The 144,179-nt window shown below is 38.0% G+C and overlaps 4 protein-coding genes across 10 annotated transcripts; 2 read left to right on the plus strand and 2 right to left on the minus strand.

Annotated features, from left to right (window-relative positions):
• Nucleotides 1-771: 771 nt before the first annotated feature.
• On the plus strand, nt 772-2,774 carry LOC116420747 (putative tripartite motif-containing protein 64B). The gene is made up of 2 exons (XM_031947518.1): nt 772-2,497; nt 2,590-2,774. The coding sequence occupies exons 1-2, from the start codon at nt 1,198-1,200 to the stop codon at nt 2,772-2,774; spliced, it is 1,485 nt and encodes a 494-aa protein (XP_031803378.1). The 5' UTR covers nt 772-1,197.
• A 16,481-nt stretch (nt 2,775-19,255) lies between these two features.
• Nucleotides 19,256-76,435, plus strand: LOC100913746 (zinc finger protein 883). 7 transcript variants are annotated; one of them, XM_031947309.1, is made up of 6 exons: nt 19,263-20,024; nt 21,694-21,853; nt 34,554-34,651; nt 37,322-37,448; nt 37,667-37,780; nt 38,130-39,666. In XM_031947309.1, exons 4-6 carry the CDS (start codon nt 37,415-37,417, stop codon nt 39,557-39,559), a joined length of 1,578 nt encoding a protein of 525 aa, XP_031803169.1. In that variant the 5' UTR covers nt 19,263-20,024; nt 21,694-21,853; nt 34,554-34,651; nt 37,322-37,414; the 3' UTR covers nt 39,560-39,666. The 7 variants fall into 7 exon arrangements, with proteins under 7 accessions (XP_031803168.1, XP_031803169.1, XP_023352452.1 ...); XM_031947307.1 differs by lacking the exons at nt 19,263-20,024; nt 21,694-21,853; nt 34,554-34,651; ... (1 more) ...; nt 37,667-37,780; nt 38,130-39,666 and adding exons at nt 58,162-58,506; nt 60,517-60,677; nt 61,628-61,841; ... (1 more) ...; nt 69,880-69,993; nt 73,405-76,435; XM_031947308.1 differs by lacking the exon at nt 34,554-34,651 and having other exon boundaries at nt 19,256-20,024; nt 37,706-37,780.
• A 19,227-nt stretch (nt 76,436-95,662) lies between these two features.
• Nucleotides 95,663-98,229, minus strand: LOC100913481 (mitochondrial inner membrane protease subunit 2). Its single transcript, XM_012542009.2, has 2 exons — nt 97,708-98,229; nt 95,663-96,886 (listed from the first exon to the last, which is right to left on the minus strand). The coding sequence occupies exon 2, from the start codon at nt 96,866-96,868 to the stop codon at nt 96,341-96,343; it is 528 nt and encodes a 175-aa protein (XP_012397463.1). The 5' UTR covers nt 96,869-96,886; nt 97,708-98,229; the 3' UTR covers nt 95,663-96,340.
• Nucleotides 98,230-139,646: 41,417 nt separating this feature from the next.
• Nucleotides 139,647-141,335, minus strand: LOC100929472 (tripartite motif-containing protein 64-like). The gene is made up of 2 exons (XM_031947526.1): nt 140,055-141,335; nt 139,647-139,886 (listed from the first exon to the last, which is right to left on the minus strand). Exons 1-2 carry the CDS (start codon nt 141,333-141,335, stop codon nt 139,647-139,649), a joined length of 1,521 nt encoding a protein of 506 aa, XP_031803386.1.
• Between the last annotated feature and the right edge of the window lie 2,844 nt (nt 141,336-144,179).

Raw genomic sequence — 144,179 nt, forward strand, 5'->3', positions numbered from 1 at the left:
CAAAGTTAACTTTGTAACTTTGTCAATTCACACCTCCCTTACCACAGAGCCTCTGTGGCTGCCAGTGGAGTAGTAGAAAAATGCCTGGATTCAGACACTGAAGAGAGATGTGACTTCAAATATCCCTTTCCCTTTATTAGTTGTGTCTGTGGGCATGTAACTTCACTTCAAATGATCAGAGATTTTGATATAGACGAGACTCAGGGGCCCCAAAGTAACCAAATAAGATGGGATCAACTTTTGTCTTGGAATTTCTACTCTGAAGAAGAACAAAAATAGTCAAAAGCAAAATATATATATTGTGAAGCTAGTCTGGGCTAAATTCACAAGGTTCAAACTCCACTTCTGACTGCAAGTTGAGCCTAAGTAAATGTGCCTTCTGAGAAATTCAAAATGTGTCTTATATAAAATGCTTCTTTCTCCCTCCCCATGCTAGTCCCTATACATGGAACACCACTGTCAGAGCAGAGCAGGGTTCACCAGCTCCTCACTAACCCTTGCCCCCTCACACTGACTCAACTTATCCATGTCTCCATATAAATAAACTGAAACACTCCTCAGACACAATTCACAAGTCTCCTCACAATCCTTCCAGTTCATTACTGCTCCATTGGAACAGATTTGGTTGATCTCATTGCAACCAAGCATTGTTTCTATCAGTTGTACTTAGTACCTTGTTTCAGGTTCTGGCCCAAAATATCTCCTTGTAAGATCAAATCAATCATACTGAACCATATTAAATTAGATAATTATTGTCTCTATCAACTCTAATGACTTAACACTTTGTAAAGATTCCAACAGAAGGGAAAAGGAAAGAATCTGGCTACAGACAGTTCTGCCTACAGAAGGTCTATGCACAAATCAGATTTGAAAATCATTGTGCTAAACCTCCATGTTTTTCTAGCATTGCTCCTTGCAGACACAGAAGCCCTCTCAGCTTGGTGAAAACCTAAAGGTGCCAACTAGAGGTGTGAACTCAAGGGGGTGGGGGGGGGGAAAGGTGCTGCAACCAGGAAGAGTTGACAGGTTGAGTTGCAGGATGCCAGGCCAGGGGATTCACACCTCTAGGAGGCTCCAGGGGGCGGGGCTACCTCCTATAAAAGGAGAGCATCCTTCTGCTCAGAAGCATTGCCTTGACTGGAAGTGAAATCTCTTCATCTCAGCTGCTGCAGAAGAGAAGCAACTGGAGAGAGAGAAATGGATGCTGCTGTAGAAATGCTGCAGAAAGTGCAGACTGATGTCACCTGCAGCATCTGTAGGAGCTACTTCTCTGAGCCAGTCACCCTCCATTGTGGACACAGTTTTTGCAGAGAATGTCTCTCCTCCTGCTGGAGGGTAGCAACCCGGGCTTTCTCTTGTCCTGAATGCAGGCAAGTGCCCCAGAGCAGAGCATTACCCCCAGTCAATGAGCGCCTAGTACAGCTGACTGACCTGGTCAAAAGGTTCAGCTCCCATGTTTTGCAAAGTACCAAGGGACAGAGCCAGTGTGCCCTTCACGGGAAAGTCTTCAAGCTCTTTTGCGAACAGGACCAGACGCCACTGTGTGTGAGATGCTGTGAAACCCCAGAACATGGGGCTCATGGGATCTCTCCTGTAGGAGAGGCTGCTCATGAGTGCAGGAAACAGCTCCAGAGCATGCAGAGTCATTTGGGGAAACATTATGAAGAAGCTGAGAGCCTTCTAGCTCGGCAGAGCCCTGTGTATTGGAGAAGGATGATCATAGAAGAACACTGCAAACTTCACAACTTATTGATAGAGGAAGAACTCAGCTGTATTGAAAGGATAAGACAAGAGCAAAGGGCAAGGCAGGACAGACTAACCCAGCATAGACAAACCCTTCAGAAGCTCAAGCTAGAACTGCAGAAAGCAGGCAACCAACCGGATCTGGATCTGCTACAGGACGCCAAGCAGTTGCTGGAAAGGAGTGAGTCAGAGCTGTCCCAAAGGGCCATGACTATCATCCCAGAGCTGAAGGAGTATCCTATCCCTGGCCTGATAGAGATGCTCAATCGATTCAGAGTGAACCTCATCATGGATCCCAGATCAACTACTTCCTTTCTAAGTGTTTCTGAGGATATGAGGAGTGTGAAGGCTACAGAACGTTGGGAGGCACTCCAGAATCTTGAAGACTCTGATTGCCATGCTGTTCTTGCTAAGCAGGCCTTCAACTCGGGCAGACACTACTGGGAGGTGGACGTGAGTCAGGTACCTCAGTGGATACTGGGGATCTACACCACCTGCTTGAAGAGAAAGAGGAGCAGAGACATGGGCTCCAGGGACAATGCTTTCATGTTGATATGTACCAAGAAGGAAGGTGGTTACTATTTCACATCCCATCCTGGATCATTAAACCATCGGTTGAAAGGCCCTATACCCAGGGTTGGGATCTACCTAGAATATAGCCCTGGAAGTCTTGCTTTTTACAACGTTCTCCAGCGCTCCCTTATTTATAAGTTCGACCCCATTTCTTTCACAGCACCGGTCATACCCGTCTTTTGTCCTGGCCCCCCACTTCCAGGAACTAAGTCTAGTCCCATGACTCTCTGTCCAATGGACTCCCATCTTTGTGCTTGTTGCTTTTCTTCTCAGTGAACGTTTCTCCAGGGAAGAATTCTCAAACCACCCGGACTGGGGTGCTTCCGTTTCCAGCCTTCCTCCGAGAGAAGGAGGACCGCCTATTTATTCTCTCACCAAGAGGAGATTTGCCCTGCACCTTCCTCTGGGACAATCAGCAGCACCTGTCTCGTGATGGAGTCGCCGTGTTCATCAATTGAAGATTTGCCTTCCACCCAGCAAACTGAAGCGAACCGCTCCCAAATGTCTGTCCTCTCTGATCTTCAGTGCATCCTGTCTGCTTATGAATCGTCCCGTTTCCGTTTCAATAGTTAAAAAACAAATAAAAATTTAAAAACCCTCATCTGAGTGCTGTGGTTTCCACACCCCTACGGCCTCCTCACACATGCGCAGAAGCGCGCGCGCCTCATTACGGAGCGTGTACCTTCTGTTTTAATGAATGGGGAGAGGGGCGGGATCTGGGGAGTAATGAATGGGGAGAGGGGCGGGATCTGGGGAGTGGGGGAGGAGGTAGGGAGGAGCAAATTTCCAAAGCTTTCCCTCACAGGTCTTCTTCGTTCCTGCTTTCCTTATCCTTTATTCTCTTCTTTTCCTTCCTGGAGTCCTTGTGGCTTTATCCTTATCTACTGGCTAGGTAAAGAATTAAAATCTCACTCTGATCTACCGGGGCACCGAGACGACAAATTCTCCCGCTTCCTAGAGTGTCGCCGGAAGTGAGGCGGGGCCTCGAGATGGGCTAGGCGTGCGGAGACACACTTCCTCTCCAGGCTGGCCGGGAGAGCGAGCTTCGAGGTTCCCCGGAAGTTGGGAGGGAGTCTGGGCGGAATGCTTCCCGCGCTTTCCCCGCCGACCGCGGCTTCTGAACAGGCACGAAGGCCGGGTTGGGATGGATTAGAGGGACGTGGGCTAGAGCGCCCTCCTCCTGGTCGGTGTCGGTTATAGGACTGGGCGCCTTTTCTAGCTTTGGCTCGGGTTCGTAAGGAGGCCCTGGGGAGCCCCTGAAAGAGTCGCTGAGGCCGGAATGTAATTTCTGGCCCGGTAAAGATCGCTGCGCCCCCTAAAGAGGAACTCCCCGACGCGTTCTCCGTTTGTACAGTGCCAGGGGATGGTCACGGTTTCAGAACCTTTGGTAGAACAAGACAGAAAAGTACAAGGTGAAATGATGAGTGTGGGGAACAGCAAACAAGCCAAGCCCTTCTAGTTGAAATATGGAGGACCTGAAGGAATATAGTGAAAAGTGAAAAAATATGGAATGGAAGCTGAAAGGAAGATAAGTTTAAATTATAAACTGAAAATTTTGTATTTTATCTTAGAAGCCCAAAAATATTTTTAAAAAACCAAAATCTAGCTTTTATTAATTACTTAAAGCCCTTAACCATCAATTTCCTACTTTACAACATTTATTTCATATTACTACCTTCACAAAACCTGTTCCAGTAAGTCTGACCTGTTTCCTGTACCCTGATCTTATGATGAATATTCCAACATCCACTTTTGTACCTACTACAAATCCTCCATGTTGAAGCTCTGTCTCCATCTCTGTCTCTCTCTGTCTCTGTCTCTGTCTCTGATGAAATATAACCTCTCCTCTCAGATGTCAGGAGAGTAAACAGATATTTATTCTCTAGGGGATGGGAGGGGAGACAGGAAGGGAGAAAAATTTGAAACATGGTTTTTCAAAGATGAATATTATAAATTGACTTACATGTATTTACTTTGGAGTAAGCATGGGAACAATTTTTTTTTGTTACATAAGAAACAAGCCTGTTTTTCAGTTATTCCCAGTAGTAGCATTTTAGACATTTTCAATGCTCAAGTTGCTTGTGGAAAAGATGGATTAGGAGGGAAGGAGACACTTTGCAGAGAGACAGAAGTCACTGCAAATCAAAGAGGTCACAAGGACCCCATTGTGGTGGTGACTTTCCTCTTAAAGCAGAGAATGACCATTGGATGTGCTCTTGGATATGTTCTCATGGGGAGGGTCTTCATGTGTGGGTGGGACTAAATGACTAAAGAGATAGATAGCCTCACAATCACAAATTCTGTCACCTTCCATAAGTAGAATGAAAGGGAAAGGGGCAGAGGATTGTTGATAGTTCTTGGGAACTGATTGGGTGTGCAAGAGAAAAGGAAAGAATCTGGCTACAGAATGTTCAGTCTCCTGAAAGTCTGCACAAATCAGATTTGAAAATCATTGAGCTAAACCTCCATGTTTTTCTAGCATTGCTCCTTGCAGACACAGGAGCTCTCTCATCTTGGTGAAAACCTAAATGTGCTAACCAGAAGTGTAAACTCGAGGGGGGGGGGGGGGGGGGGGGGGTGGGGGGGGGGGGGAGAGGTAAGGGTGCTGCAACCAGGAAGAGTTGACAGGTTGAGCTGCAGGATGCCAGGCCAGGGGATTCATACCTCTGGGAAGCTCCAGGGGGCAGGGCTATCTCATATAAAAGAGCATCCTTCTACTCAGAAGCATTGCCTTGACTGGCAGTGAAATCTCTTTATCTCAGCTACTGCAGAAGAGAAGCAACTGGAGAGAGAAGAATGGATGCTGCTGTAGAAATGCTGCAGAAAGTGCAGACTGATGTCACCTGTAATATCTGTAGGAGCTATGATCCAGTGTGGACACATATTTTACAGAGATTGTCTCTCCTACAGCTAGAGACCAGCAACCCTGGATTTCTCTTGTCCTGAATGCAGGCAAGTGCCTCAGATCAGAACATTACTCCCAGTCAATGAGTAGCTAGTACAACTGATGACCTGGTCAAAAGGTTCAGCTCCCAGGTTTTGCAGAGTATTAATGGATAGACCCAGTGTGCCCTTTATGGGAAAGTCTTTTGTGAAGATTACCAGACCCATCTTTTCTCCTGCCCCTCCCCCCCCCCCACTTCCAGGAAGTAAGCCTGGTCCCATGACTCTGTTCAGTGGACTCCCATCCTTGTGCTTGTTGCTTTTCATCTCAATGAGCCTTTCTCCAAGGAGGAATTCTTAAACTATCACCAGGCTCCCAGCCTGTGGTCATTCCATTTCCAGCCTTCCTCCAAGAGAAGAAGGATCACCTATTTCATGATGAAGAGTCCTGTTCACTCAGCACATTTGCCTTCTATACTGAAAGCTGAAAGAAATCATTCTCAAGTATTCTATACCCTCTTATCCTCAGTGTATCCTGTCTGTTTGGGAATTTTCACAATCAATTCTCTTTCAGTAGTTAAAAACAGATCAAAACCTCTCATTTGAGGACTATGGTTTCCTTATTCTTATGTGAAAAATAACTCTTGGATTCAGAAAGGGGTGATGTTAAAAGTCTGCTTTATTAGACATTTGCAGAAGTAGGTGTGTTTCATTATAGAGTAGATACTCACCAGGAGACGGGAAGATCCAGAATTATATCCCTATTCCCTGTTTCCCTCTATGTTAGGAGGCATTCTAGGAGATACAGCTTTCTGCTCTACTTGCTACCTACTTACCTCTAGATATGTTCCCCCTCCCATCACATGCATGGCATGGTCATTAAAATGAGCCCAAGCTCCTCCTGAGGAGAAGTTATTATTCATAAAGCAATTAAGCATATGTAGTGAAGCTAAACTACCAACTTTGCCCTACTTTCCTGTCTTCATGACCCTTAGCTAGTTTAGTCTGGTTTTAATTGTAAATTCAAGATATATCTACAACAGTAGGCTGTCTTCACAGGATGTTTCTCTTACTTGTATATTTTTGGGGAAACACAAGGTATCATATCTCACACTTGTTCCAAGAATTTTTCACACTCCAGTTAGATGTATAGATTTCAACATTTTCTAGTCCTATATTCCTTGAATTATATTAAATCTTCCTTTGTTCCTTACCTAAAATAAAATAAAATAAATTCTTGCATTTGTTGTGCTTCTGTGTATTTTTGTTATTGTTCATTTCATTTGTGTCCAACTCTTATTTCATCATTTGGGATTTTCTCACCAAAATACTGTAATGGTTTACATTTTCCTTTTCCTGCTCTTTTTTGAGATGAGGAAACTGAAGCAGAGAAAAGTGACTGCTCAGAGTGCCATAGCTACTAAATATCTGAAGCCAGACATGAACTCAGGAGAGAGTCTTCCTCATTCTAAGCTAGGTATTATATCCAATGTGCTCCCTCACTGCCCCCTTATTACATTAGAAATTATTTAATGTCCATGGGATCATAAAATCAGTTTCCAATTATTCCCCATGCCCTTTGACATGCTTCTCTCACATTCCCTGAGTATCTGCATATCTAGATTCAGAATCCCTGATGTCTATGTGGGCTGCATTTACTTAAAGTGTCTATATGGGCTTGGACTGGCCATTTAAGAGCACTTATCCCTTTAGTGTTTCTCTCTTCCAGACATGGAAAATCTGGGTAGATTCTTTTGGTCACAAAGAAATACTGCCTTTGACTAACACTAATTTGTTACTGTCTTTGATTCACACTAATTTGTTACTTATAGCATTACTAACACTAATCTCACTTTTCACTTATCTCTCTGATGAATCTCTAGCCTTGGAAGGGAGACATGGTATGAATATAACATTATTCTGGCTTCAGTGTTTCCTCCTCTCCCAAAATAGATTGGGAGAGCTGTTCATAGTGCACATGTGATGAAATCACAACAATGTTCCCATAGCCAGAAGGTACCTTTTATTCATGTGAAAAGGTCATGGAAAAAACATGATTTTTGCAATGTGTTTTTAGAAGGGTTAACTAGTCAATACTTTAGGGGGAGGAACAGAATAAGGGCAGGAACTGGAATGTGGGAGGGAACACTTTTGCATGGGCTCTCTATCTGTGTGACTAAGTTGCATGGTGAGGCACAGTTGAGACTGACTTAAATATAAGATATGGGTGCTTATGGTTTATAACAGGAACAGGATGGGCCTGTTTTAGCATTTCCTGACAAGGACAACAGAATGAGCTGGTTTAGAGTTCACAACACTTTCATTTGGGTCCCAGAACAAATACAATGAGGAGCACTCCTAAATGGAGGAAAACAGACAAAACAATCCTTTTTTTTGATGAGCAGAATCTCTGGGATTCTGACATTGCCTGATGACGATGATGCTTCTGCTGCTGTAATTTTGCTGCTACTTCTTTCTGCCAATATAGATAAGGATAGGGATGAAGGAAAAAGCTGGAGATCATTAGCTACTTCATTGCAAATAGCTGATAGAATAGGAAGACTATTGTTTCCCAGTTTTACATTCTTTTTGCATCTCTAAATCCTAACATCTATTAGAGAAATAACTTTCCCCCAATTTTAAAAAACTTTATTTAAAATTTTGAGTTATAACTTCTATCCCTCTTTCCCTCCCCTTCTCCATCCCTGAGATGCTAAGCATCAGACATAGGTTATACATATGCAAGTATGTAAAACATTTGCATATTAGTCATTTTATACAAGAGGATTTGAAGAAACTTTTAAAAAGATGAAAATAGCATATAGCAGTTCTTTCTCTGGAAATGAAGATTATGCTTTATTATTCATTCTTTGGAATTATCTTGGATTATTATATTGCTAAGATTTGCTAAACCATTCACAATTCTTCATCCAACAATATTGCTTTGTTACTGTTTATAAATTTATCTGGTTCTGTTCATTTTATCAGTTCACAAAATTCTGGGTATCTCTGAAATCATTCTGCTTTTCAAAAGAACCAATTTATTCAAGCATAGAATATTACAGAATGCTTGGATAAAATCTAAGACATTTGATTTAAATGAAGAATATTGACTTTAGTTTCTGGGAGATTAGAGAGGATAGGTCACTTGTCACCATCATGGAGCCAGTTATTTGATCTCTTCAGGACTCCAGGCCCAGCCCTCTAACCATTATGCAATATAGCCTCTCCTGACAGATGTAGTAGACAGTAACTTGTTCTCAGTGTCACTGAGAAAAGTTCAAATCTTTTCCTGGACCATATTTGAATGTGTCACTTTTAGAATACATTTAGGTGTATTATCTTTAACATCTCAGGGCCTATGAAAACTCTTGGAAGATACTATGTTCCAGAGGAAGTGCCCATTACTACAAGTAGAGAAACTTGGAATTTTTTTTTTATTTTGAGTTGTCTCCATTATAATCTTAACTAGTATTTGCATAGTGCTTTAAAGGATTGAAATGTGTTTTTCCTGTGACCTCATTGTATCCTGACCACAGCCTAGTGAGACAGGTATTGTTCCAATTCCCGTTTCACAGAGGAAGAATCTGAGGCTGAGATCAAGTGATTTTGATCAGAATCCCTCAGATAGTAAGTGATTGAATCAGGATTGAGTTCAGGTCTCCCTGACTTCAAGACCAACACTCTATATATTGCAACTGATTTTTTTTAAATCCTACTCCATTATAATATATGACTTGATGAGATTAGATTTGATGCATTCTGAGATCACTTCCTGATAGTAATTTTGATTTTCTGACCACTGGGGAATATAAACAGCTCCTTGGTTTTTGAGATTCATTCAAAGAAAACTGTTAGTGTGATAAAGTGGTAGTATTTCTTTTTGTTCACTTCTATGATATATTTCTTTTTTTAATTTTCCTTTTTTTAAGGTTATACATATGCATTAATTTTTAACACATTTCCATATGTGTCATGTTGGAGAAGAAAAACAAAAGGGAAAAATCATGAGAAAGAAAAAAACAAAGATAAAAATAGTATGCTTTAATTTGCATTTGTTCTGTATAGTTCTCTGGATATGGGTGATATTTTCCTTCCAAAGATTTTTGGAATTGCCTTGCATCACTGAATTGCTGAAATTAGCTAAGTCTATCACAGTTGATCATCATTCAAACTTGCTGTTGTTGGGTACAATGTTTTCCTTGTTCTGCTCAAATCACCTAGTATCAGCTCATGTAAGTATTCCAAACTTTTTAAAATCAATCTGTTCATCATTTCTTATAGAACAAGAATGTCCTATTATATTCATATACTATAACTTATTCAGCCACTCATTGGTGGGCATCCACTCATTTTCCAATTCTTGGTCATCACAAAGAGCTGATACCTTTTTGTACATGTGGGGCCTTTTCCTTCTTTTATAATCTCTTTGGGACACACACTCTATAGTGGAAAATTGCTTTCCAGAATGGCTGGATTAGTTTACAAGTCACCAGTAACATCACATCCCCTCCAATATTTATCATTCTCTTTCCTGTCATTTTAGCCCATCTAAGAAGTGTGAAGTAATACCTCAGAGTTGTCTTAATTTCTATTTTTCTAATCAATTGGGATTTAGAGCCTTTTTTTCCCCTTATGACTATAGATGGCTTTAAATTCTTCATAAGATGTATTTATTTCACAGAAGACATTAAGTGAATGGTGAGGCAAATAGCATTATTGGACTTGGCTTCATGAGATATCTGAGTTCAATACAAATCCCCACATTTCTTGATGACGGCACCATTACCCTTTCAAGCCTCAGTATCTTCATCTGTACAAAAAAGACCTAAGCTCTGTACATACTACTGACCTCATAGGACTATGGTGAAGGTCTATCCCACAAATTAATATGTGTAATATAAATAGTGCTTGGTAAATGTTGCTATATAGGACTAAACTGTTACAGGACAATCTCCCATCAATCACTTGCTTAGTAAATATAACACAAAAGAAAATAACAAAATTTCAGAATGTAAATTATTATACTATTCTATGAATAATAACTAGTTATTAATTTTGTCATCCATCCATTCTTTTTCTTTCATTTCTGGTAAACCCAAATTTTTGAAAAGGTCATTCAAGTGGCTGAATGATGAGATTACTTCCTTGCACTCAAGGCATAGACTCCTTAGGCAGACAGGATTCCACCCAACTGGGAGATACAATTTCTGTTCAAAGTACAGAAAGAATCTTGTCTGGGCAAGGCTTTTTCTGGAGGAAGAAATCTCCCTCCTTGATTCCTTCCATCAGCAAGTAGGGCAGCCCAGCTCATGAAGGAGAAATTTTGTTGTAGAAACCTAAATGGTCGTAGAAAGATGGTTGGATTCAGACACTGCAAAGCTGTAACTTCAAATCCTGCCTTTAACCTTATTACAGGTGATTATTGACAGGGAAATAAATTACATACAAAGAGAATTTTAGATTGAAGGGACCCAAGGGGCCAAATGCAGTCACCACATTGACAGCACTGAATTTACAAACAGCAAGATCTGGAGCAGCTCTGAAAGGAAGGGACTAGGTGAGAGGATTCTGGGAAGATGACCAAATAGGTTTTAAAAAAGCAAACCTATGACTTTTGGCTCTCCAAATTTCCTCTACAAAAGAAGTCAGAATATTGCCTCAGAAGGAATATTGAGCAGCAGAAGTAATGGGAGTTGGGGTAAAACACAGTGAACTCCTAAGACAACTTGAAAAGAACCAAGGGAAGACCAGACCTCCAGGGTCAGAATTTCAGCCTCAGTGAAGTGCAAACACCTACAGGCAGACTCTGAGGAATCAACAAACAACATAACCTGGGGGTAGTTGGATCAAGAGGCAGCCTCAGCCTCAGGAACTTTCATCTCATGGATAGTGTGAGAGTCTGAAGGCTGAGTAGAATAATGAAGGAACTTCTCCTGTCTAGAAATGCCATGTGCAATGATGCAGATTAGACTTGTGTGGGACAGTAGTGAACGCTAAGACAATCTGGAGTCTGAGTCTGAGTGCAGGAAAAAAGGTTTATTTCTTTCTCATGAGTAAGAGTGAACAATCTCTGACATACAAGAGATCCCCACACAAACAAGGCAGAGGCAGTCCCTGGTTATCCCCTAAGAGCTCCCCTGCCCAACCCCATGGCTGCTTTCCAAACTATTGGCTGGCATTGGGAGTCCACATTCTAAAGCAGAGTTTCTAAGAATACAGTGGAGGTTTTCTGCTTGGAGCTAAGGAACAAGGAAGAAGTTTTGAAAAATATGAAGTAAGAATGTCTGAGGCTATCAAATGCTTACCAGGGCAGGATGTTTTTATAAGTGAAGCAGATCAGCAGTGTAATGCTGGAGAAACTGAGGCAAGATAGGAATTGGGTTTTTAATATTTTAATAATGGAGAATTTGGACTAGCAATTGAACAGGACTCATGTTCGATCTCTAACCAGCTAAATGGGACTCTTGTCTCAAAGCATCCAGCATCTAGCATCCAGCAATTAATTCCAGAGACTTTTACAGGGTTCTAGATATCAGGGAAACAAAGGCAAGGTTGGGGGCAGAGCACTGGATGAGTGTGAGAAATGAGGGTTGAGAGATCCCCTGACAGCAATGGGATCCCCTGGCCCCTCTGCAGCCTTTGCAAAAGAATTTGCAAAACTGAATGAATACAGGCTCCAGGTTTGTGGCAAGAATGGGTTTATTACACTGAGAAGAGAACTAGCTTCATCAGCTGGCAAACTCCTATTATGACTTTGGCTAAGATGGGTTTACTCTGAGAAGCAACTCAGTGGGCATTCCTGATTAGGAATTAGTAGTGATGGATTGATGGATTTCTAGTTATATGGGATTTGTTTTTACTCCTAGCTGGGGAGCAGTTTGAGGGCCTAATCTTCAACTCAATAGAGGATGTTGACTATGCCCCAGGCCAAGATTTCCAATTGAATGAGATTACTTATCTGGGAGTTTCCCTTATGAATGGATGGGGCCCCTCCTGGAGACCAAGAGGGTTTGAGACTCAGGACCACCCTTCCCCCCAAAATTAAAGGGGACAAAGTTTATATCAGGGACTTTCTGACGCTTCCCCACAAAGATCAGGGGGACAGTTTGCATCAAGTGGAAATTTCAGGAAGGACCATAATTTAGTCCTGACAGATTGGGGGTCAAGATAAGAAAATCTAGCAGGAGACAGAAGTTGGAGATACTCAAGTACTTGAGATAAGCCATCTGGAGTTTTATGACTCTTTGGAATGTGAAAGTGGCCAGAGTTTCGAGGCCCCAATTTTCTCAGTCCCAATGGGGCAAGAAAGGGGGGAGCCACCAGGGAAACTAAGAACAATTCAGGGAAACAGGTATTACAGCAGGGAAGTGGCCCCTTCTGTGGTTATCTCAGCAAAGCACCCCTGAGGAAACTTCATCCCATTCAATCCAGTCCCTGCCCCCAAGAGCTTCCATTCTAGAAGTGGAAAACTAGAGGTAAAGAACAAAAAATTATTTTCAAATTTCAAGTCACTACACTTGATTGCAAAACCCAGCCCCTACCACCAAGGAGCTTACATTCTTCCACCCTTGATTATTTTTTGATGTCCTTGTGGGTTTCAATTTTCAAATTTAAGTTTCATTTCTTCAATTTAATTTTCATAACTGTAGAAACAAAATAAATGAACATCCATTTTTCACACTTATCCTGTGTTGTGGCTATGGGGGAGGAGGAGCTAGCACTTGCCTGGTGAATCTGGTAGCAGAGGGGCAGGGACCTTGTTGACTGTGGGTATGTGGTGTTGTCCCCCAGTTCCCTTTTGATGTCCTGACCTAGTAATCCCATTGTCCTATCTGCCTCAGGTTATAACCTTTTCCTCTTAATGTTTGATTTAGTTACTCTGCCTCAGGTTATAACCATTCCCTCTTAATATTTGATAGGATAAGTCTTATATCTTAGACTTTAGGCTATACTTATTCCCTCTTAATGTTTAATGGGATAAAGGTCTTTATCCATTTTAGACATCATTAGACTATCAGGAGCCTCTCCAGTATCTTCCATTATGTCATCCTAGGTGCTTCCCCACATTAGGTCATCCCCACCCAGGTACCTCCCCCATTATATCATTGTTCTTGTTACCCTATAAAAGAACCTTGTTATCTGTTATTCACTGCTGGATTCTTTGAGATGATAGTCTCATTCAGCCCTGGGACCAACCATGGATCCATTTGGTCACAGTATATCTCTCCATTTAATAAACTATTAAATTGGTCTCTAATCTCTGTCTTGCTTAGTTTCTCCAGCATTACATTTTGGAGCTCCCCAGTGAGATAATTGTTAATTTAAGAGCTCTGTTAAATTTAAGAACAATGATCAAATTTGGGAATTGATTATTTCAATACTGAACTTCAGCTGGAGAAAACATTTGATTAGGAATTTTAAGATGACTCTAAATTTGGGAAATAAATTTAACTGTTGCTTATGCAGGCTAGAATTAGTTATCTTTAAGTATTAAAAGAACAATATAGCTTGTTAAAGAAGTTCTGTTAACTTGCCAGAAAGGGGTCATGTGCCTCTAATTAGGTAAAATATGTAGCAAAAAGGATCTGAGTTTTCTGAAAGCTCCAACTCTAGCCAAGTTGGAGCTTAGGAGGAGTCCATTGGGAATAATGGCCACATGGGGTCAGAGGGAGAGAAAGAAACTATGCTGTTTCATTATTTAGAATGAGATAGGAAAAGCAGTTTTATATTATTGGGAATGTAAAGCTGTATTTGGTTCAGAGTTTGTTACCTATATTATAACATTGTAAATTATGCTTTAAATCCAGCTTTTCTGGACACTTGGATTTTATGGAATTCACCACCACCACCCACTGATTTCTGCTACTTTAAATGTTGGGTGGGGTAGGGATCTTTTGTTTTCAAAGATTTAAACTCAGGGCCCCCCCCCCCCCCCCCTGCTGTTACTTCAACTATTGGAGCATCTAGTTAGCCTGGAGTGAAGTTTAGTTCCACTTACCTCCCCTGCCCCTATCTCTTTGGAGGTGGAGTGGGGGGAAGGGCAGCCACATGGAATCTTCTCCTCCCCCCACCCTCTAAACCAATGGTCCTCAAAGTGTAGTCCAAAGAATTGTTGGGGTCTCTGAAACCCTTTCAGAGGGTCTACAAATTCAAAATTATTTTTTATTTCTAATATAGTAAATAGTTATAAATATAACCCATCTGCACAAAAACTCTTTGAACAGATCCTCGATAGTTTTTTAACACGAAGATACTGAGAACAAAAGTTTGAGAACCAGTGCTCTAAACTGTTACAGACTTTTTAAAAATCAAGTCGTAGCTACCTGGTTCTTGGCTAAAAGCAGCAAATTGATTTGTGTAAATATAAGGTTATGGTAAATTTGTTTAGGATTTGTTAATAGAGGTAAAATTTCTTGGGTTTGTACTTAATATGTCATTGCATATTTCCTCCTGTAACTGATTTCTATAATCAGAGCAATGGTCAATAAGAAATTGTTAATGCAATTCTATTATGTCATACCTTGCTGTTTCCAATCTGATTATCTGTAATCATTATATCCTAAATACTTGAGCAAATAAGTATTTAGTCTGGTCATCTATTGGTTACTAGATATTGTGTCTGGATATTCAAGTTTTTTTTTTAAGGTTTATAACTAATGAGTGGCCACATCTTGTAGCAGTGCTTGTGGACCAGTCTTTCCATCTCAGACTCTTCTAACCTTGCTTAGATTTGTTTTTGTTGCTAGATTTGGTCAAATTACAGATACATTGACTTACTTCTGGGACTTAGCTTTGATTGTCAACACGCCATACCACACCCATCCCCCCTCTGGACTGAGCATCTTCGCCCATTTTCAACAGAAAGCAACTTTTGAGGAAACCATTGTCCCTTCTCCTGATGTCATTTGGACTGATATGGGGGAGTGGGAAAGTGGTTGAATTGTTAGAAATTTTAACTGTATTACTGTGTGTTTAAGACTTGGGATGGAAATTGTTAAACTTGTGTAATTATTGCTGTTATATTTGAGGGACTTTTAGTATGTTATGTATATGCATATGTATATGATTTATATGTGGGATGGTTATTTGATAATTCCTTTCCGTGAGAAAAAAAAAGGGAGGAAGAAATAGGAAATTGGGGATTTTTCTTATTTTCTTAGGTACTTCTGCCCTACCCCCTATCTTACTAGTTCAGATTTAATTAGAAGTCCTTTAAACAGTCCTTTTCATGTTTTACTCCTTGCTTAAATTTACTGGGCTATGATTTGCTGGTTATGCTTTAACTTTGAAATCCCTTATTCTGTTGGAATTGCCCTGGCAGACTCGGTTTTGGGGGTTATTTTTTAGAAACAACCAGAAATCGGATACCTGTCTTGGGACTGGCAGTCTCTCTGATCTGTTTCTCCACTCCTATTACCCCAGGTTCTTAATTAGTATTTCAGTGTACTTAAAAGGACCTTGTAGTTTGATATTGGGCCTCTAAAAGTTTGTCTGTCTTGGTCTAACTGTAAATGTGCTCAGAAATCTGATCCTTTCTACAGCCCTGTCTGGGCAGGGACAGGTAGAGCTACTCCAAGCCTCACCCTTCTCCCCTGGAGCGGTTTGCCTCTCTGAATGGACAGCACAACTGTCTTGAGCCCTGCAGCTCTGTAAGCAGAGGCTGAGTCATAAATGACCACAGACCTAACTCACAGTTTTGCGCCCCAACTGCAGAGGACCTGACATGATTGAAATAAGGGACTTTGTGTATTTGATGATTTGTGACATTTTGATGCTTATTGAGGGATGACATTTAATTGAAAGCTTTCTCATCCTATTTATAAGGTTTCTTTCCACTAGAATTCTCATGTGTTGGTGAAAGCTTCCCCTGGAGTTGAAAGCTTTTCAATACTCATTACACAGATAAGGTTTCCTCTCTACTATGAATTCTTTCAGGCTGGATAAGAATGGAGGTCTGATCTTAAAGAAGGGAAAGGGACCTGTATGTGCAAGAATGTTTGTGGCAGCCCTCTTTGTAGTGGCCAGAAACTGGAAACTGAGTGGATGCCCATCAACTGGAGAATGGCTGAATAAATTGTGGTATATGAATATTATGGAATATTATTGTTCTGTAAGAAATGACCAGCAGGATGATTTCAGAAAAGCCTGGAGAGACTTACACAAACTGATAATGAGTGAAATGAGCAGGACCAGGAGATCATTATATACTTCAACAACAATACTATATGATGATCAATTCTGATGGACCTGGCCATCTTCAACAATGAGATGAACTAAATTAGTTCCAATAGAGCAGTAATGAATTGAACCAGCTACACCCAGGGAAAGAACTCTGGGAGATGACTATGAACCACTACATAGAATTCCCAATCCCTATATTTTTGCCCGCCTGCATTTTTGATTTCCTTCACAGGTTAATTGTACACTCTTTCAAAGTCCGATTGTTTTTTGTACAGCAAAATAACTGTATGGACATGTATACATATATTGTATTTAAATTATAGTTTAACATATTTAACATGTATTGGTCAACCTGCCATCTGGGGGAGGGGGTGGGGAGGAGTGGAAAAATTGGAACAAAAGATTTTGCAATTGTCAATGCTGAAAAATTATCCATGTTTATATCTTGTAAATAAAAAGCTATAATAAAAAAATTAAAAAAAAAAAAAAGAATGGAGCTCTGATTGAAGGAGGTCCCACAATTATTCCATTCATAAATGACTTTTCTCCAGTATGAATCTTTTGGTGTTCACTAAAGACCGATTTTCTACCCAAAGCATTTATTTCCACATTCATTTAATTTAAATGGCTTTTCTACAGTATAAACTCTCTTGATGTCAAAAAGTCATGAATAGTGACTGAATTTTTTTTTTTTTAACATTCATTAGATTTGTCTCCAGCATGACTTTTCTGATGCTGAGTTAATCAAGTGGGAAATCACTCTTTTATAAATGTGGCTCAATTCCCTATATACTTAAGAAGTGGGATCATTGTCAGAGAAACTTGTTAAGGAATTTCTCCCCAGTTTTCTCCTTTCCTTCTAATTCTGGCTGCATTGTTTGTTTGTTTTTGGAAAAGCTTTTTCAATTTCACGTGATCAAAGTTTTCCATTTTACCTGCTGCCATCCTTTCAATCTCTTGTTTAGTCATAAACGCTTTCCTTATCCATTTAAGTAAACTTAAATTAATATTTGTTTACAGATAAAACAAGGGAAGACCCTTGAGGACCAAAAAACCTCAGAATCGGAGCAGTTGTGATTTAACTGCCATGTTCTTTCTAAGCTTGAGCTCCCTCTCTCCTGGACTCTGCATGTACTAGAAAGAGAGTGTAACAAAGACTTTTTGGAAACAATGTATTGCACCAACTGTATTAAGTATACTGATATAGTAAAATATTCCATCCTAAAAGGTAATTAATTTTGACTAATTAACCGGAATCAACTGATAATGACAGGAAGCTATCTTTAAGGGACTCCTTGAACTTATCTTTTTGAGTTGCCATATTTTCCAGAAATACTGGACCCAGAGTGTGCAAAAACAAACAAACAAACTAACAACTCTGGACATGTCAAGGACAAAGCCTTTTCACCACCAGTTGATGTGGTATATTGTTTGTACCCCAAGCTGAATTCCCTGTATGTCCTTGAGAGTCAAGATAGGTTCCAGTCAGTTTGCACTAGGCTGAGAAACTATTTGTTCCTCTGGGATCCTTGTAGATAGTCAGACCCTCATATCCTCATCCTTTTTTCACCCCTACTGTTCCTTTCCTTCTCTCATGCAACTCCCATATAGGAAATTTCTGCTTTCTCCTCCTTCCTATGTTAGATTGTCATAAATTTGCAAGCTTCTATTTGGATTGTGAATTCTTTGCCTTTGAATAGGATTCCACAGGCATGTTCATTTTTCTTATAATAAACCCAGTTTTTTGCATATGTTTTGTGAAGTTGTGATTTCCTGTTGACAAAACACACAGATGGAAGTTCATGAGCTTCCACATTAGAAAAACTTTCTTGGGCTCTTAGAGTCCTTTAATAAGAAAGGCTTCCAATATTATCCAGATAATAGGATAAATATTAATTTAATATTCAGGCAAGAATGGAGAGATTGATTATCACTAGACTGACTCTTCTGGGATAAATTCTCTAGCCATTTACAGCCCAATGACCAAAGAAAAATACAAAATAGTCTAGTTCTATGTGGTCCATTTCCACATCTATATTACAGATTGGCAGGAAACGAAGTGAAGAATGCTAACAATTGCATGATTTTTCAGCTATCAACATTAATTTGTGTTTAGTAGTTTAAATGTGAAATTCTTGTCCAGTAATCCCAAAGTGGTCATATAACTGAAGGAATGGAATCATATAAATATTGACTTTTTTTTTTACCCTAAATGTAGGAATAATAAAGGAAGAAATAAAAAAAAAAGTCTCAGTCCTCCAATGGCATCCAATAACGTCAAACAAATAAGGAGGTCCCCGCACGCTGAGCAGTGCCTTTGTGGGAGGATACTCTAGCACTCTCTCTACTATACCTCCTTGCTGCCTCTCTGCTTTGTGGTCTCTAGAACCCATCTTTTACCCATTTTTAGAAATCTTGTCCATTTTTTATATCTAGCCTCAAGTACTCCCGCTTTGTGGGAGGATATGGACCAAATCGAACAGGCTGTATCTCTTGGGTGATGTCCGCACTGATGCGATTACAGATCCATAGTGGCGGATGCCCAGTATAGCGAGGTACGCCCCAACATATAGTGAAATGACTTGCATAGGGCAGATGGTTAAAATGAATTAAATCTAAGCTTAATAATACAAAAGAACAATGAAATTAAGAAAATAAAACAAAAAAAGTTTTAAGACCAACCAAATTGATAAACTATTATTTATATAAGAAAAAAAAAAGAATGCCCATAATAAGCATTTAAGCAATTCCTGTTGAACTGAATCGAATCGAATCAAATTGTGTTAAGAACTTAAGAAAGCCTCCTTCTCCTTCCCGGTACCAGCCAAAAAAAAAAAAAAAGAGACGCGGAGTCCTCCCGCCTTCCTAGAGCTTCCCCGGAAGTGTGGCGGCGGTGGGCGGAGCGGTGCGGGCGCACTTCCTGTCCGCGGCCGCGGCTCGGGTTCCGGCAGGTGAGCGAGTCCGGGCCTGAGAAGGCGGGGTCTCCCGGCCTGAGCCGGCCTGACAGAGAGCCTCTCCGCGGCTCTCCTCTCCCGCAGCTGCTGTGGCCGGAAAGTTAGGGATTCCGAGGGGTCCCGCCAGGGGCCCTTCCGCTGCCTGAATTGCAGTTTCCGCATCTGGGAATGATCGCGGCTTGCTCGAAGTGGATCCCGGAGGGACCTTAGAGGTCTAGGCTACCCACCCTGTCTTACCGATGCCACTGAGGCCCGGCCAGGGGGAGTGACTTGCCCAAGTTCTCACTCACTCACACACACACACACACACACACGTTAAGGGACGGTGGCGAGATCTGGAGCCAGATCCGGGGCTCCCTGCACTGCCCCAGGCTGAGAGCCCTTCCCTAAGGTCCTCGCTGGCTGTCGGCCGAAGGGTAGCGGCTCCGTGCGGTCCCGTGGCCCCCTAGGGAGCAGAGACGCGGCCGCCCGAGGCGCGTGCGCTCCGAGGCCGAGGCCTGTGCTGCGGGGAGGGGGGCGGGGCGGGACCAGCGTCTGACCGGCTGGGAGAGAACAGAATCCCCGGTTTTAGCGCCGTCACCTAAAAGTGGGAGCCCGAGGCCCTCGCCGGGAGTGCGCTGCGTGTTTTCCCTCCGTGTCCCTGGACCGGCCCCCGGTTGTAAGCCTGCGGTTGTCGGCGTGACAGAGGTAAGGTTTACTTAAAGGAAGAAAAGTAACGGATCTAAAATGAAACACTATCCATCGTCACTTTCAGTTTTAGGCGGGAGGTCTTCTGGGGCAGTTGTACAGCCTTTTTTTTTTTTTTTTTTTTTTTTTTAAATTATAGCTTTTTATTTACAGATTATATGCATGGGTAACTTTACAGCATTAACAATTGCCAAACCTCTTGTTCCAATTTTTCACCTCTTACCCCCCCACCCCCTCCCCCAGATGGCAGGATGACCAGTAGATGTTAAATATATTAAAATATAAATTAGATACACAATAAGTATACATGACCAAACCGTTATTTTGCTGAGTTGTACAGCCTTTTGAGGAGCGGAGGAGTGGAAGACTATCTCCTCTCCCTCCTCCTTTTATCCCTCCTCCTTCTCCTCTCGTCCTCCCCCTCCCCCTTCCCTCTCTTACCTTTTGTCATCTACTGGTTGTTCCACAACTGTTCGTAAAGGATTATTTTCTGCTGGTTATCAACCTCATCTATCACCATGCACATCCCTTGCAGTAAACACACTTTATTTTTTCTAGTAATTCATTCAGTTGGAAAATAGAGGGGGGAGGGACAATTAACATCATTCACTACATTTTCTCTGAAAGCATCTGGTATATATCTTGCACTCATGTTCATTCACTGTTACTACATTGGAGGTAGCAGGATCTCTCCATACCATATCATCTGTTTTTTCTTGTTCTAGTTATCTAGAATCACCTTAGGCAGCTTTCATAACTTTGCTTAGCATTGCTTAGTTTTTAATAATCCATTAATAATTTCCATCTTTTGCTAGATAAAACATTAATACTTACTACCTGTGAGACCTTGGGCAAGTGACTTAACATCTCTGGACCTCTGTTTCTTCTATTAAAAAAAAAAAGGTTTGAACTGCATGTCTTCTGAGGTTCCTTCAAATCCTACATCATGATTCTAGAATCCCTACCCTTATGGAATTTTTAGTCTCTTAAGAGGATAACTACAATTCCACTTAAAATGGCAAGTTTCATGATTTCTGGTGTGTGTTTGCTTGATCTACAGCATGCAGGGGTTGGATTAGATGCTTTCTAAGGACCATTCTGGTTCTTAACATTTTTTGATTGTGTGACTGATTTGAAGTTATATAGATGAGTAGAATGTAGATTAGATTTTTTGATCTATAGTCTGTATACTTTTGGGGGTTAATTTCATAAATATTTCAGTATTAGTGTTTTTATTTGTAACCTATGTTTTTCATTTTATACATTTAAAAATATTATTCTGAGAAGATATCTAGGCTTCACTAGATTGCCAAAGGTGTTTGTGACAAAAATATTGAACCCTTGATAAAATATATATAGTTTCCTTCAGAAGATACTAAAAATTGAGAGAAATAAGGAAGTCAGAAATAGTTTTTACACTTATTAAAAGGCAAAGTCTTGCTCTTTGTTATTTCATATTTTTTATTTATATTTATTTTCCTGGGGACGAATAGCTAGACATTGTGATTAGTTTTGCTCACTGTCTTTCCACACTGTTCTTCTGAGGAGTTAACAGAATCAACTACTTGCTCCCTTTGTATGCACTTATAGGAAACATTTGTTCTTTGAAATTTTGATTGAATGACAATTTGCTATTCAATTTTCATTTTGTTGTGATGCTTATCTTCAGATCCTCATCTGTGTACAAAGACAGGAAAGAACCTTCTCAGAGGAATAAGAATCCTGGCAGCAGCTTGGGGGTTTGTCTTTTCTACTTGCCATCAACCTTTCTTCATCTGAGATACTTCAGCAGCAGAAGGCTCCGTACCACCTTAATGGTCTTCAACATGGTATTTGCCCTTTATCTTTGAATTCTCCCTTTAGATGCCAGCCTTCTTTGCCTTCTTATCACTCAACCCATTTATTATCATCAAAGCATCTTAACCTCAGTGATTAACAACACATTCCTTACAACATCTCTGAGAAGTTGGCATTGCAAATATTATTTCCATTTTACTCATGAGAAAGATGAAGCTCAGAAAAATAAAGTGATATGGCCATTAACACAAAGCTTATGAATAGAAGAACTCAAAACTCTCCAAGTCTGGAACCTTACTTCTGATCATACTCTGAAAAATAACAGGAATATACCATGAGGTTTTTTGGATTTTTTTTTTTAAGATTTTTGGTTTTATTGATTAAGGACCTTTTAATATAAAAACCTTCTCCGCTGATGGAGTTTAGTCATTTATCTGTGATTTATAATCTTAGTATGTTATCTGGTCACTAAGGTATTAAATAATTTGCCCACAGTCACAGAGCTAGTGGCATGTATCAGAGTTAAGACTTGAACCTAGGTCTTATTGACTTAAGGCTGGCCCTGTGTCTGCCATACCACACTGCCTTGAATTATAAAAGACTAGGTTAATTTCAATAGTTAGGCATATTCAGCACTCTGTTTAGGGACTGACATCTGCATCACAAATGCAGATTGTATGGGAATATTGGAATAGAAGTAGAAGTCTGATTTCATGCACACTAAATAAGAGTCAGCCCTACAGTCCTCTTTTAAAATAAATAATATGGTATTGGCATGTATAATGTGTAATAGCTGGGGAGAAAGACTTTTACTTTGTATTATTAAGCTGCTCCTGCTCCTTTGTGTAAACTATACAGGTTTTTTTTTTGTTTGTTTTGTTTTTTTTTAAACATTGAACTTTACAAAGACAATTGTCAAATGAAGAGTTTAAAGAATCACTTTCTTTGGATATGGTTTGTCTAGCTCTAAATGCACTGTAATTTGCTATCATCTAATTGGTGATTTCAAATTCAAATAGAAATAATTCTCCTTGGGCTACATATTGACCTAGAAAACCACAAATTTACATTATTTTGTACTGTATTTTTATTGATTTATTAAACATTTCCCAATTATGTTTTAATATGTTTCAGACTTCACTTTGTGATTTTGCAAACTCACCTCTGGCCCGTGGGACCTCTAAACTAGTCCACATTTCCCTAATTTGTCCACTATGATTTAATGACAGAATTTGTTTAGTAGCTTCCTAAAAGTCAAAAACCACACAACACAAAAGCTTACTCTATTCTACCATTGTAGTCAACCTATCAAAAAAAAAAAAAAAAAAGAAATGAGCTTAATTTGGCATAACTTGTTTTTAAATTACTAATGCAGGACAGCTAGGTGGTGCAATGGATTGAGCATCAGCCCTGAAGTCAGGAGGGGTCCAAATCTGTCTTAGACACTTAACACTTCCTAGCTGTATGACCCTAGACAAGTCACTTAACCCCAATTGCCTTAGCAAAAAAAAAAAAATAACCTACTGTAGAATTTTATGAGAATTATAATAATAATAGCATTTATATAGCACTTTAAGGTTTGCAAAGCCCATTATCTTATTTAATTCTCCACAACTTTGTGAAATAGATGTTATTATAATCATTCTCATTTTTCACATAAGGAAATTGAGGCAAAGGATAAGTTACTTGTCTAGGGTCACATTTTTAAGGAAGAGCTAAAGCAGAATTTGAACTCAGTTTTTCTAGCACTCTCTCTACTATACCTCCTTGCTGCCTCTCTGCTTTGTGGTCTCTAAAATCCATCTTTTACCCATTTTTAGAAATCTTGTCCATTTTTTATATCTAGCCTCAAGTACTATTTTTATTTCCATGATTTCCAAATATTATTGATCGTTATTCCAGAATTATAATTAGGTATTCTTTATGTCTTCTCAAACATAAATAAGAAGAAAAAGTCTTAAATTAAACTACTGGGATGAAATCTAAGGAAAAAACTCCTACCTTGTGAGAGATACGTATGCTGAAAAACCATAACAAAGTTTTTTATGCTCGCCATGCCTTATTTATTTTATAGTTTATCAAACTGAATAAGGTTCAATTATTACTGAACTTTAATCAAAAGAAAAACTGGTTAAATGTATGAGAAAACTACATTAAATTTTTTTTTCAGTATGCTATTATTTTTTAATTGTTCAATTTTGTGTCTCTAATCTCTGCTAATCCCTATTTTGTATAAAAATTTTTTTCTTTTATATGGTCACAATTAGTATAGATATTCTATTTCTGATTTATTAGCTTCATATAAATTCATATAAGATGTTCTATATTATTTGATATTCCCATATTTATCATTCTTTGCTTTTCATTTTATTTGATATAAATTACAGTTTATCCAGCCATTCTCTTATCCTTGGACACCCATTTAATTTTCAGTTTTTCATATTGCAAGTTATATAGGGTTTTTTTGTTTTGTTTTGTTTTGCCTTGGCAATTGGGGTTAAGTGACTTGCCCAGGATCATACGCTAGTAAGTGTTAAGTGTTTGAAGCCAGATTTGAACTCAGGTCTTCCTGACTTCAGGGCTGGTGCTTTATCTACTGCACCACCTAGCTGCCCATTATGTAGTTTTAAATAGATTTTACAGTTTTTAAAAAATTACTTTTAGGGTGATTATAATTATGGAATTATTGGATCAATGAGTATAATTATTTCTATGTTTACTATACTGAAACAATTTATTAGAATTGAAAATCATGACTGAAGATTTGGTTCTTAAACTTTGTTGGCAGTAGGCAGAATGTGAATACTTAAATTATTTTATATACTTGTACTTAATTATTTATCATTAATTGTCTTAATCTTTTATTGATTATTATTGTTGTTTTTATTAGAATGATTTGTCGTGGGTTCATTTTATCCTTTTCCTTATTGAAGTCATTGTCCCAAAGTTTTTTCCATTGAGCCCTATGGCAGGCCACAATATTTGGCACAGTGATCATTTGGACACCAAGATGAGGCTAATATAGAGCCTACTTAGCACAATGGAGCAGTTGCTATTCTAAGGATGCTTATTGAATAACAGCTTCCTGTGGTCCTCCATGAAGATGCACTCAAGAACCTTTATGAAGCAGGCCTTACAGAGCTGCAGGGCTGTCAGATCATCTCAGTAATAAAGGCTGAAATCTGTTACTATTCCCCATCTCCTCCTCTTCTCCCACAGTTTTATACTGTTTAGTACTGATGATCCCATAGGGACTTGGACATAGCCATAGATTCCTTCTTTTCTCTCCCCCTGGAATAGTCTGAACATCCCAATCTCTGTAAGAGATCCCAAATACTCACTGTCAGCATATCTATATTGATGCTCTGGCTTTCCTGGTCTTGTACTAAAGATTTCCTATGTTCAGTTAAAGAAGGACCATTGCTTTTCATCTAATTTGGAGGTGTGGCTCAGGGACTGAGTCACCCTGAGCTCCCAGTAGTGTCATGGTGGCTCCTTAATCCTGGAAGAGGGAATTTGGGGCTATTGTTCCTAGTTACTTAGATTCCTCCTTGGTCAGCAACATCCAGGAGCTACCCTGCTTATTCTTTCTATGTATATTCTCAGCATCAAGTGAGATAGAATTTTCTAGATTACTATTTATTCTTAAATTAACTCTTTCACAATGTATCTTAAGAATTCCTGCACGTGGATAAGGTTCTGACCCACTTTTGAGATTGGTGTGTTCACTACCATGGGTTGCGCCTCTGACTATGTTAGGAAAAAGGATTGTGAGGGAATGTGGCCAGCTGACCCGAAGCTGGGGGTCCATTCTCCTCCTCTCCACCCTAAACAGGTGAGTCTGCCCTCTGCCAAGCTCTTCTCTTGTCTCCATTATACTCCAAGGAGATTTGAATTTCCTCCTTAATTATATCTCCTGAAGGGTCAAGCTCAGAAGAGGCAGTTTCTCACTGCTGCTCAGCCAGATGAGACTTCTCCCTAACTCTCACTGACATTTCAGACCTATTTCCTTCTCTTATTTTTTTGGTAATTATTAGGAAGATCCATGGGACTGTGTTTTTAGCAAAGCTCCTTCCATTCTGCCTTCTTCCTTAATGTCTTCTGGGTTTAGAAAGCACTCTTCTGTCCCACCATTAGGACTTCTTCCATACTGCCTTTCAGTTTTTGAGCAATCAGATACCCAGTGCTTGTGTCTGGTCATCCTGGAATCCAGGAAGTCCTAACTCTTTCTCTTTCTGTTTAATAAACCAAAAAGTCCTGCTTACTACATCAGATGTTGCAGACTCTGAAGGAATGATCCTGAAGGCTCAGGAGTAGAGTAATGCACTCTTTACATAGAAGATATAACTGGCTATCTATATGATACATGTTAAATACAGCTTCTGAGACTTTTCCTTGTCTCTCCTATGAAGAATCTTTGAAGACTTTCAAGTGGAAATGGCCCAATAGAACTGAGATTCTCTCACATTCTCTCACAAAGCTTCTACTTTCCCTGGGTTCTAGGGGCTTTATAGGACTCTAGGACTTGTGACTCATCCCTTTTGGTCATCATTTATCCTGTTTATATTTTGGGATTTCTGATTATGTCAATCAGGACATACTACATGTCCCTTGGATTTTCTAGGCTTATTTTTGTGTCTGTCCTCTGTGTTTGAAAGTACCTGATTGAAGATTTTAATCCTGTTTAACAACTTTCTATCTCTGCCTTATCCTAATGAAGAATAATCTTCTTGTGTATGCATGTAATTAAAATCTTATTCTTTATCACCCATTGTTATATTTCCCTAGTTTTATTTGATATTTACAATGCTATGCTTCCTTACCACTCAGTAGTTATTTTCTCTTTTTGAATCTTTTGCTGCTTTGAAATCATTCACTTTCTTTTACATAAATCTGTATTTGATTTCCCTAGCCACTAGTTTCTTTCCCAAACTATCTTGAATTTAATTACTTAATATATGTGTATATATGTATTTATGGCACATACACACACATATTTAGGTATACTTGCTTGCTTTCTCAGTTAGGATATAAACTCATTGTAACTTGGAATTATTTCATTCTTTTCACTTTTATTCCTTGCACCTTTTTATGTTTTATGAAGTCATGCTTGTTAACTACATTAATCATGCTTCTGAATTATTTCAGTGGTATTATCATTTATACTAAATGGTGAAATGGACAGAGAGTGTTGGGAGTCAGGAAGATCTGCTTACTTGCTATGTGACCCTGAGCAAGTTACTTAAGCTTTCTTTGCCTCAGTTTTCTCATCTACAAAATGGGAATAATAATAGCACCTCCCTCCCAAAGTGAGGATCAAATGGAATAACAACTGTAAAGTACTTTATACAGTGCCTAGGTAAATAACTATTAAGTAAATATTAACTATTTTATTATTGCAATCTTGGTATAAATTGTTCTTGTTATGCCTTAGTTTTTTATAAGTTGATACAGATATTCTCAGGTTTTTCTGAATTCTTCATATTCATAATTTTTTATAGCACTATTTTGTGTATCACAATTTGCTTATCAATTCTTACAGTCATTGTGTCCCTATTTTTCCTCCAGTTATTAGTGCTAACTCTAATTTTTTTGTTTCTTCAAGACTTTGCTGACTTCACTTCTGCCATTCTAATGGACTTGATGTTAGAAGTCATCAGTGCCTTCTTCAGTCATGATATCCAATGTCTTTTTTTTTTTCCAGTTTTCATTCCCTTCCCCCTAAATGTAGTGCTTGACACATCTGATTTCCTTGTGGGTATAACTGCCAGATTTTTACAATTCAGAATGTATTTTGAAGGATTGCTTGAAGTATAGTGAGGAGGGGAGCACTCCAGACATAAGAATCTAGTTGTGCAAAGCAGAGGCAAGAACTAATCTATCATTTAGAGGAAGCATTGAGCAGGCCAGTTTGATGAGAATAGAGAATTTTCGGAGAGCCATGTGATGACTGAAGAAAGGCAGGTGGGAATCAGATTGAGGAGGGCTTTAATTGTCAGATCAAAGTGTATGTGTTATCTTAGAGGCAATAAAAAAACTGTCATTGTACAAATGTGAGAATAACATAGCCAATATCTAGATTCAGCATCTCCAGCAGGTAGGCCAGTAGCAAGCATTTATTAGGCACTTTTGGTGTTGCTGGCACCGTGCTAGTACTAAGGATACAGATATAAACCAAAACAAGGATCACCTTTTCTTCAAGGAGCATATGTTCTAATGAGGGAAGAAAAGACAAAAAAGGAAGAGGGAAGGAAGGTTCCTAGGTGGCAGCAAACTCTGGAAAATAAAAAACATATTCAGGATGAGAGAGAATCTTGGCTGGGCTTCACTATCTCTGGAATGGAGATCCCGGAAGGAACTTCACAGAGGGAAAAGGGGACCATCCTGGTAGAGAGATATTGTGCAGGTGGGAAAGACCCCAAGAACTTAGGGAATTTCCAGAACAAGAAAGCAGCTGAATGATGGTGGCAAATTCCTGAACAGGAAGGCAGTTTGGCAGGTGTATGGAAAATGGTTGTTTTGGCACAACAAGACAACAATCAATCAACAAGCATTTATTAAGCACTGACTTTATGCTAGGCAGTATGCTTGATGATAGAGTGAAACAATTCCTTTTCTTCATTTTCTTTTTCTCCTCCTCCTCTTCCTCTTCCTCCTCCTCCTCCTCCTCCTCCTCCTCCTCCTCCTTTTTCATCTTCTTCTTCTGCAATTGGGGTTAAGTGACTTGCCCAGCGTGACACAGCTAGGAAGTATTAAGTGTCTAAGATCGGATTTGAACTCAGGTCCTCCTGACTAAAGGGCTAATGCTGTATCCACTGCCCATCTACTTGCCTCAACGATCCTTTTTCTTAAAGAACATCTTCTAAAGATTAAAAAAAAAGTTAAGAAAAATCACTTAATACAGTAACTGGAACTGACAGTACATATCACATTCTATTTTTATAGCTAATAATAGAAAAGAAGGATGGATGCTTTAATCTTATTCATTTTTCTTAACATTATCCATGCTTTTTTTTTTTTTTTTAACCTGAGTGCTCTTGCCTTTCAGTGTTACCTTATAAGAGGCAATGATATAGGGATTGAGTTTGGTTTCTGTCTCTGACACCAATTCTAAAACTATCTGCAAGTCACATAAATCTAGCAGAGCCTCAGTTTTCTTATCCACAAAATGGGGGTGATACATACAGTGTTCAGCTTACAAAATTGTTGAAGGAGATGAAATGAAATTATTAGGTTAGGTACTTTGCAAATCCAAATATCAGCTGTTATCATCTTTTATGTAGTAGTTGTGTGTTTTGGGGGCTTTATTTCATATCATTTCATACAAATCTTCCCCAATTTATTCCATTACATTCATGTAAAGAAATTTGTTCTGCCATTTTTCGTGTTGATAATTTTTTACTCCTCCCTCAGTAGCTTTTGGGACAGAGAGAGATTTGTCTGGTTGGAAAGGTAGCTTAGTGGGTTAAACAGATTGTTTAAGAATGACCCTAGCCACAGATTTAGATGAAAATCCCCCCAAACTAGACAGAGTGGATTTAATTTCACAGTAAAGGGAAAGTGAGCTAAGGGAAATGAATGCAGAGGAGTAGAGAGAAATAAGGAAGAGTTGTGGGTCATTAATCTGTGATAGGAGTTCTAACAATGATTCATCAGTTTAACATTTATTAAAAGGCTACTCTCATGGCATCTTGAAAGTTTGAAGGATCCTCAGAAGCTGTATGGTCTAACCCAAATCTTCCACAAATGATCACCTAAACAAGTGGTCCCAAACTTATAGAAATGGGAGCTGCTAATCCATCTATAAGGATCTCTACAGGATGTATATAAAAAATGTAATGTTATCTATTTCTTATTGGATTTTTATTTACTTTGTTAAATATTTTCCATTTGCAGTTGGGCAGTGAGTGTTGTTTTTGAGCCATCAGCCCTAAACTATTTGAAGTTCTTTGATAAGGGGAACTTCTACTTCTTGAATCATCCTATACCAATTTTGGATTACCTTAGTTGTTGGGAAATCTTTACATATAATTAAAATTTCTCTCTGCAACTTCTGCCCATTGCGTCTACTTTTTTTCTGGAAGCACAAGCCTAATTCTCTGCAGCTTGACGGCCCTTCAGGATGCAAATCACTATTTTATGCTGAAGATTGGGAAGTGAAATATAAATTTGATGATATTCCTGAGACATGATTTTGACTTTGTCTTATGTCCAGTGTCCAATTTGATGAATGGATTCCAGAAAGGCAGTACTTTGTGATAGATTTATGTCCATATTACGGGTTGGAGTCCAACCCTTCCATTTGTTGGCCAATTGTCTTTAAAATGGAGATAGTATTCTCCTAGTACTTTGTCTTTCATAGTAATTACATTGTAGCACATATGCATTATATTTTACAAAGTACTTTCCTTAACAAAATTCTTGGTGAGGTAGTGTCATTTTTACTATTCTCACTTTATAGGTGAAGTAACTTGGGCTCGTGGAGGTTTTATGTCCTGCCTTAAGCCATGCATAGGTAAGAAAGAGCAACCTTTTGATTCTAAATGTTGCTTCTTCCACAACCATGATGCTTCTTGAGTGTTGTAAAGATAAAAAGATAATATATTTTCATAAAGAGGCATTGTGGGGAAGTAGATAATGTGAATTCAAATTTTGCTTTGAATTCAAATTAGAGTGATTATGCCCATTCTTTTTTTTTTTTTTTTTTTTTTAATAGTAACTTTTTATTGACAGAATCCATGCCAGGGTAATTTTTTTTTACAACATTATCCCTTGCACTCACTTCTGTTCCGATTTTTTCCCTCCCACCCTCCCCTAGATGGCAAGCAGTCCTATATATGTTGAATATGTCCTAGTATATCCTAGATACAATGTATGTGTGCAGGTCCCAACAGTTTTCTTGTTGCACAGGGAGAATTGGATTCAGAAGGTAGAAATAACCCGGGAAGAAAAACAAAAATGCAAACAGTTTACATTCATTTCCCAGTGTTTTTTTCTTTGGGTGTAGCTGCTTCTGTCCATCATTGATCAATTGAAACTGAATTAGGTCTCTTTGTCAAAGAAATCCACTTCCATCAGATTACATCTTCATACAGTATCGTTGTTAACGTATATAATGATCTCTTGGTTCTGCTGATTTCACTTAGCATCAGTTCATGTAATTCTCTCCAAGCTTCTCTGTATTCATCTTGCTGGTCATTTCTTACAGAACAACAATATTCCATAACATTCATATACCACAATTTACCAACCATTCTCCAATTGATGGGCATCCACTCAGTTTCCAGCTTCTAGCCACTACAAAGAGGGCTGCCACAAACATTTTAGCACATACAGGTCCCTTTCCCTTCTTTAGTATCTCCTTGGGGTATAAGCCCAGTAGAAACACTGCTGGATCAAAGGGTATGCACAGTTTGATAACTTTTTGGGCATAATTCCAGATTGCTCTCCAGAATGGTTGGATTCGTTCACAGCTCCACCAACAATGTATCAGTGTCCCAGTTTTCCCACATCCCCTCCAACACTCATCATTATTTTTTCCTGTCATCTTAGCCAATCTGACAGGTGTGTAGTGGTATCTCAGAGTTGTCTTAATTTGCATTTCTCTGATTAATAGATTATGCCCATTCTTAAGTGTGCCAAGAAACTCAAAGCATACCTCCTCACCTTTCAGTGCCCGAGATAATTCCTTAAAACCTAGAGGTTTTTCAACTTGGAATTTTTTACATCAGTGAAACCCTAGATTCAGATCAATATATGTTATGTTGAAGCACTGTAAATAAATATCCTTCACCAAAGTCCTTTCTTGTGTCTTCTCAAGGTTTGGATGCGATCCTAGGTTCTTAAAAGCTATGGTAGGGGCAGCTAAGTGGCGCAGAGGATAGAGCAGCAGCCCTGAATTCAGGAGGACCTGAGTTCAAATCTGCATCACACATTTAACACTTCCTAGCTGTGTGACCCTGGGCAAGTCACTTAATCCCAATTGCCTCAGCAAAAAAAAAAAAAAAAAAAAGCTATGGTAGACTCATGATCTGGCAGGGCTTTTCAAACTGGAAGGGTTTCAACTATAGGCCTAGTGACAGATCTACTAAATGGGGAGAATTTTTTTAACCTGGTTGGCCAGAGAAATGACTTTTTGGCTTGATTTTTTTTTTGATTTTTTTTTTTTTTTTTTTTGGTATCTCAAAGAGTTTTTATTTTATTTATTTTTTAAAGAATTATAACTTTTTATTGACCCATGCCTGGGTAATTTTTTACAACATTATACCTTGCGCTCACTTCTGTTCTGACTTCCCCTCCCTCCCTCCACCCCCTCCCCCAGATGTTTTGACTTGATTTTTAAAATATATTTTTAAAAATTTTAATAGCTTATTTTACCAAATATATGCAAAGATATTTTTCAATATTCACCTTTATAAAACCTTGTTTCCACATTTTTCTCCTTCCCTCCCTCCCTCTTCCTAGGTAGCAAGCAATCCATTGTAGGTTAAACATGTACAGTTCTTCTAAACACACTTCCATATTAATCATGTTTTTTTGCTTGATTTTTCTTCTGTTTTTACATTATAAATGTTTATAAATTAGTCCTTCTTTGTGAGAGTTATCTTGTAACAGAGTAAAAACACAACAAAATAAAACAATTAAAACTACTAATGCAGTGACTCAATCTGAAAGTGGCTATAACAATTCATATCTGCAGGATCCTTCATCTCCCTTTTAAAAAAATTAATGGAAATATATCTTTCTCTGTCTCGCCATCGGGGGAAAAACAGGAAGAGAAAAACAATTTTCCTGTAACAAATTTATATTGTCAAACCAAACAAATCCCCTGTTGGTCATCAGTTTTCTGGAATCATAAATGATCGTTATCTTGGTCATGGTTCTATCTTTCAGAGTTGTTTGTTTTATAGTTTGTTGTTACCATTTAAATTGTTCTGATTCTACTCTCTTCATTCATGATTTGTTTATAAAAGTCCTCAAAATTATTCTCTTTTATAATTTTGATGTTATAGTGTAAATTGTAATTCTTGTTTTACTTAACTTCTACCTGTATCAGTTCCCATAAGTCTTTCTATGTTTTTTAAATCACCATTTTCTTTATTTCTTAGAGTATGATAGTACTGTAGTCACACTCATATACCTTAACTTATTTAGATGTTCCTTAGTTGATAGACCTCTTATTAGGTCCAGTTTTTTGCTACCAAAAAAAAAAAAGCTGCTATAAAAATTTATGTACATAAGGGAACACTTCCTTCTTTTTTTGATGTCTTTTCAGTAGAGATTTAAAAGAATTGTCACTAGATCAAAAGATATTCACTGTTTATTACTTTTTGTATATAATTGCAAAATGCTTTCTAGAGTGATTATGCCCATTCTTAAGTGTGCCAACAAATATCAACATGGTTGTTTTTTCACAGCCCCTCCCAACATTTTATCATTTTCCTTCTTATGTAATTAGAATGATCTATTTTGTCTTCTGTGATCTGGTTTGATTATTAACTTTTCTCTTATTCATAGATATGTTATATAATTTTTCCATGTTTCTATAATTTGTGATGTGACTTTTTACGTGTAATAGTCATATACCAATTTAGAGCTTATGATTGTATAAGATATGAGGTGCTGATCTAAATCTAACTTCTATACTGCTATTTATTTTTTTATTAATAAAAATGATAATGATACCTTAATTAATTTACTTATTCAGTGCCATTCTATTCAAACTAAAACATAGAACTAGGAAAATAAATAATGAAATTCAAATGAAAGGAGAAAAAAAATCTCAAGAATCAAATCAAAATCAAATCAAAAGTATCTCAAGAAAATAATGGAAAGAAATAGGAACTAAAGGGGCCCAGCAATGCCAGATCTCAAACTATATCACAAAGCAGTAATTATTAAAAAAAAAAAAAAACAATTAGGTAATGGCTAAAAAGTAGAAAGATTGATCAGTGGAACAGATTAGGAATATAATCTACTGAAGCAAATGTATCTAATATTTTAGTATTTAGTAGAGTCAAAAATACTTGCTTTAATCATGCAAGGTTCATCTCATTCCTCCCTCTGCCCCAAGTTGTGAACATTGATCATTAGACATTTATTAAGCACTGTTTCAGTGCTTTTATGTTTCAGGCACTGTATAAAAAGCTGGGGATTCTAAAACCCACAAAAGATAGTATAGTCCCTTCCCTCAAGGATTTTATAATCTAGTGGGGGAGACAGAAAATTAACAAATATATACAAACAACAATGAGACAAATAGGAAAAGAGTGAAAATACTAGAATTAAGACTGTTTGGGAAAGGCTTTCTATAGAAGATGGGACTTAACAAATCAGGGAAGGCACTAGGTGGAGGTGAAGATGTATATAGTCAATAACTGATAATGTATCAAGTAAGTAAAGATTGTGAGTTATCCTGATATACTGAATACAATATTGGTCACAGACCCAGAAAGTTTGGATTCAAGATCTTGTTTTGGCACTTAAGTGAAAGAGTGAATGAAAAAGCAGTAAGCACTGTGCTGCATATGGCATCTGTGCTGGGGATACAGATAGAAAAATTAAATAATCTCTACTTTGGAGGAGCTTTTATCTAAAAGAAATGACACATATAAGGGAATAGTGGTCAGGGAAGGGTAAAGTCACAAGGATGCTGAGTGGAGCTCTAGAGCAATTGAATATCATATCCTTTTCAGTAGAACTGAATAGTATTGATTTGATTACTATTTCCAGATCAAAAGGGAAAGGGGAATATGAACGCACAGAGATTGAGTAATGGGAGCAACAACAAGAAAGGAAGATGACATGGTCAGATGGCTGTAGCTTACTAGGTATAATGAGTTTTCTTCAATAATTAGCATAACAGCTGAATTCTAATTTGGAGGGTACAGTGACGGTGCTGGTGTGCATGTTTTGTAGTATAAACCCTCATACCAATCAGCATGGCAGATCAGGGAAGTCATTTTCCCACTTTGGGTCCATTTCTTCTATATGGAGATTGAACTAGATAGTCTTTAAAGTCAGCTCTAAAATTCTGTGATTTTTTTTTTTAATCTATATTATAACATTCTGTGAGGTAGTTGAAGATCAGTATTACTTGCTGACAACATTATATTCAAGGCAGTCTGTTAGAATACAAAAAGAAAAAAGCCCTCTGCTCTTAGGGAACTTATAGTATAATAGAGGACATTGAATATATAGAGTGATAAAAAGGTCAGATCGGTTGGGATTATAGAAATTCTGGAAAGATGCTTTAAAGAAATTTGAAAAGGTTCAGCTTAAGGTATCAGAGAAGGATTCATGGAATACTTGACATCTAGAGAAGACTAAAGAAAGGTTTTCAGCAAGTAGAACTGTTTAACGAGTTTTTTTTTTTCTCATTTGAGGAGAAGGCTTTCAGGAATTTTCAGAAGTGTTAAGGATGCAAATGAAATCAGGATTAAATGAAATAATAAATAATGAAGACAGGAAGCAATCAGTTGCTCAGTTTGGTTGCAACATGTAGAATGCTTGAAAGGAAGTATATATATATTTTTTTAATTTAATAGCCTTTTATTTACAGGCTATATGCATGGGTAACTTTACAGCATTAACAATTGCTAAACCTCTTGTTCCATTTTTTCACCTCTTACCCCCCACCCCCTCCCCCAGATGGCAGGATGACCAGTAGATGTTAAGTACATTAAAATATAAATTAGATACACAATAAGTATACATGACCAAAACGTTATTTTGATGTACAAAAAGAATCAGACTCTGAAATATTGTACCATTAGCTTGTGAAGGAAATCAAAAATGCATGTGGGCATAAATATAGGGATTGGGAATTCAATGTAATGGTTTTTAGTCATCTCCCAGAGTTCTTTTTCTGGGCGTAGCTGGTTCAGTTCATTACTGCTCCATTGGAAATGATTTGGTTGATCTCATTGCTGAGGATGGCCTGGTCCATCAGAACTGGTCATCATAGAGTATTGTTGAAGTATATAATGATCTCCTGGTCCTGCTCATTTCACTCAGCATCAGTTCGTGTAAGTCCCTCCAGGCCTTTCTGAAATCATCCTATTGGTCATTTCTTACAGAACAGTAATATTCCATAATGTTCATATACCACAATTTATTCAGCCATTCTCCAACTGATGGACATCCATTCAGTTTCCAGTTTTTAGCCACTACAAAAAGGGATGCCACAAACATTTGTGCACATACAGGTCCCTTTCCCTTCTTTATAATCTCTTTGGGATATAAGCCCAGTAGTAACACTGCTGGATCAAACGGTATGCACAGTTTGAAGGGAAGTATTTTGAAAGTAAACTGAAAAAGTAGGTTGGTATCAGATTCTTAGAGTTTTAAATGCATGGCTAAGGAGTTTCTGATTTCAATTCTACATATATATCAGATAGCCACTGAGAGTTTCTAACCAAGAGAGTGAAATGTTCAAACCTGTGAATTGGGAAGATTTGCTTTAACAGATGTTCAGAAGATCAGTTTTAGAGATATGTTAGAGGCAAGGAAATTAGTTAGAAGGCTTTTATAATGGTACAATTCAAGGATTTTTTTTTTTTTTTGCGGGGGGGAGGGTTCTGGATCCCTTCTTGAGAGAATGTTTTTAAATACATAAAATGTATAGGATTACAAAGAACATCAATTACATTGAAATATAATTATCAAAATATTTTAAGACATGTTAACAGAATCTAGGTTATGAACCCCTAGTATAGCTGAAAGATGACGAAAGTCTGAGTAATGAATGAATTAATGAGAAGCATTAATTAAATACTTAATATATGTCAGGTACTGTGCAAACTGCTATGGCTACAAATACAAAATTGTGACATCCTTAGCAGTCTTGAAGCTTAAACTCTAAGGGAAAGTGGCATTGAGGGGAAGGAGTTTTGTCTGGGAAGTCACAAAGGTAGTAAATAGTATAACAGGATATTGGACTTCTGTGCCCTTTCCAGAAGCAGTGATAATATTATTCTTATTAAAGTTCTTAGAGCAAGAGGTGGAAAGGATAGTGTGGAGTGGAGCATCCAGGGCAAGGTGGAAAATGGCCAGGGTGAAGCAATAGTGAGGTGAGTTTGACTTGATAAGTTAGAGGGACTTTGTATTCAGGTTTCTTATCAATGTACTAAATATATATAGGATCATAAATTATGTCTAGTACTAAATGGGAACCAAACAATATTCTCTCTTAGAGATAGGTTTTTATTTTATTTTTTTCCATTTGGGTCTATGATTTCCTTGGTTTATGGAACTCCTGTAAGTAAACTCCTCTATCAATCTGATCAGCAACTGTTAGGCCATTTATGGTTTTAGAGATTTATTTGGGGTACTAAGACTTGTTTATCATGTATCAGAAGTATGACTTGAACCCAGGACAGGCACAGTAGCTGGGTGCCTTCCTACTATGCCATTCTGCCTTTATGTAGATAGGTTACATATTTAACAATTTTTAAAATAGCTCCAAACTTCCATGAGGCAGCCAGAATGTGTTTTTTCAGGAGCTGGTGACCTTTGAAGATGTGGCTGTGTATTTCACACGGAAGGAGTGGGGATGGCTCGATACTGCTCAGAGGGATCTTTACAGAGATGTGATGCTAGAGAACTATGGGAACTTTGTGTCAATGGGTAAGAAATCATTTTTATGGTAATCATTTCCAAACTAATAATCTTCTAGAAAGAGATTTTGGAACTCAATTCAGAGGCCATTCAAGTATCCCTAAATGGACCTTTCTATATATTAGCTATAACTATCCCCTGCAGACCTTCAGTTTAGGAATGAACTTAGAAAGTTCTGGTATTTTAGCATAAATAATCATGCTCAATATGTCCTTTCCTAAAATTAGGACTTCCATTCTCCAAACCTGATGTTATTTCCCACCTAGAGCAAGGAGAAGAGTCATGGATTGAGGATATGCAAGAGACTGAAGAAGGAAAACTTCCTCCAGGTGTTTGCAGTGGTGAGTGGAAGAGATCAGATCCTCATTGAAAAGAGCAAAAACAAATGAGAGTTAATATGTTAACAAGCAATTTTAAATGCTAGGAAAGGATTTAAGGGGTTGAAAATGGAAGTGGAGTTGGGAGTAGAACTCTTTATCCCTCTTAGTGGGCATACTTTGTAGCTTGGACTCACCTATTCTTCTAACCTGGATGTCTGAATACCTTTTCTTTCCCCATGTTCTCTTTGGAGCTTTTGGTCATTTCTAGCACTTTTAAAACTTTTTATTTCAGTTTGATAATTGTCTTTTTTCTCCGATAGTTTAATTTTTCTAAAAAAGAAGTGGTCACCTTTACCTATTTCCCCCCCAGGTTTTAAGAACAAATCTGAGAATGAAAATTTTACTCTGAGGGAAGAAATCCCTAAAACATTTGAATTATATGGAAATATAATAGAAAGATCCACAAAGGACATATTCCAAAACACAGAATTTGGATTATCATTTGGAGAGGAAAATAGTTTAGAAGGGCAGACAAAACAATTCTTAGAGGAGAGATGGAGTAAATCAGCTTTGCAATCAAGAGATTCTCAGCAACTGACAATTTTCCACAACCAAATCTCTAAAGATGAAAGCCAAGAGTATAACGAATTTGGTAAAGCCTTCAGTTGGGGCTCAAAGCTCATAACTCATCAAAGAATTCCTAAAAGAGGAAGAGGCCGAAATCTTTCTCAGCATTTAGCCCTTATTCAACACCAGGGAATTCACAACGGAGAGAAACGTTATGGGTGTCGCGATTGTGGCAAGACCTTCAGTCAGAAGTCAGGATTCACAAGACATCTGAGAATTCACACTGGAGAGAAGCCCTATGAATGCAATGAATGTGGAAAAAGTTTTAGTCGTAGCTCAAATCTCACAGAACATAAAAGAATTCATACTGGAGAAAAGCCCTACAAATGTAACAAATGTGATAAAGTCTTCAGGCTAAAATCAAATCTTAATTGTCATGAGAGAGTTCATACTGGGGAGCGACCTTATGAATGCAATATCTGTGGAAAAAACTTTCCTCAGTTGTCCAGTGTTATGAAGCATCAGAAAATTCATACTGGAGATGGCACTTGTAAATGCATTGAATGTGGGAGAATCTTAAGCAGCCAGCTCCGCCTTATTGAACATTGCAGAATTCATACTGGAGAGAAACCTTTTCAGTGCAGTCAATGTGGGAAAGGCTTAAGCAGTAGATCAAGCCTTCTTCAGCATTACAGAATTCATTCAGGTAAAAAACCTTTTAAATGCAATGAGTGTGGAAAATCCTACCGTAAATTCTTAGGATTAATTGATCATCAAAGATACCATACTGGAGAGAAACCTTATATTTGCAAGGAATGTAAAAAAGCCTTCAGCCGCCATTCAGTCCTTATTCGACATCAACGGTCTCACACTGGAGTGAAACCATTTAAATGTGATGAATGTGGAAATACTTTCACTAGAAGATCTGTCCTTAATGAACATCTAAGAATACATTCTGGAGTAAAGCCATATGAATGTAATGAGTGTGGGAAAACCTTTACTCGAAATTCTACTCTTAATGAACATCAGAGAATTCACACTGGAGAGAAACCTTATGAATGTAATGCATGTGGGAAAACCTTCAGATGTGGTTCATATCTTACTATACATCAGAGAATCCATACTGAGGAGAATCCATATGCATGTAATGTATGTGGGAAAAACTTTAGTCTGAGCTCCACACTTATTCGACATCAGAGAATTCATACTAGGGAGCAGCCTACTAGGCTGTAAGCTCCTTGTAGCCAGTGAACCCAATCTTAAACTTTGCATTTTCCCCTACCTCTGCACACAATAGTTGCTTAGTTAATGGTTGAATTGAATTAAATGTTATGAACATGGAAATGCCTTCAGAGTTCTGATCTTATTGGATAATAGAGAATTCATACTGGAGAGAAGCCATGTGAATATAACATATAAAGAAAAAGCCATTATTTACCAGTCATTTCTCATTCAAAACCTGAGAATGTATACTTCAGTTAGCTTATAAATGAAATAATCATTGGGAATCAATAGATTTATAGATGGGATAATCTTGAGGGTAATGGCTAAATTTTTAAAAATTCAGAATGTATAGCATTCAGCCTGGTGTCATTCTTAGAGACATATTTAATATATACCTGTTCATTAAATAACCAAACTGATGATTGTACATTCCTTTAGTGGAATTCCCTTTTTAATTATTATGTAAGAGTCCCATCTTGGAGAATATTGGGAGTTAGGACTGGAAATTGTCATGGGAATATAAACAACTCAGTAACTTGTTTTGCAATACTTGTAGCAGAAACATGACCCAGCCCTGATACTTAAGAAATACCAACATTTGAAGAGTGGTAAGAAATACAATAGGTACTGAGCTAATTGGAAGAAAGTCATTACATCACAGAAATGTAAAACTAAATGGGTTTTAGATATCCTTTCTCCAGTTTCAGTTATGCATGTCCAAAATTACTATCTCTTCCTAGCTGTCCTGCCAACATCAAAACTGAGCTCACACTTTTCCTCCTAAATCTGTTCCTCCTCTAAACTGCCCCTTTACATTTTGAGGTATCACTGTCCTCAGATCATCATTCATTTTTTACTTTTTAGTCCTCCCTCAACCCTCCTGTGTTCAATCAGTTTTTATGTCCTGCTGTTTCTTTTTTCCAAGTCTTTCTAATCCAATCCCTTCTTTTCACTCACATGGACACTCGCTTAACTACTCAATACTCTTCTAATTGGTCTTCCTATTGGTATTCCTATTTTTAGTCTCTTGTCTCTCCATCTTTTAAACAGCTTCCAGAACACTCTTCCTAAAGTATAACTGTGACCATTCACTTCTGCTCAAAACAGCTTAAGCAGCATCACAGGAGATTGTAATGTCCTTGAGGGCAAGGATTTTTTGTTTTTGTCTTTTTATCTTCAGATCCTAACATAGTACAGTACCTTGAAAATAATAGGTATTTAAGAAGTATTTTAAATTAAATCTGTTGACTTTCTTAGTTGAAAGAAACTGAAACACAAATGGGGAAGCAATGGAGCTAAGGAAGCCTAGAACCTAATTTTCCTGACTTTCAGGTCAGTATTCTTAACTGTTTGCTACCTCTAATAAAATATTACTGTAATTCAGCAGTCAGATGAATAGAAATTTTCCCCTGGTAAATTCAGTGGCCAAAAAAAAAAAAAAAAAAAGGCTCTCAATTGTTTGAAGAGGAAGGATATAGATTGGCACCCAGAAGTGCTGGGTGATTCTGCTGCCCTGGGCCTTAAAAAATCTAGAATCAACCAGATTGGGAGTAGCCTAGAAGAGCTGAAGAGAAAATAAGAATAGCCACAATAAAGGCACTAGATTTGAGATTTGAGTAGCTTTTGAGGATCTTAAGTAACTTAATTGTTTCCCAGAAAGTGGGATGTTTAATCATGTGCCATAGCAGTAAGAGCATGAGTTGTAAGGATTCAAAAGATATAATTTTGTTGAGCTCAGAAAGCATAGATAACTTTAGGGGATTAATACTAACTTCACTGCATTTTTGCTCTCTGTGTATATAGAACCATATTAGAGTGCCTAAAAGACAAGATAGCATCTTTGAGCCTTTTGAATTTGGGCAACATGAAGAGGGAGGTATTATCCAGAATTTTTGCTGTTACAAAGGATCTTGGGCAAGAGTTTCTGGGGGAAACTAGTAATTTAACATTTGGGGGTGGTGTAGTGGAAAGTGATCTGGAGTCAATACCTCCTCAGTAAAATTAGGGAATTGGACTGTTCCAGTAGTTCTCAGCCAAAGGTCCTGGTCCCTGGGTGCTACAAAATTATTGTATCAAAGGTTCCTGAATCTGTATAAACAGATTATTGTTGTTTTGATCTTTAACTCCAAAGAAATATGTTAGTATGAATAATGATGTTTTTGTTGACCAGTTTTATATTATTGGTGTTTCAATTGTGCCTAATAAGAAAAATTTTTTCTGACCTTTCAGAATGAAATATGACCTTTACTTTTGCTGAAATCTGTCCCCTCCTAGAGTGGGTCTTTGGAGTTGTCTATGTCTGATTTCACGAGGTATCAAATTTGCTTTTTCACTGATAGTGCTGTTTTGGTTTTGAATGATTATATTCTCTTTCAGCCTAATCCAATTTATATGTATTTTTTAAACAAAGATTCTAAGACTACATTGCTATATTTTAGAGTAGTTTATGAATTTTAGTGATTTCAATAGTTATTTGGGCTTGGGAACTGTCCTATCAGAGATCAATTTTGGATGCTTAATTTACCGAGGATAAGCTTTTTCCCTATCAGTTTATAATATGTATTTTAGTGAGAATGCTGAAAAGAAAAATCAAAACATTCAGAACCAGATGGATTTCAGTGCCCTTCAAGGAGCCTTCGTATAGAAGCATGGTGAGCACTAGCAAGAGGGCTTTCAGTTGGCTTGCTGATTGAATTATTTGTGAGTCGTGTTTATGGCCGTGAACAGTTGCTGTATTTTCATTTTCAATGGAGGCTACTGTTTTTACAGCAGATTTTTGAAGTGATGTCAGTGTAAGTGAATTAGAATTATAATAAATAAGCAAACGTACATTCTGTAGGCTGAATAAATATTATCTCACAATATGTATTACCTTTTTAAAAATGTGTGTAGATTCTATTGTGATTAATAAAAATACAAGATTATTTAAAAACATTACTGCGTTACTAGTAGCCTTTTCATCAGACATTTTCTCAATCTTTGGATGTTGATAATACAATGATTACCATAATGAGGCTCTGATAATTTTTTTGATATTAAAAAGAGGTCTTCCTACTCTAAAAACTGGGAATCAAACTTTGTGTACATCTCAGGTCTCTTCCCACTTCAGATCCTATGATTTGGATTCAAAAATTGTATCTGTGATTTGGGAAAGCCCCATGCCTTTTTTCAGGTGAATTTTCTAGCTCATACCACCTTCATCTTGTATTTGTGAGGTTGATTCACCACTGTCTGTGCTATCACACAAAATGATATTTAAAAAATTGTAGCCTTCTTCACATCCAGTCAACTTGGTCTAATAATAGTAACACTGGGCCTAAATCAACCACACCTAGCATTCCTACACATCTGTACACACGCTTTCTTTAAAGCAATACTCTTCTTATGCTCCAGCTCTATCATTCACAGCCTTAATTATGAATAAGACATTTGCAAAATAGGAGGCCTACTCATACTAATTGTATTTGTGGGGTTGATTTTTTTAAACCCATGGGTTTAAAAAATCAACCTCACAAATACAAGATGAATACAAGCCAATAGAAGGCTTTAAATTTATCTCCGTTAAATTTTATCTGGTTAGATGCAACCCAATGTTCTAGCTTGGTAAGATCTTTTTTAGAATCTTCTTTCGTCCATCATATTAAGTACAACCTCCTAGTCTTTCTTTGAATTTGATCAGCATGCCATCAAATCCTTTATAGAGGCCACTGATGTCTACTATCCTTGTGACTATGGACAAATTACTACATCTCAGACTGTCTAATTGCCTATAAGATAGGGATCTATTATCACAGGACAGGCAGCCTGGCATAATGGATCAGGAGGTATCTGGGAAGGCAAGACAACTTCTGAACATCTGTGTTATCCTGAGCAAGTCTCTTTTCATAGCCCTAGACAGATCCCCAAGATTCTAAGTTGTAGAGAAGGTGCCAACCTGCATTAGTAGAAGAAATTTCCTCATCTGGGAGTTCCCCAAAATGATGACACCCAGTCCCTGTCCCTGGCCTACCTACCTCACAGAAGTATGAAAGGCTTAAATGACACAATGCATATGAGACAACAGAGCCAATATTGGACCAGCAGAGCTGGAATGCTCACCCTTTTCTAAAGAGACCCCAGTTCTGACCCATGCACACAAATTGGGTTTAGGCTTGAGGAACTTGCACTCTTTATATGGATCCTTTATCTTGCCACCTCAGAGCCCTGGAAAGAATCACTTAAAGCTTGGACATGGTTTCCCTTAAGGGAAAAACTGTTTAAGGTCTCTCTTAAAGGTAAAATAGAAAGATATACTCAGTCTACAGTATAGATTAGGTATAAGATATGTTTATTTCTGACATCAAAGAAATTGTTAAAAGAATCACAAGCATGCATTGACAAAAGACTTAAAAAAGCAATCATTTATAAACAGTGTTTTGCTCTTCCAAGAGAGGTTAGTACGTAAAGCATTAAAACATGAAGTATTTAGTGAGATTGTTGAGACATTTCAACTTGACATCTTAGCTCTGTACTTTCTGAACTTTTCTATCAAAATTGACATTGTCTGGTGAATTTAGATTAGTGACTGTGCTGGTCCTGCTGCCTGTGGTCATCTTCTCTTCCTAGAAGCACTGTAGTAGCTTTATGAGGCACCTCCTTTGGTTCAACCAGACTGACAGAGAGACTTAGGAGCTTCTGACATTTCAAATTCACAACCAAGGATAGAAATATCCATCTCAGGATTACTATTTAGGTAGTTATGCTCAGGGAAAGAAACAGAAGAGCTATCCTAATTTAGGGTCACTTGGATGAATATCTGTTCCAGCAGCCACATGTATACATTTTGCCAAGGAGAAGGTTGTCCCACCCATTCCTTCTGGGAAATCCAAAAGAGGGATTTCCTACCACAAATTTCAGGCTAATTGTCTCTCCTTTTAGACTGGTGCAGTTTCCCATAGCTGGAGTCATTATGGAGGATGCCAGAGGACCAAATCTGCATCATCCTAAAGTACCAAATCCTTCAGTACTGAGTTTGAACATAGCAGAAGTGACCCAGGGGTCCTGCAATTGGGGAATCAGGAAAAGTTACCTATTTTCTTCCACTATATACAAAGAACATGTAGACTTTAAAGCACTGTTTAAATATCTGTTAGTATTCAACTCTTTTGGGGGGCGTGAGGGTGGGGAGAATAGATATAAGAGAGAAATCCATAATATAAACTCCTTTAATGCAAGGATTGTCTTTTGCCTCTTTTTGTATCCCTAGTACATAGCACAGTGCCTGAAATATAATAGCTCTTAATAAATGTTTATTGATTGATTGTTAAATGGTTCTGGGTCAAGTTGTCTTCCTAATATTCTTTTTATGTCTAATCCTATAATCTTTTGTATAGGTGGATAAAATAATTGCTTTTTAAGAATTGAGATGAAGTTCATCTTCTTTAGAATCACTGAGGGCATCATTGGAACAGCTCTAGTAGCAGGTGGAATGATGGAGATGTACTACTTCCAGTTTTCACATGGTTTTTTATTTCTTCCACTTGATCTTACATTTTTAAAACTTTTTATTCAATGAAGTTTAAAAATTTTACATATTTGGGCAGATAGGTGGCTCAGTAGGTAGAGCTCCAGCCCTGAAATCATGAAGACCTGAGTTCAAATCTGGACTCAGACTCTTAACACGTTCTAGCTGTGTGACTCTGGGCAAGTCATTCAACTCCAATTCCTTCAGAAAAAAAAATTACATATTATGGTATTATTTGTCCAAAACATTGTTAAATTTTTAGAGATTATGGACAAGAGTTTTGGCCTTGATAGCACTTGGGTTACAGGACAATTTATTTGATGAAGCCTCAAAGATATTTTGAAATCTTTCTTTGACTTGTAGAGATTCATTGTCCGTTGGTTAAATGAGAGAGTGAATTTCTAGTATATAGGGTTAGAGTTTTTATCCTTTGTTCTTGAAGAGAACCAAAATGACATCATTGTGTTAGAGTTGAGTTACTATGTGTCCGACTGTGACTGATCAGACCAATAGAGCTCAGAATGCTCTGCCACATGTCAGACACAAATAGTCTATATGAATGTTTGGTGTAGCTTCTCTAATTTTGCGCATTTCGTGTTTCTTCTGGAAGAGCATAGCACTTTCTCTGATGAGAGCATGCAATGCTGGGCAGTCCTGTGTCAGTTCTGTGCCAGCCCTCAACTCTAAAGTTAAGAGATACTTTGAAAGTGTCCTTGTATTGCTTTCTGACCATCTTGTGAGTGTTTGCCCTGAGTTCTTCAGAAAATAATTTTTTTTTTTTTGACAAATGTACATTTAATTTGCTGTAACCAATGGTTCCATAAATGGATGGTAGGCTGATGGCTGATGGAGGACCAGTGTTTTCTTGGTGTTAATTATTTGGCCAAAATTAGTACAGGCAGCAGAGAACAGATCCAAACTTTTTGCATCTCAGCTTCAAGGGCTTCATTAAGCACACAATCATCTGCAAACAAAAAAATCATGCCCAGTACTCCTCCTGCTTTAGTTTTGGTTTGTAGTCTTTTCCAGTTGAAGAATTTACCATCAGTGCAGTAGCTGACTGATTCCGTGTTTGTCCTCAATGAAAGTGTCTGATAACGTGGTTGAAAACATCATGTTGAAAAGCATAGGAGCAAGCACACAGCCTTATTTCACTCCATTGGTGACTGGAAAAGCTCGAGAGGTTGCCTGTGGTCCAGAACCCGGACATGATGTACTGCACTGATGAACTTCCCTGGGCAACTACACTGTGACAAAATGTTCCATAAGCCCTCATGCCGCTCAGTATCAAAGGCCTTGGTCAGATCTATGAATGTTGTGTACAGACCTGTGGTCTGCACCTGGAATTTCTCCTGGAGTTATCAGGCAGTAAATACCACATTGGTTGTGCCTCAGCCCCTCCTGAACCCACACCGGCTCTCAGGTATATGGCCTTTTTCTAGGTGTAGGGTTAGCCTATTTAAGGAGAATTCTGGCAAGAATCTTTCTAGGAATAACTAATAGAGAGACACCCCTGTGTGATTGTCACAGGACAGTTTATTCCTTTTACCTTTATAAAGATAGACAATGAAAGCATCCTTGAATTCCTGAGGTATAACTTTCTCTTGCCACATAATCTGAAAAGTTTCAGTCACTTTTTGTATGATTAATGGACCCCCCACCTTGTAATTCTCAGCTGGAATAGAATCAGCATCTGGTGCTTTACCACACGAAAATAGCCTAATTGTCTTAGGAAGGTTATGAAGATCAGGCAGGATGACTGGACACTGAGGTCCTTCCTCAAACTAAACTGCCAAGTATTCAAACTCTTCTTACGGAGAGTGCAACTCTATGAGTCAGTCAAGTTATTCAGATGCCTTATGTACATTGACCTAAAAGATTATTTTATAAACAACTTATACAAGGCAAGCCCTCACGTGGTGGTTAGCAGAAGTGAAGAACACTCCTAAAGTCTTTCTGAAGAACTTTGGAATCACCTGGCATGACATGCCCTCATCAAAGAAAGTTGTGTGCTCTATAAGTGAAGCAGAATTGCAATAGCTCAAAAGAAATGTGAGATGCACAATTTAAGACATCTCTCCAAGTGTTCATCTGAACTATTTGTGCCCAATCTGTGGTAGAGCTTTCTAAGCTCATATTGGTCTGATTGGCCACAGTTGGATACATTGTACCTTGACTCCAAAATAATGGCATCATTTTGGTCCTCTTTGAGAATCAAGGACAACAGCCAATCTTATACCTCCTCAAAAATCTATTTTACTTCTGACTACTGCCTCTCTTAATCCACCCTCCTCTTGTATCATTGATGCTTTCTTCCTATTCTCCCCTTCTCATATTTCCCTTTTGTGGAAAGTAGATTTCTAACCCAACTGATTGTATATGTGTGTGTGTGTGTGTGTGTGTGTGTGTGTGTGTGTATTCTTTCCACCTTGAAGCAGTTCTGATGAGAATGAAGTTTGAATACTGCCTACTCCTCCAATTTCCCCATCCGTAGTAAACTTTCTTCCTTGTACATCTCCTTTACATGAGATGATTTTCCCCATTCTTACTCAATCTTCTCCCTTCTCCCAATGCATCCCTCTTTCTCACTTCTATGGATTTTTTTTGAGATTATCCTAACATAATTGCTGTCAGTTTAAACTGCTTTACTGCCTTAATAAAGAAAAAGTTGTTGGAAGTTACATGTATTATCTTCCCATATAGGATTGTAAATAGTTTAACTTTTCCCAGTTTTATCTCTGCCACTCAACTTGTTTCTTTAATTCGTCCAGGAAATCTTGTTGAGCTTGGGTCCAATTAGCATTTTTCTTTTAGGTTTTGCTTATAGCTATTTTTGGAAAGGTTTCCGTCATCTTCAGAGTTTGTGTCTTAGTCTTTCCTGCCATCATAGTAGCTTTTTATGATCAAGTTCTTTTGTTTTGTTTTGTTTGCTCATTTTTCCCCCAGCCTATTTCCTGACTTTGGAATTTATGTTAAAGTTGGGCTCTACTCACCTGGATGTAGGAAGACACTGTCCCAAGCCTCAGGCAGAGCTAGTTCTGAGAATTGACACATTTTCATTGGTTTCAAGATGGTATGATCCAGGGAAAGCTGCGGCCTCTTGTTCTGTGTCTCATCTTTACCCACAGCTGCCAGCACTACCACATCTCTTGGCCCTGAAATTGTGACCAAGACCTCCCTTCCCTGCAAGTGCTTGTGCCCCTCTTCTCCTTGAAACTGTGGCCAGAACCCCTGTTCCCTTGTGATTGACCACGAGCGCTTCTCCATACCCTAGAACTATATGTGGGCAATCTCTCCCTAACTAGTTTTCTGACTTTCTTGCCATCTTTGGGCTGCTGCTGCTGGGGCTGTTGCAGTCCCCAAGGCCCACAGTGCACTTCTGATGCTCCATATGCTCCAGTTTGTCTGCCACCCCAGTGTCACAGACTTCTTCTGGCCTCCTAAATTGCTTTAGGCTAGAGTTGTCTAACCCAGACCTTACGTTGGCTCTATCACTCCAAAGTTAAATCTGACACATTATTTTAAACTAGGTTGGAGGAGAATACTGCTGAGGTGCTGTTTCTACTCTGCTGCCTTGGCTCTGCTCCACAGTGATCTTTTCTCATTCTCAACCACTTTGTAGCCTTTGACAGTGACTCTGAATGACTCCATAGTGCACTCCACTGTTAATACCTGTTTTCTTTACCATTTCTTTTGTGCTTTCTGGCATCACTCTTAGTCCTGTCAGATTGCTCTTTCTCAGTTTTCTGTGCTGGTTTATCATGCAGGTCATGACCAATAACCTTGGGCATCCCACATCTTTCCTGAGCCTCTTCTTTTCTCTCTGTTTAATTGATCTCATCAGCTTGAATGGATTTAACTATCCTCCTGTGAGGGACAGTATGGACCATAAAAACAAGGACTATCAGAATAAGAAAAAAACAAACAAACGGGGTTTATTATGATCTTGCAAGAAAGGACATCTCCCATCTGACAAGGTGTTTATCATCATTAAAAGGGAATGCAAAGTAAAAACTGCAAAACACAAGATTAAATATCCTGAAAGCACGAGCCCTCACACCCGCTTGGCCTTCTCTCCCATTGTTTAAGGGAGTCTGGGCTTACATTCTAATGGTGGAAATCTAACCCAGAAACAAAAGAATAAATTGCCTTTTAAAGAGTTTCTTAAGTGCTAATTAATAAGAGGTGGTGGGAATCAAGAGGGGATGAACACCTGCAACTTTTTAGCTATAGCTCTACTTGTTATAAAGTCTCAAGTCACAATTAAGGTATAATTTAAGGCTATATTCCCATGATAGTGTCTTCACTCAGTTAATTCCACACAATCCTTCCATTTTTATTTATTTTTTTAAGACCTCATACCATTGTTGATACATTTCCTCAACTAGCTTGTTCTCAGTCTTCAATCCCTCTGGACCTACCTTGTCCTTTTTCTCTACTGGAGTCCATTCTTGTCTAACTAAACTTCTCTCTCCAGATTGCTCAGTCTTTCTTCTGTGAAAATCCCAGTTGTGTCCCTGAGGTTAAATGTTTCCTATAAAACCTACTTATGCACCATCCCATGGCTGCCACTCTCCTCTTCATCAGCCTGCCTGATCATCACAGCATCCTACCTTGTGATATATCCTTCCCTCATACTGTGTATCTCTCCTAACTCCACTACCCCTTCCCACCTTACTTCTCCCTATAGCTAATTAACACTTTTTGGGTGCTAAGTCCCTTTCAGGATTTGGTCTGCCAGCTAAGGGCATATCCCAATCTCAGGGGTGTTCCCTTTCTATTGGGAAATTGTGAGTTCTGCCAAGGAACTTATAAAAGCCTTTCCTTACTAACTATATGTTCTCTCAAATCTATAACAAGTTCAGTGCCTTTGTCCTCTGGTTAGCAATTATTTTGACCGTGGCCTGGAATCTAATGAGCCTATTTAGCATACAAATTGGAGTTATATACCCCCCAACTCCCATCTGGGGCCATCTATCACCTCAACTATTTGTGTCCCCAGTACTTAGAGTAGGTAAGCTTTCACAAATATAAATGCCTATCAGCAACAACAAAAATTCTCAAAGAAACAGACATATATGCATCTAGAACAGATAAATGACTAGGTCAGATATTCATTTACCTACTTATTTAGGATATAATTACCACATTTTTCAGATTGAAAATGGTAAGATCTTACATACTTGAGTGGTACTTATGACTTGTATTGATCACTTTCTCTGATCATAGAAGCTTGCTAAAAGAGGAAAAAGCAGGAACATAATTATAATCAAAAACTGATCCTTCAGGCCTCAGCCTTACAACATATACATGACAGGATAAAGCATCCTTAGTTCAGTTTAACAATTCCACCTTACAGTCAGACTTGGGAATAATCAGGCAGGTTCTTACACAACTAGGAACTGAGTCAGAAGTGTCTCATCTTTCGTCAATGGCCAGAGTTGTCCTCCCAACTCTTGCCCAGATACTAACCTCTACCTGTAACAATTCAGGATTCCTTTGAGTAGCTTGTGGCCTGTTCCTTTCAGATAGTGGATTACTGGCTTAATGATCCATCAGACAATCATATCTAAATTCAAAACTCCAAATAATATCAGCTACAGTCCCAAGAGAGGTTATCTCAAATCGTAAGTCTCATTAATCAAAGCTTCAGGTGAATATAGCTCTCAAGGATCACATATCCTAAATAAGTATTGACTATATCTATTTACATTGATAACAGTAAGAGATTCATCCTAGAAAGTTCAGTTTACATTCATATCTAAGTAAATGGGTTTTAAATTCAACATTACACAAATCATTTTACTTTAAAATAATCAATAACCAATCTATATGAAAATATGTTATTAACCATGTTCAAGGGGACAAAGATCACTGTTCTGAGAATCTCCCTAAACAATAGAAACACTTTAAAAATGACTCAATACAATCAATTAAAACTCACATAGAATATAGAATATGTTGTCCTAATTTCACATTAAAGAACACTATCAGAATTAACAATAATTTTTTCATCCTAAATAAATGTTAATTCAACTTCCTCAAATTGAGGAGTCCCTATAAAATGTAAATGACAGGTACAATATCAATATTGTTAAATTCCTCTATGCACAAACATTCTCGCTTCCTACCAAAACATTCCTAATTGCAAAGTCAATTTTAGAGGTTTTTAATTGTCCTTAACAGTACATTCTTTTTTTTTTTTTTTAATAGCCTTTAATTTACAGGATATATACATGGGTAACTTTATAGCATTAACAATTGCCAAACCTCTTGTTCCAATTTTTCACCTCTTACCCCCCCCACCCCCTCCCCTAAATGGCAGGATGACCAGTAGATGTTAAATATATTAAAATATAACTTAGATACACAATAAGTATACATGACCAAAACATTATTTTGCTGTACAAAAAGAATCAGACTCTGAATTATTGTACAATTAGCTTGTGAAGGAAATCAAAGATGCAGGTGTGCATAAATATAGGGACTGGGAATTCAATGTAATGGTTTTTAGTCATCTCCCAGAGTTCTTTTTCTGGGTATAGCTAGTTCAGTTCATTACTGCTCCATTAGAAATGATTTGGTTGATCTCGTTGCTGAGGATGGCCTGATCCATCAGGACTGGTCATCATCTAGTATTGTTGTTGAAGTATATAATGATCTCCTGGTCCTGCTCATTTCACTTAGCATCAGTTCGTGTAAGTCTCTCCAGGCCTTTCTTTAACAGTACATTCTTGAAGTTTCTCCATAGGTCCTTTAAACCTGGTGTTCTCAGCCTCCAGACTACAGTATTCTTGTATTTCAGATGACTGAGAGAACTGAAGAAGACAAACACAGTTAGAGCACCAGCCCTGAAGTCAGGAGGACCTGAGTTCAAATGTGGCCTCAGACATTCAACACTTCCTGGCTGTGGGATCCTGGGCAAGTCACTTAACCCCACTTGCCTCAGCAAAAAATAAAAACAAAACACAAGCAAAAAGGAGACCCCAAAAAGTTGGAGGTCGCAGACCAGTGTTGCAAGATGTCTTTAAAGAATTTTCAGGCTTGAACCCATATCCAAGTCAAGGGACAGAGTTTATTGTAATCGTAACTCCAATTGAAGGGGGATAAGTTCCAAAAAAATTTAGTCAAGAACCAGTAACAAGGAGACAAATTTATCCAGTTCATCCAACAGTCAGCAATGTTTGTAGGACTATCCTAAAGCCAGAAGACTTTAGAATCAGATTGTTAAAACAAAAGCATCCTAAGTTCAGGGGACCTCCTCATTGATATGTTTCTCCTAGAATTTGTACCCCATCATTTTTCCCCTCTCAAGCAGTTTGAACCCCAAATTCATTTGGGAAAAAGGGACGGGAATCTCATATTCTGGAGCTACTTCATGCTGATTAAGGGGTGTAGAGCTGTTCCTGCCTAGTGGGGTCTCAACTAAGATGAGGGGGGATATGCTACTTGAAGATGGTGGCAGCAATCAGTGGGGTGCCAAGTGTCAGAATCAGTTAGCCAATGATATTCAGGTTGAACGAATAGTTGGAAATTCATAGTTTAGAGTCTGAAAGAAACAAATCTCACAAGTAGGTTAAAAATGCAGGGGTCAAATATGAGCAAAAAATAAATGGGGAGATTATACTAGAGACAGTAACCAGGAACCCCCACCAAAAGACTCAGGGTGGGGAGAGGAGATAGGAGATGAAGCTGTCATGAATGTCTCTCATCCAGACAGCTTTTCCCTGGGTAAATACTAAAGAACATTTCCCCCCAAATCCCTGCTTTTGTTTCTTAAAAGCAGTAGGGGTAATGGGTAGAACAATGACATTATATACTGTGAAAGGAGTACTAAGGTGACCCAGGGTGCAAATACAATAATGTTTAAAAGGCATTAAGCATTGGCTAGAGAGGATGACAAGCAGAGTGGAGATAATTTTAAATGGGTTTGATTTTCCTTAGCAAAAACCTCAGCCTTTTCAGTCTTACAAAAGAAAGCTTTTGCCCATTTAGTAAAGGTGTCAACAAAAACCAAAACCAGTTTGGAGCCCCTGAGAGGGAGCATGTGTGTAAAGTGTATTTGCTAGTCCTAGCCTAAGTATGTACCCCTCCTTTGCATAGACTTCAGGATTGGGGGGGGGGCAGTGTTTAACAGCCCTTTTAAGGATTTACTTGGGCACAAACAGGACAGGTCTGACAGATCTGTTTGTTTCTCCTAGCTTGTGACCAGTGAAAATAGGTTTCACAAGGATTGGAGAGCATTGTTTTCCAAGTGAGTAGCTTGGTGTGGGTCAAAGAGAAGTTCCCTTTGGCTGGCCTTTGGGATTAGAAGCTGAGCTGAAGGTGTTTGAAATCACCCAGAAGGAGAAAAAGTGTACCCTTTTTCTTTAGCAAGGGCTTGTTCCTGGGAGTTATGAGGGAGTGTAGGAATCAAGGAATTGGGAGATTAAAGATGCCATAGTCAGGGGCAAATAGGCAGCAGCACAGGCAGTTACATCTGCAAGCCTGTTTCCCCTGGCCTGAAGTGAATTGCCCTTGTGTTGTCCTTTACAAAACATAACAGAATCTTCTCTAGGTTCATGGACAGCCTGCACAATTGTAGAATTTCCCCTGAATATTTAATGGAATTATTCACTTATTTTTGCTGTCAAAAATCTCCTTTCCACATAGCCCCATGAGTATGCAAAACAGGAAAGGCATATTTAGAGCCAGGATAGATGTTCACTCTCATTCCTTTCCCCAATTCTAAAACTCTGATTCTGAATCTGGTGGGCAGTTAGAATCTTAAATGGTTGGTCTAGGGTGAGCTTAGAGACTTTCTCAAGTAGAAGGGCTGTGGCAGCCACTGCTCTAAGACAGGAGGGTCACCCCCAAAGACACCAAGTTTCTTTGAGAAGTAATCAAGGGGTCTGGGATTGGGTCCCAAGGATTAAGTGAAGACACTTAGGACCTAGCCCTGCCTTTTGTCAATATACAGAGTGAAAGGTTTTAGCTAGGGCTAAAGCTAGAGCAGAGATTAGTTTAGCTTTCAAGGTCTTAAAAGCCTTGGCCTGTTCAGGGCCCCATTTGAGGAAATTGTGTCAGGGCCTTGAATAGAATCAGAAGGGCTTGGCAATAACCAGAGTTAGGTATCCAGATTCTACAAAATCCAGCTACATCCAAGAAATTATGCAGCTGTTCCTTTGAGGAAGGTTCAGGGAATAATAAGATTGCTTCCTCTCCATTGTAAACAAAAGGGAGGTGGGAATTAATTCATGTCCCAAATACGTAACAGACTGATAGGCAATGTGGACTTTTTGACAAAGAAACTAACATCCCAGGAAGCCTGAAAGTTAAGGGGTTTGTATGGCTATAGCCAGAGAAGCCTCTTGGGTTGGGCTGCAGATCAAGATATCATCTATATACTGGATAGCCAGGGCCTGTCCAAATATATGGGGATTGTTATGGAAGCCCTGAGCAACCTTCATGTTATGGATATGACTGCCTATGTTCATTGGTGGGGGTTATATTCCCCTGGATTTGGGACATGAGTCAAAAGGATCCCACCTTGAAACTGTGAACACATCCAGCCATTCTGGAGAGCAATTTGGAACTATGCTCAAAAAGTTATCAAATTGTAATACCCTTTGACTCAGTAGTGTTTCTACTGGGCTTATATCCCAAAGAGATTTTCTTCTTCTCTTTTTTTTTTTTGAACAACAAAATCTTATTTTTTAAAATAGTTTTTTATTTACAAAATATATGCATTTTCAGCATTGACAATTGCAAAACCTTTTGTTCCAATTTTTCCCCTCATTTCCTTCACCCCCTCTCCCAGATGGCAGGTAGACCAATACATGTTAAATATGTTAAAGTATATGTTAAATACAATATATATATACATGTCCATACTGTTATTTTGTTGCACAAAAAGAATCAGACTTTGAAATAATGTAAAATTAACCTGAGAAGGAAATAAAAAATGCAGGCAGACAAAAATAGAGGGATTGGGAATTCTATGTAGTGGTTTGCACTCATTTCCCATAGTTCTTTTGCTGTGTGTAGCTGGTTCAATTCATTACTGCTCTATTGGAGCTGATAATAATATTCCATAACATTCATATATCACAATTCATTCAGCCATTCCCCAACTGATGGACACCCACTCAGTTTCCAGTTTCTGGCCACTACAAAGAGGGCTGCCACAAACATTCTTGCACATACAGGTCCCTTTCCCTTCTTTAAGCCAAAGAAATCATACAGGTCCCTTTCCCTTCTTTAAGCCAAAAAGATCTTGAAGGCAGCTCACCAGTTGCTTGGCAGAATCTCTCCTCCCTTCACCAGTTCTTGTCTTTACCTGGGCTGTGTTGCACAACTTATCTCACTGTTTTCAAACTTTTCTTAGCTGGCTTGTCTTCTGGGCCGAATTAATCGTCTATTTTTGCTATCCTACTTCTGTTTTTTTTCCTCCGAGTGTCTTTATCCAATCAGAGTGGGAGTTCCTGAGCCAAGTCCAATGACCACTGGAGAACTCTCCGGAGGGTGCCTGCCCAAGGATTCCATACAAGAGAGACTCCTCACAAACATGAAATATCCCGGAAGAGCCCCCAAACTGTGTGGACAGTATTGACCACAAAAAAAATCAGAGACTCTCACAGTAAGAAAAAGCAAAAAGCAATCTGGTGAGCAAGGACATCTCCCATCTGACAAGGTGTTTGTTAGTAAAAGTGCAAAGTAAAAACTGCAAAACACAAGATTAAATGCCCTGAACACAGAAGCCTCCACATCCCTCCCTGGCCTTTTCTCTGGCTCAACTCTTATGTGCTCCTTGATTTTTCTGAAGGAAGCCCATAACTGTGAAGACTTGACCACAAATTCATTTATCATCTTTTTATCATTTATCTTCATCTGTGCCTTTATTGTATCATTTCTCTGATTGCCCTCTACTATTTGACCAATTCTGATTTTGAAGGAGTTATTCAGTATTTTTTATGCCCTTTACCAAGATGTTAATTGTCTTCTTAACATGCTTGCATTATTCTCATTTCCTTTCCAAGTTTTCTTTTACTACAGAGTTGTGGTTCTATTGTCTCTTCAAATTCCAGAGGATCTTCTGTCTCATAAAGTGTTGGGTCATTTTCCTTTGTTTTATAGTGTTTCTTAGATGTCCGAAGTTGTTTACTAGATTTGGAGGCCACATTTGTTTCTGTTCTTAATGCTTTTTCTCTGTTTATTTTCATGGTCTCTCAATTTTCTTCTTTCTAGGATCTTTGGTAATTTCAGCAGTTTTTTTTTTCTCCCTTTACTTTTCCCTATTGCTCATTTTTTTACTCCTCCCCATGATGGTGGTTTCCCTGGGAACTGCATCACAAAGCATTTCAACCTCCTTCCAGGTTGGGCAATTTATTAGTTCAGTTCTTTTCCCCAGATTATTTTTTGGGAATCATATGGATGCTAGGCTCTTTCAAGCTTAGTAGAGTACTGCACAGTTCCCTATGCCCTTCCTGGGTACCCCTATCCCCCATTGCCTAGAAGGTCCTGCAGAACACTGTCACACTGTTGCCATTGCAGTTGGGGTAATTTGTATTGTTGAGAGTTTGGCTTTGGATTAAGTTTTATGAGTTTGAACTTTGTTTCAAGCCCAGGAACATGTTCTAGTTCTTTTCTCTTGTCTCTCAGCTCTCCTGTAGAGAATTTTACAATATAAAATACTTTTAGGGCACTGACTACTAAGACCCCTAGGCCACTTCAATATTCTAGAACCAAATTGTCCATGGAAGTGGAAGAAGGGAAGGAGGAGTAGGATCTGGGGTTGGATTTTCTTGCAAGCCTATAAGTCACATTTGCTAATATAGCTTCACTGTTGGTATCACGATGGGCAGTGGGAGAGAGAGTGCTACTTGGGCTCAGGTTGATGTCCATTCATGATTCTGGGGTTTTACAAAACTTTTCGGATTCATGTGTCCTAAACCTTGAGGATACCTGAAGTTGCTTTATCTTTGGTGCATAATTTCTATTTTGAAGAGGTTTGAGAGGTCATGAGGAGCAGAGAAAATGTCTGGGTCAGCCTCCTGTTGGTCACATGACCCAGAAAGTACATATAAAGTGTGCATTATATGTGTATGTATGTATGTATACATACGCACATACATTGTTTATATATATTAGCAACACAGAGTTGCTGAGGTTTTAAATACTTTGATTCATGAGCTCCCACTAGTCTGTGTCCTATTTTAATCAGAAGACATCGAGTGGATCTTTAGCAAAGGGCATTTTACTAAGGTAATACAGTACAGATTGTTGGTACAAAACATTGCCTCCTGTAAAAGTCTGGGGCACAAGTACTTAGAGGTACATGGCAGAGGAGATTCTCACATGCTCCCAGGATAAGTTCATAACTTCCAGTTAAAGGCCATATGCCAAAGGAAGAAGACGCAAATAATGTTTCTTGGTCCCCATCGTTGACAAAGGTTTGCTTAGGAAGCCATGAATTTACCAGTCATGGAGGAAAATGCCGGCTCTCTCACTCATAGAGCCATCCCTGCGCCTGTGCCCAGCAGATGGGGGAGGAGCTGTTAAGCTTCTTGGTGCCTTTTAACACAATTCTGTTTACTTAGAAGGCTCTCCAAGAGCCCGTCGCGGGATAGCCGTGCATGCTCTGAAGTGAAAGGCAAGTGTTCTTTATTCAGCTTTTCGGGAAGCTGGACCCCTCAGCATCCATGAGGATTACAAGTGGAAGAGTCGCACTTGTCCAGTCCCCGTTATCCTGCAAGCCCTCTCGAGTCCATGGCCAGCTGTCCAGTTCCGAGAGTCACGCTCCCGGAAGCTGTTCCCTCCTCAGGGCTCTATCTCTGCGTTCATCCTCTGGGTCCGACGTTCTCCGTCGGGAGAAGGGAGATGGGACACTTCCTCCGGCCCGGAGCTCTCTCCGTTACTGAGCTTCCCCCACGGCTGCCTCAGCCAAGCCGATTAGTGCCCGGAACCCCAGAGCTCCCTGGCCATAGACATCTTGTTGGTCCGTTTAAAACCCCGTGATGCTCGCAGGCGGCTGACATATAACATGAGGAGAGGGTGTGGACCTCTTTCCCGCCCCGCCGCCCTTCCCGCTTCCTCCTTCCTTCCCCCCTCTCCCTGCCCCGCCCCCCCTCCCGCCCCAGCTCTTTTTAGAGGTAACAGGTCTTCAGAACTGGAACGGGTGGGAAGGGAAATGCTGGATTAAGTTAGGGAAGGGATCTAGTAGATGCCAGAGAACAAGTGGAATGGATCTTCTTGCTCTGTAGCCCTTTTCTCCTCTCCTGAGTTTCGCCGCCCCCCGAATTTGGGGAGGTGGGACGGTGTGGTAGGAGCCGTCCAGCAGCCTCAGCCCCACAGACCGACGACTGAGCGGCCGAGTCCTCCAGGCTTCCTAGAGCATCCCGGAAGTGGGAAGGCGAGAGCCGGCCTCGGGGCCGGGGACGCTTCCGCTCCGCTGCCAACGCCAGCCTCAGGGCAGGTGAGTTGGTGCCGCCAGCTCCGTAGGCCACGTCGGGGTTTGCGGCCCGCTGCGTCCGCCCCCTTTTGTTTTGCTCCGGGGGTGGTGGTTGGAGGGAAGAAGAAGGGTAGGGGGGCGCCCTCCCTGGCTCTCCCTCCTGCCTCTTTGAGGCCATCCCGGCCTCCCGGGGCCTCGGTCTCTTGGTGTGCGCCGTGAGGAGAGCGGCGGGAGGCGGCTCCGGTTTCGGGTCGGACAGCCCGAGCGGGGCTCGCTGCCCTGAGGCGGTGAGGGGTCGGGGGTGGGGGTGGGGGGAGGGCGCTTCCGGAGCCCGGTGACCGGGCGGGGGGAGGCGGGGGTGGGGTGCGGCCCCGGGGTGTGACCTGACGCAGGCTTCCTCTGGCCCCCGCCCTCGGAGAGCTCGGGCACCTAGGTGTTCTTCTCTTGCTCGGGGCTGGGGCCGCACGTTTGCTTTCTGGTCACACTTGGTAACCGTTGCACGGAAAACTCCCGCTGCTTTCTCACAACTTGTCCTGGAGGCTGTCTGCCTGCCTCTCCCCGCGCCTTTCCTGATGCCCCTGTAACGTGACCCAGGTCCGGAGAACGTACAAGCTGTGACAAGAAGCCGTGGCTTGTTCTCAGGGCGCTGCCAGCCGTTGCGGCAAGGGCGGGAGGATGCACCTGGGGAGGGAGTCCCTGCGAGACGATTCCGTGAGGGGAGGGATGGCGCCGCTACTGCTCCAGACATTGATGTAGCGCTCGCGGTGGGCCGGGCACTGCGCTGGTTATTCGCTTGGAACTCACCGCAACCTTGGGGGGTGCTACGGGGATCCCCATTTTACAGATGAAGAAACTGAAACAAGTAGTTTCAGTGACAATCCCAGGGTCACACAGTATCTGAGGCTCCTCTCTCCACTGTATCACTGACCCGCCCCAATCAAAAGCTGTAAGGACCAGGAAAGGAGGTTTTTTATTTTTGTTTTTTAGATGCCTTTTTAAAAAAGCTTTTTATTTTCAAAATGTATGCATAGTTTTCAACATTCTCACGTGCAAAACCTTGTGTTCCAAATCTTCTCCCCCTCCCCTCCACTCTCCCCTAGACAGCAAGTAATCTAGTATAGGTTAAATGTGTGCAATTATTCTATACATATTTTCCACAAATCTGCTGCCCAAGAAAAATCAGATCAAAAAGAAAAAAATGAGAAAGAAGACAAAAAGCAAGCAAATAACCAAAAAAAGATGAAAATATTATGTTGTGATCTACATTCAGTCCCTGTGATCCTCTCTCCATCACAAGTCTGTTGGAATTGGCCTGAATCACTGTTGAAAAGTCTAGCACAGCTGATCATGGCATGATCTTCTTGTTGCCATCTACAATGTTCTCTTGGTTCTACTCACTTCACTTAGCATCAGTCCATGGAAGTCTTTCCAGGCTGGATAAGGAAGATTTAAGAAGGAAGTGGTTTCAAAAGTAGGCCTTGAAGGAGTGTGGAAAATGGAGGAAAGGGGAAAATGCACTCTAATCTTGGGAGACAGCCAGCCTATGCAAAGGAGTATTACGAAACCAAGTGAAGACTTGAACATAAAATAGATCTGCAGATTATGGAATACCTGGCTGTTTTGTTATTGTTCTAAAGGCAATTGAAGGCTAAAGTCATTAAAGATTTTTAACCAGGATTATGATATTTTCACACCTTTGTCAAATTTCTTAACTTTACAAATATATAGAAGTTGGATTGAGGAAACCTGGAAGCAGGAAAACTAAGTAGAGTCTACTGGGATAGTCCAGGTGAAAAGTGGTGAGGACCTGAGCTACAGTATTCACTATGTGAGTAATATGAGATCGTAAGTTTAGAGCTAGGAGAGACTTGAGATTATTGCAACTATCCTCTTTATTTACAAGATGAGAGAACTAAAGCCCAGAGGTTTTTTATTCCTAGGGATTAAATCTATACTGTGAAGGTTTGGCTGAATACATTTCTTTAAAAAAAAAATTTCTTTTTCTCAACTTCCTGTACTTTTAATCAATTCTAGGACCCATCTATGGCCACAGACAGGAAGGCTCAAGATGACAGGGGCCTAAGAGGTAGCTCCGGAGAGGATATCGGCTTCATCTGCCATGAGCTTCTCATCTGGAACACTCCTTGGATATCACCATTAGAAGGATCTGCTCCACTTCCATCATCTTCAATATGGTACTCATCCCCTGTGACTTGCCAGATTCTTTAGTTGTTTTATTACCCTGTTTCCAGAAACCCACCATAACCTTAATTTTCATTATAATAACTTATATTTGCATATTTATTTATAAATTATTTTTCCACAGTATCCCTAATCCAATAGATATTATAAATATTATCCTATTTTGCTGATGGGGAAACTGAGAGTTATGGAGGTTAGGTGGTTTGTCCGTGATAGCCAACAATCAGTATAATCTTCTTTTTTTCAGTATTGAAACCCTTCATCTCTGGTCATCTTTACTAACTAATTGTACTGTATCTACTTATAAAACCAAAATTAAATTTAGTAGGTAAACTCATAAGGTGATATAGTTAGGTACCTAATATCTATATCATAAGGACAAAATGGAGCTATTGAAGATAGGATAGCAGAAAAAGGCCAGGAGTCAGAGTTGATTATATTCTGAGTATTATTTAGCTATGTGGTTCCATTTTGGGGGGGGTTTGTTTTAAATGGCCTAATATATACATAAATGTGTATGTATTACATGTAAAAGCCTAAATAGTAGTAATCCTTTTACTCACCTTTGCTAATAAGCTCCTCATTAGAATAATGGATCTCCTCTTTCTCACTGAATATTACATAGAAGGTTGAAAAATAACAAGGTTCAGAAATCATACTTTTTTTGGCTTATGAACCAGAAGCCCATTTAAGCATGTTCAGAATATACTACTATATCATGGGAGAATTTGTTAGCTATATTGTTAAAATTAAGATAATCTCCTGCTTTGCCAACTATGTGAATGTAAATGAAATGGTTTTAGGATGGTTTTAGATGTATGGCAGGACTAGCTCTTAGTAGCCAGCATGGGTTCCCTATGTTCACAGTTTTTTTATTGATAAGTCAAAGTTATTTTCTTGTTTCCAATGTCCTGACACAACTCCCATTTACCATATTTTTCAGATTACTGAAAATGCTTCTACTGTGATAATTCAGTGTTCCTTATGTCCTCTTAAACAAAAACCTGGATGAAAGAAATTACATCAAAACCTGAGTAATTAGAAAGGAATAAAAACAATAGTCTCTCATTTTGTGAGAGAATAGAAGTCTGACAACTGCACCTGATCTTTCCCCCCCCTGGCATGCATTTTATGGAATCTGAAAGTTGTATCTGATTGTAAGTACTATTTCTGAAAGAGGATATGTAGAGAAGTAAGTGAACTGCTAGACATAAGAGTTATGAGATTTGAATTCCATTAGCTGACTTTCTTGGAATAATCACTTTACTTCTCTGAGCCTCAGTTTCCTCATTTGTAGAATGGAGATAATACTTTTATTGACTACTTAAAAGGGTTATGAGGAAATTGCCTTGTAAATGTCTCAGAGCACTGTGCAAATGTGATCTGTCTCTGTCCCGCCTTCATCTTTCTTGCAGGTATAAGAACGTGAATCATTTTTCTGCATTTATTTTGTATTTTATCCTTTGCCGAACTCATTTTCATAATTTAAAAAAAAATAGTCCCTTGCATTTTCTAAAAACACAATTATGCCCTATGTAAGTAGGGATTATTTTAAACTTTGCCAGTGTTTACCCCTTTGATTTTATTTTGATTCATTGCCATTCACTGCAGGCAGTCTAGCATTTTTGTCTTTCCTGTTATCTTTCCAGAATCTTGCTGCCCATACAAGCTCACCATAAATATATATTCTGTATTCCCTGTTCAGTACATTCTTTCTATGGATTCAAAGGATTCTAAAACTATCTTTTTGGAGGATTTTGTCTTATCCAGTATTCTTCCAAACTGGAAAGTAGTTAATATGAATAAAGTGATGTGAGAGAGAAATGGTTGGGCAGCTAGGTTGCCTAGTAGTAAAGTATTGGGCCTAGAGTCAGGAAGATTAATTTTTCTGAGTTCATATCTTACTGTGTGACCCCAGGCAAGTCACTTAATCTTTTTTGCCTCAATTTCCTCATCAATAATATGAGCTGAAGAAGGAAATGGCAAACCACTCCAGTATTCTTGCCAAGAATGGGGTCACAAAAGGAGTCACAAAGAGTCAGACACCACTGAAAATCACTGAAAAACAAAACCAAATAATAGTACAGGTCACCAAAACAGGGAGAAGCTATACACTGGTGTCAACTCAAAAATGGGAACATGGCTTCTGAGAAAAGTTTTCCCATTGCTTCCTTTTGATGCCTTTAATTGAATTATAAATGATGTTGGGAAACTGAAGGATTTAGGAGTCTTAAACACCTTCACCTTAATGGTTCAGCAGAGTCTTTTAGATGGCCCTGGGAATAGACTGAAGCATGAATATCCTAAGCTAGCTAGTTGAATTGCATGCCAGAGTGAAGTGAAGCCTTGAACTTGGGTGGATGTTAAGGAAGTTAATGGTCCCTGCCCTGCAACATTGTCAACTGTAATTTGCCAGTTAAGCAGACATTTTTCAAGAGTGTACAAGGATCTGTGTTTAGCCTTAAGGATAGAAAAATCATAAAAGTTCATAAATATATTTCTGTGCTTGTCTCTTTCTTATCTTTTTAAGTTTAGATTCCTGTTAGTTGGATAGACAGATTAGAAATGGCAAAGTGGAAGGAACATTCTTTGAGCAAAGAACATTCTTCTAGAGCAATTCAATAGTTTATATATATAGAAGGTGACACTTTACTGAATGCTTTCCTCACCAGAACCCACTGAGATAATTTTACAGATGATGATGCTCAGAGAAGTTAGAACACTGGGAAAGTGTGACACTTATGTCTTGGAAATAATGTAACTAGGCTAGAACTTGACTTCAAGTTTTATTATTCTTTTTACTATAATATAGTTGCTTGTCAGAATTGTGAGGTTCAGATAAGTTTGTATATAAATTGTCATATATAAGTATAAACCATTATTAATATTTTTTTTTCTCATTCTTAAACAGGACATTCATTTTTCCTCCATTCCTTTAATAAACCTTAGAAATACTATTTAATCCTCTTTTGTAAATATCAGCTCTTTTCATATGCGTCATTTTAAAACCAACTTATTACTTTGATGATTCCTGTCCTTTGCCCCATCTGCCCACTATTTTTAAGAAATTTTTAATTTAGATGAAGAATCTGAAGATACACAGTTGAGAAAGATGCATCTAAATTAGGGCAAGTTGGCATAGAGGAATGCTTGCTTGATATTCACAGTACAAGTGAAATGTCTTTTGTATGACTCTTGCCAAGGGTGCAGGTTAAAGCCCATTCACATTTTACCTATCATTCCATGCATTCCTGTTCTGTCTCCTATAAATCCATGACAGAAAGTGTACCTAGCTCATCTGAGGCCTTCCTCTAGGCCTTGTAATATTTTTGTGGGTACCAGATCAGCCCCTGGACTGTCCTGCTGTCACAACACAAGCAGTCGCCACATTCAGTCAGCAGACTTAGACCACTTTTTTCACATTGATCAGAAGCCTACAATACCATTTGCAATTCAATTCACTTTAGTCATTATTGATAATTTAATGCTGGCAGCTTATGTCTCGCATACATTTCTTCATTACACTTTGGGTCACTTGCAGTATTTATTCTTAAGATTCGTGATGTGTTGTCGTGTCACGTCTCAGGGATGCTGGTATTAAAAAAATGGGAACTACTATCATGGAGAGAATGGTGGAGTTTCTGAAATGGCATAGTTTCTCCTGTTTGTGTTTTTTAAGTATTATATCAAGAGTTTGTATGAGAAAGGAAGTCATGTGTCAAAAGCAAGGTAGAAAATCTTGCACTGTTTTTTTTTTTTATTTTGTTTTGTTTTAATAATAAAATAAGGAAGACCTCTGGCTCACTGAATTAGATTTCTCAATGGAAGACATATTAGGATAGACAAGAATAAAAATGCAGGGATAGGCTGTAGTCTGCTTAGATGAAGAAATATTCATATCAGCCAGACCATGTACTCATCAAAATATTGAAATAGGTACCATGTAAAAATACAAATCAATTTCTTAGGTACTTCTGCCACTCACACTTGTACAGTGTTTTGAGTGATGAAAATTGTGTGGGGGTGTTTCATTATTGAATTTTCTTTTTAGAATTTATGTGATTTTAAAAAAGCTAATCAGATCATAGTAAAAGATACACAAATCCCCCTCTCTTTTTAGCATTCAACTTTAGTAAAACTTTTTTAAAACTATTGATAGCACATTGATTTTTTTTTTTTTTTTTTCAGAGAGTAGGGTGGTAGCACCTGAATGGTTTTCTGTCTATACACATCCTGCAGTAGTCTTCTCGGACAGTTCCCACCCATCTTTCAGTCATTCATGGTTCCCATGAGTCTGCTTCTTAATAGGGAGTTTAATCTCTAACAGTCTTGAGTGAATCAGGGAACAAATATTTATGAAATGCCTACAACATACTAGGCACTGTGCGATTATTGTTCCCCTTGTACAGAGAGAGAAACAGGTAAAATGACTTGCCCAGGGTCACACAGCTGAAACTAGATTTGAGTTATGGATTTTCTCACTCCAGGCACCATCATTCCATCCATTGCTACCTTGCTGCTTTGGATTTATAAACTATCTATACTTGGAAGGAGTTGGGTGAAGATCAAAAGTCCTCATTAAATTTGATAACTTTAAACAAGTATTAACATGTGTTCTGTAGAGGGTCACAGACAGTGGGGGAACTCTGGGTGAGGTATAAGACCCTTCAGCCCAGAGGGCACCTGCTAACAATGTCTGGTTCCGCTCCCATCTCCCCTAAGGGCTCTCGGCCTTCCTGAGAAGTCAGGGGGTGGTGACAACCTGTGTTGTGATTGAAGCAGAGGGATAGCAGGTGGAAGAGTGATACCAGGTGGCAAACTACATACAATAGCAAGTTGTTTATGTGGTCCCACATGGGCAATATATACTTGGCGCATACCCAGTGTTTTTGTTACATAAGGGTATGAGGGTATAAAAAGGGGAAAGTCTTTAGAATAAATGGACTCCATTTTTCTACCATCCTTGGGAGTCCTGCCTCATCACTTCTCTACTAGGAAGGTATATATACTTTTTTTTTTTTTTTTTTTTTTTTTTTAATTATAGTAACTTTTTATTGACAGAATCCATGCCAGGGTAATTTTTTTTACAACATTATCCCTTGCACTCACTTCTGTTCCGATTTTTCCCTCCCACCCTCCACCCCCTCCCCTAGATGGCAAGCAGTCCTATATATGTTGAATATGTCCTAGTATATCCTAGATACAATGTATGTGTGCAGATCCAAACAGTTTTCTTGTTGCACAGGGAGAATTGTATTCAGAAGGTAGAAATAACCCGGAAAGAAAAACAAAAATGCAAACAGTTTACATTCATTTCCCAGTGTTTTTTTCTTTGGGTGTAGCTGCTTCTGTCCATCATTGATCAATTGAAACTGAATTAGATCTCTTTGTCAAAGAAATCCACTTCCATCAGAATACATCTTCATACAGTATCATTGTTGACGTATATAATGATCTCTTGGTTCTGCTCATTTCACTTAGCATCAGTTCATGTAATTCTCTCCAAGCTTCTCTGTATTCATCTTGCTGGTCGTTTCTTACAGAACAATAATATTCCATAACATTCATATACCACAATTTACCCAGCCATTCTCCAATTGATGGGCATCCACTCAGTTTCCAGCTTCTGGCCACTACAAACAGGGCTGCCACAAACATTTTGGCACATACTGGTCCCTTTCCCTTAGGAAGGTATATTTTAATCATCCTGGCGTAGGGGCTCTAGAAAGCACGGTACATTTTGTCACCCCAACTTGGGGGCCCAAGAAAGCAGGACGCAACACTGTTCCATACAAGAAAGGTGTTATTCTAAGTATGTGAGATATAAGTATGAGAGTGAGCACAAAATCTTCATTATGATAAAGGAAATGTACAAGTAAGTCTGACACAAGGGAGAAGGGGATGTAGGCAAAAGAGAAATGCATGCAAAGTGTGGAAGAACTTTGCATGGCCAAGGATGTAGGTATTCCTTTCCTCACCCTCTCCTTTCCTTCTTCCCTATCTTTTCCTTCCCATTTCTTGCCCTCCCTTCTTCCCTTTGAATCCTGAACTTCCTTCAAGGCTCATTTCCAGTGCCAGCTACTATTGAAATAATTTCCTGAGATGTCTCATTTGTTGGCACTTTTTCCCTTCTCAGATGTTGCCTCGCGTTTACTTAACTTGTTGTATGTTATTGTAAGCTCCTTGAGACATATTTTGGATGATCCCTGAATCTTGAATTAGAAGACCTAGTCTTGACACTTTTTGACACTTAAAGTACCTATGTGAACTTGGAAAAAGCACTTCACTTTTCTGGATCTTAATTTTCCTATCTAGAGTGAGGTGATTGAACAAAAAAGGTTAAGATTTCTCTTTTCATTCTACATTTTGTGAGTATAGGATGGGATTGGGGAAGAGCTAATATTCTAGTTGGTTGGAACAGAGAATACCTTAGAATAGACTATTATGAAGTAAAAGTAGTGAGTTAGTTGGAAACCAGTGTGTAGTGGGTGAGTAAGTATTTGCTAATTGGTATTTTCTGTAGATAATAAGGGACTGCTAAATGTTTTTGAATTGGAGAGTGACAAAGATCTTAGTATTGGTGAGATAATTATGGCAGGTAGGGGGAAGAATATGCATTGGAAGGGGAAACACAGGAGGCCAGTTAGCAGTCTGTGACAATAATTAAGGTAAATGGTGATAGGGCCTGAATTATAGTGGTAACTATTTGATGTTGAAAGTGGTGAAAACTTGAGCTTCAGATTTCTTATTAAGTCACTGAATATATTTTATGTCTCCACTTGTTCTAGGAGACCAATGACCCTATTCCTAGGGATATGAGCCATATCCCCAAATTTCTGTTATCCCCCAAAATATTGAGGTGGTCCCTGAGGTAGCAGAAATATATTGTTGTTTCAGGAATTGGTGTCCTTTGAGGATGTAGCTGTGTATCTCACACAGGAGGAGTGGGGACTTCTGAATTCTGCACAGAAGCAACTCTATAGTGATGTGATGCTAGAGAATTATTGGATTCTTGTCTCCCTAGGTAAGAAACAATTTTTCTTGGAACCCTTCATAAATTATTACGTGTGTGTGTATGTGTATGTGTGTGTGTGTGTATGTGTATATATATATATATATATATATTTTCCTTATATTCTCCATTGTTGTGTACTCCCATTTTCATTTTTGATAGCTGTGTTTTCCTTTCTTTTATTATTTACTGCTTGTTTATCAATTTTATTGGTCTTTTTAAAAGTTTCTTTGTTGTTTTGTTTTGGTTTTTTGCTAAATAATTTGTTCTCTTGCTTTCTATTTCGTTATTTTCCCTTTTAATTCTGATGAATTTTTATTTGATGTTTGCTTGGAGTATATTGATTTGTTCATGTGAAAAGTTCATTATTATTTCAAAAGTTCATCAATTTCCTGATGGCATGCTTCTCAAGGTTTTGAATAATGGATGATGCTCTTGAGCTTTCCCAATGACCATTGTGTTTGTTCTTGTGCTTTTGAGCGTGATGTTTTCAGCCAAGTTGTCAAATGCCTTCAGTGAAGATGAACATGATGTCAAAGCTACTGCGCTGATGATAAATTCTTCAACTTGAAAAGACCAATACTAAAGTGAACCGGGGGGGGGTGGAGATTGGTGCGTGATTTTTTTTTTTTGTGTGTGTGTGTGTGTGCATGTGTGTGCTTGATGAACAAAACAGAATTGAAGTAACTCAAAAGAAACGTGAGCTGTGCAGATTTAGAGGCTTCACCTCAAATGTCCACATGTACTCTATGTTTCTGAATTGTGGTAGAGCATTTCGATCTCGTTTTGGTCTGATCAGCCACAGTTGGACACATGGGAACTTGATTCTAACATAGTGATATCATTTTGGTCCTTTTCAAGAATGAAAGACAACAATCATCAGTTGATTTATATTTTTATACTAATTTTTAAACTGCAAACTTAATTCATTTATCTTTTCTTTTTCTCCTTTGTTCAGGTGTGTAAATTTACTTCTGAGAACTGTAGTTACAGCTCTTAAAATTTTGGGTGATAAATTTATGTTTTATTTTATATTTTGACTATCTCTATAATTTGTCCTTTGACCAGAGTTTATTCAATAATTCCCACCCATACCCATTTATATATTCATATTTTGATATTTTCTTGTTTATTATTGTGCTGTATCCTGTTAATTTAGTATTGATGTTTTCTGTTTCAGAATTTATTTGTATTAGAAGATGCTTGATTTTTATGAATGTCCCACATGTATATGAATAAAAAGTACATTTCCTGTTTTCCTCATTCATATTTAGATTTTTCAAGATTACTCAAACCTGTACCATTTCTTATTTTTCTCTTTATTAATATTCTTCTAGTGGGGTGTTGAAATTATCCACTATTTTCTTTTTTTAATTCATTTTGTAGTTGATTAAGGATTAAATATCCTTTAAATATTTAGTTGCTATGTTGTTGACATGCATTTAATATTGATAGTTTTTTGTTGTCATTGGTACTTTTCCACATCATATATTTCTTTGAATACTTTTTAATTTGAAGTCCAGAGAGTAACATGTTCACTGTCAGACAACTAGTCCTATAGAATCAGTCAGAAGTCAGAGAGCCAGAAATCACAATATTCCCTCCAGTAATGCAGTTCACAACCCCTCCAGTCCTGCCCTTCATTTATGAGTCTCCAACTTGTCCTCCTGCAAACCAGTCATAGGGTGACTGTGGGAGCCAGAATAGTCTTTCTTGTATTTTCTTGGCATTGTTTAGAAAACAGAAAAGCTCTCTACTTCTCACTCTCAGGACTGGTTCAGCTCATCTTTTTTTTTCTAGTCATATGCAGTTATCTCTATGATGTTTTTGCATGTGTTTATCCCTGTTTATACTGTATGAACTGAATATGTTGTTTCCCATTAGAATATAAGTTTCTTGAAAGCAAGGACTATTTCATTTTTTTCTTTGCATTCTGTGCACTTAGTAAATTGTGCAGCACTTAGTTTTCTTTGCTCACTTCCAAACAGCTTAGTTTCATCTTATCTTGCCATGTAATTCATTAAGTGTAGCTATTTTCTTAATTCTCATAGGTTTTGGGGGATGTTATTTCATCATTTAATTCCTTAAATGTTTTATTCTATTTCCTTTGATCTTTCATATCCTGAGGAAGTTCTGTTTTTCTGACACAGAAAACCACATTTCATTTTCTTTCCTATAATCAGGATTTCCCATCTCCAAACCTGAGATCATCTGCCAACTGGAACAAGGAAAAGAAGCATGGGTCTTGGATATACAGGTGCCTAAGGAACGGGTGCTCTCTAGAAATACCTACAGAGGTGAGTCTGTGAGAACCAGTTTCATTGAGGTTAAAAGGTAATATCACTTAGCACACAAGTAATAAATAATAAATAATAAAGGATATGATTTTATAGCACTTAATTGTCGGTAATATAAATACTGTTATTCCCATTTTACAACTTAATTAACTGAGGCTTAGGGAGGTGATTTACCCTTGGTCATGTAGTTAATAAACGGCAATGCTGGAACTCTAATGCAGATTCTCTTATACCAAATCTATTGCTACTTCCATTCTACCCCATGCCACCCTTGTTTTTGTGTCCTTGGATCTATGATGTCACCCACGTGGGTATTCCCTCTACTGTTGTTAATTGTAATTATCTATTCTTTATCACTCTGTGTATTACTAGACCATATTCTCCCATAAGTCATCCAAAGAGATATGCTAAGAGGCCATCTTCTAGGATTTTATGTTTCATGGATACTAGTGCATTGCCCAAACTTTCTGTTTTCTCTCTAGCTCTCAGAACATGAACAACTCAACATCTTTTTCTAATTATTCCTTTCTACATTTTACTTATTATACCACTTACTGCACATAGATTATCACCAAAATAAGTTGTAGCCTGCTTCCAGCCCACTGTGCTTCTTTCCGTAACCCTTTGTGTCACCTACCACTTTGATTCTTTGGAGGATGAAGTGTTCTAATATTGTTAATCACAAAACAATGCCAATAGAACATGTAAGTTTTCATATGTAGTGCACTAGGATAATGTTTAACATTGTTAAAAGCACTTTGAAATTTCCTAAATGCCATTTTAGCTCACTCTCTTGACTCTATTCAATTTTAGGTCTATTTTATTATCTGCAATTCATGTCCCAAATAAATGAACTAATGTACTATTAACTCTGTGAACTGGCCAACTTCATTTCATATTCAGTAGGAATTTTTCATCCATTAAGATTTTGCTGTGTGGATTATTTGGCTGATCTCTCTTGAAAAATCTTTTATCTCATTGAGAGTATCCTATGATATTCTAGGAACTGATGAATTTTTAATCAAAATATATCATCTCCAAATAGGAACATTACAAAAAACTTCATCTGTAGGACATTTGTCTTTTATAACTTGTATAAGATATTTTCCATGACAGTAGTGGAGTGGACATTATCTCTCTGTTTTATGCCTTATTTGATGATAATTAGAGGGATACTCTGAATATTTATCTATGTGGTTGTACTTGTCAAAGAATCTTATATGATATTACTATGTGATTAATGTTCCGTCCCTCTTTCTTTCTCTTGTTGGAGGAGAACCTTTAAGGCTGAATTTTCTTAGATCCATTTTTTATAACAATAAAACAAAAAATAGAGCTTATTCATATTCCTTCTTGTTGTTAGTCAGTTGTATATTTGTAAAGATACAGTTTTCTTTAAAGAATTGTTTGGGGAAACTTGATAGTTTCAGTATATGTATAGATTATTTTCATAATCCTTTTATAAAGGCAGTTTAAGTAGATATAAAGGTTATTAGTTATTGGTATTCTCCTCATTGCTTTTTTGGTGGGGATTATTGTGATTTAAAAAATTATTTTGTCCTTCCTCTACCTGAGATGTCTTCTAAAATGATCTCTCTTGCATTTACCACAGTCTCTTGCCTACATCTTTTCTTCTCTCCTCAAATCTCCCTCTCTCAGCTTAGAACCTTGTCATATATCTTATTGAAAAATTAAGGACATTCTTATCTCATATCACCCAAATATCTCCTGCCAGTATCTCTTCCTTTATCCTTGTCTTGCATAATGAAGGGGTTCTTGTCTCTGCTAACACAAACCAGATGCTGTGTAAAAATTCACTAAGGTTATTTATTGATACTAGATTTAAGTGAATCCAAGAGTTTCCTAATCAGGACCAGAAACTGATTGAGGATCTAAATTGGTGATCAGAGATTTCTAAAGTAGTTGTTAATGTATGACCATTATAATGGTCTAGGAGCATCTTCCAAATCAGGAACTATGGTTATTCACATGTTTGGCACAGGATCAGAATGAGTCTGGGAAGTTGAAAAGTACAAGTAGTTTGTCATTGATTATGTGGTTATTGGTCATTAGTACTCCTTAGCCTAAATGACTCCACATTGGAATCCTGTCACTTATAATTACAATATTATATTTTTTTTAAATCACAATTTATAATTTTCTTTTTAGTCTTTCTTTAGGGAGGGATACTATTTTTCCAGCAGTAATCAGTCCTTCATGTAAGAAATGATTCATTTGGACCTCTGCTTTATTCCTACCAATATTCATCAATTTGATATTTTACATAAGTCATATAAGGATAATTAGATAAGATAGATTTTTATAGTAGGCCTTTATAATGGATCTCGAACTTTAATGTAATGTTCAATACTTGTTTATCAATTATGAAGTTCACTTGCACATCCACAAGAATGCTTTCAAAAATATCTCCATCCTATTTTACTCAAATTCCATGTCCAGCATGGATAAGTTCCTTGATTCTATGTTGTTCCCCAACTTATTTTTGTACCTTCAGACCACTTTCTCATACCTAATATAAGCAGGTGACATGACCAATTGGAGATGACTGGATTGGTCATTGGAAATGACTCTTTTGGTGCCCATCTTAATTTTTGTTCTCAAAAACAAAGTCTATCAACCAACAAACTTCTGTATTTTACCATGCCTTTTTTGTATCATTTCCTTTAAAAATAAAGTCCTGGAGACCAGGGGCATCTCAGATAGTGAGGAAAATCTGAGGTCCATTTCATTAGAGCATACCATAGGCTCTTTATTAAAGTTCCATTGCTGCAAAGCTTTGCCTCAGTTTTTTTTATTGTAGGTTGAATAATTTTAAACTTCACATTCATACCTTTTCCTAAGTTTGGCACTTCTGATACATTGCAAGTTCCTCTCCTTACATTTAACTTACTTTCCTAAATTCCCTTCTTAACTTCCTGAACTATATTCAATCCACATTTTTTAGTGATTTTCATTCTCATTCTTCCCTCCAAAAACTACCTTGTATACATTTTGTATATATTCTATATAGTTTTATGTTTATATATGTTGTCTCCTTCATTAGAACATAAACTTCTTGAAGACACAGGCTATCTCACACACAGTCTAGCATATAATAGGTCCTTAATAAATGTTTGTTGATTAATTGACTGATTTCATTTTTATTTTACTTAGTCTAAGAATTCTTTGAAGCGTTTCCTAGTTGGCTTTGCTGAAACCTTGTCTTTTTATCAATTATTTAACCCCTAGGATTCCCTTCAGACGAACTTTTTTTTTTTAACTAGGTAGTTTCTAATGTTTTTGAATTTTTATGTTTTGTTAAAACACTAACTTTAAATTAATATTTATTTTATAATTTATTTTCCTAATGTACAGAAATGGATATATTATTGTATTGTTTTGTATTTTCAGGTTGTAAGTTCAGATCTGAGAACAAGAATTTAACTTTAAAATCAGAAATCCAGGAGAAGGTTAAATTAAATGAAAATATACCAGACAGATCTCAAAGAAATGTATTTGAAATACCTGAGTTTGGTGCACTCTTTGAACAGAACATCAATTTAACTAGTCATATAAGAACCTCCAGAGAGGAGAATCAGCTTGAATATATTTTACACCAGAGAGGTCCCGAGTCAGTAGAAGTTTTCCATAACAAAACAACCAAAGAAGAAAGAAGCCAAGAATATAATGAATTTGGTAAAACTTTTTATTGGAGCTCAAAGTTTATTCCATATCAGAGAGTTTCTATGAAGGAAAAGGGATATGAATGTGTTACATGTGGCCAAAATTTTTCCCAGCTTTTGGCTCTTACTGAGCATCAGCGAAATCATTGTAAAGGAAACCACTATGAATGTCAAAATTGTGGCAATATCTTCAGTCAAAAGTCAGAATTCATAAGACATCAAATAATCCATATATCAGAAAAACCTTTTCAGTGTAATGATTGTGAAAAACTTTTTGGTCATAGCTCACATCTTACTGAATTTCAGAACATTCATACAGAGGAGAAACCTTATAAATGTAACAAGTGTGGGAAAGCCTTTGATTTAAACTCAAAGCTTATTTTGGATGTAGAAAAAGCTTTCTATGAATGTAATGATGGAAAAACTTTCACGCAATTGTCAGGTTTTATTAAGCATCAGAAAATTCATGCTGGAGATGGCACCTATAAGTGCAATGAATGTGGAAGAGTCTTAAGCAGTAAGCTACATCTTATTGAACATAGCAGAATTCATACTGAGAAATCTTTTCACTGTAATGTATGTGGGATAATCCTAAGGAGCAGGTTAAGCCTCATTCAGCATCTCAGAATTCATACTGATGAGAAATCTTTTCAGGGTAATGAATGTGGAAGAATTTTGAACAATAGGTTAAGCCTTACTCAACATTGCAGAATTCATACTGGTGAAAAGCCTTTTAAATGTGATGAATGTGGGAAAGCCTTCACTCAGTTAATAGATTTTGTTAATCATCAAAGAAATCATACTGGTGAGAAACCTTATGAATGTAAGGAATGTAAAAAAGGCTTCACTCGACATTCGGTCCTTATTCGACATCAGAGAACTCACACTGGAGAGAAGCCATTTAAATGTAATGAGTGTGAAAAGGCTTTCAATAGACAGTCAGTTCTTAATATACATCAGAGAGTCCATACTGGGGAAAAGCCATATGAATGTAATGAATGTGGGAAAACCTTCTGTCGGAGTTCCACACTTAGCCAACATCAGAAAATTCACACTGGAGAGAAGCCGTTTAAATGTAATGATTGTGGAAAACGCTTTGGTCGTAGCTCCCATCTTACTGAACATCGGAGAACTCATACAGGGGAGAAACCCTATAAATGTAACAAGTGTGAGAAAGCTTTTAGTTTAAACTCAAAGCTTATTCGACATGAGAGGGTTCATAATGGAGAGAAACCTCATGAATGTAATGACTGTGGGAGGACTTTTACACAGTTGTCAGGTTTTATTAAGCATCAGAAAATTCATACTGGAGATGGCACCTATAAGTGCAATGAATGTGGAAGAATCTTAAGCAGTAAGCTACGTCTTATTGAGCACAGCAGAATTCATACTGGTGAGAAACCTTTTCAATGTAATGTTTGTGGGAGAGGTCTAAGAAGCAGGTTAAGCCTCATTCAGCATCTCAGAATTCATTCTGGTGAGAAACCTTTTCAGTGTGATGAATGTGGAAGAACCTTAAGCAGTAGACTGAGCCTTATTCAACACTACAGAATTCACACTGGTGAAAAACCTTATAAATGTGATGAATGTGGAAAAGCCTTCACTCAGTTAATAGGTTTTGTTAACCATCAAAGAAATCATACTGGTGAGAAACCTTATGAATGTAAGGAATGTAAAAAAGCCTTCACTCGACATTCGGTCCTTATTCGACATCAGAGAACTCACACTGGAGAGAAACCATTTAAATGTAATGAGTGTGGTAAGGCTTTCAATAGACGTTCAGTCCTTAATGTACATAAGAGAGTCCATACTGGGGAAAAGCCATATGAATGTAATGAATGTGGGAAAACTTTCTGTCGGAGTTCCACACTCAGCCAACACCAGAGAATTCATACCGGAGAGAAACCATATCAATGTAATATATGTGGGAAAACCTTCAGGTGCAGCCCTTACCTTACTGTACATCAGAGAGTTCATACTGAAGAAAAACCATATGAATGTAATGAATGTGGAAAAGCCTTCAGTTTGAGCTCTAGGCTCCTACGACATCAGAAAATTCACACTTCAGAGAAGTTTACTGCATTATAAATTCCATGATGTTAGGGGCTTTATAGCTCTCAGTTCCGAGAGGTATTAATTTTCAGTGTTCTATAATACTATCCTGCACTGAATAGGTTCTCTGGTAATGATCGTTTTAAATGTGGAAAATCGTCCTTCAATCAGTTCTAACTTCATTAGTGAAAAAAATTGATGATTGTGAACTTTGGAGGCAAATAAATCATTTTATTGATATATTTTGGTTTTACATTATATATTTACAAATTATGCCCACTTTGTGAGATGTTTCTTGTAACAAAGTTAAATAATAAAATAAAATTAATGATAGTGACTTCAAGGGAAAATTCATGCAAAATTTCACATCTGCAATACTTCCACCTCTTAAAAAAAATGAACCAAATGTTTTCACTCCTGCTCCACCCACTGAAAAAAATTTTAAAAAATAAGTTTTTAACAATTATGCATAATTCAATAAAACATTCCCTCAATGGCTATATGCCAAAATGTGTCTTGTTTTGTATCCTAAATCTATTATCTCTCCAATGGATAGGACATTTTAACGTATTCCTTTGGAATTGTGAATGGTTGTTATAGTGATTGTAATTCTTGGAGTTTTTTTCAAGTGTTATTAAAATGTACATTGTTCTGGTTCTTTATTATTTTTTACAAAAAACATTGAAACTGTTCATTTTTTATAATGTTGATGTTATAATACAAATTATTCCTGTTTCTTTTCACTTCATTCTGCATCAATTCTTAAAATGCCTTTTTAAAATCATGTTTCCTCATTTTTTATAGCATAATAATAGCAGTGGATTATATTCATAAACTAAAATTTAATCACAGCCATTCCTCCATTCTCTCAGTTTTCCAATTTTTGCCATTACAAAAATTACCCATCAGATTTATGGATAGGAGAAAAATTCATCACTAAATAAAACATGTAGAGGATCTTAGAAGATAAAATGGATGGTTTTGATTATATAAAAAGTTTCTGTACAAACAAATCTTTTTGTTTCTCAATACAAATATGTGTAAAGATACTTTTAAACATTCATTTTGCAAGATTTTGTGTTCCAAATTTTTTCATTCTTATCTTCCCTCCCTCTAAACCCCCCGTATCAAGCAATCTGATACAGGTTATACGTGTATAATACTTTTAAACATATTTTCGTATTTGTCATGTTATGCGAGAAAAATCAGACCAAAAGGGAAAAAATACACAAAAAGCAAACAAACAACAAAAAAGGAAAATACTATGCTTTGATCCACATTCAGTCTCCATAGTTCTCTGGATGCAGATGGCATTTTCCATCTCAAGTCTATTGGAATTGTCTTAGATCATTGAATTGCTGAGAAGAGTTAAGGTTGTCATAGTTGAACATCACATAATATTGCTGTTACTGTGTAGTGTTCTTTTGGTTCTGCTCACTTCACTCAGCAGCAGTCCATGTAAATCTTTCCAGGCTTTTCTGAAATCAGCCTGCTCATTATTTCTTATAGAAGTATATTAATGTTATATTCATTTGCCATTCCCCAATCGATGGGCATTCATTCAATTTCCAATTCCTTGCCACTACAGAAAGCTGCTACAAACTTTTGCATGTGTGGATTCTTTTCCCTCTTTTATGTTTTCTTTGGCATACAGACCCAGCAGTGGCACTGCTGGATCAAAAGCTATGTATAATGGGATAAACCTTTGGATGCAGTTCCAAATTGGTTGGATCATTTCACTGTCTTTTTCCTGTTATCTTAACCAAGCTCAGAGTTATGAAGTGGTATCTTAGAATTGTCTTGATTTGTACTTCTCTAATCAATAGTGATTTAGAGCATTTTTTCATATGACTATAAACTTGAATTGAGAAATCAATTCTTGACTAGTCAAGGCTTATCCTATAGTAGAAAATTATCCAAGTCAGTTTGTATTTGTAATGATTATTGGGAGGTGGAATTTTTTATTTTATGTTTTACAACTAGTTTTTTTTTTTTAAGTACCTTCTACTGGCATGTGTATTCTATCATATGCACATATGTAAAAAAATAGTAAAACAATCATGGAAACTGAAACAAAAATCATATGTGGTTGTACATATCTCTATAAAATTGTTATTATATCTACCCCAAAAGATATGTATATTGAATTTAACATAATAGTAACAAAACCATCCTCATTTTACTAATCTTTTTAGGTCTTTGTGTATAAACATGAATTTATTGCTATTATCTTTAATTCCGTTAGTTGTAGTCGTATTTTTTAAGAACATTGGACTTAGTTTACTAAGATTAAATTCAATAGAAATGAATACAAAGTCTTGAGAAGGTGGTGTGGTATAATTAAAGAGAATTGGCCCTGGAATCAGGGAAACTAGTTCTGAGTCTTGCCTGTGTCATTAGCAGTGTGACTAGTTATCTTCATTCATGCTTTTTTATTATAGATCACATTGGTAATTGGAAATTTTCATACCAAGAGATTCTATTGATAAAATCGCAAGTCTATCTTCAACTCCCCTCCTCCAAGAATTAAAAAAAAAAAAAGTTTAAATGTGGGTTCAAAAATAATTTTCCAATTAAAAGATAGGTATGAATAGATAACTCTTTTTCTGAAAAAGTTCTTGTGATTTTAGTCTGTTGAGTCAATATGTTAAAGTGTCTTAATGAGCATACACCCCTTAATGCCTCCCTCTAAAATTAAGAGGTAACACATTTTCAGTGAGCTCTCTTTCTCCATGATGTGCAATTACCCCACAAATTTACAAATCAGCTTTTTATCACAAACAGCTTTGGTGAAGGATGTCATATGTAAATACACATTAGAAATGTTACATTTTATATCCATTCAATAATTGAGTGTCATCCTTGCCCAAGAAAAGTATGTCTCACTTACTGGCTATAGGAGAAACAGCCTTGCCTCATGGTATAATTATCTGATTGGTCACTGGCAAAATTATCTTGGCACTTTTGAATATTGAGTTTTCTTATATTGTGTGGAAGTGGATATCCTTGGTCCTCCTGAATGGGCCATTTCTAGACCCAGGGATGATTTGAACCAATAGAGACATCTTCAGACCTTGAGGAATTGGGCTTGTTGGTTGAAGGATTAAAGGGATGGCTGTGAAAATCAGTTTTGAGAGTTTTCTCAATTGTGTAAGAAAGAATCCCTAATCAGAGAATCCTTTTTAGTAAATTGTAAGCTCCATGAGAGCAGGAAGTGTCTTACCTGATTTTGTATCTCCTTCAGCATTAAAACAGTGAAATCCACACAATTGGTGTTTTAATAAATATTGTTTGATCACAACATCAGTTGTCCTTTTCATGCAAAAATATTGGTCAGAACAATCTTAATTTTGTCCTTAAAGAACTTGGTCATGGAAACCTTTTGTTCCCCATAAATTGGTTGGTACCATTAGTGGTGATGAAGAAATTTGGAATAAATGACTACCTTTTGAGAAAAACATCATTCAAATGTTGAGCCATATACAAAGGATAATGTTCTTTATATTAGTGAATGTCCTATCCTGGTAAAAGTGTATAGAATTAGGACTGATAGATCAAAGGAATACAGTAGGTATGATTTGCCTAGATTTTAACAGTATTTGGTAAAGTATCCCATTTTATTCTTGTGGAGAATAAGGAAAAAATATAGTTCAAATGATAATACAGTTAGATGGATTCTGAATTCATTGAATGGACTTACTCAAAGAGTTATTAATGGTCCAGTGCAACTTGGCTTGCAAGGATCAGTGATTGGTCCATTGCTGTTTTTAATTAATGACTTGGATAAAGGCATAAATAATAATAGCTAATATGTCTATACCATTTACTGTCTGCTAGGCTCTATATGTGCTAAGCTCTTTATTAGTATCTCATTTGATTCTCACAACTACTCTTGGAAGTAGTGCTATTTCCCCATTTTACAGGTTAGGAACCTGAGGCAAACAGAAGTGAAATGAATAATCACTTCACCAAGTAAGTTGGTGAACATCTGAGGCAAGATTTGTACTCAAGTCTCTCCTGACTTCAGGCCCAGTGTGCCACCAGCTGCACCATGAAAGATACATTAAATCTGCAGATAAAGCAAAGCTGGAAGTGTTACTTAAAATGTCAGATTGGCTAGAACATTGGGTCGAATTTTAATATGATAAAATTCAACAGGCATAAACAAAAGTCTTCCATTTATATTTTAAAAAAGCTTTTACAAGTACAGAATGAAGGAGACAGTATAACAAGAGTTTGTCTGAAAAAGGTGTAAAGGTCTTAGTGAACTATAAGCACAATATGAGTCAACGTTAATGAAATCTTAGACTGTATTAGGAGACGTAACATCCAGAAATAAAGAAGTGATGGGCCCTTCTCTTACCTGGTGATAGCACATTCAAGTATTTAAGTTCTGGCTGCCACAATTTAAGGACACTGGTAATTGGAGGTCTTTAAGCAGAGACTAGATAAAGACTTCTAATAATTCCTTTTGAGTACAGGTTGGCTTAAATGCTGAGGTCTCAATTTTTAAAATATAATTCTATGATTCTATATACAAACAGGTCGTTTCTTGCTATCAGTAATGTTAGATTACATTTTCAATAATGTGATCTTTGTTTTCAAAGGGCACAAACAATTGAATAACTTTCATAATTTTGAATAATTTCCAGAACAATTGAACTATCAAATGAAGGAACATTTCTTTCCTTCCACAGCATCAACAATGAATTTCCCATTGTTTAGCATTTTTGCTTGTTTAATGGATATAAGCTTGTTTTTAATTTTAGGACTTTTAAATTTACATTTTTATTCATTTTGGATTTCTATTGTTATTTTGTATTTGTTTTTTGAAAATATTTGTTCTTGTCTGTCCTGTGACTAAATGAACTCTCAGTAAGCAGAAAGTTTGTAGAGACCTTAAGAGGACATGCTGGCTTTGTCTTTTTACAAGGACCTAACTGTTCACTTTGCTATGGGAAAAAGCAGAAAGGGCTGGAGAAATGCATTCTTAGTACTCCAAAATAACCAAAAGAATGCAGTGTAATTTTTAAAATGCTTCAAGGAGAAAATGGAAAAAAAAAAATAGGAGGTTAGGGGTGAAAACAGAATTCTAACCTATGTCTGAGAGCTGAAGGGTAGAAGAATATAATTCACAAATGGAAGGGAAGAAAGATTATTTGAATATTTGGAGTTCTTGTTTCAAGGAATAATATTGTGGCCCTACATATGCCACCATGTGAGTGTTCATTTGTTTAAAGACCAGAGAAAGAAGAAACGTCGTTGTTGACGAATTCCTACTAAGAGTAATGGTAGATATTTTCTATCTAACCATATTCAGTAGACACTCTTTTTAGTACAAATATTCAGACATGACACAATCTCTCAAGACTGTTAGTGACTACTATCTTATTCTACTGGTTCATTTGGGAACAAATTATATATCTAAAGGAAATTTAGGAAGCATTGCTAAGGAATATGAAGCATTGAAGAAAAAATGAAAGTAGCAATATAGATGCTATTTTTGTTACTAATACCATTTAAAAGTAAGGGATTTAGATTTGGGAAGAAGATGGTATCTGATAAAAAAAAAAAAAACTTTGGTTTTTTTTCCCCTAATATATACTTATTAAATGCCTACTATTTGCCAGGTACTGTGTTAGTAGTGGGGATATAAAAATAGGCAAAAAACAGTTCCTGCCCTCAGGTAGCTTACAATCTAATGGAGACAACAAACAAACATGTATATACAAAGAAACTACATACAGACTAAATGGGAAATAATTAAAAGAAAAGCATGAGAATTAAGAGGGGTTTAAAAAAGCTTTCTGTAGAAGATAGGACTTCAACTTGGTACTTGAAGGAAGCCAGGGAAAGCCAATGGGTGGGGATGTGATGGAAGAGCATTCCAGGTAAGACAGCAAGAGAAAATATTGGAAGCCCAGAAATCTTTTTTTCCCAGGGAAGATCAGTGTCACCAGACTGAAAAATGTATGCTGGGGAATAGAGTGTAAGAAGACTGGAGGGACTAGTTATGAAAAGCTTTGAATCCCAAACAGGATTTTACATTTTGTAGTTTATTGAGTAAGGAATGACATGGTCAGACCTGGGCTTTAGGATAATCACTGGTGGCTGAATGGAAGATGGATTGTTGGTGGAAGATACTTGTGGAAGTCTGATCCACTAGTATGCTATTCGAATAGTACAAAGTGATGAGGATTTGAAACAGGATGTTGGCAGTATCAGAGAAGGGGGCATTCTCAAGGGAAGATGCAAAGCTGAAGTTGGCAGACCTTGACAAGAAATTGGATATGGTTGATAAGAGAGAGTGAAGTATCAAAGATGGCACTTAGGTTGCAAGCTTGAGGGACTGAGAGGATGGAATTCTCCTTGGCAATAATAAGGAAGTTAGGAGATGGGAGAGGGTTTAGGAAGAAAGATTATTAATTCAGTTTTGGACATATTGAGTTCAAGATACCTATTTGACATACAGTTTGAAATCTCTGAAAAGCATTTGGAAATGAGATATTGAAGGTCAGAAAGTTAGGGCAAAATAAATAGTTTTGAGAGTCATTAATCTAGAGAAATCTATAGGAGCTGATGAGATCACTAAGTGAATTAATGTAAAGAGAGAAGAGAAAAAAGAAAAAGGTTCAGGATAGAACTCTGTGGGACACCTATTGTTAGAGGTTATGATGTAGAAAAGAATCCTGCAGAGGAGACAGGTGTGATCAGATAGGAATGTTAGGAAAGAATGGTGTCCAGAAAACCTAGACACAAGGGAGTATCAATGAAAAGAGAGTGACTCATACCCTCATAATATCAAAGGTTGGAGAAAGATCAAGAAGAATAGGATCGAAAAAAAGCCATTGGATTTGGCAAAAGACATCACTGGTAATTTTGTAAAGAACCACTTTCATGAGATAATGAGGTGAGAAGTCAAAATTATAATTGAGAGGAGAGAAAGTGAAGGCATCTATTATAAAATCTTTTCAAGATGTTTAGCCACAAAGAGCTAAGGAGATACATTGTGGCAATTAAGTGTGGATAAAAGGATCAAACTAAGGTTTTTTTGAGGATAGGGGAAACATGAGCATATTTGTAGTACTAGAGAAAGCCAATAGGGCAAGATGAAAAATAATAGTGGGCATGATAGAGGGGAAACAGAGGGGCTGGAATAGAATGGAATCATTAGTACAGGTAGAGAGGTTAGTCTTGGTAAGAAATAAGGTGAGACAGGTGAAGGAAAGAGTGGCAGAAAGCATTTGAAATGAAAAGGGAAGAGGGAGTTTATAGTGCATAGTCTCATTTTTTTTTTTTTTTCTGTTAAATATAAGGCCAGGCTCTCAGCTGGGGTAGGAAAGAGTTCCAGAGAAAGTTTAGAAAAAGTTGAAAAGATTTGGAAGAGCTGCTGTGCAGAATGGGATAATGAGTTGATAAGGAAGTATAGATTGTCTAGCAGCAGTGAAGGCCCAGTTGAAGTTGTGTAACAAGTTGTGTGGAAAAGCCTGTCCCAGTTTTCCCTGCATCCTCCAACATTCATTATTTTTTCATGTCATCTTAGCCAATCTGACAGGTATGTAGGGTAACTCAGAGTTGTCTTAATTTGCATTTTTCTGATCAATAGTGAGTAGAATATGAGTGGAAATAGTTTGTTTCATCATCTGAAAACTGTTCATATTCTTTGACCATTTATCAATTGGAGAATGGCTTGATTTCTTATAGAGTCAATTCTCTATATATTTTGGAAATGAGACCTTTATCAGAACCTTTAATTTAATTTAAAAATATTTTCCCAGTTTATTGCTCCCCTTCTAATCTTGTTTGCATTAGTTTTGTTTGTACAAAGGCTTTTAAATTTTATATAATCAAAATGTTCTATTTTGTGATCAATAATGATCTCTAGTTCTTTGGTCACAAATTCTTTCCTCCTCCACAAGTCTGAGAGGCAAACTATCCTATGTTCCTCTAATTTATTTATAATCTCATTCTTTTTTTTTTTAATTGAAGATTTTATTTTATTTTTTTAATTGAAGATTTTATTTTATTTTATTTATTTATTTTTTATTTAATAGCCTTTTATTTACAGGTTATATGCATGGATAACTTTACAGCGTTAACAATTGCCAAACCTCTTGTTCCAATTTTTCACCTCTTACCCCCCACCCCCCTCCCCTAGATGGCAGGATGACCAGTAGATGTTAAATACATTAAAATATAAATTAGATACACAATAAGTATACATGACCAAAACATTATTTTGCTGTATAAAAAGAATCAGACTCTGAAATATTGTACAATTAGCTTGTGAAGGAAATCAAAAATGCAGGTGGGCATAAATATAGGGATTGGGAATTCAATGTAATGGTTTTTAGTTATCTCCCAAAGTTTTTTCTCTGGGCATATTGGTTCAGTTCATTACTGCTCCATTGGAAATGATTTGGTTGATCTCGTTGCTGAGGATGGCCAGGTCCATCAGAACTGGTCATCATATAGTATTGTTGTTGAAGTATATAATGATCTCCTGGTCCTGATCATTTCACTCAGCATCAGTTCGTGTAAGTCTCTCCAGGCCTTTCTGAAATCATCCTGTTGGTCATTTCTTACAGAACAGTAATATTCCATAATATTCATATACCACAGTTTATTCAGCCATTCTCCAATTGATGGACATCCATTCAGTTTCCAGTTTCTAGCCACTACAAAAAGGGCTGCCACAAACAATATAATCTCATTCTTTATGCCTAAATCATGGACCCATTTTGATCTTATCTTGGCATATGTTATTAAGTGTGGGTCCATGCCTAATTTCTGCCATAATAATTTCCAGTTTTCCCAGCAGTTTTTGTCAGATAATGAATTCTTATCCCAAAAGTTGGGATCTTTGGATTTGTCAAACACTAGATTGCTATAGTTATTATTTTGTCTTGTGAACTAACCTATTCCACTGATCAACTTGTCTATTTGAGGTCCTCCTGACTTCAGGGCTGCGTATTTCAATTCCTTAACAAGAAAACCAAAATTCTGTTTTTCTACTATTAACACTATAAATATTGCTAAAATCAACCTTTTTTCTTTTCAAAAAACTTATTTGTTTTTTTCTCAATAGTATTTTATTTTTCCAAATACATGTAAAAATAGTTTTTAACATTCATTTTTTGCAAGATTTTATGTTCTAAATTTTTTCTCCTTCCCTTTTTTGTCTCCTTCCTCCCCAAAACAGCAAGTAATCTGACATAGGTTATACATACACAATATAAAGTTGACCTTTCTAGTTTTCCTTCTTTCAGATTTGAAAATTTTACTTTAGTATTGCTCTGGCCTCTTTTCCCTGCCTTCCTTTTCAAACATATTATTTTTTTTTTGCTTTTTTAATCAGAGCTATTTTATTGATGAAAAGAATTCCCTATGAGGAAATTAATTCTATCAATGCAGACCAACACCTGCTTTGAAAACAATTCTAAGAGAGTTGCTTGAGGCACTGAGAGGTTAAAATGACTTGCTAAAAATCACACAGTCAAGATGTATTAAAGAATGTGTATCTGGGTCTTCCTGACTCAGGCTGGTTCTCTATCCATCAATTCAGTCTGTTTCTCATTTTGTCCATTAAATCCTTCAGGTTAAGTACCAAAATTTGTTTTTCATTTTTTGGGGATATTTTATCTTTTTTCTTCCCAAATTCTAACACCATTCAATTGTCCAACCAATTATAGTTACCATTACTCTATTAAGATTATATTGAATTAATAATTAATCATAGTTATAAAGTATCTATAATTCTAATAATTTTACCCTTTCTATTGCTCATTGTTTATGGCACTAAGAATGTTCTAGTTGTTCTGCCCCTAAATCATTATCTCTTTTTCTTTTTTTGGGGGGGTGGTGGAACTTTCTTTATTCTTTGATAATTTGTTCAATGACTTCTAGTTTCTTTCTGCAATTTTTTTCCAGAAAGCTGCTAAAATGTTAGGCCTTTTCCCACAATTGTTCAAGATCTACATTTTTAAATAACCATATATATTTTTTAAATTATACTTTCCTTTTTTTCTTTTTGTAACATGGATAATAAGGAAATGTGTTTTGCATGACTTCACATGAGTATCATATTGCTTCCCTTTAACTGAAAGGGGGAAAAGCTGAAGGGAAAGAAAATTTGAAACCCAATTTTAAAAAATGACTGCTATAAATAAATAAATGAACCAAAAAAGGAATAATTAGTTTTGGTGTAAAATTGATTATGGGATCAGAGTCCTTGTTTTAAGTTTAATTTTTTTCATCTTCCATATTTTTATTTCTGGTTTTGGTAGACAATCTTATAAGATCCAAATTGAGGATTTTTTATAAGTAATTTTTTTCCTATTGACAGGGTTTTTTTTTGGGGGGGGGGAGTCAAAATTTAACACAGAAACATATTCCTTGGGGAGCTGAGTTATAAGCTTTCCCTTGCTGGCATTCTATGAATTTTCCCCAATTTGCTGTACACTATTTGTTTTTAGTATTTTGGGAAAGTTTACTTGTTCAGTTTCTTAGTCCACAGTAACTGGATTGATTCCTTTGATACTTCCTGGAAATCAAATAATTCTGAGATTCCTTCTTTTATTTGTCCAACATATTTATTACTTTTATTTTTGTCACTTTTAAGTATATTTCCAATTGAGTTATGTAATGGGCTGAGGTTTGAATTGATGCACTGAGGTCCCAAGTACGTGAGGCTAAATAGTAATTGGGCTATACTCTATTAATATACATGATTGGATAAAGAATGGTCCCTGCCCACTCTCTGTGCAAGTCCTGATGTGTTGTATAGGAAATGACGATTTTGGTGGGTAGAGACAGAGAGACAGGAAGAGAAGCTGAGAGATTGACCTTGGATCCATACTCCTAGCTGCTGGTCGTGTGGCTACTGGTCTAGCTAGCTTCTTGACTCAGCTACACATATTGCTATTGCCCATTCTCTTCCACCTCTGATCTTTGTTCACTGAGAATAAAGACTGACGATTTTCCCCTAACTTGAATTCCTGACTCTGGCTGATTTTAAAATATGCAGTCTTCACAGAGTTATTTTCTTAGCATATTTTTCTGCTTCCCCTGTGCCTCTTCTGAGTAGCACAACACTTTATAAATCCTTATTCAGCTAGTTCCAATTATCTTTAAAAATTTTTTCTTATAGATTTACAAACTGCTGAGTTTCTTATCTTGTGTGATTCTTTAGGTACAGCCATTTCCTCTCAATTTTTGGGGTGACTAAATCTATTTCCTTCTTTAATCACATGCTTGTGACCATTTTTTTTGGGGGGGTCATTTCCTTTTTTATCCTGTTATCTATGCCCTTTTTGGTATTTCATCTTATGTGCCTGATCTTTGGCTCAGCATTAAGCAAGCTGTACCTTTCTCATAGACCACATTTAATTTCCCTTCCCTTGATCAGGATTTCCAATCTGTAAACCTGATATCACCATCCAGCTGGAAGAAAAAGAAATAATATGGTTCCAAGATAAGCAAGATCCTCAAGAAAAGATCACTAGAGATTCTTACGGATTTGAGTTGATGGCGGGGAAGGGAGAAACTTTTTGGAAATTAAAGAAAATAAGAGTACATCCCATTTGTGTACTGGTGTATACCAGGAAATGACAACATGTGATTTTTCTTCAATAATGTGTACTTTTGCATTTCTGAATGAGTCCTAGACAGACTAGAATGGCAGAACTACTTCCTTGTTGTTTTTTTCACATGGTCTTCTAGCCAAATTTCTCTTTCTCTCTCTCTCTTTTTTAAAAGAATCATTTAGCTCTCTGCTTATACTTAATCTCCTCTTCTGGTTATCATTCCTATGGTAGTGGTCATCTAGATTCTTTCTTTCTCTTCTCCATACTTAACGGTTTGTTTTGTGGTACTTTCAAAGTAGCTTACTTATGTTTTACATTGGTCTCAATGTAATAATTCTGTTTCTTCTATAAAAATATGTTCACAAGCTTTTTCGTTTATTTTTCTCCAGGACAGATATCAGGATGAAAATTTTACCTTAAGCTTAGAAATCCCTGAAAAAACAAAACAAAACTGAATTATAGAGAAAGCAACACCTTTGAACAAGAAAGCAATTTAGTGATACATATGAGACAACCCATAGGAGTTAATCAGACTAAATCCATTTTGCAACATCTGAGTACTGACAATTTTCTATAAGAATCAATCAATAAGAATTTATTAAGAGCTGCTATGTGCCAAGCACAACCAAATGGGAGAGATACCAAGAACATAGTGAATCCAGTAAGCCTTTCTGTGAGAATTCAGAAATTATTACATATCAGAGGTTTCTACATGAAAAAAAAATTGCCATAAATGTGCTACATGTAGACTAAATTTTTCAGTGTTCAGCTTTATACAGTATCAGAGAATTCATAATGAAGAAAAAAGCTATGAATGTCATGACTGTGGTTAAGTCCTTCTGTAGAAAAATTTCACATTGGAGAGAAACCATTTAAATGTAATGATTGTGGTAAAACTTTTAATAAAAACTATTTTATTGAACACCAGAGAATTCATACAGGACTGGGGAGAAATCTTATAATTGTAACAGCTGTGATAAAGTCTTCCATTTGAAGTTAAATCTGAACTCTCAACATGAGTATTATCATACTAGAGATAAATCCTTTTATGATGATAACTATGGGAAAATTCTCATGTAGTTCTCAGTTCCTAACAACCATATTGGAGAGAATGTCTTTAAGGGCACTCCTTCTGGAAAGGCCTTAAGCAAGAAGGTAGGACTTGTTAAACACAGCAAAACTCATACTGATGAGAAATACTTTTGGTAAAACTCCTACTGAAGGCTTTCCCAAACTCATTATGCTCAAATGGTTTTTCATCAGTATGAACCACAATTATGATATTTAAAGGGCTACTTGGTATTTATTCAACATTAAAAAGTTCACACCCGAGACAAGCTTTTTAAATGTCATAATTGTTATAATGCTTTTTAGTAGAAGATCAGAACTTGGAGATCATTGGAGGTTCATAGTGTTCAAAGACCATTTGAGTGTGATGAGTATGGGAAAGTTTCCAGTCAGAATTTGGTCCTTATTTAACATCAGAGAATTTATACTGGAGAAAAATCTTTCTAAGGTAACAAATAAGAGGAAGCTTTCAGATCCGAATCATATCATGCAATAATCATAAAATTCATATTGGAGAGAAATCATATGAATGTAATTAGTGTGAGAAATCTTTCAGTACGAGTTCCTAGCTTAATCGACAACAGAAGATTCACATAGGGGAGAACTGTAGGAAAACTTTTCATTTGGCTTGTTCGACATTAGGGAATTCATGATGGGAACAAGTCTACAAGATTCTAAGGAAACTTTTCTTTCTTTTTAAAAAATAATGAAAATTAATAATTTTAATATTATAAATGATAATAATTTTTCAAAATATATGCATAATTTTCAACTCTTGCAAAACCTTGTGTTCCAAATTTTTCCCCTCCCTTCCCCTTCCCCCCCAAGATGGCAAGTAATCCAATATATATTAAAGATGTGCAATTCTTCTATCCATATTTCCACAAATGCTGCACAAAAAAATTAGATCAAAAAGGAAAAAAATGGGAAAGAAAACAAAATGCAAGCAAACAACAAAAAGAGTGAAAATACTATGTTGTGGTCCTCGCTCAATCCCCACAGTCCTCTCTCTGGCTGTGAATGGCTCTCTCCATCACAAGACCATTAGAACTGGCCTGAATCATCTCATTGTTGAAAAGAACCGTGTCCATCAGAATTGATATTATATAATCTTGCTGTTGCCATGTATAATGATCTCCTGGTTCTACTCACTTCACTTAGTATTAGGTCATTGACGTCTCCAGGCCTCTCTGAAATCAAAGGAAACCTTTCTTACCTTAATTGTTTCTTCCTCAATCCTGGGCATGTTGCTCTGTACTTGGTATGGCCTTAATATCTGTTGAGTTGAATTTGAGAGTGTAAAAATCTTCACTCAGAGTTGTAGCCTTATTCAGAATAAGAAAATTCATATTGAGTAAAAGCCATGTGGATATAAAACAGGAGGCAAATTCCTTATTTGCCTATCATTTTTCACTTAACATTGAAGAAGTAAATACCTAACTCAATTTGTATATGTAGTGCTTAATGAGACAAGAGAATTTTTGTGTACTAAAGTCCAAATCCCAAAATTAATTAGTAGAAAAATCATCTGCAATGATTTTTCTAATTCAGTATTTCATTCTATTCAATTCTATACCATCTGTATCATAGCAAAAAAAGATAATATGCTTATTAAGTAATTAAAAACTGATTGTGTGAATCCTTAAATTACGGGTCTTAATTATAACACCTGAGAATCTCAGAAGTCTCTTAGCATGATAACCAGTAATCATATTAAATTGACAAATTCTTTTAACACTCATGGGTATCATTTATCTATGCTTATTTACTAGAGGGGAATCCAACTCAACCTTTATGTCTAATTGAAAACATGATTTGGAAAGAAAAACCTCACACCTCCTTAACTACAGAACTTAACAAAAGGATCCTTTTCATGAACTGAAAGGTGATGTCATCTTTGGTGATATGCAGATATCTAGAATATATAAAAGTATTAGGATCATCTTAAATTTCATGTGTTAAGTGTGGGGAAAGAAGGAAATTAGCATTTCTATGTTCCGCTTTTCAGGTATCTGAATATCCAGAAAACATCCTAAAACTCAACATTTCCAAAACCAGACTTGCTATCTTTTCTACACAACCTCTTACTTTCAGTTTTCATTAAGGGCAAAATCCATCTTTCTAGTACCTCAGGCCCAAAACCTAGAAATCAGCCTTGACTTCTCATTTTCTTTAATCTTCCCTATCTAATTTATTGCCAAAGTTCTCAAATATACCTTTCTCTCCTCTAATACTGCTACTAGTTTAGTGAAGGCTCTCATCCCTTCATTCTTGGATTACTGCAATAGTCTGCTGCCTCATCTCTCTATCCCTTCTCCCATCTATCCTTCATGCAGTTGTCAGAGTGATTTTCCTAAAGCTCAATTCTAACCATATCACTCCCCTAAATAAGATCAAGTGGCTCCCTATCACCTGCAGGATCAAATACAAAATCCTCTGATATTTAAAACTCTTTATAACCTTTGTTGTTCAGTTGTTTCAGTCATGTCTAATTCTTTGTAACCCTATTTGGGGTTTTCTTGCTAAAGATACTCAAGTAGTTTGACATATCCTTCTCCAGGTCATTTTACAGATTAAGTAACTGAGGCATATTGGGTTAAATGACATGCTCATGATCACATAGTAAGTGTCTAAGATCAGATTTGAACTCAGAAAGATGATTCTTCCTGACTGCAGGTCTGGCTCTATTCACTATATTCATGTAGCTGCCCCTTTATAACCTCTCCCCTTTCCAGTTTTTTATGCCTTACTTACATCATAAAGTGATGTTGACCCTTCTTGCTATTTCACAACCACCAAACTCCATTTCTCAGCTCTGGGCATTTTCTCTGTCTCCCATGCTTGGCCCTTATTTCTACCTTTTGCCTTCCTTAGCTTTAAGACCCAACTAAAACTTCATCTTCTACAAGAAACCTTTCCCAATCCCTCTTAATTCTTATGCCCTCATTTAAACTATTTCATATTTATTCTGTATCTAGCTTGTTTGTAGATATTTGCTTGCTTTTTGTCTCTATTAGATTGCGAATTCCTAGAGGACCACAGACCATGTAGATATGAAGTTTATTATACCTCTTTATCTTCTGTGGGTTAAACATTCTTAGTAGATTGTCAGAATGATTTCTAGTCCCTTTGCTCTCTTGGTTTTCCTCTCCTGGACATGTTTCTGTTTGTCTGCTCTTTTTAACTTGCACTTGGAATTGGAGAACACAATATTCCAGATGTCTGACCAGGGCAGGGTAGTATGGGAAAATCACTCCCTGATTCTAGGCACTATAGTTATATTAATTCAACCTCAGATTACATTAATTTGAGGGGTTTTATTTTCTTACCTTTAGTCATTGTTGATTAACCCTGCATGTGAATTAGCTCCTTAAATAAGTGAATCCCCAGAGAAAGGGGTGGAAGTATCAAGACCGATATTTAAGGAATGCCAACCACTGACAGATGGCCAGAAAAAAGAGCAGAAGCTTTGATAAAATCTTAGTACCATAGAATGGCAAAAGTGAAAAAAGCCTTAGTGACCATCCATCCAACCCCTTTAAAAGAATAAGAAATGTTTATAAGAATTGCACATGTTTAACCTATATTGGATTACTTGCTATTTGGGGGAGGAGAAAAGTGTGGAGGGAGGAAGAAAAATTTGGAACACAAGGTTTTGCAAGTATGAATGTCAAAAACTTTTTGCATGTATTTTGAAAAAATAAAAAGCTATTATTAAGAGTTAAGGAAATTGAGACCCAAAAAAGGGAAGTAATATCAAAGAACCTGTAGCTAGTAAATAGCTGATAAAGGAATGGCATTTAAGTACCTCTCTTCCAAGCTAGTACTGTATCTATTACTTGCCGCTTCTGGCAAGGTAGATCCAAAAAGTGGTCAATGAATGATTAAGAAACCATACCCTAGAGAATACAGCTAGATGCCAATTAATACAAATAAGGAATCCTCAGAAGTGGTTACAAATTTGCATTACTTAAAGTTCTAATTATATAAAGTATGTAATTGACTGTAACCCAGTGGTATATGCAGTGTAAATTTGAATGTAACCACTTCAGGGGGGATTTCTATTCACAATAATTAGAACTTGGATATAAAAGACACAGAGGTTCCTGGTAGCATCTAGTAAAGCAAACTGAGGAGAAAGGTCTATATGTGTATTGAATCATTATAATTAGTTATCTCTCTTGGAAAAAATAGACTGGAGCAAGATTGTCCAGTAGTTGGTAGTGGATAGTAGAATTACAGGAACTGAAGAACCTGTATGGAATTTAACACTAGTGCAACAGGAAGAGTGTTGATTTAGAGTCAGAAGCCCTGGGGTTAAATCCTGATTGCCTTTTGCTAGTAGGTGACTTTTAAGAATTAATTCAAATTCACTAGTCTCAGTCCCAACTATAAACTAAGGATTAGACTAGATCTATAAGGCCCTTTTTGTCTATAAGGCTCTTGCTGGGTCGAAATCTATGGTTTTATGAAAAATTTACCAAAGGAGAGGATGTTTGAGCTGAAAGAACTCGGAGACTAATTTTAATTCATACTTTAACAGGAAGCCTGTAATGTCCAGGCCAGCTTTCTCGAGGGCCTTGAGATCAGCCTTGGTCTCAGCAGAATAATCACCACAAGAATAGTCAGGAATAAAGTCCAAAGTCTTTATAGTCTCCTTCAGTCTCCTAGTCTGAACCAGTCTGCTCCACAGTCTCAATCAGTCTAGTTCATAGATTGTCTGACCCAGTTTCCTCCAGCAGTCTACCAATCTGCCAGTTTCAACCAGTCTCCCCCTCAGTCTGATTTTGTCCCCAGTTTAAATACCCCATTATAATTATATCATTACAGTATACTGGATGTGTGAACTAGAGAACCATTACATCACCATGCTAAGTACTAAGTATATATGTGAACTAGAGAACCATCATCTCATCAATTACACTCAGTTAACACCTTGTTTCAAGTATACTTCTCCAGAGTTCTGGCCCTCTATGGAAGCCCCTTTATAGAATCCCGATTTAAGTCACCCTCCATTTGAAGACCTCCAGTAAAAAGAAACTTACCATCTCCAGATAGTTATAATTATCTGTTCTTCTTGAGTATATGGGTGAAGAATGACTGAAGTTGTAAACTTGGATGACTGGCAGAAATATTGGTACACGTGAAAGAAATAGTGAAGTTTAGAATTGGAATAGGTTTGGGGGTGCAAGATAATCAGTTTCATTTTATATAGAATTCTAGTTGCTTATGGTATATCCAAAAGTTAATGTCTTATCAGTACTTTGGTAATGTATGACTATAGTTCTGAAAAGCATTGGTTTGCAATACCCTTGTTCAGGGTGACTGGCTGGCTTTAGGTCAAGTGGAAGAGTTCACTCTAGCTTCTCTCTTCTCCATGTGTTTGCTGGCGCCACTCTATTACTGATATAACAAGGGACTGAGATAGTTCACTGATGCCCAGTGTTTCTGAGCAGTGAAGCATGCAGTCTGATGCAATATGGACTTGGTCATACACACGGATTATTTCCTGGCCTATGAAGAGCCTTCAAATTGGCCACTGAACTGAAAGCAAGTATTATCAATTGACTGCTAGTGCCACGTACACATTCACAAGACACTAACTGGCCAAGGTATTCCCTCTTTCTAGAGTAATACTTGTGCTACCAGCTTCTAAGTGGGGAAAGAGGCCTTGAGCCTAATCTTCCCCACAGATGGATTCTGTTCATTTTGTTCTCTCCTGTTTTCAATTGAAATACTGAACGAGGCTGTCATTTGATGAATTTTGAAAGGACAAAATAGCAAGCTCCATATTGAAGGAGCTGGAATCTATATTAGGGCTAACAAGAAGCTGAGAAAGGATGAGGCAATGGCAAAACCCTTGCTTACCCCAGCTTGAAACACCTACTCATGCAGCAGCTAAACAGCATTTGGAAGTGAACTTATGGGAGCAAATGCTTTGTAGAAACTACTTTGAATCTACTCTCCCCAGGACCTGAGGTAGGCTAGGGAAATTTTTGTAGTTCTATTCCTCCTATGTAAATACTGTTTGTAAAAGTTAATATCGTTTGCTTAAATAAAAGTGGGACTTTAATTACTGGTGGTTAACACCATATATAATATAATATAATATATAATATAATAGATTGAGGGCTTGATCTGATTACATTAGAGAAGAATCACTCTGATTCTTCAGGGATGCCCCTGGAATTGTAATGAAAATATGTGTACATCCCAATTCATCAGTATGTGTATCAGTTGGTCAGAAGACCAATGATTTCCTCAAGGACTGGTTGATCCTTCAAATGCTGGATGCCACAGCACCCTGGGGACCCTTGAATAATTATCTGGACAGAAAAAATTCTTTAGAAATTTATCCAAAAATGGCCATAAAGGCAAATATTAAGTTTATATGTTTTAATGATCCTTTCAACCTTGCAGGGTGTTATCTGTCCTAAGGAGAAATTGATCTATCCTGATTTGGGACAGCTATCTTTTAACAGACTGCAAGTTCCCTTCTGGCTACTAGAGGATACTAAAAAACTCAGCAAACCTAAAAATCTGAACCACTTCTCCAATCACCACTAGTAGTACTTGTAGTGTTGAAAATTTTTCTCCTTGTTCTCAGGCTAGGAAATAAAATCCTAATTCCAAAATATGGAAATTATTGTCTTTTGGTACTAGCCTCCCAGCCTTTTAAGTAAGTGACTTGTCAGTTATCTTCTTCTGGCACCCACAGATTTAGACACCTCATAGCAGTTCATTTCAACTTCATAATGTTCCCAGAGTAAAAAGTAAAAGTAAAATGCACTTAGTTTCCTCTGATAAAGGATAATCCTTGCTATCTCTTCCTTTTGGATGGATCCATTTTCCACTTGGGTCTTTAGTCCCAAAGCACTGACACCCAAGGTATATAAAGAAATGGGAAGAAAAAGACTTTCCTTACCTGTCAGAGATAAAACACTCCACATGTCCCCTTTGCCTCCTCCCATCAAGGACATGAGCAGGAGTCATCTTAGTTTATTTAATCTTTTGATTCTGGAATCCAAAAAATCATGTCTACCTAAGTTATCCTCAGGCCCTATATATCCCTGCTGCTGCAAAGCTTTGCCTTGGCCCTGTCACCACAGAAGGTGCAGGGAGGGATAAAGCCAATGATTCTGACTTCACCTTCATGTCATTCTAAATTTTACTACTACTGACTCTACTTACACAACTGTACTAAGCTTTTGTATTCATGTTTCATTACCCACTACTTTTTTTCTTGTGTATATATTTTTAAAAGAATTTCATTTAAATATCTTTTTAAAAACATCTCCTTTATTTCCAAATAAAATTCCCCCCACTTCTAACATAGCACTCTAGATTTTTAAAAAACATTTTTTTTTTGGAGAGTTTGCCTTCTGTCAATATGCCTTTTTAGGACTAACAACTCCTTTTTTCCTTTTAAAAAAGGAATCATTATATGTCAAAGTTCACTATTTGTTTTCTAACCAGTGAATGTTGGCAATTAAAATCACACTTCATCTGTGTCACTATTTCTTCACATTCAAGCTGAATCATGCATGAATTATTTATTTGATGAACATGTTTTCATCAAGCTTAACAGTTCAGGAACTTTTATCAGCTAAACCCCGATTTAAAAAATCAACAATCAACAAATTAAGGAAAAAAGTATACCCAACAATTCAATCCTATATGACATATGGAAAAGCCCTGAAACAATCACTTTTTTTTTTTTTGGTACTATGCTATCAGGACCTTTTAGTACAAGTACTCCAGACAAAATACTATGTAACATACAATAGTTTCATCTGGAAAAAAAATCTTTTGCTTCAATATAAAACCATAGGATATATGAATACTCCATTTGTAGCCTCAACCAACACGTGCCCTGCCTTTTACAATTCTTTTTCTCTGCCTTCCATTTATTTTAATATTGTCTTTCTAAGCAAAGAAGCCATGCAAGATGCAAGGAGGTCACTTCTCTTCAGTCTGAACTGGTACACGCTCTGGAGGGAGAACAGATTCCAAACGCTGCCAGCGCTCTGGAGGCCACAGAATATGGGTGGCATGGGCATGCAGAAGTCCAAGGGCAACTGGCCCAAAAGCATTACTGTCAAAACTGTGTCCGTGGTGATCACCTTCCACCCACATGTGGCCACGTGGGACTTTCACATACCTATTCTTATGCCCTATTGTTTTAATAATGTCTCCTTCAAGAGCAATCACTCTTTTAATGATCTTCTGCTCTGGGTTTTTGGGAGATACCAGTGACACGATATCACCACGCTGTACTTCGTAATTCCTAACTTTCCAGTGATTCAAAAGCACGACATCAGATGAATGGCTCCCCCCTGGATTCAAAGAAGGCTGCATCGAAGCTCCTTCCACTCTTGCTACACAGGCCACTTGATCTAAGAAAGTTACTGTTACAGGCACAGCAACAAAGAAACCTTTCAAGAAGGCCTTCATATATCTTCTCCCAAAACCTTGCGCCAGCATCATTACTTCCTCCTGCTCTTCCTTGGAAAGAAGGAGAAGTAGTTATTTTTGTGTCCCTTTCCAGGAATATAGCTTTGTCTTGGGGGAGGGGATGGAAGTGGGATGTCACACTTCCCTCTTCCTGTATATCAGAATTGTTTTCCTTTGGGTCTTCAGAATTTCATTCTTGAGAGCTTTTCATTGCTCCTGGGCTGACTTTGTAGAATTTTAATTCATGGAATCCTGCCTAACCTTTGAAATCCGCTTTCTCTAATCTAGAGCATTTATCAGATTAGGTTCAATTTTGTCTTCTCTCATCAATTCCAAGATGGAACTGTTACTGCCTCCCTGAAGCTCCCAACATGTCTACCCCAGCAACCTAGTTTCTTTCTTGGTTAGAATAAGGTCCAGAACATCAGTTTTCCTTGTTGGATGCTCCAATTTTTAAACGGTGACATGATCATTAAGGCAAGCCAAGAAATTTGGGCAGAAAGACAACAGAAGCAGGTTTTTTCCAGTAGATACTCATTCTTTATACCTCTCTTCTCCTCCTGCTCCCTCCTCTCCCCGTTCTCCCTCCACCCCTCCCCCTCCTTTCTCCCTCTACTTCCCCTCTCCTAAATCAGTTTCATTCCTTCTCTCTCCTATTCTCTTTCCCCCTTTCCTTTCCCATTTCCTTTTTTCTGTCCTTTTTCTTCAGCTCTCCTCCCTTTCTCTTTCCTTTCTCCCTTATTCTCTCTCCTCTCCTCCCTTTTCGGCTCGTGGCTCTGCCCCTTTTCTCTTCTCCCTCCTCTTCCCTCCCCTTACTCTTCTCTAGTCCCCTTAGACGCCCCGTTCCCCCCAATCCCACTTAAGTTTCCTACTTTGTAGGGTCCGTTCGCTCCCAGTGCCCTTCAGACCACGAGACGGGTTACAGAGGCACCGAATCTTCCCTGCTTCCCAGAGCGTCGCCGGAAGTGCTACCGGAGCAGGGCGGAAGAGGGAGAACCCTGAGGCCGGATCTCGGGAATCGTGTCATTGGGGGAGGCTGGCGGGGTCTCTGGCTCCTAAACAACCCAGGTTGCGCGGCGAGACCTTGCTCTGAGCAGACAGAGAATAATAGTCTTTTTCCCCAGCTCAACTCACGGGGCTCACGGACCGCGTCTTCCGGTGGGGGCGTGGCCTGTGTGGGGGGTGATCCGACGCCCCCGCCCCGGCTCTAGTTCCTGCCGTTCTCAGTCTCTTCCTCTTCTGCAGGGGCTTTTAGATGAATCCCGGGCTAGGGCTCCCCGCCGAATGAGGGGCTCCCAGGGATCGGAGGGCCATCGGAAGTGTCAGTGTCAAGGGCATCATCAAGAAGCTGAAGAACCCGCCGGGCTTCATTCAGCTCCCTTCCTGAAAAGTGCTTCTGGGAGGCGCAGAGCCGAGGCTTGGGGAGGGAAGGGGACGGGGCTTGGCTGTCAAAGCGATCGGGAGTGCGAATCGGAATGGAGAAAATAAAGTCCGATTTGGGTAGAGCTAGAAATCCAAAGAATGAAACTTGTGATTGGGGGCTTCTTCCTTCCCTCCCTCCTGCCTTCCTTCTTCCCTTCCCTCCCTTCCTCCCCTCCTTTCCTCTCTCCTTTCCTTCCTTTCTTCCTCCCCTCCCTCCCTTTCCCCCCTCCTTCGCTTCCTCTCTTCCTCCCTCCTTTCCTCTTTCCTTGTCTCCTTTCTCCCTCCCTTCCTTCCTCCTGCCCTCCCTTTCTTCTTTCCTCCCTCCTTTCTTCCCTCTTTTCTTCCTTTCCTTCCTTCCTTCTGTTCCCTCCCTTCCTTTCTTCCTTCCTCCTTCCCCAATTTTTTTCCTTCTTTTTTCCTTCCTCCGTTCTTCCTTCCCTCCCTCCCTTTCAGATCACCTATAATCATACCTTAATACTTATATTTATCTCAATCTTTTCAACTGAACTAACTCACCTGAAGCTCTAAGAGCTTCTTTATATATGATCGGTGTGATATATATATATGATTATATGTATTTTATATTTAAATATATATATGATTATATATATTTATATATGATTTATATATGATCTCCCAAAGGTTGACTCTGAGGGAGGGATTAAGAGAGGTGTGAATTCACAAAGTTATAAAGTTAACTTTGTGAATCTCCCATACTTGTGAACTCTAACGTGTGAGCTAATGTGTGAATTCTTAAAGGTGCAAACACAAGCATTGTTTCTATCAATATTAGTGACTTATCACCTTGTAAGGATTCACTCTAAGGTGTGAACCAATAAGCATTGTATCAATTCCATTGAGTTAACACTAGGATTCTAACATCTCCCTTGAGTTATCACCTTGTTTCAAGTTCTGGCTCATAACAGAAAGAAACCTAGAGTCATAGTTGGCATGCTGAATGTGACTCAGGTAGTTCCATTTAAAAATAGCACAATATGGAGCTGCCTAGAAATAAACCTTCTCCTCTACTTTATAATAATAAATAAATGTTTTATCCTGTAGTGCACATAGTGGTTGGAATCTATACTTGATTGGAAATGCTATTTTTAAAATTGGCACTTCTTAATTATTATGACAGAATGTCTAGATGTGGATGATTTTGGGTTTATCTTTCATCTGCTGCTAATTCAGTTTTATCTTCAGATTATTTAATTTAGAACCTTCTCAGTTGTCCTCTATTCATCCTCACTTTCCCTAACTCTTTATACTTGTAAACTACATATCATCCTCAACTTCTCATTGTCTCTCATTTTTCTGTGTTCAATTGACATCTGTCCATTTCACCTCTGCAGAATCTCTCAAATACTCCTTCTCTGCTCTCATATTGCCAGCCACCTTGGTGAAGGCCTTCATCACCTCATGTTTAGATTATTGCAGTGACCTCCTGGTAGGTTTATCTGTCTCAGGTCTCTCCCCATGCCAATCTATCTTCCATTCAGTCACTAAAAGTGATTTTTTCTAAAGTATAGATCCAACTACATCACTCCTCTTCTCAATAAGCTACACTCACTCCCTATTACTTCTAGGATCAGATGCAAAATCTATATTCAAAGCCTTTCATAACCTAACTTCCTAATACTTTTAATCTCTACCTCTAATCTTCTTATACTATATTCCCCACACATACTATCCAGTAACACTAAACCAGGCTTTTTTCACAAACAAGATACTCCATCTTTGAACTCCAGGTATTTTGCTTGTGGCTTTCCTCCTTCAACTCTGTCTCTTAGTTTCCCTGGCTTCCTTCCAAATCTCAGTTAAAATCCCATCTTCTAATGACAAATGTTGGAGGGGATGTGGGAAAACTGGGACACTGATACATTGCTGGTGGAATTGTGAACGAATCCGACTATTCTGGAGAACAATTTGAAACTATGCCCAAAGGGCTATCAAACTGTGCATACCCTTTGATCCAGCAGTGTTTCTACTGGGCTTATATCCCAAAGAGATATTAGAGAAGGGAAAGGGACAAATGCAAAAATGTTTGTGGCAGCCCTTTTTGTAGTGGCAAGAAATTGAAAACTGAATGAATGCCCATCAGTTGGAGAATGGCTGAATAAATTATGGTATATGAATGTCATGGAATATTATTGTTCTGTAAGAAACAATCAGCAGGATGATTTCAGAGAAGCCTGGAAACATTTACATTAACTGATGCTGAGTGAAATGAGCAGAACCAGGAGATAATTATGATGAGGTTTGAATGTCCTCAATTCCTGGTGATCATGAGGTTAGTAGCAATAAGAGAGTTGTTAAAAAATATCCCCTTTAATTGGCTGCAGGTTTAAAAGTGAAAGAATTCACTTATTCCTGCATCATGAATTGCAAAATGCAAGTTTATTGTTGGATAGAAATCAGTTTGTTAAGAGATTGACTTCTATAGTGGTAGAGTTCTATTGGGGAAGTGGAGTTTTACGCTGAGAGAATCATTGGGCAGAATTCTAGCAGCTGAGCAAGCTACTTTAGGCCTTCTGCAAGGAGCTGAGCCACAGGAAGCTATTATATTGAGTATCTTGGTGGGGGGTTGGGACAGCCTGAGCTGATCAGACCAGCATTTCTCAATTGAATGAGAATTTAGAATTTCTATGGGAGTTGATTTGCCCTTGGATAGTATTGCTTCTCGGATCCTGGGAAGATGGGTCCTGTCTCTAGATTCCTTGGAGCCTGGGAGATCCTGATCTCTGAAGGAGACATAATCTCAGAGTGATAATCTTAAAGGGAACAGTTTCCCTCCTGCTTCAAGATCATCAAGGGGGAGAGAGAAGATGGGGAGACAAAAGGGAAGTTTGCCCATGACTGGCTCTCAAGTGCCAAGGAAGTGAATATTATAGTTAATATATAACATAATAATATATATGGTTAGATAGAATGGAGGATCAGGAGAGATCAGTGTTGTAAAAAACAAAGGAATTGAGTATTTAGGAGAAACACTTGGTATATTACCTTCAATAGTCTTTTGCTAAAAATAAGAGAATTGCATATGGAGGTAACTGTGAGGAGTTTGAATTTCCAAACTGAAAAAACTATTGGATTTAGTATTAAAGAAATCATTGATAATTGAAGATAACAGTTTTAGTGATACACTAGGATTGTAAGCCATAATGAAAAGTAGGTGAGAGGTGAAGGGGAAGCAGTGAGTGTAGAAAACAATTTCTATGGGTTTGGCTATGAAAAGGTGAAGAGACATAGAATGGTAGCTTGAAGAAAATAGATAAAAATTCATCACATGATGAATTTTAAAGATGGGGAAAACAGGCATGCTAATGGGCTGGGGTGAAGGAACCAGCAGATTGGGAGAGATTGAACATGACAGAGAAGGAATGACCAAAGGCAGAAGCTCCCAAAAGAGATGAGAAAGGAATGGTTTCAAACTTAAAAGTTGAAGACTGATCTTTGCAAGAGGAAGGGGCACCTCTTTCATAGAGACTGGAACAAAGAAGGATGGGAGTGAAGAGAGGAGTTTCCAGGCATGGAATAGGAAAGAGTTCATAATGGCCAACTTGATCTTTCACTAAAGCGTATGTTGACGTTCTTTGCAAGGAAGGATAACATATGAGGATGGTAGTTGTATTAGAGGGAGCTTAGGGGAGTCAATGGTGGACTAGCTTATGTTAGAGAATGGTAGAAGTCTCTTGACTAGACCCATGATTTCATTAATTTAGAAAACTCCAAGTGAGAAAACCTCCTGTACAAATGTAAAAGTTACAGACCTAAAGGACTGCTTGTGACAATGAGAGAAGACAAGTGACCTCCCAAATAACCTTGGACCAGAATCCAAATTTTTGTAGGTCTAGCTCTTTATTTACCAAAGCATAGTATCTCTCATTCAGAGTATTATACAAAGTTCTTCAGGGAAGAATAAAACATTAATTTTGTGACCTTATTAAGCATCACAGGAGTAAGAGATGAGAAGTGAGGGGCGAACCAGGATTGGAATTTTGTTAGGTGTGCCCAGCAACATGACAAGGGCACAAGGGTGTAGGACTGTTGAACTATAGGGTCACAGTGTGAAGAGAGGAAAGTTAGTCCATCCTGAAAAGATGAACTCGAAGGGCAGAGGAGTAAGAATAGATTTGGAAATGAGAGAGAAGTCAAAGGAGAGGAGATTTTGATCATGGATGTCAGCATAGAGGTAGTTACAGTTATGGGAGTGAAGGTGCCTGAAAGAGAGGCAAGATATGTATTTTAGGATTTCTTTTCTTGTTTCCCTCTCTATTCAATATGATAAATGTGAATTTGGCAGTTTTTTATTGCTGTGGCACTTCCATAGATAGATCCAAACATCACTGGATACCTGTTCTGTACCAGGATCAGCAGCAAAAAGGGCACAGTGGTTACAGCACTAGGCCTGAAGTCGGGAAGCACTGAGTTCAAATCAAGCCACATATATACTAGCTTTATGATCCTGGCCAAGTCACTTTTACCTCTGTTTGCCTCAGTTTCCTTAGTTGTAAAATGGGGACTATAATAGCACCTTCCTCAAAGGCTTGTTAATAAAATTAAATGAGGTAATTTTTTAAAGCACAATTTCTGAAACATAGCACTATATAAATGCTTGCTTCCTATTATAACTCAGGAGTCTGATTGTCTTCTATAAGGAAAGAAGTTTGATAATAAAAAGAAAAATAATGATTTTGGAGAATAAAAAAAGAAATAAATTGGGATAAAACTCATTTCAGTAGTTTTATAAAATACCTTTCTCATAACAGTCCTTTGAAATAGGTAGTCCAAGTTCTTTTTTCCTCCTTTAATACAAAAGAGAAATGAGGTTCAGAGAAGTTAAATGTGTTTAGAGGTGTAATGTGTGAGAAACCTAGAAAGATTTTTTGGATCCAGGTTGGGAAGTTGTAACCCCCCCTCCCACCCTATCCTCTTACTTTCTGTTGGCCTTTCTAATTGATGTAGGAGGAAAGCTCTGTATTCTGTGCTTTTGGCACAAAGCTATGAGACAAATTTATTATCTAAACCCAAGGATTTTTCCTGAGAGAGAGAAGGGGAGCCAAAGGGTAACATTTTCTCTTTGTTGAAATTCTTACTTTCATTCTTACACTTTTATAATAATCATGAAATGAAGTAAAATTCCAGTCAGGATTAAAACTAGAATATAAAGATAAACAACCATTCTCAGAATTACAATGATCCATGAAAATTCCAAAGGACTCATGATGAAAAATGCTATCCACTTCCAGAGAATTAACTAATGGTGTCTGAATGTAGACTGAAGCATATTCTTTTTTTCTTTTAGTTCAAATTTTCTTCCACAAAATGACTAATATAGAAATACATTTTACTTGATTGCATATGTACTACCTATATCATATTGCCTATCATCTTAGGGAAAGAATGGGGAGGATAGGAGAAAAATTGGAACTCAAAATTAAAAAAAAATTTAATGTTAAACAGCTGTTTAAAATTGTCTTTACATGCAATTGGGGAAAAAAACTCACTCATACAAAGTCTAGGTTAGAGGTTTTGATCTGCTTAAAGAAAAAAGTAGTAATTTGGTGTTCCTTGAAGAATAATTTTCTTAAAACCATTCAATCCAATCTAGGTAGAGGTTATTAGAATAATTGCAAAGGAAGCTCTTACACCTACTTTTGGTTCCCATCCTAATCTTTCTCTTTGAACTTTTACTTTGTCTCCTTTTAGAAACTGATTAAACCTTTGATAAATACATAACTAAAAGATTTCAATCCTAGAACACTCCTAGAACACAAGGCCTTTGTGACCTTGCAGTAGTTTTGAATCCATGTGAGATGAATTATAACAGATCTCTATTCAATAATGCATGAGAGGCTTAGTATGTTTGGGTATCTGAATTATTTCTCAATTGGAGTTGAAATCATTCTATGACAACTATACATGTTTTCTGCATCATGTAGTTTCTCTTTTACATAGTTCATATATGTATCAAACTATGCAATAGGAAGAATACACTGACACTGTATTTTATGTACTCATACTTCCATCCAAATCCATCTCCTCTCTAAACTTCTCTATGACTGTCTCTAAGACATAATCTTATATCTTAATATTTTAAAGAGAAACATTGGGGCCCTTAATATGCATCCCCAATAAGTAAACTAAATCATCAAAGGAAATCAGGATGAAACTTAGGGGAAAAAAGTTTAGGGTTTAAAACATCTGGTTCACAGATCTGGGATTTGTTAGGACTTGATACAGCAGTGAGTCATAGTAGACCACATAGCAAAAATGAGTATTTTGTAGTTCAACTTTTAAAAAATCAACTTTATATTTGTATGTATTATAGACATGGCATATAAAATCTACACAATACTGATTTTCCTAAGATAATGCATTAATAAATCTGTCAGAGAAATTGATCCAGGTTTTATAAAACTTCAAAGACAAACTTCTCTATATAGAAGCAATATGGTTCCAAAGTGATGAAATTCACTGTAGTGACAGGAAAGGGAAAGAAGCCCTGAATCAGGAAATAATAATTAGTGCCTCTCATAGGGATGTTGTGAAGATCAAATGATTTATAAATAAAACACTATATAATCCTTAAGATGCTGTAGATATGACAATTATTATTCAGATCTGACTCAGTCACTAACTACTGTGTAGCTTTGAATGAGTCCATTTTATCAAAAGGAAAGACTTTTGTTTACCTTGTCATAATAAGAAATAAGGATGATTTTATCTGATAATCAGTTTTATTTTTAAATTGGAAGATTAACTCTAGATCCTCTATAAAATCCTTGACTTCTCAGTTATCCAGCTTTTACCCAAATACCTTTATTGACCTATTTCACTAAACTACAAAATGTTCCATTATGACTTTTTAGGAAACCAATGATAGCACTAGTGATCATCTCTTGTTTACATTTTTGTAAGCCATTAAGTTAATAATCTGTCCTAGAATTCTGTCAGTGATTTATATTAAATCAGTGAATTTGTGAATCTTAGAATCCAGTTTTTTCCCCTTTTTAAAAATTAAGATAATATTTTCCTTTTTTTAGTCTTCGGTAACATTACTAGTCTTTTATAATAACTCAGTAATGATCAAAAACAAAAAGAAAACTTGAGCAATTGTCAAGTGACTAAAGGAAGACCCTCTTATGTCGGAAATAAAAGTCTCAAAATGATAGTCTTTACTATTTCCTAGTTATTCCATTTTTATTATTAAAGTTTCTCATACTCTTGTGGAAAGATGGAAAGAAATGGGCTAGAAAATTATGAGTAAATAGATTTTTTTCATCATTATCACTATTCTAATTTCATTTTCCCCCTCCCTCCATTAAAACTTTTCTTTGTGGAGCAGCTAGGTGGCGCAGTGGATACAGCACCAGCCCTGAAGTCAGGAGGACCTGAGTTTGAATTTAATCTCAGATTTAAGACTCCCTACCATGTGACCCTTGGCAAGTCACTTAAGCCCAATTGCCTCAGGAAAAAAATTAAATTAAAAAAAAAAAACAACTTTTCTTTATGATAAGTTAAGCAAAAGAAATCCACACATTGGTTGTATATCTAAATGTATGTCTCATTTTTTAGTCATTACTTATAGTCTTTCCCATTTCTGCAGAGATGGAAAGCATGATTCATCATCAATCACTTGAGTCATGATTGACCATTTTATTGATCAAAATTCTTAAGCCCTTTTAAGTTATTTTCCTTGATAATATTTTATCATTGTATAAATTGTTCTTCTATTGTTGCTTCACTCTGCATCAGTTTCTACAATTCTTTTTTTCTTTGAAACCTTTTGTCATTTCTTCAATGTGCAATAATGTTTCATTATATTCATTTTCTTATATTCACATTCCATTCAGCCATTCCCAATTGAGGGAAATAAATCTTTAGTAGAACAAAAAGAGCTGCCATAAATAGTTTCTTGGTACATATAGCAACTTTATTTCTCTCTTGATTCTCTTTTTGTTATATGTGGGGTTTTTCTTAACTCTTCCCCTCTACTGCCTACTGACCTAGGCTATTGGAAACACCTGGCCTGTTTTATTTTTTTATTTTATTTTCTCTATAATGAACATGGGAAAATCTTTAGACTAGTTTTAGGTGTATCAGATAATTTATTCAGAAGAGAAATTTGTGAATATGGAAAATTCATCAGTTGTCATCAGTTCTTATTCTAGATCAAATAATCTCTACTAGAGATTACAGTAAACATGCTAAACATCTTTTTAAATGTTATGTGATTGATGCATTGTTGGTGGAGTTGTGAACGAATCCAACCATTTTGGAGAGTAGTTTGGAACTATGCTCAAAAAGTTATCAAACTGTGCATACCCTTTGATCCAGCAGTGTTACTACTGGGATTATATCCCAAAGAGATTATAAAGAAGGGAAAGGGACCTGTATGTGCACGAATGTTTGTGGCAGCCCTTTTTGTAGTGGCTAAAAACTGGAAACTGAATGGATGTCCATCAGTTGGAGAATGGCTGAATAAATTGTGGTATATGAAAATTATGGAATATTACTGTTCTGTAAGAAATGACCAACAGGATAATTTCAGAAAGGCCTGGAGAGACTTACATGAACTGATGCTGAGTGAAATGAGCAGGACCAGGAGATCATTATATACTTCAACAACAATACCATATGATGACCAGTTCTGATGGATCAGGCCATCCTCAGCAACGAGATCAACCAAATCATTTCTAAGAGCAGTAATGAACTGAACTAGCTATGCCCAGAAAAAGAACTCTGGGAGATGACTAAAAACCATTACATTGAATTCCCAATCCCTATATTTATGCACACCTGCATTTTTGATTTCCTTCACAAGCTAATTGTACAATATTTCAGAGTCTGATTCTTTTTCTACAGCAAAATAACGTTTTGGTCAGGTATACTTATTGTGTATCTAATTTATATTTTAATATATTTAACATCTACTGGTCATCCTGCCATCTAGGGGAGGGGGTGGGGGGGGGTAAGAGGTGAAAAATTGGAACAAGAGGTTTGGCAATTGTTAATGCTGTAAAGTTAACCATGTATATATCCTGTAAATAAAAGGCTATTAAAAAAATAAATAAATTTTAAAAAAAAATGTTATGTGAAAAGATTCAGTCCTTAATTCAGACCAGGGAGTTCACAGTAGAACAAAACTGCTTAAACACCATGAATATACAAAAAGTCATAATGGAAGCATAGCCTTTAATGAACATCCAATTCAAACTAGGGAGAAGCCAAACAAAAGTAATAATTGTAGGTAAAATACCAGAGCTTTCATTACTAGAGAGAATATTTGAATGTAAAAAAGTCTTTCCCCCCCCCCCCCAGACACTTCTTTCATTGAACATCAGAGAATTGGTAACTCTTAATTTATGAATGTATTGGGTTTTGAGAGTCTTGTGGATCCCAAAGAATGTATTTTGAGTTATATATCTTTTATTATAATTTTTTTGAAAGCACTGATTAAGTTTTTAACATTCTGCTGATACAGAAACTAACTTTTCACCAATTAAAGAGGCAATGAAGAAGAGTGCTTGTCTATTAAATGATTAAAATGATGATTGTGCTGAAAGCCTTCAGTGATAACTTTCCCTTTAACCATAATGTGAGGGTTCCAATAAATACCCATTATCTAACAAATATTAATAAGCACCTACTATGTGCCAGGTATTGTGTTAATTGCTAGGGATACAATTAATAAAAAGAAAGCAGAGAATGCTTCTTATTAATAACTTGTTGTACTTCTGAAAATGGTACAAGTTGCATAAAAATAACCTGGCTGGGTCCTTATATGCTTTATCCAGAAGAATCTTTTATAAAATTATTAATTAATTAATTAAAATTATTAGTGTCATTATTGGTGGTGGGGAAAGTTGGAATGAGTTATCTATTAGAGAAGATCTGAAATTTCATATATTGGGTCATATCCAAATAGTAAATAGTCCTTGGGCCTTTGATTATTCTGTTCTGGTGAGAGTGTGGGAATCATAGAACTATGAGTCAAATTTCTCCCTATTCAATAAGCATTTTCCCTCAAATATTAATTGAAAATGCCTGGCCTATATTAAGTGTTAAATAAATGCTAATGGACTAAGCTGACTAAAGATTGGGGTGAATAAGTGAATTTCAGGTTTGGGGTGACCTGTACAGAGATAAGGAAGTAAGATATGGTGTATTCATGCAACACTGGCTAGCCTGCCTCCCACTGTCTGAAGGCCAGGTATGTTAGATTTCACTTCTCCCCCAAGGTTTTCTAGAAGGTGATCTCTGCCATGACTCCATCCCTCAATAATGATGATGTTATCCCTCGTGTAGGGCAGGGTCCCTGCTCCCTAATTCCATTTACCCACTAATAGCTTAGTTTTTACGAAGGAATATTTACTTTCAGAGTTTAATCACAAATAGACTCTTATCCCCAACATAGGTATCATCACTCTCCTATCAAACACCTCAGTTTCTGATTTACAGCTTAGCTCATTGGCTGGAGAGTTTCCAAGTCCATTTCCAAGTCCCCAAACTCCTCTGGACTCAGCCCTGCAGGACTGCTGCACTGCACCCTCCTGCCACCGATCCTGGCCAAAAGGTCGCCGAGGCTGCGGCTCCAACTTTCAAGTCTACTGCTGCGAGGATAAACAGCCCAGAACAGGAAAAAAGAAGCAGCAGAGAAAAGAAGGAGTAAGTCCTTTCACTAGGTCAGTTCATGGTGGTCACACTGTGGATAACTGTGATTTTTACCTTTTAGATGCAGGGGGAAAGGGAAAGGGGAATGGAGGAAGAGGGGAGGCAGACAATGAGAGAAAGAAAAAGGGGGAAGGGAAAGAGAGAGAGAGAGCAGGGAGAGAGACACAGTGGAGTAGGATGGAAGGGAGAGGAAGGAGAGAGACACACGAAATGGAGGGAGAGAGAGAGTGCAAATTTTGCTTGTTTTTTAAATTCAGAACAGTTTTCTGTAGTTTGGGAAGGTATAAACAATGTCCTTTTACTTTCTTTTTCTAGTGCCATGCAATAAAGTCCCCAGATAGCCAATGCCAACATTATCATATACAATCTCATATATAAAAACGAAAATTACAATTATCATCAAATACAAAATTTTGCAGATTTAACAAAATAATTTTTCCTCCGTGGCCAAATATTTCTGCTAGCTTAGTTTTACAGGGCCTTTCTCTACCTAAAAGCCAAAAAAAAGGCAGACAAAACTGAGTTGTGTCTGTAATAGAGACCTGGTCCACACTGAGCTTTCCAAACTACATGGAGCACTCCCCATAGGGATTTGGGACCTGGAGTCAACATGGCATCATCCCATTCTCTAATGAGAAAATTGTCTTGAGTGGAAACTTCCAAAGATTTCCTCAGTGCATAAGATCATTCAAGTGGGATCTGCACAAAAAGTATCTCCAGACAGGACGCACTAGTTCTAACACAGATGATCCCTATAGAGGTCCAACCAATTTCCTCTTGGGCCCTTATCCTAAAGGGCACCTGAAATTCCCCAATGGATTCCTGCCATTTGTAGGGCCAACCAAATGGAATCACAAACTCGCCCATCAACACATGAAGACAAGTACATTTGTCAAAACAATTTTCCTTTCCTTAAACTCTGGAGGCTGGCTATTGCTTCTAGGATAAAAAATAAAGTTCTTCCTAATCTGACTTCAAATCATGCTAGCCTTTTTATATATTACTTACCTTTCTGAATGCCTGGATTCTGCCAAACTGGTTTCTTCTTTGTTCCTCCCTTCTTCTGACTGTTTGACTGCATTGAATGTCTCTCATACTGGATATTTAATCCTTTCTCACTTCCTCGTGATATAGTCCTGTCCTAGGAACAGCTTAGAAAGTATCTTCTACATGAAGCCTTTCCTGATTGACCTTAAAGACTTCCCTCTCTCTCTCCTGAAATACTATGTATTCAACTATCTTTTATTTATTTTGCATGTACCCTTTATTTTTATTTTGTATATACTTATATACAGTATATGCAGACTTCCTGATTGAGTGTAAAGTCCTTGAATGTAAGGATTATCTCATTCTTTTTATTTATATCCCTAGAGTCTGGCATACAGTAAGTACCTAATAATTACTTGTTTATTGCTGATTGACAATTTATTTTTCATTCTAGAGGCAATTATTTACTATTGAAATAGCCATTGTCTCAAAAAATAATCATAGTCTCATATACAAGTTTTTGATAATTTTAGAAACAATGTAGTGAAGCAATCTGAGTTCATATAGAGTAATACTTGCACTACTACCTAACCTAGTTGTGAAGAAATAGTTAGTCCTTGGTACTTGATATTTGCCAAGTTTTATCTTTAGACTTTTACAGAATTGTACAATACACAAATGTGTCCTATGATAGAGAAAAGGAACTCTAGGTAGTTGACTGTCTTTATTTGTCAGTTATTCCTATGTGGATGATTTCCCAAACCATGAATTCAGTTCTGAATTCTTGCCCAGACTCCAAACCTACATTAGCTGCTATTTTCTTTTGGATAGAGGGATCTCAAACTCAACACACCCATTATTTCCTCTGCCAGCAATTGGCATGAATGCTGGATGAAGCAATGAGTGAAATAAATATGAATGGAGCCAGGTGAATTCAAGCTTACATCTTGAACTATTTCTTATAGCTTCCTTTTTATATCTTACCATAGTCATATTTTTCTGTTATTACATTACACAAATGCCAGAAAATCATAGAAAGTATAACTAAGTCTGTGACATTTCCTTATTCTAGTAGACAAGGACTGTCTTTTTTTTTTTTTTTTTTTTTTTTTAATTAAATAACTTTTTATTGACAGAACCTATGCCAGGGTAATTTTTTACAACATTATCCTTTGCACTCACTTCTGTTCCGATTTTTCCCCTCTCTCCCTCCGCCCTCTCCCCAAAGATAGCAAGCAGTTCTATGCATGTTAAATAGATTACAGTAGATCTTGGATACAATATATGTGTGCAGAACCGAACAGTTTTCGACAAGGACTGTCTTGTTATTTGTTTTCATTTTTGAAAGCATTCTGTCTCAGAAATGTACCCAGGTCATGTCAGTAAATAATTCAAAGGAGCTCAGTTATGAGTTATTAGCTGAAAAACTGGCCTTGTCAAGTGCCCTAAAGTCTTCCAAAAGGCCTTGCCTTGCTTTGGTCTTCCAAAGGACTTACAGTTGGCTCCCCATATTCCTCCCTATATAAAATGGCCCTCTTTTAGAGGGCATTTTTCCAAGAATGTAGGTTATAAACCTTAGAATCACCCTGGACTTTTCATTCTCTCCCACAACCAATAGATTGTCTCCTTCTGTCTACTCACAGCCCATATTTAGGCTTTAACACCTTTTATATCTGAATTATTTCAATAGCTTGCTAATTGGGCTTCTAGCTTCCTGTCTTCCTCTTTTCCAACCCTCCTCAAAAACACAAGTCTGACCATGTCACTCTCCTAAAAAGCTTATACAGGGATGAAGTCATACATAGCACATTTATCAGATATACATATAATATGAAGCTGGGACAGATTGCATGTCTATTGACAGCTTTAAAAATATATCTTAAGTGAGAAAGGCTTCATCTAACTATGAAATGTAAGGAAAAAAGTCTAAGTTTATAAACTTGAATTCAAAAATTATTATCTGCAGAAATATATGATAGGAAGGGATAAGTTACTCACATTGAATTAAGATCTGGGGATTTCAGTTGCTCAAAGCTTTACTATCAATGTATAGTGTGACATGGTGAACAATCTTTTTTTTGAAAGCTTTAAAACAATCATGACATGTAGAATAAGAGTGATGAACATCTGGTTTGAGAAGCCCCTTTCTGGAGAATTGCTTTTCAGGGCATCACATCTGAAGAAGGACATTGATAAAGCAGTGTATGTGTAAAGGAGAGGACTCAAATCTTTGCCATGTAAGGATTGAAACAACTGTGAGGATTTTTAGTTAGGAAATGAAAACAGGGACATTTTGAACTAAATAGCAATTCAAACTCAAAAAATATTTTGAACTAAATAACTCCAACTCAAAATGTCCAAAACAAAACTCATTACTCCCAACCCCAACCCCAATTAATTTACCTCTCTATCTTCCCTGCTACCGCTAATCTCACATTTCCAACTACCTCTCAGAGACCTTGAACTAGATGTTGAGAAGACATCTTAAAGTCAATATGTCCAAAACGGAGTTCACTATCTTTTTTTATAAATCCTCATTCCACCCCACCCCATTATTGTAAGGTAATATCATCCTCTCAGTCCTCCAGGTTTACAATCTAGGTGTCATCTATTCTCATTATCTCTTATTCCCCCATGTTTAATCTATTGCCAAGACCTATGAATTTCATCTTTGTAATATCTCTTTCTTCTCATAACTGCCACCACCCTGGTATAGGCTCTCATCTCATTCCTAGACTATTCCAATAGTCAACTGATGGATCTACCTTCTTCCATTCTCTTCCCACTCTAGTCTAAGGTTCCTAGCACATAGAAGGCACTTAATAAATGCTTCTTGTCTGACTGACAGATTAACTTCCATTCTTTTAATCAGAAGGGTTTACAGAAGTCATCCTTGATGTCTCACTGTTTTTCACTTCATCTATCCATCTACCCAAATAATTACCAGATTTTGTCAATTATATTTCTTCAAGATCTCTCACATTCACTTTCCCTTCCCTATAGCAACCAACAGCACTTTTTCTTGGATTATTACATTAATCTCATTTTTCCTACATCTCTGGCTCCACTCTCCAATCCATTTTCCATATAGCTACAAAGTGATATTCCTATAGGGAGAAAGACACACCCCGTGCCCCCTCCCCGCCAGATCCTTGATCTGAGCAGGTTCTTGATAATAGAGAGTGAAATTATCTAGAGAAAGTCTTAATTTTATTGTCCAAGCTACTCTCTGAGGCAAGTAGGAAGAGCACCGATTATCTTGACCATTTAATCTTAATTGGACCTTTAGTTATCTTTATGTGGACTTTTATTACATTCCCACCTGTGGTTGAGGCACTGCTTAAATTCCTAGCCAAATTATAAAACCATCATAACTCCACAAGTTAATGTGTCAGATCAGAAACCCAAGTTATGATGTCAATCTCCAATTTCCCCTATTAAAGAACCTATTTGTACTGTAATCCCTTGATGAATTCCTTTTTTAGGAATTTAGCTTATCTTATGCCTTTGAGGATTTATTAGGGACTTGCCATGCCCTAATGACATCTCCTTTATTAATGGTGTCTTCCCCCTGGGTTGATTGTGACTTCTCCTGGGGAACTTTGCTGTCATTGATGAGGTCTAGCTTTGGGGAATCTAAATGAAATTAGGGTTAATTGAGGTCTAATGTCAGGTTCAGGGTACAGGGAGTCAAATAAAGCTCCCCTGAAACCTCTTTGGATTTGGCGCAAGGATACGGAGTTAAATGAGGTCTAGAAGCAGCACAAAAAGTCCCTTGTAAAGGAATTACAGGCCCCCAAAGCTAGATTGATAAAAAAGGTTTATTATGGGGTTTGGAAGTAAGGGTTAAGGTATAGTTAAGGAAATAGGTAAGGATAAAGAGATAAGAGGACACTGGAAACAGGATTCCAGTGGACAGAGATCCCTGGCATGTTTGGAATCTCTGCAAAGAGAGGATCTTAGTTAGGCTCTTTTATAATGGGAGATTTAGCTAGAGGGGCCTGTGGGTGGAGTCCCAAATTGGCTCATATCCGGGTGGGGCTGGGACAGGCCAGGATCTTCTATTGGAATACAAAGGGACCAGGATTTATGAATAAAAGGTCCAACTTCCTGGATTGAAAATACATCAACTAGGAGGGGTTGGGGATCAGAAAGAAAGGAATAAATCAATTCTTAAAGGGATCACAACCTGCATCATCATGTTTCCCCTTCTTAATTCCCTTATTAATGGTGTCTTCCCTCTGAGTTGATTGTGAGTTCTTCTAGGGAACTTTGCTCTCATCTTTCCCTGTGTTAATTGCTAAACCTCCTTTTCTTTGCTAAAAGCTATATGGAATTTAGGCCACTTTTCGCCTTTGCCTCTTTCCTCTTTGTTTCTTGATTTGGAGATATGGGCCCATCTACAAATTCTTTTGAGACACCTTGCAACATCAACCCATAACTCCCTGTATACTTTTGAGGTTCAACACTTCCTCAACCCATCATTTGATAGTGAACTCCATCACTTATTGCCTTCAACAGCAGTGTGATATACTGGAGTGTTGGATTTAGTGTCTAGAGACCTGTGTTCAAATCTCATCTACCCCATTTACCGTCTGTCTGTATGAATTTCGGGTAGTTATATAACCTCTATGGGGCCTCTTATTCTCATTTGTTAAGAGAAGTGATTCTTTTTCTACTATGTTAACAACCAATTATTAAATTACAATTAAGGCTTTTTTCCTTTGTATTTCCTCATTCAGAGACCAGTCCCTGTGATGCAGGTGCGGTCCCTTTAAGAATTGATTTATTCCGGGGCGGAGCCAAGATGGCAGAGAAGACACACGCGACTTTCTAAGCTCTTCTCTTACCCTCTTTATCAATATTATATCGAGCCTCAAAAATAGTCTTGACTGCTACAATTCGTAAAGATAAGAAGTAGAACAACTCACCGGCCGAAGAAAATCTGCAGTCTCGCCAAAAAAGGTTGGTTCCGGGGCCGGGGGGAGATCAGCGCAGACGGGGAGAGAAATTAGGTTCTGAGGAGAGCCTCAAACCGAAAGTGAAAGCACAGATCTCAGCACAAGTGCAGCCCCAACCCGCAGTACGGGGCTTTTCCTTGGGGCAGCTGTGATCCTGCACGGCAGGAGGACGCAGCCTGGTTAGCCTCCAATCTGCGCAGTGGGGAGCTCGGCTTGGGGCCATAGAGCTTTTCCAGGGCCGATTTGCATCAGGCAGAGACACTGGGCAGAGTTTGTGGAGGTCTGCAGTCAGCTGCTAATACTCACAGTCCCACAAGAGGCTCTGGCCTGGGCGGTGACACTTTCACCACTTAGTCTCTAGCCCAGGGCAATCGATAATCCACTCAGCCCTACTAAGCAGTTTGATAGGCTCGCAGTGCTGAATCCACCTCCTGTTGGGGGAAGGGAAAACTCTCACACAGAGCACTCCCCATACCTCGGGCGGAAATCGGTTTACATCTCTCCCTATTCTGCAGAGGAAGCTGAACCCCCTTGCCTAGAGACCTACCCTAAAGGCTTTAAAACATGAAAAAGATGAAAAGACCAATCCACAGCTTCTATGCAGAAAAAGAGCAGGTCAGCAAACCTGAAGAGACCTCAAACAGCAAAAATGCATCAGACTGTCCTCCTTTACATAATGCTCTCATAGAAGAGACCATTAAAAGTCTCAAAAGAGAGTTAGAAGATAAATGGGAGAAAGGAAAGAAGCCTTACAAAGAAGCAACAACTTCCGAAATACAATTGGAAAAGTTAAAAAATTCTCAGGAAGTGCAGGGAAACAAAATTGGTGAATTGGAAAAAATAAAGAACTCGCAAGAAAGTAGGATCTGTGAATTGGAAAAAGAAAATAATTCACTAAAAAAAAAAATTAGTGAAATGGAAAAAAATTCCACAGACCAAAACAATACATTCAAAAACTCAATTGGACATATACAGAAAGAAGTAAAAAAAGCTATTGAAGAAAAAAAATTCTTTAAAAATTAGAACTGAACAAATTGAAACTAATGATTCATTGAGACACAAGAATCAGTCAAGCAAAAAAAAAAAAATGACAAACTGGAAAAAACCACAATTATCTACTTGCAAAACGACAGACTTGGAAAATAGATCTAGGAGAGATAATCTGAGGATTATTGGACTTTCTGAAAACTATGATGAAAAAAAGAGCCTAGATACTATTTTACAAGAAATCATCAAAGAGAACTGCCCAGATGTAATAGAATCAGAAGGTAAAATAGGCATGAAAGAATTCATCGAACACCTTCTGAAAGAAACCCTAAAATAAAAACCCCAAGGAATATTGTGGCAAAATTTCAGAACTATAAGATTAAGGAAAAAATTTTACAAGCAGCCAAAAAAAAACCATTTAAATACCGAGGTGCCACAATAAGGATCACCCAAGATCTGGCTGCCTCTACATTAAAGGAAAGAAGGGCCTGGATATGATATTCCGAAAGGCACAAGAACTTGAGATGCAGCCAAGAATAAACTACCCAGCTAAGCTGAGCATTTTCTTCCAGGGAAGAAGATGGACATTTAATGAAACAAATGAATTCCATTTGTTTCTGAAGAAAAAACCAGAACTAAACAAAAAATTTGATCTCCAAGAACAGAACTCAAGAGATGCAGAAAAGGTAAAAATAACTCTTGAGAATTGTATTTCTGTTGTGGATATACAAAAAGAATACATGTATAATTTGATTGTACTGATATAACATAAAAAACGGAAGTAGATATGGAAAAGGGATGATGGCAGAATAAGGTGGGAAGGAGGGATAACAAGAGGGAAACCACATCCCACAAAAGCTAAGGAAACTTATCATATCTGAGGGAATTTAGAGAGGGAGGAACATTGTGTGAATCTTACTCTCATCAGAGTTGGCTCAAAGAAAAAATAATTGACATTTGTTTTAGAGAAAATTCTCTCTCGCCTCATTAAAAACAGGGGAGAGGAAAAGGGAAAAGAAAAAGAGTAATAAGGGAAGGAAGGGGGAAAGACTCAAAGGGGAGGGAGGGATTATAAAGAAGATAAGTATCGTGATACAAAGAGGGAATTTTATAAGTTTAAAAAGGGAAAAGAGGGTTGGGGGAGGCAAAGAATAAAGTAAAAGCACAATCTGGGGTTATTAGGATGGCAGGAAATACAGATTTAGTAATTCTAACGTAAATGTGAATGGGATGAACTCCCCATAAAGAGGAGGCAGATAGCAGACTGGATCAAAAGTCAAGAACCCTACAATATGTTGTTTACAAAACACATTTAAAGCAGGGGGATGCATATAGAGTAAAAGTAAAGGCTGGAGCAAAATCTATTATGCTTCAGGTGAAGTCAAAAAACAGGGGTAGCCATCCTTATCTCAGATCAAGCAAAGTAAAATTGATCTAATTAAAAGAGATAAGGAAGGTAACTACATCCTGCTAAAGGTGCATAAACAACGAAGCAATATCAATATTAAACATATATGCACCAAGTGGTATGGCACTCAACTTCCTAAAGGAGAAGTTAAGAGAGTTGCAAGAAGAAATAGACAACAAAACTGTAATAGTAGGAGATCTCAACCTTGCACTCTCAGATTTAGACAAATCAAACCATAAAACAAATAAGAAAAGAAATTAAGAAGTAAATAGAATATTAGAAAAATTAGGTATGTTGGATCTTTGGAGAAAATTGAATGGAGATAGAAAGGGAAATACTTTCTTCTCAGCAGTTCATGGAACCTATTCAAAAATTGACCATATATTAGGACATAAAGACCTCAAATTAAATGCAAGAAAAGCAGAAATAGTAAATGCTTTCTTTTCAGATCATGATGCAATAAAAACTACATTCAACAAAAAGTTAGGCAAATAGACCAAAAGTAATTGGAAACTAAACAATCTCATCTTAAAGAATGATTGGGTGAAGCAGCAAATTATAGATACAATTAATAATTTCACTCAAGATAATGACAATGATGAGACGTCATACCAAAATTTGTGGGATGCAGCCAAAGCGGTAATAAGAGGAATTTTATATCATAGAGGCTTACTTGAATAAAACAAAGAAAGAAAAGATTAATGAATTGGGCTTGCAACTAAAAAAACTAAAAAAAGACCAAATTAAAAACCCCCAATCAAATACTAAATTGGAAATTCTAAAATTAAAAGGAGAAATTAAAAATATTGAAAGTAAAAAAACTATTGAACTAATTAATAAAACTAAGAGTTGGTTCTATGAAAAAGCCAATAAAATAGATAAGCCTTTGGTAAATCTGATTAGAAAAAGGAGGGAGGAAAATGAAATTAGTAGTCTTAAAAATGAAAAGGGAGAACTTTCCACCAATGAAGAGAAATTAGAGAAATAATAAGGAGTTATTTTGCTCAACTTTATGCCAATAAATTTGATAACCTAAGTGAAATGGATGACTACCTCCAAAAATACAGACTTCCCAGACTAACAGAGGAAGAAGTAAATTGCTTGAAATAGTCCCATTTCAGAAAAAGAAATAGAACAGGCAATTAAACAACTCCCTAAGAAAAAATCCCCAGGACCAGATGGATTTACATGTGAATTTTACAAACATTTAAAGAACAATTGGCCCCAATGCTATATAAATTATTTGATAAAATAGGGAATGAAGGAGTCCTACCAAATTCCTTCTATGACACAGACATGGTACTGATACCTAAACCAGGTAGGCTGAAAACAGAGAAAGAAAATTATAGACCAATCTCCCTAATGAATATTGATGCTAAAATCTTAAATAAGATATTAGCAAAAAGACTACAGAAAATCATCTCCAAGATAATACACTATGATCAAGTAGGATTTATACCAGGAATGCAGGGCTGGTTCAATATTAGGAAAACTATCAATATAATTGGCCATGTTAATAACTCAAATTAACAAAAACCATATGATCATCTCAATAGATGCAGAAAAAGCATTTGATAAAAATCCAACATCCATTCCTATTAAAAACACTTTAGAGTATAGGAATAAATGGACTTTTCCTTAAAATAATCAGCAGCATCTATTTAAAACCATCAGTAAGCATCATATGTAATGGAGACAAACTGCAACCATTCCCAATAAGATCTGGAGTGAAACAAGGTTGCCCACTATCACCGTTACTATTTAATATTGTATTAGAAACGCTAGCTATAGCAATAAGAGCTGAAAAGAGATTAAAAGGAATAAGAATAGGCAATGAGGGAACTAAATTATCACTCTTTGCCGATGACATGATGAGTATCTTAGAGAACCCCAAGAGATTCTGCTAAAAGTTATTAGAAATAATCCACAACTTTAGCAAAGTTGCTGGTTATAAAATAAACCCACATAAGTCATCAGCATTCTTATATATCACTACAAATCCAACAGTCAGAGTTACAAGAGAAATTCCATTTAAAGTAACTACTGATAATATAAAAATATTTAGGAATCTATCTGCCATAGGGAAAATCCAGAAACTTTATGAGCAAAATTACAGACCATTTTTCACACAAATTAAGTCTGATCTAACCAATTGAAAAAATATTAAATGCTCTTGGATAGGGTGAGCAAATATAATAAAGATGACAATATTACCTAAACTAATCTATTTATTTAGCGCTATACCAATCAGACTCCCAAAAAACTATTTTAATGACCTAGAAAAAATAACAACAAAGTTCATATGGAAAAACAAAGGTCAAGAATTTCAAGGAATTAGTGAAAAAAAAAATAATCAAATGATGGTGGCTTAGCTGTACCAGATCTAAAACTATATTATAGAGCAGCAGTTACCAAAACTATTTGGTATTAGCTAGAGGAATAGATTAGTTGATCAGTGGAATAGATTAGGTTCAAGGGATAAAACAGTCAACAAAATAGCAACCTAGTCTTTGACAAACCCAAAGATCAGCTTTTGGGATAAGAACTTACTGTTTGATAAAATTGCTGGGAAAATTGGGAAACTAATAATGGCTAGAAACTAGGCATTGATCCATATTAAGCCATTACACCAAGATAAGGTCCAAATGGGTTCATGACCTAGGCATAAAGAATGAAAGTATAATAAATTGAGAGGAACATGGATAGTTTACCTCTCAGACCTGTGGAAGGGAAGGTTTTTATGACCAAAGCTAGAACTAGAAAGTCATTACTGATCACAAAAATAGAAAATTTCGATTATACCAAACTGGAATAAGTTTTTTGTACAAACAAAACTTAATGCAGACAAGATTAGAAGGAAGCAATAAACTGGAGAAAATATTTTTACAGTCAAAGGTTCTGATAAAGGCCTCATTTCCAAAATATATAGAGAATTAACTTCTAATTTATAAAAAATCAAGCCATTCTCTAATTGAAAAATGGTACAAAGGATATGAACAGACAATTCTCAGATGAAAGAAATTGAAACTGATTTCTAGTCATATGAAAAGATGCTCCAAGTCATTATTAATCAGAGAAATACAAATTAAGACAACTCTAAGATACCACTACACACCTGTCAGATTGAGCTAAGATGACAGGAAAATAATATGATTGTTGGAGGGGATGTGGGAAAAACTGGGACATTGATTCATTGTTGGTGGAGTTGTGAACGAATCCAACCATTTTGGAAAGTAGTTTGAACTATGCTCAAAAAAGTTATCAAACTGTGCATACCCTTTTGATCCACAGTTGTTACTACTGGGATTATCATCCCAAGAGAGATTATAAAGAAGGGAAAAGGGACCTGTTGTGCACGAATGTTTGTGGCAGCCCTTTTGTAAGTGGCTAGAAACTGGAAACTGAATGGATGTCCATCAGTTGGAGAATAGGCTGAATAAATTGTGGTATATGAAAATTATGGAATATTACTGTTCTTGTAAGAAATGACCAACAGGATGATTTTCAGAAAGGCCTGGAGAGACTTACACGAACTGATGCTTTGAGTGAAATGAGCAGGACCAGGAGATCATTATATACTTCAAACAATACTAGATGATGACCAGTTCTGATGGAGCAGCCCATCCTCAGCAAACGAGATCAACAAATCATTTCTAATGGAGCAGTAATGAACTGAACTAGCTATACCCAGAAAAGAACTCTGGGAGATGACTAAAACCATTACATTGAATTCCTAATCCCTATATTTTAGACACACCTGCATCTTTGATTTCCTTCAACTAATTTACAATAATCAGTCTGATTCTTTTGTAACAAAATAATTTTGGTCATGTATCTTATTGTGTATCTAAGTTATTTTAATATATTTAACATCTACTGGTCATCCTGCCATTTAGGGAGAGGGTGGGGGAATGAGGTGAAAATTGGAACAAGAGGGTTTGGCAATTGTTAGATCTGTAAAGTTAACCATGTATATCCTGTAAATAAAAGGCTATTAAATAAAATTAAAAAAAAAAAAAAAAGAATTGATTTATTCCTTTCTTTCTGATTCTCAACCCCTCCTAATTGATGCCTTATCAATCTAGGACCTTTTATTCACAAATCCTGGTCCCTTTGAATTCCAATAGAAGATCCTGGCCTGTCCCAGCCCCACCCGGATCTGAGCCAACTTGGGACTCCACCCACAGGCCCCTCTAGCTAAATCTCCCATTATAAAAGAGTCAAACTAAGATCTCTTTGCAGTTTCCAAATATGCCAGCCTTACACCTGGCATACCAGGGATCTCTGTTCACTGGAATCCCGTTTCCGGTGCCCTCCTCTCTTTATCCTCACCTATTTCTTAACTATACCTTAAACCAGTGGTTCTCAAACTTTTTCAGTATCTTTATCCTATTAAAAATTATTGAGGATCTCTCCAAAGTATTTTTGTTTATCTGGATTATATTTATAGACATTTACCATATTGGAAATAAAAACTATTTTTGAATTTGTAGACCTTCTAAAAGGGTTTCAGAGATTCCCAGGATTCTCTAGACGATACTTTGAGAACCACTGCCTTAAACCTTACTTCCAAACCACATAATAAACCTTTTTTATCAATCTAGCTTTGGGGGCCTGTAATTCCTTTACAAGGGACTTTTTGTGCTGCTGCTAGACCTCATTTAACTCCATATCCTTGTGCCGAATCCAATGGGGTTGCAGGGGAACTCTATTTGGCTTCCTGTACCCCAAACCTGCCACTAGACCTCAATTAAACCCTAATTTCATTTAGGTATCCCATATCTAGACCTCACCTGCAGGCCACTGGACCCAGATGCTCTGGAGAAGGGGGTGAGAATGGTGACTTTGCACCGCCTCCCTCACTTAAATCCAAACCATTTGCATGTTATGGCATCATCTCCCTGATGTCATGATCTTCAAATGAAGGGCCATTACTACCATCACTGCTGCAGCCACCACCACCACCAACAATAACAAAGGACAAGATAGATGAGGCAGCCTAAATTTTCAAAAAATGTTTTAAGATTTCTTTGTTGTCTTAGATTGTCATTAGCTTCCCCTTGCTCAATTCTAGTTTTGTATTTTCTTAAGTTGGTTGGCTCCCTTTTCATGATTTTCTTGCCTTGTTCTCATTTTTTTCCCCTAATTTTCCCTCACTCTCTCATATTTGATTTTTAAATTCCTTTTAAAATTCTTGTATTTGTAGGTTCATTTGATGTTTCTCACTGAAAAAAAGATTTTCAAATTCCACTATCTTCCACTGACAATGAACCCAATATCTTCTCTATTCCTATAGTAGCTATCTAAGGTAGAATCCTTTCTCCTTTGCTTACTCATTTTTATATTACCTTTAGCAGCCATTAATAAACAAGTTTTAGGACCAAAGATGCCCCAAGCTTCAGGTCCTCCTTACATGCTATTTTTTGAGATCTGTCCTGGGGCCCAATCTTGGGTTCTCCTCTCCACCCCTAAGCCAGAGCTAGGGACCCTGGTCACACAGTCCTGCAGATGCTCTTGTTCCTTGCAGTTCCATCATTGGTTCCAAACTCTCTGTCCTCTCTGCCATGGAATTGAAGCCAGCAACACTGTTCATCCCACATAGCCACAGCCAACAAGATCCCTGCCCCTCTGCTACCAGATTCACCAGGCAAGTGCTAGCTCCTTCTCCCTCATGGCCACAACACAAGATGAGTATGAAAAAAATGGATGTTCATTCGTTTCTACAGTTATAAAAATTAAATTGGAGAAATGAAACTTTTGAAAATTGAAACCCACAAGGACATCAAAGAATAATCAAGGGTGTAAAAATGTAAGCTCCTTGGAGGCAGGGACTGGGTTTTGCAATCAAGTGTAGTGACCCGAGATTTGAAAGGAATCTTTTGTTCTTTGCCTCTAGTTTTCCACTTCTAGAATGGAAGCTCTTTGGGGACAGGGACTGGATTGAATGGGATGAAGCTTCCTCAGGAGTGTGTTTTGCTGAGATAACCACAGAAGGGGGCCACTTCCCTGCTGTAATACCTCAGTTTCCCTGAATTGTTCTTAGTTTCCCTGATGGCCACCACCTTTTCTTGCTTCATTGGGACTGAGAGAATTGGGGCCTCGAAACTCTGGCCACTTTCACATTCCAAAGAGTCATAAAACTCCAGATGGCTTATCTCAAATACTTGAGTATCTCCGACTTCTGTCTCCTGCTCTAGACCTCCTTATCTTGACCCCCAATCTGTCAGGACTAAGTTATGGTCCTTCCTGGAATTTCCACTTGATGAAAACTGTCCCTCTGATCTTTGAGGGGGAAGGGTCATAAAGGCCCTGATGTAAACTTTGTCCTCTTTAATCTTAGGGGTAAGGGTGGTCCTGAGTCTCAAACTCTCTTGGTTCCCACCCATTCATAAGGGAAACTCCCAGATAAGTAATCTCATTCAATTGGAAATCTCAGCCTGGGGCATGGTCAACATTCTCTATTGAGTTGAAGATTAGTCCCTCAAACTGCTCCCCAGTTAGTCTTATAACTACTCTATGGACTACTCTAACCTTGTAGCTCCCTTTAATCTACTCTTAATGCCCAACCCGGATCCCACAGAGACAGATCACCAGGAGGTAGGGGTGAAGGAAAGAGAACTTTATTCTTAGAGAGCACATATTTATACCCCCCTGAAGATCTGGGGGAAGGGGGAGGTCCTCTAGGAACCTGGCATAATGGAATTGGCCTGAGAAGGAGGAGGGAGGCATGCTAGGCTTTGAGAGCACTAAAGAGGGAGAGGTGGTACCTGGAGTCAGACACCGCCTCCTGGGGTTAAGCCCCACCTCCACATAGGACTCACCTGCGCCTTAGAATCTCTCATCCCTCAGGTCTTCCCACATGCCTTAAACTGCATTCCTTGCAGTAAAAGAGGGCTTTTAACCCTTACAAGCTAGGAGCAAAAACAAATCCCATATAACTAGAAACCCATCAATCCATCACTACTAATTCCTAATCAGGAATGCCCATTGAGTTCCTTCTCAGAGTAAACCCATTTTAGCAAAAGTCCTAACAGGAATTTGCCCACTGATGAAGCTAGTTCTCTTCTCAGTGTAATAAACCCATTCTTGCCACAAACCTGGAGCCTGTATTCATTCAGTTTTGCAAATTCTTTTGCAAAGCCTGCAGAGGGGCCAGGGGATCCCATTGCTGTCAGGGGATCTCTCAACCCTCATTTCTCAAACTCATCCAGTGCTGTGCCCCCTCCTCCCCACCTTGCCTTTGTTTCCCTGATAGCTGGAGCCCTGTAAAAGTCTCTGGAATTAATTGCTGGATGCTAGATGCTGGATGTCCCAGCTGGTTGAGACAAGAGTCCCATTCAGCTGGTTAGAGATCGAGCATGAGTCCTGTTCAATTGCTAGTCCAAATTCTCCATTATTAAAATATTAAAAATCTAATTCCTGTCTTGCCTCAGTTTCTCCAGCATTACACTGCTGATCTGCTTCACTTGTAAAAACACTCTGCCCTGGTAAGCATTTGATAGCCTCAGATTTCCTTGATATTTTTCAAAACTTCTTCCTTGTTCCTTAGCTCCAGCCAGAAAACCTCCACTGTATTCTTAGAAACTCTGCTTTAGGATGTGGACTCCCAATGCCAGCCAATAGTTTGGAAAGCAGCCACGGGGTTGGGCAGGGGAGCTCTTGGGGAATTACCAGGGACTGCCTCTGGCTTGTTTATGTGGAGGTCTCTTGTATGTCAGAGATTGTTCACTCTTACTCATGAGAAAGAAATAAACCTTTTTTCCTGCACTCAGACTCAGACTCCAGATTGTCTTAGTGTTCACTACTGTCCCACACAAGTCTGATCTGCATCATTGCACATGGCATTTCTAGACAGAAGTTCCTTCATTCTTCTACTCAGCCTTCAGACTCTCACACTATCCATGAGGTGAAAGTTCCTGAGGCTGAGGCTGCCTCTTGATCCAACTACCCCCAGGGTATGTTGTTTGTTGATTCCTCAGAGTCTGCCCTGTAGGTGTTTGTACTTCACTGAGGCTGAAATTCTGACCCTGGAGGTCTGGTCTTCCCTTGGTTCTTTTCAAGTTGTCTTAGGAGTTCACTGTGTTTTACCCCAACTCCCATTATTTCTGCTGCTCAATATTCCTTCTGAGGCAATTGTCTGACTTCTTTTGTAGAGGAAATTTGGAGAGCCAAAAGTCACAGGTTTGCTTTTTTAAAACCTATTTGGTCATCTTCCCAGAATCCTCTCACCTAGTCCCTTCCTTTCAGAGCTGCTCCAGATCTTGCTGTTTGTTAATTCAGTGGTGTCAATGTGGTGACTGCATTTGGCCCCTTGGGTCCCTTCAATCTAAAATTCTCTTTGTATGTAATTTATTTCCCTGTCAATAATCACCTGTAATATGGTTAAAGGCAGGATTTGAAGTTACAGCTCTGCAGTCTGAACCTAACCATCTTTCTACGACCATTTGGGTTTCTACAACAAAATTTCTCCTTCATGAGCTGGGCTGCCCTACTTGCTGATGGAAGGAATCAAGGAGAGAGATTTCTTCCTCCAGACAAAGCCTTGCCCAGACAAGATTCTTTCTGTACTTTGAACAGAAATTGTATCTCCCAGTTGGGTGGAATCCTGTGTGCCCAAGTAAGGAGTCTATGCCTCGAATGCAAGGAAGTAATCTCATCATTCAGCCACTTGAATGACCTTTTCAAAAATTTGGGTTTACCAGAAATGAAAGAAAAAGAATGGATGGATGACAAAATTAATAACTAGTTATTATTCATAGAATAGTATGATAATTTACATTCTGAAATTGTTATTTTCTTTTGTGTTATATTTACTAAACAAGTGATTGATGGGAGATTGTCCTCTGACAGTTTTATAGTCCTATATAGCAACATTTGCCAAGCACTATTTATATTATACTTATATTAATTTGCAGAATGGACCTTTACCATAGTCCTGTGAAGTCATTAGTATATACAGAGCTTAGGTCTTTTTTGTACAGCTGAAGATACTGAGGCTTGAAAGGGTAATGGTGCTGTCATCAAGAAATGTGGGAATTTGTGTTGAACCCAGATATCTCATGAAGCCAAGTCCAATAATGCTATCTGCCCCAGCATTCACTTAATGTCTTCTGTGAAATAAATACATCTTATGAAGAATTTAAAGTCATTTATAGTCCTAAGGGGGAAAAAAGGCTCTAAATCCCTATTGATTAGAAAAATACAAATTAAGACAACTCTGAGGTATTACTTCACACTTTTTAGATTGGCTAAAATGAGAGGAAAGAGAATGATAAATATTGGAGGGGATGTGATGATACTGGTGACTTGTGAACTAATTCAGCCATTCTGGAAAGCAATTTTCCACTATAGAGTGTGTGTCCCAAAGAGATTATAAAAGAAGGGAAAGGCCCCACATGTACAAAAATGTATCAGCTCTTTGTGATGGCCAAAAATTGGAAAATGAGTGGATGCCCATCAATTGGAGAAAGGCTGAATAATGTATAGTATATGAATATAATAGGATACTATTTTTCTATAAGAAATGATAAACAGGTTGATTTTAGAAAAGTCTGGAATACTTACATGAGCTGATACTAGGTGATTTGAGCAGAACCAAAAAAACATTGTACACAACAGAAAGATTGAATGATGATCAGCTATGATAGACTTAACTCCTTTCAGCAATTCAGTGATCCAAGGCAATTCCAAAAACTTTTGGAAGGAGAATATCACCCATATCCAGACCAAATGCAGATTAAAACATACTATTTTCTTGTTTTTTTTTTTTCTTTCTCATGATTTTTCCCTTTTATTTTTTCTCCAACATAATGCATATGGAAATGTGTTAAGATTAATACATATTTATAACCTAAAAAAAGGAAAATTTTAAAAAGAAATATATCATAGAAGTGAACAAAAAGAAATACTACCACTTAATCACACTAACAGTTTTCTTTGAATGAATCTCAAAAACCAAGGAGGTATTTATATTCTCCAGTGGTCAGAGGATCAAAATTACTATCAGGAAGTGATCTCAGAAAGCATCAAGTGTAATTTCATCAGGTCACATGTTAAAAGAGTAGGATTAAAAACAAACAAACAAACAAAGAAACAAAAAACAGTTGCAGTGCATAGTTTTGGCCTTGAAGTCAGGGAGACCTGAACTCAATCTTACCTCAATAATTTACAATCTGGGGGATTCTGGTCAAAATCAGGATCTTCCTCTGTGAAAATTGGAATAATATCTGTCTCACTAGGTTGTGGTCAGGGTGCATTGGGGTCACAGGAAAAGCACATTTCAATCTTTCAAAGCACCAAGGAAATATTAGTTAAGATTATGATGGAGACAACTCAAGAAAAAAAAAATTTCCAATTTTCTCTGCCTGTAGTAAATGGGCATTTCCTCTGGAACTTAGCATCTTCTAAGAGTTTTGATAGGCCCAGAGATATTAAAGGTAATACATCTAAATGTATTGTTAAAGTATCATATCCAAATATGCTCCAAGGTTACTCTGTCCTGCCTTGCCCTTTGCTCTTGCCTTATCCTTTCAAGACATTGAAATTCTTCCTCCTCCAATAAGTTTCTTCTGTGATCATCCTTCTCCAAAACACAAGGATCTGATGAGCTAGAAGGTTCTCAGGTTCTTCAAAATGCTTCTCCAAATTTCTCTGCATGGTCTGGAGCCGTTTCCTGCACTTGAGAACAGCCTCTCCTACAAAGAGCCTACAGGAGCCTCATGCTCTGGGGTTTCACAGCATCTCACACAGTGGCGTCTGGTCATCTTGGCAAAAGAGCTTGAAGACTTTCCTGTGAAGGGTGCACTGGCTCTGTCCGTTAGTACTCTGTAAAACCTGGGAGCTGAACCTTTTGACAGTCAGGTGTGCTAGGTGCTCATTGACTGGGGGTAATGCTCTGATCTGGGGCACTTGCCTGCATTCAGGACAAGAGAAATCCATGTTTGCTGACCTCCAGCAGGAGGAGAGACATTTTCTGCAAAAGCTGTTGGAATACACAAAAGCTACCTGACAGACAGGAATCTGCCATAGATCCAACCAAGAATGGATCTTCTCTTGTGAGAGGATGACACAAGAAGGCTGAGAGGCCGTTGCATTTCTTCTGATCTCCCTCCTCTTCCTCTGCCTCCAATTTATCTCATTCCCAGGCTACAACACCTGTGTCAGCAAAGACTGCCTTGCAACTCCTTCAGATGTTATAATCCACACCTGTGGAGGCTCTCGGGGAATTGACCTGTCCCTTAACAGTAGGTAGCTATAAAACAATGGTGATTGAATTGAATAAAATAGCACTCTAAAGAATGCAACAGGATTGGGAAAGGAAGAGCTTTTTTTCTGCTATTCCACTTATTTCTCCATTTGCTCAAGTATTGGCTAACATTCCTAGAGTTTCCCTGGAGCTACCTTAGTGTCAGGGGCTCCTCTAAGGGCTACTGTGAGTATTGGGAGTGTGATGGGACTGAGAAGGGAAACTTTCACATGCATTATCCCTGATCTAAAAGCCTCAGGAATTATTGACAAGGGACAGAGCTTGGTCCAGAAATGGGGAAGCAAGGAGGTCTGAAACTGTCTTTTTAATGAAGTGGCTTCTGGGGGGAAAGGATTCAAATTGTATGTAAGGGACATGGTGGTGAAAAAGAACTGGAAGGATTGTGGAGAGACTTGTGAATTGTTTCTGAGGAGTGTTTCAGCTAATTTATATGGAGACATGGATAAATTGAATCAGTGTGAGGGGGTAAGGATAGTGAGGAACTGGTGAACCCTGATCTGCTCTGACAGTGGTATTCCATGTATAAGTGCTAGCATGGGGAGGGAGAAAGGAGCATCTTATATAAGCCACCTTTTGAATTTCTCAGAAGGCACATTTACTTAGGCTCAACTTCCAGCCAGAACTGGAGTTTGAATCTTCTGAATTTAGCCCAGACTCACTTCACAATGATTTTTTTTTTTTTTTTTTGCTTTTGAAGCTTTTTTTCTTCTTCAGAGTAAAAATGCCAAAACAAAAGCTGCCTAACTTCAACTGATCCCATCATATTTGGTTACTGTGGGGTCCCTGAGTCTCTTCTCTGTCAAAATCTCTGATCATTTGAAGTGAAGTTACTTGCCCACAGACACAACTAATAAAGGGAAAGGGATATTTGAAGTTACATCTCTCTTCAGTGTCTGAATCCAGGCATTTTTCTACTGCTGCTCTGGCAGCCACAGAGGCTCTGTGGAGGCTGGAATCAACAGATGAGGAAGCAGCAAGAAAGTATCTGGCTCCCAAGAGCTCAACTTGACCTCTTAAGCTTCTGGGTAATTAATAATCAAGTAACTAATCAGACTTGCCAGCAATCAATAAATTGATGGTAGCAGTTCCCTGTTGTAACCAAACACATCAAAGGAAACTCTGAAATGCCTTAAAGCTCCTCTGAAAGGGAACTCCCTGACAAGTGAAAATCAACCCCGATTGGTGGACATTGGGGAAGGGAAACTTCTAGCTCCTCCTGCTGAGAATGTGGTTTGATCATGAGGCTGAACAGCTTCAAGGCACTTGCTTAGAGGAATCTAAGTCAGCCGGATTCGCCTTCATGAGCTAGGTTGTCTACTCTCTGCTGGAAAGGATCAAGAAAAGGGGCTTCTCCCCCCACCCCCAGGCAATTCTCTTTGTACTCTGAACAGACACTGGGTCTCCCAGTGGGGTGGGTTCTACCTACCCAGAAGGAGTCAGTGTTTTTAAGGGCTAGGAGCTATCATGGCTCTCAGAGGCTGAGTGAATTTGGTCTTGACAGGAGTGAAAGGAAAACGGGAAAAGGGAGTCCACAAAAATGAAAATTGTTAACAAGAGTATAATATTCATTTCTCTCACCTGGAATTTTCTCTCAATTCTTTATGTTACATATATGGGAGATATTCGTATGATGATTTTATAATTCTGTAGAGCCAGATTTGCAAAACCACACATACACACACATATTATCTTCTTGGACATTTACCATAATTCTTTGAGGTCAATGGCATTTATAGGCCTTGGTTTCATTTGAGACATAAACAAATTAAGGCTTGGCAAAATCAATGGTGCTATCACCAAAAAAGGTTGAGAATTTGGATTGAACTCGGGTCTCTTATGAAGCCAAGTCCAATATGCTGTCAACCTCATCATTCATTCACTTATTGTTTTCAGTGAAATAAATGTTATAGACAGAGATAAAAAGAAAAGAAATACTACCATTTTATCACACTAAAAGTCTTTTTTGAATGCATCTCAAAATACAATGAGACATCTATATATGATGCAAGTAACTCAAGGCAAGAAATTTTCCAAGTTTCTCTACCAGTAGTAAGGAGCACTCGCTTCCTTTTTATTTTTTATTTTTTATTTAATAGCCTTTTATTTACAGGATATATGCATGGGTAACTTTACAGCATTAACAATTGCCAAACCTCTTGTTCCAATTTTTTACCTCTTACCCCCCCACCCCCTCCCCTAGATGGCAGGATGACCAGTAGATGTTAAATATATTAAAATATAAGTTAGATACACAATAAATATACATGACCAAAATGTTATTTTGCTGTACAAAAAGAATCAGACTCTGAAATATTGTACAATTAGCTTGTGAAGGAAATCAAAAATGCAGGTGTGCATAAATATAGGGATTGGGAATTCAATGTAATGGTTTTTAGTTCTCCCAGAGTTCTTTTTCTGGGTATAGCTAGTTCAGTTCATTACTGCTCCATTAGAAATGATTTGGTTGATCTCGTTGCTGAGGATGGCCAGGTCCATCAGAACTGGTCATCATATAGTATTGTTGTTGAAGTATATAATGATCTCCTGGTCTTGCTCATTTCACTCAGCATCAGTTCGTGTAAGTCTCTCCAGGCCTTTCTGAAATCATCCTGTTGGTCATTTCTTACAGAATAGTAATATTCCATAATATTCATATAGCACAATTTATTCAGCCATTCTCCAACTGATGGACATCCATTCAGTTTCCAGTTTTTAGCCACTACAAAAAGGGCTGCCATAAACATTCGTGCACATACAGGTCCCTTTCCCTTCTTTATAATCTCTTTGGGATATAATCCCAGTAGTAACACTGCTGGATCAAAGGGTATGCACAGTTTGATAACTTTTTGAGCATAGTTCCAAACTACTCTCCAAAATGGTTGGATTCGTTCACAACTCCACCAACAATGCATCAATGTCCCAGTTTTCCCGCATGCCCTCCAACAATCATCATTATTTTTTCCTGTCATCTTAGCCAATCTTGACAGGTGAGAGCACTCACTTCCTTTGCAACTTTGTGTCTCTAAAAGTTTTTCCAGGTACTGAGAAGTTACATGACTTAACTGACATTATTATGATCCAGGAAAGGATTTGAACTTAGGTCTTCCTGACTTTGAGCCCAAGGTCTGGTTCCACAAAAGTGATATATTCTTGTGGCTTTATTTTACCTTCTTTTCCTATGACTTTCAATTGCATAAGGTGGACATTGGGAGAGCAAAGGGTATGGCAATATATGTTCAATCCTCCATTACTTTCTTAGAGGGAATAGAAACAGCTTTGTAGTTCAAGCCTTGCTTGATGTGAATAACTCTTCTAGTGAACAGAATTTATTTTTCCTTCCAGAATTTATTTACCTTGTAGGGTATCTGATAACCCTACAAATTCATCCAGAAATGTGTACCTCTGCAAGATTATTTTCATCCAGTTCACCTCCACTACATTTTGATTCTCTGAAAACAGAGAAGTGAGCCCAGTTAGGCTGTTCCGTTTAGATCTTAAATCTGAGTCATCCTATTGTGGTCTTAGGTTGCCTTTATCAAAGTGTTCACACTATTCTCTGCCTAGTCAACCCAAATATGAAATTTTATATTGAGATCTGCTTGGATGCTACTTTCTGAAGAGGAAGTTTACAAAGTAGAGTTTATCTTGGGAAGAGAAAGCAGAAAAGTTGAAGGAACTGGAGATAACTCTGAGGACTTTAAGGAACAGAAAACGTTTATGTTGGAGGAGACAAAAATGTTTATTTTGGAGGAGATTTGATCAAAGTTAGGACTTTTATTGTAAAGAGGGATTAGATTTGTATTGATTGGCCTGAGGGTAGAAGTTGGAACAATATGTAAAATCCAATTAATTTCAAGGTGAATTGGGGGAACCCTCAGGAAATATTAACCTTTAGAACTCTCCAAAAATATAGATATAGTCTGCCTCAAAGCTTTTCAAAAGAAGTCTGTAGATGTCTTTGTAGAAAGGATTTTGGTTTACAGGTTAATAATTAATTCTGAAACTCTATAAACCCTCAGTAAATATTTAAAACTAATCTGAGCAATTAGTTTTTTGCCAGACACCAGCTGGCTATATTTAACTGCTAGCTTGTATGTAAAATAGTCATATTTTTGCTAATCATAACTGTCACTGATCACTTTTGTGTGGAAAAGGTGAAAAACTTACAGATCAAGGACATATTGATCAGAGACTGTTAGCTAAATTAGTTGAAACCTTAGGGCCTCAGTTTTGGCTTCTGTGGAGTCAAGTGATTTTAGGTAAGGCCTGGACTACATTCCATTGTCCAAAGAAGGGATTAAAAGTAAGAAGCTATACATAGCCTCATCTACTGTATTCCACTGACCAAATAGGGGAATAGAGACTTAGGTAACCAATCACAACATATAGAGGGTGGGATTTTTGGGTTCTTTGTCTGAAATGTATAAGAACAATAACCACTCTCAAGGGAATGGCCCTCCTGCTGTGAACTTTGGTTCATAGACCAGGATGGGGTCCGTTTCTAGAGATTCTAATAAATCTGCTTTTCATGAGTGATCTCTGAGTAGTCATTTTTGGGTAGGGGTCTTTTTACATCCCGCCATAATTGGGGGATTGTCTGGGATGAGGTCTTTGGGGGAGATGGCTGTGCACCCCAGACAGGGACAGGTGCTCACAGAGCAGTTTTCTCCATGGTCTCTGGCTCTGGGTGAGCAGCCTCCCTCCCTCTTAGACAACAACCCGACACAGAGGTACTCAGTGGAAAGCAGAATTGAAGATTGAAGGAAGTAGAGTCCTGATGGCCAGCACTGCAAGCCTGAAAGATATATACATGTGTAAACTCGAGGTAAGCTCTCAGGAGTCTGGGGATCTATTGGCTGGGTTGAGGGAGACCCCAAGGGATTAGCCCTCCTAAATTTGTTTTTGGTGTGGACTGCTGCTGACCCCAATGATAAAAGACTTTCTGAGTAAGCTCTCGGGGACTGCGGGCATGTGGATACCTCCGCAGATAATGGGATAGAAGCAGTCCAAGAATTTGCATCAGGACGGTAGCTAGGTATAAAAGGGAAGAAAACTGTGAGACTGCTCCCAGGATTATTTGGGTATATCAGACTTAAATCTGTATGTAAAAGGTGAAAATAGAGTTCTGTGTGTTTCTGTTTGTTTCCTTTGCATTTTGTGCTCTGTGTTAAAAGTTAGCAAGCGAATTTATTATTGTTCTCTAAGAAATGACCAGAAGGATGACTTCAGAAAGGCCTGGAGAGACTTACATGAACTGATGCTGAGTGAAATGAGCAGGACCAGAAGATCATTATATATTTCAACAACAATACTATATGATGATCAATTCTGATGGACGTGGCCCTCTTCAACAATGAGATGAACCAAATCGGTTCCAATAGAGCAATAATGAACTGAACCAGCTACTGAACTCTGGGAGATGACTATGAACCACTACCACTACATAGAATTCCCAATCCCTCTATTTTTGTCTGCCTGCATTTTTTATTTCTTTCATAGGTTAATTGTACACTATTTCAAAATCTGACTTTTTATACAGCAAAATAACTGTTTGGACATGTATACATATACTGTATTTAACTTATACCTTAACATATTTAGCATGTATTGGTCAACCTATCATCTGGGGGAGGAAAGCATGGGGGGGGAAGGAGGGAAAAAGTTAGAACAAAAGGATTTGCAACTGTCAATGCTGAAAAATTACCTATGCATATATCTTGTAAATAAAAAGCTATAATAAAAAAATTACCCAGGCGCATGTTCTGTCAATAAAAAGTTATAATTTTTAAAAAGAGATAAAAATCCATTAAAAATGAAAAATAGTAATAAAAAAAAGACCTCTGAACAGGTGTTTGATATGAAATGTAAACACCTCCGGGTTAGCTCCACAGAAATAGCAAGCAGGGAACTGGCAAGCTATGTTTGGAGGGACCCTCAGCCTAAACCACAGGAATCTTTTTTTTTTTTTTAAACTCCTGGACAGCCTAGGGCAGTTAAGCAATATTGTTGTTGTGGCTTCTTGGATATGACCACAATATAAAAAAGCAGTCTCTAAGGAGATCAGAACCATTGCTAAAAAACAACTGACAATTGGGACTTTATTAGCAATATAAGCTAGCCAATAAAGCTGAGAGAAAAAAATAAAATCAATTCATTTTTTTCCAGTAGAATTCTATAATGTAAGAGTTGAAAGAGGCCATAAAAATACTTAGTCTAATTCCCTGTTTTATTGCTGAAGATAGAGGTCTGCAAATGTTAAGTGATTGACTAAGATCAAATTTCTACCAAGTGGAACCCAAACCTACTGATTTGCCATCAGTGAACAAATAAATTATTCTTCTCTTTCCTCTCTGCCAAAAAATGTCACTAAAGCTTCTACTTTAACTTAAAAAAAATAGTAAGTTTTGAAGATTGTAAAAAAATCCAACAGAAAAAAGCTCTTCAGAAGTTTTAATAAAAAAATCTTTGGTCTTTAAAAAAAATTTCCCTAACATGACATGGCTTTGAGGAGATGACATTATGACATGACATTAGACTCCAACAGATGTTACCTACCACCCTGTTCAGGGCTATTTCGATTATACTATGCTGCCTCTCTCTACTTCACTGGAAAGTTGCCATTATAGGTGAAGATACTATTGTATGCTTAAGGGCTATAACCACTTCATCTTATTCTTATTGTCCTCCTTCAATCATGTGATCATATCATTAATGCAACATCAGCATAGGGTAGCTAGGTGATATAGTGATAGAATAGTGAACATGGGAGTGACGAAAATCTTATTTCAAATCTAGCCTCAGACACTAGTTATGTAACTGGATAAAATCACTTATCTTCTCTCTGCCTTAGAAAGGCAAGGAGGGAAAAGAAACAAGCATTTATTAAGTATCTATGATTATTGTGCCACAGTTCTCTTTTGATGTCCTGACCTAGTTTCTCCAATTGTCCTATTGAGTTACTCTGCCTCAGGATATAACCTTTCCCTCTTAGTGTTTGAGATAGAGGTTTTATACCTTTAGGCTATAATCATTCCTTCTTAATGTTTGACAGGATAAAAGTCTATCCATTTTAGACATCATTAGAATATCAGTAATCTCTCCAGTACCTCCTTCCATTGTGTCATCCTAGGTGCTTCACCCCATTAAATTATCCCCATCCAGGTACCTGCCCATTATGTCATTGTTCTTGTTATCCTATAAAAATCTTGCTGTCCAGGGCTGGATTCTTTGAGACAATAGTTTCATTCATCCCTGGGACCAACCATGGATCCATTTGGTCACAGTATATCTCTCCAATTAATAAACTGTTAAATTGTTTTCTAATCTCTGTCTTGTTCAGTTTCTCTGGCATTACATGATGTGGCCAGTACAGTGCTAAATTCTTTATAGATGTTGTGTCAATTAATATTTACATCAACCCTGGGAAGCAGGTGCTATTGTTATCCCCATTTTATGAATGAAGAAACTTAGGCAGGAAGATGTGAAATGACTTGCCCCAAATCACACAGCTAGTTAAGTGCCTGAGACCAGATTTGAACTCAGGTCTTCCTGACTCCAGATCTGCTGATCTATTTACTGTGATATCTGTTTTAGTTTTTTCATTTGTAAAATGGTGATAATAGCACCTACCTCTTGATATTATGAGGGTCAAATGAGATATTAGTAAAATATTTTACAAATTTGAAATGCTGTTTAAATGCTAGGTATTACTGGTATCTGACTTCAAAGTGGAATCAGTTCATTTATTTTTGAAATATCTTTGAGGCATTTTACTCTTGCTTACAAGAAACACACAAAACGGTGCTGGAAAGGCAAAAGAGGAGGTGCCTTGTGCAGGATTATGATGAAGAAGACCATAGAAGGACCAGGAATAGGAGGTAGGTGAAGAAATAACTGACTTAGATGCATACAAACATACTTAAATGGAGACATATGGTAGTACACTTTGTTCTGTTTTCCCGTAAGAAGGTCAGAGTATCCAGAGTATTGATGAGGTGTGAGTACCAAGGCTAATAGAGTTTTGTAGGATGATTAGAGAGGTTCTGATGCTGAGATTCCTGAGGACATGATGAAGTCCAATATGCCTTTCAACTTTATATCTTAGCAAATATTTATGATCAGAAGCTTGCTAAATTAATTTTTCTTGTGTTGAATGATTTTGATTTGTGAATGGAAGTACTTGTTGGAAAACTTTCTTTCATTTGGGAGTTCGTCCTACCAAGTGAAATATTTTTCATAATCAACAATGAGCATAAATATGGACCATATGCAAAGGACTTTCAAGAGGAGGAAAGAACTAGTATCTAGGGATATTGGGAATGATTTTAAATTGAATTTTGAAAAGAGTTAGGAGTACCAAAACATTGAGATAAAGGGGGAGATAGTTGGTAAATAGTCAAAGGATATGAATAGACGATTTTCAGATGAAGAAATTAAAGTTATCATATGAAAAAATGCTCTAAATCACTATTGATTAGATAAATGCAAATTAAAACAACTCTGGTATCACTTCATTCCTCTTAGATTGGCTACGATGACAGGAAAAGATACTGATAAATGTTGGAGAGGATATGGGAAAACTGGGACACAAGCATTGTTGATAAAGTTATTAAATGGTTCAACCATTCTGAAGAGCAATTTGGAATTATGCTTAAAGAGCTATAAAACTGTACATACCCTCTCCAGCATTGCCACTACTGGGTCTGTATCTCAAAGAAATAAAAAAGGCAAAAAGAGTGACATGTGCAAAAATGTTTGTAGCTCTTTTTTTTTGTGGTGGCAAACAACTGGAAAGTAAGTAGAAGCCCAACATTTGGAGAATGGTTAAATAACTTATGGTATAAGAAAATAATGGAAAATTAATGTTCTATAAAAATTGATGTACAGGCTGATTTTAGAAAGGCCTGGAAAGATTTACATGAACTGATGCTGAAGGAAACAAGCAGAATCAGGAAAACATTATACACAGCAACTTTGTGCTATGATGAATTATGAAAGACTTGGTTTTTCTCTGTGGTTCAGTGATCCAAGACAATTCCAATAAACTTTGGATGGAAAATGCCATCTTCATTCAGAGAGAGAGAGAACTATGGAAATAATGTAAATCAACATATGCTATTTTTGTTTCATTTTCCTGTTTTTTTCCCCGTTTTCCCCTTTTATTCTGATTTTCCCTCTCAATACGATTCATAAGGAAATTTGTAAAAACAAATGAACGTACATGTGTAACCAAAAACCTTTTTACATATAACTGGGGAAAATAAAAAATAAAATGGAGAGAGAAATGGGGGGGGGGGGGAGACAGAGACAGAGACAAACTGAAATAAGAGAGACAGAGCTTCAATATGGAGGTACCAAAGTGGGTGTTGGAATATTCATCATAACACTGGGGTACAGGCAGCCAACTAGTAGAGGTCAGACATACTGGAACAGGTTTTGTGAAGGTAGTAATATGAAATAAATGTTGTAAAGTAGGAAATTGATGGTTAAGGGCTTTAAGTAATTAATAAAAGCTAGATTTTGGTTTTTTAAAAATATTTTTGGGCTTCTAAGATAAAATACAAAATTTTCAGTTTATAATTTAAACTTATCTTCCTTTCAGCTTCCATTCCATATTTTTTCACTTTTCACTATATTCCTTCAGGTCCTCCATATTTCAACTAGAAGGGCTTGGCTTGTTTGCTGTTCCCCACACTCATCATTTCACCTTGTACTTTTCTGTCTTGTTCTACCAAAGGTTCTGAAACCGTGACCATCCCCTGGCACTGTACAAACGGAGAACGCGTCGGGGAGTTCCTCTTTAGGGGGCGCAGCGATCTTTACCGGGCCAGAAATTACATTCCGGCCTCAGCGACTCTTTCAGGGGCTCCCCAGGGCCTCCTTACGAACCCGAGCCAAAGCTAGAAAAGGTGCCCAGTCCTATAACCGACACCGACCAGGAGGAGGGCGCTCTAGCCCACGTCCCTCTAATCCATCCCAACCCGGCCTTCGTGCCTGCTCAGAAGCCGCGGTCGGCGGGGAAAGCGCGGGAAGCATTCCGCCCAGACTCCCTCCCAACTTCCGGGGAACCTCGAAGCTCGCTCTCCCGGCCAGCCTGGAGAGGAAGTGTGTCTCCGCACGCCTAGCCCATCTCGAGGCCCCGCCTCACTTCCGGCGACACTCTAGGAAGCGGGAGAATTTGTCGTCTCGGTGCCCCGGTAGATCTGAGTGAGATTTTAATTCTTTACCTAGCCAGTAGATAAGGATAAAGCCACAAGGACTCCAGGAAGGAAAAGAAGAGAATAAAGGATAAGGAAAGCAGGAACGAAGACCTGTGAGGGAAAGCTTTGGAAATTTGCTCCTCCCTACCTCCTCCCCCACTCCCCAGATCCCGCCCCTCTCCCCATTCATTACTCCCCAGATCCCGCCCCTCTCCCCATTCATTACTCCCCAGATCCCGCCCCTCTCCCCATTCATTACTCCCCAGATCCCGCCCCTCTCCCCATTCATTACTCCCCAGATCCCGCCCCTCTCCCCATTCATTACTCCCCAGATCCCGCCCCTCTCCCCATTCATTACTCCCCAGATCCCGCCCCTCTCCCCATTCATTACTCCCCAGATCCCGCCCCTCTCCCCATTCATTACTCCCCAGATCCCGCCCCTCTCCCCATTCATTACTCCCCAGATCCCGCCCCTCTCCCCATTCATTACTCCCCAGATCCCGCCCCTCTCCCCATTCATTACTCCCCAGATCCCGCCCCTCTCCCCATTCATTACTCCCCAGATCCCGCCCCTCTCCCCATTCATTACTCCCCAGATCCCGCCCCTCTCCCCATTCATTACTCCCCAGATCCCGCCCCTCTCCCCATTCATTACTCCCCAGATCCCGCCCCTCTCCCCATTCATTACTCCCCAGATCCCGCCCCTCTCCCCATTCATTACTCCCCAGATCCCGCCCCTCTCCCCATTCATTACTCCCCAGATCCCGCCCCTCTCCCCATTCATTAAAACAGAAGGTACACGCTCCGTAATGAGGCGCGCGCGCTTCTGCGCATGTGTGAGGAGGCCGTAGGGGTGTGGAAACCACAGCACTCAGATGAGGTTTTTAAATTTTTATTTGTTTTTTTAACTATTGAAACGGAAACGGGACGATTCATAAGCAGACAGGATGCACTGAAGATCAGAGAGGACAGACATTTGGGAGCGGTTCGCTTCAGTTTGCTGGGTGGAAGGCAAATCTTCAATTGATGAACACGGCGACTCCATCACGAGACAGGTGCTGCTGATTGTCCCAGAGGAAGGTGCAGGGCAAATCTCCTCTTGGTGAGAGAATAAATAGGCGGTCCTCCTTCTCTCGGAGGAAGGCTGGAAACGGAAGCACCCCAGTCCGGGTGGTTTGAGAATTCTTCCCTGGAGAAACGTTCACTGAGAAGAAAAGCAACAAGCACAAAGATGGGAGTCCATTGGACAGAGAGTCATGGGACCAGACTTAGTTCCTGGAAGTGGGGGGCCAGGACAAAAGACGGGTATGACCGGTGCTGTGAAAGAAATGGGGTCGAACTTATAAATAAGGGAGCGCTGGAGAACGTTGTAAAAAGCAAGACTTCCAGGGCTATATTCTAGGTAGATCCCAACCCTGGGTATAGGGCCTTTCAACCGATGGTTCAGTGATCCAGAATAGGTTCTGATATAATAACCATCTTCGTTCTTGACACATTGAAGCAAGAAGGCATAATCAAAGGATTCCACATCCCTGTCCGTTTTTCTCCCCAAGTAGGTGGTGTAGATCCCCAGTACCCACTGAGGTACCTGACTCACGTCCACCTCCCAGTAGTGTCTGCCTGAGCTGAAGGACTCCTTAGCAAGGGCAGCATAGCACTCTGAGTCTTGAAGATGCTGTAGTGCCTCCCAGTCTTCTGTAGCCTTCACACTCCTCAGATCCTCAGAAATACTCACATAGGAAATGGCTGATGTGGAGATCAGCCTAATATCCACTCTGAATCGATTGAGCATTTCTATCAGGCCAGGGATAGGATACTCCTTCAGCTCTGGGATGACAGTTTTGGTCCTCTGGGACAGCTCTGATTCACCCCTTTCCAGCAAATGCTTGGCATCCTGTAGCAGATCCAGATCCGGTTGGTTGTCTGCTTCCTGTACTTCTAGCTTGAGTTTCTGAAGGGTTTGTTTATGCTGGGTTAGTCTGTCCTGCCTTGCCCTTTGCTCTTGACTTATCCTTTCAATACAGCTGAATTCTTGTGTCATCACTAAGCAGTGCAGTTTGCGGTATTCTTCTATGATCATCCTTCTCCAGTCCACAGGGCTCTGCTGAGCTAGAAGGCTCTCAGCTTCTTCAAAATGTTTACCTAAATGATTCTGCATGTTCTGGAGCTGTTTCCTGCACTCATGAGCAGCCTCTCCTACAGGAGAGATCCCGTGAGCCTCATGTTCTGGGCTTTCACATCTCACACACAGTAGTGTCTGGTCCTGTTTGCAAAAGAGCTTGAAGACTTTCCCATGAAGGGCACACTGGCTTTGTCCCTTAGTACTTTGCAAAACATGGGAGCTGAACCTTTTGACCAGGTCAGTCAGCTGTGTTAGGCGCTCATTGACTGGGGGTAATGCTCTGCTCTGGGGCACTTGCCTGCATTCAGGACAAGAGAAAAGTTGGGTTGCTGCCCTCCAGCAGGAGGAGAGACATTCTCTGCAAAAACTGTGTCCACAATGGAGGGTGACTGGCTCAGAGAAGTAGCTCCTACAGATGCTGCAGATGACATCAGTCTGCACTTTCTGCAGCATTTCTACAGCAGCATCCATTTCTCTCTCTCCAGTTGCTTCTCTTCTGCAGCAGCTGAGATGAAGAGATTTCACTTCCAGTCAAGGCAATGCTTCTGAGCAGAAGGATGCTCTCCTTTTATAAGAGGTAGCCCCACCCCCTGGAGCCTCCTAGAGGTGTGAATCCTCTGGCTTGGCATCTTGCAGCTCAACCTGTCAACTCTTCCTGGTTGCAGCACCCTTCTCCCCCCTCGCCCCCTCCCTTTGAGTTCACACCTCTGCTTAGCATCTTTAGATTTTCACCAAGCTGAGAGAGCTCCTGTGTCTGCAAGGAGCAATGCTAGGAAAACATGGAGGTTTAGCTCAATGATTTTCAAATCTGATTTGTGCATAGACTTTCAGGGGGGCAGAACATTCTGTAGCCAGATTCTTTCCTTTTCCCTTGCACACCCAATCAGTTCCCAAGAACTATCAACAATCCTCTGCCCCTTTCCCTTTCATTCTACTTATGGAAAGTCACAGAATTTGTGATCTGGAGGGTATCTACCTCTCTAGTCATTTAGTCCCACCCACAGATGAAGACCATGCCCATACATTGATTCATTGTTGGTGGAGTTGTGAACGAATCCAACCATTTTGGAGAGTAGTTTGGAACTATGCTCAAAAAGTTATCAAACTGTGCATACCCTGATCCAGCAGTGTTACTACTGGGATTATATCCCAAAGAGATTATAAAGAAGGGAAAGGGACCTGTATGTGCACGAATGTTTGTGGCAGCCCTTTTTGTAGTGGCTAGAAACTGGAAACTGAATGGATGTCCATCAGTTGGAGAATGGCTGAATAAATTGTGGTATATGAAAATTATGGAATATTACTGTTCTGTAAGAAATGACCAACAGGATGATTTCAGAAAGGCCTGGAGAGACTTACACGAACTGATGCTAAGTGAAATGAGCAGGACCAGGAGATCATTATATACTTCAACAACAATACTAGATGATGACTAGTCCTGATGGATCAGGCCATCCTCAGCAACAAGATCAACCAAATCATTTCTAATGGAGCAGTAATGAACTGAACTAACTATACCCAGAAAAAGAACTCTGGGAGATGACTAAAAACCATTACATTGAATTCCCAGTCCCTATATTTATGCACACCTGCATCTTTGATTTCCTTCACAAGCTAATTGTACAATAATTCAGTCTGATTCTTTTTGTACAGCAAAATAATGTTTTGGTCATGTATACTTATTGTGTATCTAAGTTATATTTTAATATATTTAACATCTACTGGTCATCCTGCCATTTAGGGGAGGGGGGTGGGGGGGGGTAAGAGGTGAAAAATTGGAACAAGAGGTTTGGCAATTGTTAATGCTGTAAAGTTACCCATGTATATATCCTGTAAATTAAAGGCTATTAAAAAAAAAAAAAAAAAAAAAAAGAAGACCATGCCCATGAGAACATATCCAAGAGCACATCCAATGGTTATTCTCTGCTTTAAGAGGAAAGTCACCACCACAATGGGGTCCTTGTGACCTCTTTGATTTGCAGTGACTTCTGTCTCTCTGCAAAGTGTCTCCTTCCCTCCTAGTCCATCCTCTCCACAAACAACTTGAGCATTGAAAATATCTAAAATGGTACTACTGGGAATAACTGAAGAACAGCCTTGTGTCTTATGTAATGCAATGCATTTCTTTTGTTCCCACTCTTATTAAAAAGCTAATTTTTTTTCCAAATACATACAAAGACAATTTTTAATATTCATCTTTGTAAAACCATGTGTCCCAAATTTTTCTCCCTTCCTTCTTCCTCTCCCCACTCCCTAGAGACCCTTCCCATCCTCTAGAGAGTAAACAATCCAAGTTAAACATGTGGAGTTCTTCTGAATATATTTCCATAAAGAATGTACTTTTACAAACATTTCAGTATATAAAGCACCTTACTTGAATTTTCTTTTTTTATAAATAAAATTACCAAGAGAAGATTTAGTGGGTTTTAAAACTTATTTGGCAATTTCTGGTTTCCGGTCCCTCACCCAACCTTTCTTTCACAAATGTTCTTTGAGGGCAGGGTCTAATTTGCTTGTCTTTCTCTCCCAATAGTTTGTAGAGTTTCTGCTAAAATTATAGGTAGCTAAAAAACAATGTTAATTGAATTGAATAAAAGAGCACTCTAAAGAAGGCAATAGGATTGGGAAGGGAAGAGCTTTATCATGCTCTTCTACTTATTTCTCCATTTGCTCAAATACTGACTAATACTTGTTTCAGGGGCTCCTATAGAGATTACTATGAGTATTGGGAGTATAATGGGACTGAAAAGGGAAACTTTCATATTCAATCTCCCTGATCTAAAAGCCTTTGATAAAGGCATTATCAAAGCCTTTATCAAATTGTTCACACTATTCTCTGCCTAATCAACCTACATATGAAATTTTATATTGAGGTTTGTTTGGATGCTACTTTCTGAAAAGGAAGTTTATAAAGTTGAGTTTATCCTGAGAAGAAAAAGCAGAAAGGGTGAAGGAACTAGAGATAACCCCGACTACTTTAAGGAACAGAAAATGTTTATTTTGGAGGATATTTGATCAAAGTTTTCTAAGTATTTAAAGGACTTTTATTGTAAAGAGAGATTAGATTTGTTCTGCCTGGCCTGAGGGTAGAAGTTGGAACAATATGTAAAATTCAATTAATTTCAAGGTGAGTTGGGGGAAGCATCAGGAAATATTAACCTTTAGAACTGTCCAAAGGTATAGACATCGTCTGCCTCAAAACTTTTCAAAAAGAGTCTGTAGACTTCTTTGTAGAAAGGATTTTGGTTTACAGGTTAATGATCAATTCTGAGATTCTATAAACCATCAGTAAATATTTAAAACTAATCTGAGCAA

The sequence above is a fragment of the Sarcophilus harrisii genome, chromosome 1, assembly GCF_902635505.1.
Source record: "Sarcophilus harrisii chromosome 1, mSarHar1.11, whole genome shotgun sequence".
Lineage (NCBI taxonomy): Eukaryota > Metazoa > Chordata > Mammalia > Dasyuromorphia > Dasyuridae > Sarcophilus > Sarcophilus harrisii.

Excerpts from the sequence above, each read along its gene's own strand:
- LOC116420747 (XM_031947518.1), top strand. The coding sequence starts at position 1,198 with ATGGATGCTGCTGTAGAAATGCTGCAGAAAGTGCAGACTGATGTCACC. Across the intron at positions 2,498-2,589 it reads ACCGGTCATACCCGTCTTTT|TGAACGTTTCTCCAGGGAAG; the intron begins GTCCTGGCCCCC and ends TTTTCTTCTCAG.
- LOC100913746 (XM_031947306.1), top strand. Across the intron at positions 67,709-69,879 it reads TTGGATTCTTGTCTCCCTAG|GATTTCCCATCTCCAAACCT; the intron begins GTAAGAAACAAT and ends TCCTATAATCAG. Across the intron at positions 69,994-73,404 it reads CTCTAGAAATACCTACAGAG|GTTGTAAGTTCAGATCTGAG; the intron begins GTGAGTCTGTGA and ends TTGTATTTTCAG.
- LOC100913481 (XM_012542009.2), bottom strand. The coding sequence starts at position 96,868 with ATGATGCTGGCGCAAGGTTTTGGGAGAAGATATATGAAGGCCTTCTTG.
- LOC100929472 (XM_031947526.1), bottom strand. The coding sequence starts at position 141,335 with ATGGATGCTGCTGTAGAAATGCTGCAGAAAGTGCAGACTGATGTCATC. Across the intron at positions 139,887-140,054 it reads CCATTTCTTTCACAGCACCG|CCTTCCTCCGAGAGAAGGAG; the intron begins GTCATACCCGTC and ends TTCCGTTTCCAG.